This window comes from Elephas maximus, chromosome 10 (genome assembly GCF_024166365.1).
Source record: "Elephas maximus indicus isolate mEleMax1 chromosome 10, mEleMax1 primary haplotype, whole genome shotgun sequence".
Classification (NCBI taxonomy): Eukaryota; Metazoa; Chordata; class Mammalia; order Proboscidea; family Elephantidae; genus Elephas; species Elephas maximus.
Genome location: NC_064828.1, coordinates 63,865,692 through 64,009,870, shown reverse-complemented (window position 1 = coordinate 64,009,870; position 144,179 = coordinate 63,865,692). Strand labels below are relative to the sequence as shown.

Here is a 144,179-nt window from a genome sequence, read left to right as displayed (position 1 = left end):
AGCAGATTGCCACATCTTTCTCCAGTGGAGCCACTGGTGGTTTCGAATCACTGACCTTTTGGTTAGCAATTAATCGCTTTAACCATTGTGTCACCAGAGCTCATTTTTCTAGTATAAGTACCCCACATTTGAGGGAAACATATCTGACAGACATTTTAGCTTGCAAAGCTGATAAGAAACAATGTAATGGGGGGTGAAGAATATGAATGCTGAAACTGTTTTTAGTCTCAAAAGTATTTTCATAAATAAATGCTAGTCATTATTATTTATCCTACTTATGACTGGTTAGCATAGTATTAGGTGCTACATGTATGGCATTGCATTTTATTCCTACAACAACTTTATATAGTAGACATGATTGTTGAAATTCTTGTTTAAAAGGTGAAAAAGTTTAAGTCCAGAAATTAAGAAAATTTCCTATAGTCACACAGCTAGGAGTAGTCTACCCATGTGCTTGACAACTTTATAGCTTTGTTGGTGTGGCCAGGGTATCTCTAAGAAATTTTTCAGATCTGAAAGGAGACATGAGAGTGGGGAGAGTCTACAATCAGTTGGACACTGAAAAGTTTTCAAAGCTGCAAAAAATGTCTTTGGGCTCTATTAAAATCCAGTTTAGGGGGGATTCTGTCCACTTTTCAGTGAAGTTTCCAACTCTTTCCTTACAAAAAGTTCCTCTAATGCTTTAATCTAAGTCAGCAGAAACTCTAGGCTTGTTAATACAGAAATATACCTAAGAAGAAGAAGAAGAAGAAAAAAAAAAAGGCCGGAGGATAAATGCTTATGCTGAGCTACAATGCTATTATGAGTGTGATCTCATTCGATCTTCACAGCGTAAGAACCCACACCAGCTCAACTGGTTTGCTCAATAGAACTTGTGTGTCCTAAACTCTGTGCTATAGGTTTTCTGTTCTCAGAATGCCCCTCCCTCTGACCACCATCAGCCTAAATCCTGCTCTTCCATTCATGCTTAGTTCAAATCCCACTCACCATTCTAGCCCACTGTGGTAATTCTAATCATTAACTTATTGAGCACTTACTATATGCCAGACACCATGATAAGCACTTTAATTATTCCTTATTTATTTGCCACAACAACTGTATATAGAAGAAACTACTGTTAGTCCTATTTTACAGGCGAGAAAATTAAGGCATTGAGCAGTTAAATAACATTCCCTTAATCATATTTTTAGTCATATAGCAAGGAAGAGATAGAAGAACAGTAATCTCTTTCTATTTGTTGGTCAACCATATTTATAAAAATCGATTCCATTTTTGGAATACTTAAAATAGAGTGCCTGGTGTTTTATTATTAGGTGGATGTCTTTAAGACACTAACTACTTAGGTTCAAGGACCTGTATCCACTCATAGTATCTAGTAAATCTCACATGGTCAGCATATGGTAAATACAGAACATATTGCTTTTTGGAAATTTCTGTTTTGAAGGAATGTGTTCATGCCAAAGCATTATTCTTTCATTTGATACTCAACTAATGTCTTACTTGCTCAATGGAGCTTTGGGATACAGCTTAATAGCTGTGGGATAGTTTTAGCTTTATCACAATAGGCCGTTGTGGTGCTCTGGGAAAGATTCAAAAACTTTAAGACACAGTTTCTATAATGAAAACATTAAAGTCATAATTTTAAAGAATATTTAATGACATGGAAATGAGCTCATGACATAGTCGACAAAAGCAGCATACACACAGACACACAGACACACAGACACACAGACCAGGCTGGCTGGCCTGACAAAGACTGGAGAAATCCCAAATGTATGGCCCTCAGACACCCTTTTAACTCAGTACTGAAGTCATTCCTGAGGTTCACCCTTCAGCCAAAGATTAGACAGGTTGTAGGGCCAACAATAACACACGTAAGGGCCGTACGTGATAGTTTTATCATATATATGAAACTAATGGGCACATCAACCCAAAAGCAAAGATGAGAAGGCAGGAAGGGAGAGGAAAACGGGATGAATGGAAACAGGGAGCTGGAATAGAGAAGGGGAGAGTGTTGACACACATTGCCGGGTTGACAACCAATGTCACAAAGTTATTTGTGTATTAACTGTTTAATGAGAAAATAATTTGCTCTGTAAATTCTCACCTAAATCACAATAAAAAAAAAAGATGACTAAAAAAAAGCAGCATGCGATACCAAATACTAGTATCAACCCACAATGTAAATTTAATATATTCATTTAAAGATACATACAAAAAAGCTTTGAAAAAAAGTACATCAAATACTAAGAGTGGTTAGCTGTTAATATAGTAGTAGTATGTGATTTTTATTTTCATCTTTATATTTTCCTGTTTTTTCTAATTTTTCTATAATGAGGATATTTTGCTTTTATAATCAGATAACAATAACAGCATTCTCCACTAAGGAACCAAGGCTGTTTGAGTCCATGCCGAGGGCAAGAAAGTGCAAGGTAAGCCTAGGCCATCTTGCTATTCCGGAAAGAAAGGAAATGCTTAAAGACTAATGGGGTCGTGTCAAAAGGTTATGGGAACCAGTTCAAAGGTCTCCCACTGGCCAAATCTGGAAAAATTAGAGCATCAAAAATAATAAGGAATGTAATGAACGGCAACACGGTGAATAAAAATCATATGAAAAATAGAGGAAAAAAGGGAAATAAAAGGAAAACTCTACTTTTAAGAAAAGTGCTGGATAACAAATGTTAATGTAATGATGGAGTTAAGAAGATTACCATTTTTCAGCCTCCAATGTAATAATTGATTAAGGTAAGTATCATCAACAGATGCTAAAACTATCAGGTGAAAGGTTGCTGGGTATCTTAATCATCTAGTGCTGCCATAACAGAAATACCACAAGTAGATGGCTTTAACAAAGAGAAGTTAATTTTCTCACAGGAAAGTGGGCTAAAAGTCCAAATTCAGGGCGTCAGCTCCAGGGGAAGCCTTTCTCTCTGTCAGCCTTCTCATCAATGTTCCCCTGGACTAGGAGCTTCTTCATGCAGGGACCCCAGGTCTAAAGGATGCACTTTGCTCCTGGTGCTGCTTTCCTGGTGGTATGAGTTCCCCCCGGAAACCCTCATGTTGTAGTGGTTAAGTGCTACGGCTGTTAACCAAGAGATTGGCAGTTCGAATCGACCAGGCATTCCTTGCAAATTCTATGGGGCAGTTCTACCCTGTCCTCTAGGGTCGCTATGAGTCAGAATCAACTCAATGGCAGTGGGTTTGGTAGTGGGTTAAGAGGTTCCCCTGTCTCCCTGCTTGCTTCTATCTTTTATATCCCAATAGGTTGCCTCAAAACACAATCTAATTCTGCAGGTTGGGTCCTGCCTCACTAACACAACTGCCGCCAATTCTCCCTCATTAACATCATAGAGGCAAGCTTCACAACACATAGGAAGAGCACACAATACCAGGAATCATGGCCCAGCCCAACTGATAGACACATTTTTGGGGGGACATAATTCAACCCATGACATTCCACCCTTTGGCCACCCAAAAAATCACATCCTTGCAACATGCAAAACATATTCACTCTATCATATCATAACAAAAGTCTTGACTCTAAGTCCAAAATCCAAAGATTACTCTTCATCTGTGAAATCTAAAATACAAGTTATCTGCTTCCAAAGTACAATGGCAGAACAGGCACAAGCTAGATATTTCCATTACAAATAGGAGAAACTGGAGGGAAAGAAGGATTAACAGGCACCAAGCAAGTTAGCAGGACATATTACATTAGCCCTCAAAGCTTTGAAAATAATCCCCTGTTCTCTGAGACAATTTACACAATAACCCTGCCCTCCAGCCTCTAGGTATTGGCCACACCCTCGGGATTCTGAGTGGAGGCCCCTTCAGCCCTCAGCTTCAGCTCCACCTTCCGGGCCCACTGGGACAGCAACTCTGCTCCCTCGGCTTTAGGGGCACTATTCTGCTAGTCCATCTGAGTGGCAACTCCATCCTTAGAAACACCAGAGGCCATGGTTCCACCCTTTGAAACCCCTGAGGTCATGGCCATAACTTCTGAGACTGAGGCAGCTCAGCTTCTCGTGGTCCTTGTCTCTTCAGCTTCTGTTTTCCTGGTTTCTTGGCATCTCGGCTCCTGGGGCCTCTCACCCATATCTGCAAGTGTTCCAAAGCTCAGTAGCTCCACTGATAAGTGCCCAGAAGCACCCTACTCCGCCAGGAAGCCTCCTGCACACAAGCACTCAGCTCTCTGGATCCGTGGGTCAGCAAGCCTAGGTCCACAGATAAGGGCCTAGAGGCACCCCACTCCACCAGTAAGCCTCTTGCGCACAGGCACTTAGCTCTCTCGCTCCGTGGGTCGGCTCCAGTGCCATCCTGCACTAGTTTCCTGGTTCTGCTGCCACAGGTTCTCTGCTGCTGCCACTTCTCTGCCACTGCAGGTTCTCTGCTGCCCTGTCCTTTGCCGCTGTCGCAATTCTATCCATTCAGTTTCAAAACTGCTTCAACATTTACGTATCTATTAGAGCAGCACCCCACTCCCTTGGCACCAAATTCTGTCTTAGTCATCTAGTGCTGCCACAACAGAAATACCACAAGTGGATGGCTTTAACAAAGTGAAATTTATTTTCTCACAGTCTAGTATGTTATAAGTCCAAATCCAGGGCATCAGCCCCAGGGGTAGGCTTTGTCTCTCTGTTGGCTCTGGAGGAAGGTCTTTGTCCTCAATCTTCCCCTGGTTGAGGGGCTTCTCAGGCACAGGGACCCCATGTCCAAAGGACACACTTTGCTCCTGGTGCTGCTTTTTTCATGGTATGAGGTCCCCAGCTCTCTGCTTGCTTCCCTTTCCTTTTAGCCCCAGGGAAACTCCCTTTAACTTGGATCTGGGAGGTGACCTGGAGTAAGTGTGGTGTTACAATCCCACCCCAATCCATTTTAACATAAAATTATAATCACGAAATGGAGGACAACCACAGAATACTGGAAATCATGGCCCAGTGAAATTGATACATATTTTGGGGGGACACAATTCAACCTATTACACTGGGGGACTAGATAATATTTTTGTATAGAGGACTGGTTTACTGAAATGACAAAGGAATCCTTTAACAAAAGAGAGATCTTGCAGATCCTACCTTAGACAAACGATCAAATTTAACATCAGTAAGTGTGTTACAATCTGACAGTATGTGCCTGTTGATATGATGTGACAGGAAGTTCACAATATCCCTGAAGTATTCTTTGCAAGAAATGTTTAACCTGAATCCAATCAAACCTCTACACCTGGCTTTGTCTAGACCACAGGAAATCAAGTAGAGAAGAAACAAGATAATAGCATCATGAACAAACAATAAGACAAATTCAGAATGTGATACATTCTAGAAGACAATTGTCCTGATTTCAAAAATCAATGTAATAAAAAGAGCGAAATTACTCTTAAAAGAAACTAAAGAGATATACAAGTTAATGGAACATGTGAACCTAGATTGGATCCTGATTTTTTTTTACTTGGATAAAAAAGACAATCTTGGGACAATCAGGGAAATTTGAAAATGGACAGGATGTTAGATAATATTTGGGAATTAATAAATTCTTAGGCATGATAATGGTATCCAGGTTACATAATGTCCTAATTTTTAGGAGATACAAGTGAAGTATTTAGGTAAAAAGTATCATGATATCTGTACTTATTATCAAGTGCTACAAATATGTGCACTGATGATACAGCACTGAAGATATAGTAGCAAACAAAACATGCCCTTAATGAGCTTATGCTCCAATAGTGGTGACCGAGGGAGGAGGGAGACCAACAACAAACAAACAAATATATATGTCAGGCAGTTGTAAATGTTATGAAGAAAAACAAAGCAGGATAAGGCAGACAGACAGTGACTGGGAGTGTTATTTTAGGAAAGGTAGTGGGAGAGGTCATCTTTCCTGTAAAGATGAGACACAAACATCTTCAAACCAAACAATAGTTTAGCTTAATTAGAAAAGAATGTCTGCTTTGAGCATTGTGTTCTTTTAACAAATTATCTATATGTGATCAAATTGACAACAGCAACTTGAAAGGCTAGATGAGAAGCTTAGAGGGCAGCAAGTTTGTGTTAATGATGGTGAAAAATTTGGACAAAGGTATTGAGAAAGGTAGCACAATTTGAAGAATGTAACCAATGTCACTGAACTATACATGTAGAAATTGTTGAATTGGTATGTATTTTGTTGTGTATATTTTCACCAAAAAATTTTTTAAAAAAATTTAAAAGAAGAGATATAAAGGCAGTGAGAAGCCATAGGGGGCAGGGAGGAAAGGAAGGGGAGAGGGTGTTCTGGGCAGAGAGAGACAGAGACAGAGAGAGGCTGAGCTAAGTTTTAATCTACTATATCATGGCAGGAAGTTAATGGGTAATATTCAAAATTGATAAATCAAAAAATAGCAATTTAAGGATATTATTTACTTAAATATTGGAAGAAAAAGCTAAAGAGTTAAAAGGGGTTGCTATGAGAAGACAGGAATTAGAGTCAGACAATAGGCTTTGGTGTTTTAATTGTATGTCTTTAAATAACAATTGATTTTTAAGTACATGTATATATTTCTCAAGAAAAGTTAATGTTAAAAAAAAAGCAAAGAATAATATTCTGTAAATCAAGTGAACTTTTTTTTTTTTTTAAATAATAAGGCTGGGTTAGCTGAGGCCTGAGCATTGAACACTGGGTTTCTCAAAGGGCAGGTTGTCAGGCCTTGCTAAATACAGGGTAGGAGGAAAGCTGGAATTGAAGACGTTCAAGGAAAAATATGAGGGCAGGAAATGGATATGCCTTGCATTTTCACAATTTTTAATACACTTTTCAGGCACAGAAGTTTTCATTGCAGGGTGGTCAAACTTATTCATTTCCTTTATGGTTTGTACTTTGTGTTCTTCTTAAGAAAGTATTCCTTAGCCACGTTCATAAAGATATTTTTCGACATTTTCTCCTAAAGCTTATTGTCAGTGCTTTCTTGGTACTTTAAAGACAGATGAATACATTTGTTCAAGTGGAAAACTTTATTTTAAAATAAAAAATGGTTACACTCAGACTTTCTCTTCCTACAGTTTTATAACTTCCTTGGACACAAGGTTAAATCGTTTTTTCCTAGAGGAGAGGATAGCTATTATATTCCTTTCTTGGAATGTCTCATGGGATAATTTGAAATAACTCTCTAGAAAGTTTGAAATATGGAAGGATTCATTATTTTTTTTTTTATGGCATGATATTTCCCTTGAAGGAAAGAACGAGAAAGCATACTAGCTTTTACTGATTATCGAAAATCTTTACAGAACTAATTGCTAGATTATAATTTAGTGTTAAAAAATCAGTAAGGTTGTTTAACCCAAAAGTGTGGTCCATGGACCAGCAACATCAGCATCTCCTGGGAGCTTGTTAGAAAGATAGAATCTCATGTCCCACCCCATCCTACTGAATCAAAGTCTGCATGTTAGTAAGAACCCCAGATGAGGTCTTAAATGCTTGCAAGCAGCCATCTAAGGCACAACAATTGGTCTCTATTTGCCTGGAGCAACAAAGGAAGGAGAGTCAGGAATAGAAGGAAGAAATGGAATGTGTGGCTAATTAACTCCAAGAACAACTGCCTGCTCTGCCTTGAGACCAGAAGAACTGGATGGTGCCTGGCTACCGTAACTGAACATTTTGATCAAAGATTTCATAGAAGAATCCTGATCAAAAGAGGGAAAATGTGGAACTGAGTTTGAAAATTCTCATGGACTCTAGAGTTTCTGGAGTCGTGGAGGCTGCATAAACCCCTGAAACTATTGCCCTGAGATAACCTTTAAACCTTAAACCAAAACTATCCCCTGAATAGTTTAGTTTAACTGGTAAAGAATGTCTGCCTTGAGTATCCTGCTCTTTCAAGATCTACCTATATGGGATCAAAAGGACAATAGCAACTGGAAAGATCAGCAAGGAACCTTAGGGAGCAGTGAGTGTATATTAATGGGGGGAGGGGGACAACTCAGAAAAGGAGGGTGAAAATGGTTGCGCAACCCAAAAAATGTAATCAATGTCACTGCAATGTATATGTAGAAACCTGAATTGGTGTATGTTTTTACAATGTATATTCTCAACATCAAAAAACAACAAAATAATTTAAAAAGTAAGAACCCCAGGTGATTCCTATGCTCATTAACTTTTGAGAAGTATGGGTTTAACCTATGAGGAAGGGAGGGGTACAACAGATAAACTTCTAATAATTTTTTCTCTTCTGAGCAGGGTGGGCCTCAACCTTGCCTGCACTCTGGGATCACCCAGAAAGCCTTAAAAACTGCTGTTGCCTGAGTCCCAGCCCCGGAGATTCTGATGTAATTGGTCTGGAGTGAAGCTTGGGCATTGGGACTTTTCAAATCTTCCCTGGTGATTCTAACTTCTCCCGGGGTTGAGAAGAGCACTGCCCCAGAGAGCCTATAAGTTAGAAATGCTTTCAGCTGGAAGTAATAGGAAACCTAAGTCAAGGTGGATTAAGCCAGTGATTCTCAACCTTTGCTGCACAATACCATCTCATGAGGAGATTTTTAAAATTCTAATGCACAGGCTACATCCAAAGAAATTCAGATTTAATTGGCATAGGGTACAGTCTGCTGATAGATATACTCAAGTTAGTTTAGCAGTTCAGTAATGTTAGCAGTAGTCAACTCTTGTCTCCCCCTCTGTCTTCCATTGGAGTGAAATTGTAGCTGGCATTTCCCAGCCCCCTTTGTGGTCCTCGCCAAAGGAATGTGAGTAGAAGTGTGTGCCAGTTCTTAGGCATGCTCCTCCACGCTCTTTCCCCCCGGCTCCTTGTTGGAACGGTGATAACCGAATAACCTTGGAAGACATATCGTAAAGAAGGCAGCTCTTCTCTTACCACCAACCTAAAACTCCTAAACTGGACTATTTGTTATGTGAAAGAGAAAAAATCTTTTGAGTATTTGCATTACTTAGGCATTTTGTCAGTCTCCAAAATGAATACATGGGACATTTTCTCACTTTATCATTTCAATACCCACATGAGATAAATATCATTATCACTGTTTTATAGATGTGGAAGCTAAAACACAGCAAGGTTCAATAACTTGCCCAGAATCACATAGCTAGAAGATGAGAGAGAACGGAAATAAAGCCAAGTTTTTTCCATTTCAAAGTGCAGCCCCATGTATCCTTTCATGGAGTTTTTAAAATACTTTTGTGGTAAAATATATATAACATAAAATTTTCCATTTTAACCTTTTGAGTTTATAATTCAGTGGCACTAATTATATTCACAATATTATGCAACTATCACTATCATCCATTTCCAAAACTTTTTTCGTCATTCCAAACAGAAACTCTGAACACATTAAGCAATAACCCCATTCTCTTCTTCCCACAGCCCCTGGTAAGCTCTAATCTACTTTCTATTGCTGTGATTTTGCCTATTCTAGATATTTATACAAGTGGAATCACACAATATTTATCCTTTTGTGTCCGACTTGTTTCACTTAGCATAGTGTTTTAAGGTTCATCTATATGCTGTAGCATGTATTAGAACTCCATTCTTTTTATGGCCAAATAATATTCTACCATATATATATATATATAATATTTTGTTATTAACTATCTGTTCATGGATATTTGGGTTGTTCCCACATTTTGGATGTTGTGAATAATGCTGATATGAATCCCATGGATTTTTGAAAGCAATAACGGTCATTGTTGAAAAAAATAGTTGTTAGCACCTGTAGTTAAGAGGCAACATCTGTTCTTTAAAGGCTGAATACTTCATTCTGCATTTAGGCTTGTTTCTCAGTAATTTTAACCACATCTTTTTGGCTCCGCAATCAGGTCTTCCCTCGTCTTTCTCACATCTGTTCTGTATGTTCAAACGTCTGTTCTATATGCTGCCGCCATGTTTGTCTTCCTAACGAATTATCCTTTCATGTCATTTCCATCCTTAGACATCTTCGGAGCCTACAAGACAAAGTTCAAATTTCTTAGCTTGGCACTGGAGGCCCTCCTCATCTGGCCCTACCTTATCTTCTGTTCTTTTCCTACGCAAGTACTCTGCTCCAGCCAGATATGCCTGTCCCACTTCACTAAATCATAAACTTTCAGGGTAACAAGGAACTGTCACGTTAAGGAATTCAGGAGCCATCTGTGTCAGTTATCTATTACTGTGTAACAAACCACTCCAAAACATAGAGCCTTAAAACCACAATTTATTATTTCTCATGGCCCTGTGGGTTGACTGGGCAGTTCTTATGCTGGTCTCACTTGAGGTTACTCATATGGCTCCATTCGGCTGGCAGCTGGCTGTACCTGAGGTCCACTAAGGCCTCTCTTACATGAGTAGGGTCTTTGAGTCATTGGCTGGAACACCTCAGTGATCCTTCTCCATATGGCCTCTCTCTCTCCACGAGGTGTCTCATCCTCCAGGACATCTCCACATGGCTTCTCTCTTCAGCAGAGTAACCTGACCTTCTTTACAACAGGCTTTCAAAAGGAGGAAGTTAGATGCTACTATGCTTCATAAAGCCTAGGCCTGGAATGTACACAATATCACTCCAGTCACGGTCTATCGGTCAAAGCAAGTCACCAGGCCAGTCCAATAGACTCCATTTCTTGATGGGGGAGGAGTGGCAAGGAATCTGTGGCTACCTTTAATTCACCGTATCATCTCATTCCTTCCACACACCTGCTCTCCTTATCCTCCCAATCTCTACCTAATATTCTTGCTCACTATAGTCACATTACAGAGACTTGGCTGTGCAGTGGTTAAGAGCTCAGCTGCTAATCAAAAGGTCTGCAGTTGGAATTCACCAGCTGATCCTTGGAAACCCTATGGGCCAGTTCTACCTTGACCTGTAGGGTTACTATGAGTCAGAATCGACTAGACAGCAATGGGTTTTTATAGTTATATTACAGTGTTTAAGGAATGGACTCTAAGACTAGACTTGCCTGGGTTCAAATCCCAGTTCTACCACTTACCTACTCTGTGAACTTGGGAAAGTTACTAACCCTCTATGTACCTCAGTTAGTTCCACCATAAATTGGAGGAAAACAAATCCTACCTTACAGGGTTGCTGTGAGGATTAAATGCATTAATACAAAGTGCTGTTACAGTATCTGGCTTGAGTAAGCACTTCATGAATGTTATCTCTTGTTTGTATTTGGTGACTCTAGTCCTTGGTGCTGTGAATCAGAATTGAATCAACGGCAGTAGGTTTTTAGTAGGTTAGTCCTTGGTGCAGAGCACAAAGGAGACTGGCTGAGCAGAGGGACCTATGGGCAGTGGTACATAGAATTCCTGAGGAGTCACACTTGAACCGAAATTCCTTGACTTAATAGATTGTATGAGGAATATTTTGAGGGAGATGTCTAAGTATTCATTCTTCAGCTTCTGAAAGTGTTCTTCCTAGGAATGGATCCCCGTTCCTGTAAGGCTAGAACCCCATATCCTATGCCCTCTAAGGTAATCTCATAATCGTCTGAAGTTCAGTTTTCCTGGCTTAAAAGTGCTCTAACCTCATTATAGCAAGTCTTAGACCTTCAATACTTAAATAACACCCCACCCCCCCAAAAAAAAACATTGCCGTAGAGTCAATGCCAACTCATAGCAACCTTGTAGGACAGAGTAGAACTGCTCCATGGGGTTTCCAAGGAGCAGCTGGTGGATTCGAATCACCAATCTTTTGGTTGGCAGCCAAGCGCTTAACCACTGACCACCAGGGCTAAAATAGCTTTCCTTATATGGATCCTTTTCAGCCCCAAAGGAGACGCCTACAGCAGAATCTTGTCTGCAGGATTCTGGATACCGGCAATTTCAATCTTGGCACACAGGACACTCAACCCTGAGTAGCCATAATTTACTACAACAGAGTCTGGGCAGGAGACCCAGCAGCTCCAGGTACCCATGACAGAACGCAGAGCCCAAAACACACAGACCATGTGGTGCTGAGAGTGGGACAGAGCCAAGGGAGTGAAATGTGAGCAGAAGGCAGACCTCTGTGGGTATTGGTAGGTGCTTTCTCTGACCATTGGTCATGTTCTGTGGTTTGTGAGTCTTACTTTTCCAATTCCATTTTTCTTGTTTCATGAATAGGTTAATCATTGCTCTAAGAGAAAGAAAAAATTATCTGAATTCACTCAGAGGCTAGAAGTAATCATATTAATGCATTAGGTCAGATGTTACTTTGGGGCAAGCTTGCTGTTAGTCTGCCATAATTTATCTGAAAGTTCCATAATAAACATGACTGCCATTATTTATTATTTGTTTTGCAGCACAAAATATGCAAAGTGAAGCCTGAGAGATGAAAGTGGCCTGCAGAGCTTATGCTTAAAATTTGAAATAAATTTATTTTATGTCCTTTTTATCTTCAACTCAACTAATATCTTGGAGTAGCAAGTATGTGTATAGCTCCATGCTAGGCACTCTGGGGGATACAGAAAAAGAGGATCAGATGTTTCTAGAGTCTGGTTAAGATGCCTTGACAATATTGAATTTCTAATTGGCTCTGGAAGTCATAGTCTCTGTCCTTAATAGTTTATAATGTAGAGATGACACGCACACAAACATGAATAAACAAACAAAAAAAACAAACCCATTGCCGTCAAGTCAATTCTGACTCATAGGAACCCTTAAAAAAAAAAAAAAAAACCCTCTGCCATCTGGTCGATTCCAACTCATAGCAACCCTTTAGGACAGATTAGAACTGCCCCACAGAGTTTCCAAGGAGCGCCTGGTGGATTCAAACTGCTGATCTTTTGGTTAGCAGCTGTAACACTTAAGCACTATGTCACCATGGTTTCCATAGCAACCGTAGGTATAAATAAAAACATAAGCTAACATATTAACATTAAGAGATGCTTCAAGGCCAAATGACAATATGAATTGTAACTGTGAGCTCCTGTTTTCATGGGCTGTTTCCTCAAGGAGCACTGCCCTGGACTGTGACTGTGGTCTAGAAGCTAAGGAGCATGGGCTCTGGGTCTGGGCTGTGTAAACTCAGGTCTGGCTCTGCCATGTGCCAGCTGTGTGATCCTGGTAAGCTACTTGACTCCTCTTACTTCGGTTTCTTCATGTATAAAAGGAACACGAGGTACCTACTTCATAGGGTGTTCACAAAAATTAAATGAAGATAAAATACCTAGACTAACCACATCATCAGAGCCATCTAAGTACTAGATATTCGTATCTTTGATATTTCCATGGGTGGAGAGGAATGGGGAGCAGCAGCAATAAAGCCTTATGGTAGAGAATGTCATAAGCCATCTGTTACAGGACAAGAGCAATTAGCATAGGGTTGTCACAGCCTCTCCCACTCCACATCCTCCACTTGCTTGGCTACTGGAGCCAAAGTGTGTGGAAAATAGAGAGAAATGGAAGGGGACACAGGATTTGCTGTGGCCAGTATTCCCTTTTGCATTCTTCAAGAGGTTTCAGAAGGGCTTGAATTGCTTTTCAATTATTCTTGTTCTCTACCTGTTTTTTATTTAAATGAGGCATGGGAGTAGGGACTGGCAAGGGGCTCTTCTGGTTATTTCCTTCTAATCTGAAGTGATTTCAACCATCTTTGAACCCTTGGTACAATTTGAACTACTTTTTTTTTTTTTTTTAATCCTCTTGACATAGTCTGTATCATAGTTTGTTTACTTTTTCACAAGTCTCTGATAAACCATATGCCACATGAGGATAAAGATGGGCCTTACTTGCTTTGTAGGAGTCCGTGGATGGTGCAAAGATTTAATGCGCTTGACTACTGAAAGGTTGGTGGTTCGAGGCTATCAGAGTTGTCTCGGAAGAAAGGCCTGGTGATCTACTTCCAAAAAATCAGCCACTGAAAACCCTATGGAGCGCATTTCTACACTGACACACGTGGCGTCTCCTTGAGTCAGAGTCGATTCTATGGCAACCGGTCTGGCTTTTGGTTTTACTTGCTTTGTATTCCAACCACAGTGCTTTACGTACAGTAGCTACCATAACTGTTGTTGAAACAAGGAAAAGGATTTTTTCTCCTGGGGTCAGTGAATGAACCCATCTGCTTGGAAAGGAAGGTTCCAACCTTAAATAGTGAAAGTCTTAAGAATTTTCTAATACTAGTGTTGATTTGGAAATTTGATTTAGAAACCCTGGTGACGTAGTAAAGTGCTGTTGCTGCTAACCAAAAGTTTAGCAGTTCAAATCCACCAGGTGCTCCTTGGAAGCTCTATGGGACAGTTCTACTCTGTGTTGCAGGGTCACTGTGTAGGGTCACTGTGAATCAGAATCAACTCGATGGCAATGGGTTAGTGTTGGATGAGGTTTTTGTTCATTCCAGGAACCGGATGGGAATTTCCCAGTTTGAGGGTACGATTTGACTACCTGTTTTCTTTTCAAATACTGGCATCAAGCGGAATCAAAAAGCATCTCCCAGCCTTGGGCAAGGAATGATAGCCCCAGATTGGTTCCCTACAGAGGCACAGCACTTTATTAAGAATGTGCTGGGGCCAGGACTGCAATGTTGTTAGACAGCTGTAAGCATGATTTGAAGATGGGAATAGATATTTTAAGATCAATCACACTTTCAGTCTATGATGCTAAGAAACCTTTTTACTGTACAATGTCCTAGTCAGACAGCTGTAAGCATGATTTGAAGATGGGAATAGATATTTTAAGATCAATCACACTTTCAGTCTATGATGCTAAGAAACCTTTTTACTGTACAGTATTAAAAAAGTAACTCATTCATATCTCAGTTTAGAAAATAGCACAGGAGGGAAAAATACACAGATAAATTTTAGATTTAAGTCATCTTTCCCAATGATATCATTACGTAAGAAATTCTTATAATTAAAAATAGAAGTTTAGAAATAGTTTAATATTTAGAGTATTTAATTTACTTCCACTATGCTCAGGAAGTTCTTGTGGAGTATTGAAAGAAGGGTTCCAGAGAAATAAGAGGGACAAGGTAAATCCCATTAACAAAATAGAGGATGTCCTATTTGTTGCATGTCATTTTGAGCCCGGAGGTGATAGAACGGTGGTTTTCAACCCTGGCTGCATGTTAGAATCATTATTTATTTTCCTGCTTGCTTTTGTTTTTACTTTTTATTGTGATATGACCTATGCTCAGTGAAGTGTACCAATTTTAAAAAGCAAAGATATCACCTTGAAGGCTAAGGTGCACCTGACCCAAGCCATGATATTTTCAATTGCCTCATATGGACGTAAAAGCTGGACAATGAATAAGGAAGACAGAATTTATGCCTTTGAGTTATGGTGTTCGTGAAGAATATTGAATATACCATGGACTGCCAGACACATAATGAGTTATCTTGGAAGAAATACAGCTGGATTGCTCCTTGGAAGCGAGGATGGGGAGACTTTGTCTCACGAACTTTGGGCATGTTGTCAGGAGGGCCCAGTGCCTGGAGAAGGGCATCATGCTTGGTAAAGTAGAGGGTCATCAAAGAAGAAGACCCTAGATGAGATGGATTGCCACAGTGGCTGCAACAATAGACTCAAACGGCAATAATTGTGAGGGTGGTGCAGGACCGGGCAGTGTTTTGTTCTGTTGTACACAGGGACACAATGAGTCAGAACCAACTTGATGGCTCTTGAACAGCAACAACAGTTCTTTTTTTCCACCTTAACATTGGAAGCTCTCTGTTTTGTTTTGTTGGTAAACAGGAATCTAGACTTCCTATAAGTATTCTTGCTTTCTGACATTATCAAAATGTTTGCAGTCTGTCTTGCTTTTTCTTGGCTCTAAGACGGGGTCCATAGGAGCTCTGGTTCCTTTTAGTGGAAAATAATGAGATGAGTCAGAACCTGGGGGCTAATGCTGCACTCTGGAAATGACTCTTGACTCTTTAGCTGTAGGAAAGAGTGCCACAGAGTAGTGGTTCTCAAAGGTGGGATGGGTGATTTTGTCCCCTAACGGACATTTGGAAATGTCCAGTGACATTTTTGTGTGTCACAGCTGGAGGAGAGCTTTGGTTCTAGCATCTAGTGGGTAGAGACCAGAGATACTGCTAAATGTTATATAACACGGGACACAGGACAATTGCCACCACAAAGAATTATCTGACCCCATATGTCCATACTGTTGAGGTAGAGAAATCCCGCCATAGAGCATTAACTCTTGTTGATGGTTTCAGTTTACCCGCTCTGGTTACCTCTTTTTGTTTTAATAATATCTTGTTATATTTGTGATATTTATGCATGCATATATGTGGATATGTTTATAGGACTCTTATATACATTTTGTGCTATATGTTGTCACACCAAACCCTGTGTTTAATATGTAATGCTGCCCAAAACTGTACTATTACCTCCACACCCAACAAAAACGCATTTGTGGTACACTGGTGGCCACATTTTAGGTTTTAGTGTGACTACAAACAGAATAATAATAAAAAAAAAACCCAGTGCAGAATACATAGTAAAAACCTTCATAAGAAAATGTGGTCACGTTTTCTTTTCTTTCTTTCTTCCTTCTCGGTCCTTAGTTTGGGTTTCTTAGAATTAAATTAGAAAAGTGTGGAGGTTATGAACTACTTGGTTGGCATTATCAGCTGTCGAAAAAGAAAAACAAACCCTAACCTCCCACCAGAGAACCATGGGGATCTTAGGGTCACAAGGCCCCTCGCATGGCCAGTAAAGCCTTTGTCACAGAGCCCATTTTCATATCTTCCTGATAATAGTGTCAATTTTTGTCATCCCATCTGTTGTAGTCATCTAGTGCTGTTGTAACAGAAATACCACAAATGGATGGCTACAAAAAACACAAGTTTACTCTCTTGCAGTCTAGTTTATTCTCGCAGTCTAGTAGGCTAGAAGTCCAAATTCAGGGTGCCAGCTCCAGGGAAAAGCTATATCTCTCTATTGGCGCTGGAGGAAAGTCCTTGTTATCAATCTTCCCCTAGACTAGGAGCTTCTCAGTTCAGGGACCCGAGGTCCAAAGGACATACTGTGCTCCTGGCTCTGCTTTTTGGTGGTAAGAAGTCCTCTGTCTCTCTGCTTGCTTCTCTCTTTTATATCTCAAAAGAGATTGACAGTACACAACCTAATCTTGTAGATTGAGTCCTGCCCATTAACATAACTGCCTCTAATCCTGCCTCATTAATATCATAGAGGTAAAATTTACCACACATGGGAAAATCACATCAGATGACAAAATGGTGGGCAATCACACAATACTGGTAGTCATGACAGATATTTTGGGGAGACACACTTCAATCCATGACACCCTCTTTATTTTTTTTAACATTTTATTGAATTGCAAAATACATTCAGAAAAATGCACACATAAATATGCAACTTGATGCATTTAAAAAACCCAATCACACCTGAGTAACTAGCACCTAGATTAAACTACTGAACTTTACTTGCATCCCAGAAGTCCCCTCATACTTCCTTCCCATCACTAACCCCCTTTATGGCCCCGAGTCACTCTCTTAACTTCTAACAGCACACATTAGTTTTACTAATTTGGTCAATTTAAGTAAATGGAATCATGCGGTATATACTCTTTTGTGTCTGACTTCTGCCCAGCACTGTATTTGTGAAATTCATCTATATTGTTGCATGTTAGTTTGTGGATTCCTTACTCTTATTGCTGTATAATATTCCATTGTGTGAATATACCACACTTTATCCATTCTACATTGATGGACGTTCATGCAGTTTCCTTTTTGGGGCTATTTCAAATACTACTGTCATGAACATTCTAGTAAATTTTTTTTGTGAACATATGTAACACCTGTATGCATTGCTGTTGGTTTCCAGAAGTAGAATTGCTGGGTCATAAGGTATGTATAGATTCAACTTTAGAATGCCAAACAGGCTTCCAAAGTGGTTGTGCCAATTTCTATATCTACCATAAATGTAAGAGAGTTCCATTTGCTCCACATCACCATCTACACTTGATATCTTCCGTTTTTTTCTTTTTAGCTCTACTGACAGGTATGTGGGAGTCCCCAGGTGGCACAAATTGTTAAGCACTCAGCTATTTATCCAAAAATGGTGGTTTGAATCCACCCAGAGACACCTCAGAAGAAAGGCCTAGCAATCCAATTCCCAAAGGTCGCAGCCATGAAAACCCTAAGCAGTACAGTTCTGTTCTACAACACATGGGGTTACCATGAGTTGGAATTGACTTGATAACAACTGGCTCGGTTTTGGTTTTGGCTGGGTGTGTAGTGGCATTACAGTGTAATTTTAATTTGCATTTTTCTAATGACTCATGCAGTTGAACATCTTTTGGCCATTTAAATATTATCTTTCGTGAAGTGTCAATTCTCTATTCTTAAAATCTTATATTTTTGTCCTTTCTTTTCTATTTCCCTTCCTGTGAAGAGACTCCCTCTAGCTCCTTGCCCAAATCTCCAGAGAGTCTTTATAACATCTGAATTTTTAGGGTAACATTCTTTCAACTTTATTTTTGAGCCTGTGCTAGTTTACTCTCTGTTCCTGTATCTTTTTTTTTAATTTATGAGGATAATTTTATTATAGTGGTCAGTTTTTAGGCCACAAAAGATATCAAATAAACGACTTCATTTCTTCATAAATTTTAAATGTGGAAACATAACCTACTAGGCAAAGCAAGTCCTACTCAAAAGGTTTGCTTTTCAGCAGATATTTTGGTTTTAGACCAAACCCGTGACAAAGATATCTGCGATATTGAGGGGTTTCTGAAAAATCTTTTATTTCAATTTGATTACTTTAGGCTCTTTGAAATGCATAGGAAGATTTATTAGAGAAATGCTTAAAAGTTTACAGCATGAAAATTTATTGGAGATTTCCATGCTAGCTTTTACAACGTGGTCTAAATTCACAAATATTGATGATAAAAAACACATATGTAGGTAGATTACAGTACATTTCAGTTACAATTCTACATTCATTTTATATTAACTCAATCTTTATCAAATAATTTGCATACAATTTTTACCCCTTTCCAACAAAGAAAGTAGGTTACGGTTGTTTTGATGCAAATATCTACGTTTTCTGCATTCTGACAACGCGCCATTGCAGAGCCCCTGTTTTGTATTCTGTGGGAGTTGTACAGCTTCCGCAGAAAAACTTTGCCAATACATATTTATTTCTAACTTCTCATGGTCTGATCTTTGGAAATCCCTCAGCTGAAATGTGTTACAGATTTTTGAATTCTGTTAGAATATTTGCTTTTACTCTTTTAATGTAATGAAAATTTCAAAATTACTTCAGTCAGTACTTTCATTTCAAAAAAGGGAAACAAAGCCAAGAAGCCCCTCCCCACATTGTAGCCCAGTTGAAAAGCACTGGCCTCAAGCCAAAATCATAAAAACTTTCAATTAAGTGATAATTACTGATGTGTTGCCATTTAAATATCTCTATCTCTTTATCTCTGGTTGCTTTTCAAACCCACGGGTCACTTACAAGCCTGCTTTTGAGACAATGACTATTCCTCCCTGGAAAGTCAGGGGAAATAGGAAAAATGAAATAAGTCATTAAGGATTTAAGTTAATCACTTTTGCTTAATTATTTAAAGTCCAGTTTTTTTTTTTCTCCAGCAAACCTGAAAATACACTATCTGCCAGTTATCAGAATTATACTGAGATCTGTAATTTTTCATTGATGAATTTATAGCTCTCACACACACAAAAGGAAGAAACAGAATCTTGAAGGGAACCCATACAAGTTACTATGTGCCGACACACATGCACCTAACTTTTGCATACACACCCCTTTGCATGTTTTAAAAAGACAGCCTCTGTAATATTAATAATGGAATTTTTATTTCCAACTAAATTTCAATAATTCTTTTGGAGATAATTTTGCCTAATGTTTTTTGACATTAGGTTTAAAAAGTTCATTTTTTAACCCTATAATCTTTGAACCCTATATTTTAAGCCCAACAACTCTGAATATCTTTTGTACAAATCATATGACCTCGAAACCAGTACCTGTCCTATTCTTTTTATCTCTCTCTCTCTATCATCTATCTTTGTCTATCAATAAATCTATTTGCAGAAATGTTTATACTGGAAACCTTGATTGGCATGTCTTAATGGATCTCTTGCTTTGAGTTTCTTATTTTTCTGGTCAGCTGTCTCCCCACACAGTGCTGTGGCCAGAGGGGCAGCAGCACTGCTCAGCAAGATCTTGGTGACACACCTGGTTTCTTCCAGAGGGCTTTTCTGCAGGTGTGGAACTATATTCTGATGTGGCCCATAAACGGAACTGCCCAGAATGGTCCTTTGTCTGTAATTTATCTCATCTTTGATAATCTAATTTGATTCTCCTGTTGTTTTTCTTCTCCTGTCTTCTAATTAGTTTAGCCTTTAGTCTTCTAGTGTCTTTTCCAGTGCTTTTCTGAGAATTTGTCCTTTGGCTTTCCATGTTCCTAGGCCTTTTCCTACCCTAGGAAGGAAGTTGCTTTCTCAAAGACTTCCAGAAAGTGATCAGCATTTTGCTTAGGGTTTGTTAGTTATAATCATGACCATTTGAAAAGCAAAAAAAAAATTTTTTTTTTTTTTAATACCTCAAGTATCTGGGCTGACAGACTCCGTATGTTTGGTTCGTGGAACTGTCTTTTTGTTACTTGGCAGAGGCGGGGGGGTGGGCAGTGGATTCATTCTAATAGGAGGGAGTGGCTGTCTGGAGTTGAGCCCTCATATTTATTTGAATCGATGCTTCTGGAAGATTCTCCTGTGGATCCTTCTCTAGCTTCTCCCCTGACTTCTGAAAGGTTCCTCTTCCAAATAAGACTGTGATAAGAAATGGGATGCAGAGTCATAACTGATGCATTCATGCACTCCAGACCTGATTTTTCTCTGCCCCCACTGACGCCTCCTCCTAAGTCATCCCTGCTGAATCCCCTTCCTCCTCATGACCTCGTGGCAGGCCCTGGAACGCAGTTCTTAGACCTTTTCTCTGGTCTATCTATATTCATTCTCCAGATGATTTCTACCAATCCCAGGCATTAAATAAATATGTATGCTAACAACTCCCAAATGTATATCTCCCATCTTGTCCACTTCCTAAAACTCCAAATTTGTTAAACCAACTGCCTACACAGTATATGAACTGGAATGTCCAGTAAGAATCTTAAATTGAACATGTCTAAAATCAAACTATATTTTCTACCCAAATAAAATTTCACCTTCCTTGTTTCTTAGTTTAGTAAACAGCTCCATGATTTATGTAGCCAAGCCCAAAATTCATGTTGTTACATTCAACTCTTCTTTCTCACTTGCTACATCTAATCCTATCTGCAAATCCTGTCACTTTTACCATCAGAATACATCCTAAAGCTACCATTTCTTACTTCCTCCTCTGCTAACAACATTTCCTTGTCACCATTAGCTCTTTCCTGGATTCCCGCAATTCTGCAATGGCTTCCTAACTGGTCATCTTGCTTCTACTCTTGCCTCTCTACAGTCTAATCTCCATAGGGTTCACAAGACTGATCTTTTAAAAATGTAAATCAGATCACATCACCACTGTCTTCTTATTTTATTCTCACAATAAAGCATGAAGTCCTTGTCATGCCCTGTTTGTTGTTAGGTGTTGTCGAATCAGTTCCTACCTGTAGCGACCCAATATACAACTGAACAAAACACTGCCTGCTCCTGCACCATCCTCACAATCATTGCTATGTTTGAGCCTATTGTTGCAGCCACTGTGTCAATCCATCTTATCGAGGGTCTTCCTCTTTTTTGCTGACCCTCTACCTTGCCAAGAATAATGTCTTTCTCCAGGGACTGGTCCCTCCTGATAACATGTCCAAAGAACGTCAGAAGTCTCTCCATCCTCATTTCCAAGGAGCACCCTGGCTGTACTTCTTCAAAGACAGACTTGTTCATTCTTCTGGCAGACCATGGTATATTCAATATTCTTTGCCAACACCATAATTCAAAGGCATCAATTCTTCTTCAGTCTTCCTTATTCACTGTCCAGCTTTCACATGCATATGAGGTGATTGAAAATACTATGGCTTGGGTCAGGAGCAGCTTAGTCTCCAAATGAAATGAAACACATAAAGATCAATATCCTAGGCATTACTGAACTGAAATGGACTGGAATTTGCCATTTTGAATCAGACAATCATAGGGTCTACTATGCTGAGAATGACACATTGAAGAGAAGTGGTGTCTCATTCATTGTCAAGAAGAACATCTCAAAATCTATCCTGAAGTGTGTAATGCTGTCAGTGACAGGATAATATCCATACACCTATAAGGAAGACCTGTTTACCCTGGTGACATGGTGGTTAAGTGCTACAGCTGCTAACCCAAAAGTTGGCAGTTTGAATTTACCAGGCGCTCCTTGGAAACACTACGGGGCAGTTCTACTCTGTCATGTAGGGTCACTATGACTTGGAATTGACTTGATGGCAACGGGGTATAAGGAAGACCAGTTAAAGCGACTATTATTCAAATTTATGCACCACTACTAATGCCAAAGTTGAAGAAATTAAACATTTTTACCAACTTCTGCCATCTGAAATTGATCAAACATGCAATCAAGATGCACTGATAATCACTGGTGATTGGAATGCGAAAGCTGGAAACAAAGAAGTTGTCATGACCTACAGGTTCTTATGTGATCTGTCTGTGCCTGTGTCTCTCATCTCTTCTCTTACGGTCTTTGCCCTCATCCCTCTATCGTAGCCGCACTGGACTTCTGGGTGTTGCTCACACATATCCAGCATGGCTATGGAGTTCTTAAGTCCTCAAGACCACCCTCATTTCTGACACCAACTCATATTTGGGGGTCGAATCAATTTGATGGCAACAGGTCTGGTGTTTTTGGTTTTTAAGACCACCTTCAGGTTCAATAATTACTTGAATGACTCACAGAATTCCCTGAAAGCTGTTATGGTTTATCACAGTGAAAGATACAGATTAACATCAGCCAAGGGAGAAAGTGGATGAGGCAGAGTCCAGGAGAGTTCCACATGTGGAGCTTCCAGTTTTCCTCTTCCAGGGGAGTCAAGGACAGCACTAACTTCTTCCCACAATGTTGTGAGACAATCCACACAGAGTATTGCCAATTAAGGAAGTTCACCTAAGAGTTGGTACCCAACAAAAGAGTTGGTGTCCACAGTTTTTATTGATGATTGGTTACATAGATGTGGTTGACTGCCCATGTGGCTGACTTTTAGTCTCTAGCCCCTTCAGAGGTCAATACCCTATCACCCAAAGCTAAAACTCCCCCCCAAAAAGTCACTTGATTAGACTACCCAGTGTTGCCCATGGCTCCCAAGTAAGCAAAGACACTCTTATCAGGCAGGATGTTCCCAAGGGCATAGAGATCAGCTCCAAGGAGCTGAGGGCAAAGGCCAGACTTCTCTTTGGGTAAGATTAATTTTTTGCTATACAATTTCCTTCTTGGAATTCCCTTAGTCTGGAACACTCTTCCTACAGATTTTCACTTGGCTGATTCCCTTATTTTATCCAGGTTTCTGCTCATATACTATAGTCCCTGAAAGGGTTTTCCTTATTACCTGTGTAACATATCACTCGCCTAATAAAATAGTAAGCTGCACCATATAAAATTACCATTTTTGTAGATTAAAAGTGGTAGAATATTGTCAATTTCAATTGGTTCAACACAAAAAATGTTACAATACTTACCACTGCCCGTCATACTTTATATATTGGTTGATTATTTATAATGGTTTATTGTATGCCTCCTCCTCTGGAGCATAAGCACCTTGAAGGGGCTTGGATTGTTCACCTCCAGAGTGTGGCTGGCACAAAGAGACATTCACAGATCATCTATCTTCTTCCATCATTTGCTTAGCCCTTTGATAAATTAAGCTCAAACTTCTCTCTGTGCAGTAATGCTGGTATTTTTGAAGGCCAGTCTCTTCCACTTCTTATCAAGATTCATATTCTTATATCCTTGGTATTTAATTTTTGAGATCTTCCCATCACTCTTATACTGTCTTTTTCAGATTGCCTGGTTTTGGGATTAGACTGCATTTTCCTCTGAACTTCTGAGGGCTGTGTACTGCAGTTAAGACTCATGTGAGAGCCCATCCAGAGTGGTGTTATTTGGGAATTTTAATATTCCACGTGACAAGACAAAGGATATTCCCTGAATCCCCTCTCCCCTCACCAGTTCTTCCTAGTAGGTCAAAATTGAATCCAGGAGGAAAGATGTTTTTTATTTCTTCCTTTTCCTTTTGCAAAATGAGTTTATCAGTGAGACAAAGTCAAAAAATATATCAGATATTCTGCTTTTAGACAAATGAGATTTCCAGCAGAAACGCAGATTGCTGATAAGTTCCCATTATCACTATGACTTGCCAATGTGTCTATTCTTGACCTTTTTAGGACTATATTACTCAGAGATCCATTTTACTTAGCTTTTATGCACTTGGAAACCCTGGTGGCATAGTGGTTAAGTGCTACAGCTGGTAACCAAGAGGTTGGCAGTTCAGATCTGCCAGGCGCTCCTTGGAAACTCTATGGGGCAGTTCTACTCTGTCCTCTAAGTTCTCTATGAGTCAGAATCGACGTGACAGCAGTGGGCTATATGCACTTAAGTCATGCCAGTTGCTTTTCAAACCATTTGATAGCAGGTGAAATCTTCAGTAGTCAGCATGATAATGTTCAGGACTTTCCCTATCGAATGCACTCAAAGAACATAATATGAGCTCCCAATTATACTTGATGCAAAGTGTTGTTTGAGTGTCAAGCTGCAAGTAAAGGTTGGGGGAAGAATAGCACAGAGTAAGGAATAGGACCGGGATTTGGAGTCACAAATACTCATTTTTGAATCCTGCTTCTATGTGTATTAGTCAGGGTTTAGTTGGAAAAGCAGAAATTCTTTGAACAGAAAGAATTTAATATAGGGAATTGACTAAATGGGTACTGAAGACCTAAAATGTAAAAAAAGAGGACACTGGCATAGAGATAGTAAATGCAGGAAGCAGCTGCACCTCTATTACTGGGAGAACAAAGGGAAAAGATGGGGCTATTAGAACCTATAAGCTCAGAGGAGGATACTTCCACAACTGGGACCGAAACCTCTGAGAAGAGGGTTTTGATCAACTGGTGGTAGTATTTCTGAGGGGGCTGGTTCTGGGAGTGTGGCAAATTACTGTTGCTATGATGAAAAGCCTTTGCTGACAGTAACAGGCAGCAAATAGGAAGAAGTCAGTCCCTTCTCCCCTACATAGTCTTACAGTCTCTAGCATGCAACAAAGAGCAGCTAAACCAAAAAAACCAAACCCAGTGCTGTTGAGTCGATTCCGACTCATGGCAACCCTATAGGACAGAGTAGAACTGCCCCATCGAGTTTCCAAGGAGCGCCTGGTGGATTTGAACTGCCAACAACTGCCAACAACTGCCAACCTCTTGGTTAACAGCCATAGCACTAAACCACTATGCCACCAGGGTTTCCAAGAGCAGCTAACAAAGCAGAAATGTGGTTTGCAGAGTTCCAGCCTTGGCATCACAAAGCAGAGTATCAAATTTGTGGGTTTGAAACAGAAAGAAAATTGCTTAATGGCCTTAGGTAAATCAAATAACTTCTCTAAGCCTTTATTCTTTTACCTGGGTAATGGGCAGGAATACCTCCTCTTAAGGACTAAATGAAATAATAAATAAAAATTACCTAAGTGCATTGACAGTAGGTTCAAACCTGATTATATCCCTGAAACTCCATTTTTAGTCTCAAACCAGCAGTCAAAAAGTGAGAAAGAAAGATGGAGACAAAAGAGAAGAAATAAGAGAAAAAAAAAAAAGAGGAAGAATGGAAGAAAAAAATGGAAGGAATGTGAGAGGTACTCTGGGGCGGTTTGTAGCCACTTCAAAGTGGAGATATATAACAATACGAGAGAAAAGACCAAGGCCTGGAGGACTGGCCCCTGGTCTCTTTGGGAAGATTTTTCCCACTTTTAACAAATTACGTGTTCCAGGTGCTTTTAATGACTCCTGGTGGCTATTACAATTTCTGTGAAATCCAGAGAACTAATAAGAGTAGCTGGAAGTACATGATCATTTTCTTAAAAGTGAACGCTCAGTGGCCTGGCACAGGCTGACAGCACGAAGTCTTAATGAGTTAGACCACAAATTAATCCTGCCTTGTTTCTCCTTTAGCCGATTTTTTCCCTGTGTCTTTGGCTGGCTCCAGCAGCTGTTCTAACTGTGTAATTAAGTCATTTCTAAGAGAGCGGAGCAGCTGGGTCAGTACTATACATTCTAGTGATCATTGGCTGCCAGGCTGAAGCTTGAATTAATATTCTGAGCAGCTGTAGAATTTATGCTGCCCCATATTCATTGAGACCAACCACTTGACTGGTATTAAGTCTCCTACTTTCATCAATAAATCCAAGGAGGGAGAAAAACTAGAGCCAGTATGATACCTCCAACAATATTTCTCAGATTAGCTGTCAGTGGAAAAATAGACAAGAATATAATCCAAGGAATTGAAAATTTTAGTGTTGAGTATGTTTGCCCAATTTAGACAGGATAAATCATCTCACCACCACAGTGAGGTGTCTCCTTTTACCTTTGGGCCTTAGCCTCTTCGTGGATGTTACATACAAATTCCCCACAATGCAAAGGGATCACTTCCTGGAAGCATAAATTGAAATGTGTTCGCTGTATAACCTTATAAAATTAGTTTTGCTCGTGGAAGAAGTCTTAATGAAAGGGCTGCTTTGAAATCAGGGAGAGTAATGAACCATTTTTCATTTTCTTTGCCTTTGTACCAGCCAAATTCACCTTAATGATCTAATTTATATTTTCCTTATTTAACAAATGGCATTAGATTAGCTTGCCCAACAGGTTCATTATTCCAAAAAGTTAATGATGTAAAGCTAAGTATATGTGGTCAATTATAAAAATTTCTGCTTAGAACCATTAATATCCACAGTCCTGAGTTCCACTTTCTATTTGGGGATAAGAATGAGATTTTTATCTGAAAAGTTAGTCCTTTTTACCTACTTAATGGCTATGCCCTCTGTACTAGGAAATCATTAAGTAGCATTCAGAATTACAGAGAAATCAGCACTATGCCCATATCCTCCAAATAAGTAAATTTGTCATGATATCAGGGTTGTGTTTGTGTGTGTGTGATTTTCTATGGTAAATAATTGAACAAGAGTAATAGATTTGATCTGTGAGGATCAAAACTTAGGAATACGAAAACTCATGTATAATAACTGAGTTTCATCAGGTGTTGGGAACAGGGGTTTCGGTGTTTATTAAAGGCAGAAACAAGACTAAAACTTAATTTTGTACAAAATCTTCTTTTTTGACTATGTTGGCATCTCCTACCTGGAGGAGAGATGAGAGGGTCGAGGGGGTTAGAAGCTGTCAGAATGGACAATGAAAAGAGAGAGTGGAGGGAGGGAGAGGGCGGGTTGTCTCATTAAGGGGAGAGCAATTGGGAGTATGTAGCAAGGTGTATGTAAGTTTTTGTGTGAGAGACTGACTTGATTTGTAAACTTTCACTTAGAGCACAATAAAAAAAATTTTCTAAATCTCTTTTTTCTCAGGTGTTATTATACTCACCCTCTTTTACATCCAGCTTCTAATGGAAAAAAGCATGGGGCTTGGGGTCAAAAGGCCTTGGTTTGTTGGACAGTCACTTACCATCAAGATGGAGTAACAGACTGAATTTATAATTCCCGCCTGAAACAACCAAATAACTAGAAAAAAATGAAGCAATTGTTTTCAAGATATGGACATTAGACAACAAAGGACAGTGATTTTTGAGAGATGGGGGGAAAAGGGTGAGCCTTACAGTAGTCAAGCTTACTGCCTAGGGAGAGTTCCCAACGCTGGGGAATAGAGAAGAGGATTCTAGGCAAAGTCTGGTGGTCTCTCTAAGTCGAGGTGGTGGGAATGAGTGTCTAAGAAGGCCAACATGACTAGGTCCAAGAGACAGAGAGAGATTAAGCAAGTGCTTTAGAGATCTGCAGGCTCAAGCCTTCAACTGAGTTGTTAGGAGCTTTCAAGTTCATTGGGGCTTATAGGGGCACTATATGATAGAGTAGAACTGCACCATAGGGTTTCTGTAATTATTCATGGAAGTAGATCACCAGGTCTTTCTTCCATGGAGCCATTGGGTAGGTTCATACTGATCAGCAAATGCATGTGAGAAAGCTACATGAGGTATGGAAATAGCTACCTGAAGGAATTAGAGAGGACCATACTTGCTGTAAAACAAAACAAAACTTGTTGCCGTTGATTTCGACTCATGGTGACCCTATAAGACAAAGCAGGACTGCCCCCTAGGGTTTCCAAGGCTGTAATCTTTACAGAAGCGGACTGCCACAAATTTCTTCCGCTGTAAAAAAAAAAAACACTTGGGGCTAAATCTGATAAAGAATGAGCAAGACCTATAAACCAAAAACTACAAAACACTGCTGAGAAAAATTAAGAAGACCCACAGAAATAGATATATCAGATTCATGGACTGGAAGTCTCAATATTGTTAGGATGTCAGTTCTCCCCAACTCATCTATAGTTTCAGTGCAATCCTAATCGAAATCCTAGAAGTCTCTCTCTTTTTTTTTTTTTTGGTAGAAATTGGCAAGCTGATTCTAAAATTTATATGGAAATGCAAAGGACCAAGAATAGTCAAAACAGCTCTTAAGAACAAAATTGAAAGGCTTACAACACCTGATTTCAAGACTTATTATAAAACTATAGTAACCAAGATAGGATTTACATAAAAATAGACAAATAGGACAGTGGGACAGGAGAGAGATTATAGAAACAGAATACACATAATCAATCGATTTTCAACAAAGTTGCAAAGAAATTCAATGGAGAAAGGATAGTCTTTTCACCAAATGATGCTGAAACAACTGGATATCCATTTGCCAGAAAAAAATAAAATGAAACTTCTGTTTCTCACATCATGTAAAAAATCAAAATGGATCATAGGTCTAAATATAACACCCAAAACTATAAAATCTTAAGAGTAAAACATAGGAGAAAAATCTTTGTGACCTTAGGTTAGGCAAAGACTTTCTTAACAAGGTACCAAAAACATGATCCGTAAAAGAAAAATTGATAAATTAGACTTCATCAAATTAAAAACTTGTACTAAGAGAATGAAAAGACAAGCTACAGCCTGAGAGAAAATATTAGCAAATCATATGTCTAGTAAAATATTTGTCATGGATTGAATTGTGTCCCCCAAAAATGTCTGTCAACTTGGCTAGGTCGTGATTCCTTTGTATGATTGTCTACCATTTTGCCTTCTGTTGTGATTTCCCTATATGTTGTAAATCCTATCACTATTTTGTAATAAGATGGATTAGCAGCAGTTATATTGATGAGGTCTGCAAGATTAGGTAGTGTCTTAAGCCAGTCTCTTTTGAGATATAAAAGAGAGAAGCAAGCAGGGAGACAGGGGGACCTGATACCACCAAGAAACCAGTGCCAGGAGCAGAGTGTGTCCTTTGGACCTAAGGTTCTTGCACTGAGGTGTTCCCAGACAAAGGGAAGAATGATGACAAGAACCTTCCTCCAGAGCCAACACAGAGAGAAAGCCTTTCCCTGGAACTGGCATCCTGAATTCAGACTTCTAGCCTACTGTACTGTGAGAGAATAAACTTCTCTTTGTCAAAGCCATCCACTTGTGGTATTTCTGTTATAGCAGCACTAGATGACTAAGACAATATTTATATTCAGAATATACAAAAGACTCACAAAATTTAGTGATAAGCAAACAACCAACCCAGTTAAAAATCCATATATTGAATAAAGGCTAAAAAGATTTGAAGACACTTCGCCAAAGAAAGTACAAATGGCTAATAAGTGCATGAAAAGATACTCGACATTGTTAGTCATTAAAGAAATGCAATTAAAAACACAATGAGATATTATCACATACCTACTATAATATCTGGAAACCCTGCTGGCGTCGTGGTTAAGGGTTATGGCTGCTAATCAAAAGGTCATCAGTTTGAATCCACCAGGTGCTCCTTGGAAATTCTATGGGCCAGTTCTACTCTGTCCTATATGGTCGCTATGAGTTGGAATCAACTTGATGACAACGGGTTTGGTTTGGTTTTATTAGAATATCTAAAGTTAAAAAGACTGGCAATAGCAAGTGTTGACAAGGATATGGAAGAACTGGAACTCTCACACACTGCTGGAAGGTAAAATGGCACAACCACTTTGGAAAAAAGTTTGGCCTTTTCTTAAAAGGTTAAACATATACCTATCTTACGGCCTACCCATTATATTACTAGGTATTTACACAAAGTAAATGAAAGCTGATATCCATACAAAGATGTGTATATGAACATTCATAGCAGTTTTATTTGTAATAGCCTCGAACTAGAAAGAATCCTCATGTCCAGCCTCAGGGGAAGGGATAAACAAACGGTGGTAGATCCCTATAAGGGAATATTCCTCAACCATGAAAAGGAAAACAATGGATAGATGCAACACCAGGCATGAATCTAAAAGTAATTACGTGGAGTGAAAAAAGATAGACTAAAGAGCGTGCATACTGCATGTTTACACTTAGATGAAATTGTAAAATTATATATACATATTATATATATAAAAATTACAGTGACAGAAATCCAATCAGTGGTTACCTGGGGATGGTATAGTGGGTGTTAAAGAGAAAGGTAGGGGCAAAAGGGGGGAAATGTTACAAAGGAAAAGGAAGAAATGGATGTGCTCATTATTTTGATTGTGGTGTTGGTTTCACAGGTTTATATATATCAAACTTTATACTTCATATGTGTGCAGTTTATTGCATATCAACCGTGCCTTGATAACTTGTTTTTTTTTTTAAAGGCTGCATTCAAGTCCTAGTTGTGTGATCCCAAAAAAGTCTCTCTGCACCTGAGTTCCCTCAAGTGTCAAATAATACTACTCACCTCACAAGGTCACTGTATCAGGTGAGACCTCATAGTGACAGCCACTAGAATAGCACTGCATCAATGACAGTATAGAGTCACTTTAAAGGACTTAATCTTCCTATTAACCCTCAGCCAAATGACAGTGTTCTCTCTATAAGCCGTATCTTTTATCTTCAGAAATCAGAGAGCATTATTTTCGAAGCTAACAAAGTTAGATCTTTAAAATGTCTTTAAACCAAGTCAGGTGGGGAAAAATTATAAAACACAGGAAATTAAAATGCAACAGTATATTCATCTACAGCTTTGTTGAGCGTTTGTGTGGCAATTGGGCTTGTCCTATCATCAAGGCACACAGTAAATCCAAGCTATCCGGCTTATGCATGCACATTCACATGAGGAAAAATTATGAAAAGAAAAATCATTAAAACAAGAAAAAAAAATATGTTGACTCCCTCACTCACTGGCTGTGTGACCCTGGACAAGTCAAGCTTGCTGAGCCTGTTTTCTCACCTGTAGAACCGATATTCCGTAGGATGCTTATGAGGAAGAAGCTGAAGAAACCCACAGAAAGTACCTTACACAGCACTGTCCCAGACGAGGTGCTCAGTGAAACAGTTCCCTGAAGGGAACAAGCTAGATTGTGGGAGCACTTGAATCCCAACCTCCTAGCCCCCAGGTCACTGCCCTTTCTACTGTCCTTTGTTGCCAGTTCACCTGGCTATTTATGGCAGATGACAATTAGATACCAGGTGTCTTAGCTCTCAGTCTGGTGTCCTTCCCACTGCGACAGGATTTTTTAAAAATAAATCATGACTAATCAGAATTCTCTTCTCAATCAGAATTCCGTCCGCCTGTCTCTCAGTTTGTCATCCTGTGGTGGTGTGAGTGCTGCTGTGATGCTGGAAGCTATGCCCCTGGTGTTTCAAACACCAGCAGGGTCACCCATGGTACACAGATTTCCGTGGAGCTTCCAGGCTAAGAGAGAATAGGAAGACCCTATGGATGACAGTAGAATATTATCCGATATAGTGCTGGAGGAAATCCTGGTGGTGTAGTGGTCAAGTGCTACAGCTGCTAACCAGAAGAAGGTCAGCAGTTCAAATCCACCAGGCATTCCTTGGAAACCCTATGGGGCAGTTCTACTCTGTCCTACAGGGTCACTATGAGTTGGAATTGACTTAATGGCAACAGGTTATAGTGCTGGAAGGTGAGCCCCCTAGATCGGAAATCAAAACCAAACTCGCTGCCGTCAAGTCAATTTTGACTCATGCTTACTCCGTAGGACAGAGTAGAACTGCCCAAGGAGCGGCTGGTGGATTTGAGTTGCCGACCTTTTGGTTAACAGCCAAACTCTTAACCACTGCTCCCCCAGGGCCCCCTAGCTGGAAAACCAAAAACCAAACCTGTTGCCATCCAGTCAATTCCAACTCATAGCAACGCTATAGGACAGAGTAGAACTGCCCCATATGGTTTCCAAGGAGCACCTGGTAGATTTGAACTGTTGACCTTTTGATGAGCTGCTATAGCTCTTAGCCACTGTACCACCAGTGTTTCCTAGTTGGAAGGCACTCAAAATACACAGAGACCACAATAATGGATTTGAGCACACTAATAATAATTGTAAGGGTGGGGCAGGACCAGGAAACATTATTCTGTTGTACATAAGACCTGCACGAATTGAAGCGAGCTCAACAGCATCTAACAACAACAATCAATTCATTTATTAATCGAGGAAGAAATGGCACCTAGAGGTGAAATTGTACTAGTCGAGAGACAGGAAAAAAATTTCTTTGGACTTTAACACTAGTAATTACAATTTCTGTCCCCAGTGTGACATTCGTCTCTCCACTAATGCATTGTTTTATTGCTATTGCCCCTGAACAGGAATCCTTTCCGAAACTTTAGACCAGGTAACCCTGGTACTAGAGTGGCCAAGATGCTGTGGGAGCCTAATTATTGTTATGGCGTCACTCAACCACAAGATGGCACACGACTCTCTTTTTCCTGACGAGAAAAGCTAGCAAAGCAGTGGCAGTTTGAAACCTGACAGTGTTTCAAATCAGATCGAAATGCATTTATTTTTAAAAGACATTTCTCTCGTTTTTGAAAAAGTTAGGACAAATCAAAGAGCACACAAGGAGAGTCTACTAAGGCATGAGAAATGATGGGTGAGGGGGAGAATGGAGTGGGGGAAGACCTAGAGAGTTGCGTGGAAGCTATAGAAGTTGCCTGGTTCATTTTTGCACTTGGTCTTGTTGCCTCCTTCTTTGCTTATATTCTTCTCAGAGCCCTTAAGCCACCAATGGACTAGACAAAGAATCTGTTCCGTTGACTGAGGATCTATTTGAGCCTTGACAAGCCTCTAAAATTCCTGGACTTCTCTACTCCCATTTTACTCCTTGTCTCTTTTTTCATATCAGTAAGGGTATGATTTGCACATTTCCTCCGTGTTCTCTGCTGATATGTGCCCACTTTAGAAATGATTTATTGCTGTTTTATTCCAGTATTAAGGATGGGAGTCTTCCTCCCGCCTTGCATATACCAAGGTCATGGCTCCACACGGCCTTCGCTTAACAGTGCATTAGTGTTTAAGCCTTCCCTTCTCACTTAGAACGTGAACAACTTACGAGGGCAGATTATGGAACCCAAAACATTTTTGATACCGCCTCAGTAGCTCATCAATCTCATTTTGTAAGCAAGAAAATATTTTGATTGCCTAAAGTAATTAGATGTCTTGCTCTTAAATTTGTTACGATCTTTCCCATTAAATCTTGAGCAACTGTGGTACAGACAAAAAATTGGGATATAAACTCAAGGGAGTGGGGAAGGTTGGTTAGCGATGATTCCCAAAGAATGAGCAGGAGTTAGCGAGGCCTATGTGGGTAGAGGATTGGGGCTGGGATGAGGAGAGCATTGCATGAGAGGCAGAAGTTAGGGACAGCATAATGCAAGCAAGGAACCATGGGCAGTTCTGTTAGAGAGTGAAATGCAGAAAGTCGTTGAAGAGGAAGGTCTTGGGACGAGCAGTTGCTAGATCATGGGGGTCTGTTAAATCAAGGGCTTGCTGTACGTGGTAGTCACTGAAATATTTGCTGAAGACAGCTTCATATTTTAAATAGAGTGCTGGAGGGCAGATTTAAGAACCAAAGGTTGCCGTGAGTTAGACTCGGGAAACCAATTAGGGCACTACTCCAGTAATTGAGGCAAAAGGTGATGACGGCCTGAACCAGGGCAGTGGTAAAAGCTGTAGAGGACCATTTAGAAGGCCCACTCAAGAGCACCCCATCAACTGATTGTGACTCAAGAGTGACTCCTAAGTTTCTAGCTCAAGGGACTAAGGAAATGGTGGTATCACCACCTGAAATAGAGACTCTTAGAGAAAGAGTTGGTTTGGAAGAGAAGGTGATGAAACTGGATTTTTTCCTGTTGTGTCTGAAGTGCTCAGAAGACATCCAGGTGGAGGTGACGAGCCGGCAGGTAGACATACACATCCGAACTTGAGGGAGAGCCTAGGCTGGAGATACAGATTTGGGAGATAGCAACTGATAGGTGTTATTTTAAAAACAAGAGAGTGGGTAAGGCTTGTCCTGGGTCAAGGTGGAACTCTGGGAACACCAACATTTGAGGGATGAGTAGCAGAAGAGAAGTCTCTAGATGGTACAGATGGTTAACATGTTTGTCTGCTAACCGAAAGATTGGAAGTTCAAGTACACACAGAGGTGCCTTGGAAGAAAGACCTGTTGTTCTATTTCCAAAAAATCAGTTATTTAAAACCCTGTGGGGCGCAGTTCTACTCTGACGCACATGGGGTCACCATGAATCAGAGTCAACTCAACGGCAACTGGTTCTTTAGCAGAAGAGAAGCTGTTGGAAAGAGAAGTCGATGAAGGCGACAGAGAAGAATTGGTCAGAAAGGAATAAGAAGGAAAATGCATTGCCATAGACACCTAATGATTGGAGACCCTCAAGGAGGAAGGATTCAATGGTCTCAAAGGCAGGAGAGAGGAACAGCAAAATGAAGACTGAAAACTATCCACAGTATTTGGTAATTAAAAGATTGCAGAAATCAGTTGGCAGTGAAGGGAAGAGCAAATGGAAGTTGAGAAAGTGGAGACAGTAAGGCAATATTATTATTTTTGGGATGATGCTGGATAAGGAAGAGGGAAGAGGTAGAAGATGCAGTGATGGCTGGTGGGGTGGAGACTGGGCAAGCCTAAGGTGGATACAGGGTAAGGGAAGCTTTTGTTATGTTTATTTATTTGTGGTTTTGTTTAGAAGAGACTTGGAAATGTTTATGGACTGAGGGGAAGGAATCAGTAGAGTGTGATGAATTGAAAGTCCAGAAGAAAGGAGATGAGTGGACATGGTCTTAAGAGGGTTGAAGGAGAAGGGATGGTGTGATAGATTGGCTTTGACAAGTGGATGTGTGCCTTGTCCTCTGAGACAGGAGGACAGAATATCAGAGTGGGTAGAGATAACTTTGTAAGTGAAAAGGATGAGAAGCTGACTGTAAGCAAAACAGCAGCAGAAACAATAATAGAGGTGGAAGACCTTGAGGACATTTCCCCTGGTGGTTATCAGCCTAAGATCTGGAGTTGGGCTGATCGGGTTTCCAGGACCAGCTCCACCACTTACCAGCTATTTGATCTTGGGCAAACGACCTGATCTGCGTAAGGTCTTAATTGCTTTGGCTCTAAAATGGGAGTTAATAACAGTAGCCACCTCATAGAATTATTGCAAAAATTAAGAGACTGTACTACTCTGTGTTCTATGACTGTGAGCAACAATGACGATGAACATGAAGCCAATCAAAGAGCTAAGTATGCCAGAGAAATACTCAAGGTGGAAGGAGGTAAACTTCACCTCTCTCTCATTTCATGATTCAAGTAGTTTGATAAGTTTTGATTTATATGTATGGAGTTCCTGGTGGTGCAAATTGTTAAGTGATCGATGATTAACCAAAAGATTGGCAGTTTGAACCCACCCAGAGGTGCCTCAGAAGAAAAGCCTGGTGATCTGCTTCCAAAAGGTCACAGCCTTGAAAACCTTTTGGAGCACAGCTCTATTCTGCAACACATGGGGTCACCATGAATTGGAATTGATTCTACTGTTTTGGTTGGTTTATATGCCTTTTCTCTTGCCTCCTACAAGCTCCTGAAAACAACTTGAGGATAGGAGCCATATGTTCTACTTTTCTTTGTATTTTTAGCACCCAGCTTAATGCTTACCTCATGGAGGACCCTCAGTAAAGTCCATTAAATGACTGAGTGAATTGCACGCAGTCAACCCAACAACAGCTCTAGGCCCCTGACCCAGACGGTGCACTTCCCATCCCATGGTACTCTCATGAAATTTTCTGTTTCTGATACCTTCGTTAGGCTAAATCTCTTTGTGATTGCTAGACAAAAGAAGAATAACTCCTTGAATCTGGCTCTATATTTCACTTACGGAAATGAAAAAGCATATTGTTATTTATCAAGTCAGGTGAGCTATTTCTGCTGATTGCTAAATTCCCAAGTATTAAAAAGGAAAAGGAGAGGGAGATATATTGCTGGAGAAACTCATTTGAATGAAGTGTTTTTTTTTTATGACATTTGCATCCTGTGAGTGGTTCAGCCTTAGCAAGTTGAACAGGTTAAGTATCCAGATGCTAGGTAAGCCACACCTAGACCCAGTTGGACAGATAAAAGCCAGTGGTTTCAGGAACTCCCGCCAGGTGAGAGGCAGAATGTGATCTAGGCTAATGGGAAGAATGGCAGTGGCATGAATAATGGAAGCCACAGGCACACCATCCAGTGCTGTGTAGTGTTGCAAAGCTGGCCCCTCGGCCAATGTTGGCCCCTGGGCCCCCACCCCAAACCTTTAAAAAAGAGTTAATGCACTCTGAAAAGTCCTGAGTTTCCATTGTCCTTTCTCTCCTCCTTTGCTCCACTGAATGAAATATAGGACTTCAGCTAAAATGTCACCTACAGATGCTACATTCCTTATCCCTGGCTCAGGTAGAAGGGAGCTAACTTCACCTCTTCTGTAATACAGGCAGTCCCCAGGTTACGATTGAGTTCCGTTCCTAAGTCTGTCTTTAAATCGAATTCATACATGTCAGAATGGTTCGGTACAGTTCTTACCTATTGTTGGTTACTCAAATGTTTGTCTTTGTATATATTGTACATTTCTATGTATAAAGAGCCTTAAGGAAACACTTCCAGACACACTAAAACATCTTTAACATCATAATGCAGTAATAATAATAATAATGTTCTGATACGTGTCACAAAGTAGCGCCCATTCGTTATTATGAACCGTTGTGTGTACCTCCAATTTTTAATCTAACAGGCTTTACAGGGGTTGGTTTGTAACTGCAGGTTGTACGTAAGTCAGATGTTCTTAACCGGGGGACTACCTTACTGCAGGATGAGAAAGCAACGGAGGAGAAACAAGGAATTTTTCATTCCGTAAACTGCATATCCCCAGATAATCACAGTCTTGACAATAGTGCTTCTGCAAGTAGGGGCAGAGTTTATAAGGGTATAACTTTACACTCCCTCTGACCACTCCCTCTGACCGCAGCTAGGAACGGGCAGCAGATGCCCTGAAGCAGGGCTCCCTGCTGGTTCCTCCCAGGCCCTGCAGGGCAGGCCCAAGAGCTCAGCCCAAATCATCCATGCTCCTCCAGCAGTGTGACCTGTAGAGTTCCTTTCTCATTTGTAATAGACCTGGGACAGAAAACCCAGAAAATACCTGGAGTTGGGTTAGGTTCCCAAATGAATCATTCCCCATTCCCATTTGTTATGCTTGAGAACTTCTCAACTAAGGATCATGCGGGGAAGCTTATTTAAAAGCAGATTCCTGGACTCTGCTCCTGGAGGCAGATGCTAGGTGGGTTGGGCTACAAAATCTGCATTTAATGCAAACTCTTAGAGTGATTCTGACACAAGTGGTGCAAAACCACACATTGACAAGCAATGCTTTAAATGGTTGCTCAAACCTGTGGCATTCCCCAAGCCTTAGCTTTGTGCCGTGCCCATGGCTCAAGCAGGCAGCCAGGGACTAGGCCCAGGTGCCCTGGCAGCTCAGAGCCTCAGGCCATCAAATGTGTGCTCCTGGCCACATGAATAAACACGCAAGCTGGGATGAAGGAGGGTTGGGGGTGAAGGAAAGCTCTCACTGACCTGGGCAGGAAGGAGACCGTTGCAGACCGGCCCAGCTGTCTCCAGATGACCTTCACGCTCCACGTTCCTTCTAATCATTTCTGGGCACTGGTTTCCCTATTTTCTTCCCTTTGGTGTGCCTCCACCCTCCTCGTTGTTCAGAAGAAGCATCCTAGATTTGAAGGTAGATAATCTCTCTGCTCAACTAATGTGCTCAGCTCCTAACTGAAAGGTTGGAGCTTTGAGTCCACCCAGAGGTTCCCTGGAAGAAAGGTCAGGTGATCAACTACCAAAAAATCAGCCATTGAAAACCCAGTGGAACACAGTTCTATTCTGACACACATGGGGTTGCCATGAGTTGGAGCTGATTCCATGGCAACTGGTTTGATAATCTTTCTGCTCAGGATAATCCTCTGTATTGTCCTTCCTGGGTGCTGAGACAGCACCGTGAGCAGCCTTGATGCCCTAACAGCTTTCCAGGGAGCAGCAAGGGTGAAATACTATATCAAATAAGCACATCAACTGTAAGAGGCAACCAGTTCCAGAATCAATACAAAGTGCATCTTAGAATTGAGGGAAGTTTCCCTCTTCTTGTCATTTAATGTTACTTCCTTGAGTGGCTGCTGTGCCAAGAACCTCCTCTAGGTGCTGTGGGTGCATGGTTAGCAAGATCGATAAGGTCCTCGTCTTCACAGAGCTGACATGCTGGTGGAGGAGGCAGACAATAAAAGAATCATAAATAAATGAATCAGTGAATCAGAGAGCTGGAGATTGTGACTGGTGCTATTAAGGAAATAAATAGGGTTTGTGGTAGAGGCTCCTCGGAGAGACCAATTTTGGATAAGTGGTCAGGGAAGACCTTTCTGTGGCAGGGTGATTGTGCTGAGATCAGAATGAAGAGAATGCATTCACCCTGAGAAGGACCAGGGGAAGAGGAGTAAACAAGTGCAGAGGACCTGCTTGTGGTTTCGACCAGCACTAGCCAACACCTTGGCACACAGCTCCAAAATCTTCACTCGTTGATTAACTGACCACTTACCTAGCACCCTTTCTATGGTAAGGATTACACTAGTTCCTCAGCACACAGTTGTCAACAAGAGAGGCCGTGGTTCTTGCCCTCTTAACGTTTATAACCTGGTGAAATTTTTATTTTTTAAAAGCTTCTGCCAACCTTCAATTTCTAAGGTCATCATTTTTCTTCCTCATCATTGAAAATCTATTCTGGATTTTAGACTTAGGGTGGGCATAGTCGGGGGGGCGTGCTTTATGACTACAGATACCAAAACCCTATAGGAAAATAACTATGGCTGTCCCAGAAAGCTGAAAACACGGGTGTCGTGGCCTGCCCATCTTTTGAAGCAAAAGCTTCCTTTAGCGCAGTACTATTCCCCTCATGTTATCCTAGTACTCTGTGATCTGGATGAGAAGAAGAAACTGGATTCCAAAAACCATAACTGACAAAACTGAGCCCACTCAGGCATTTTCATTTTTGGCGCCATCTCCTGGTACTGAGTAAAACACAGTAGCTTGGTGGGCCCCTGGTGACCCTCCATCTCCACTCCACATTTCTCAGATCTTAGAGGCTGTTGGAGTCCCTGGGTAATGCAAACTGTTAATCCACTCAGCTGCTAACCAAAAGGTTGGTGGTTTGAGTCCACCCACAGGCACCTCAAAAGGAAGGTCTGGTGATCTACTTTCGAAAAATCAGTCATTGAAAACTGTATGGAACACAGTTCTACTGTGACACACATGCGTTGACAACATTAACTAGTTTACTGGTTGGAGGCTGTCGGAAGGGAAAAAATATTTGTACTTTGAACCTCTTGGTTGCCTTTCAGAGACTCTCACTGAAGATGAATGGAGGGAATAAAAAATGGCAACAATTTATAAGAGAGTTTTCCCTCTTGCCCTCTGCCCCCCAGGAGGAGCCTACTTTTTCTGTAGCAAGAATTCATAACTGGCAGATGCTGTTAAACTCCTAGCAAAGAATGACCGAATAGATTTTTAACAGTATTCTGTCAGACTTGTGGGTTTCAGAAATTCCCATCGCATCTGAAATTCTACTGAAGAAAGAAGAAAATCAGCTCACATACAGGAAGAAGGCCCTGGGGCGATGGCAGTGGCTGCTGGGAACAGGCACTGCCAGCTTCTAAGGGTGGTCACAGGAAGGGCTCCGTCAAAACCCAGGGCCTTACCCCTGGAGGTTCTGCTCAGTCGTGGACTTCGGGGCGTGTCCAGAAATAAATGTGTACTTTTCAAAAGCTCCTTTGGAGCTTTTAAGAATCATTCAGGTGTGTGAACCCTTGTCTTAGGGGATAGACTGATCAACAATCTCCTAGTTTCCCTCCTCCCAAGCTGCCTCCAGGGTATTCCACCTCTGTTCCCCACCCCCTTTCTGCTGGCTTTTTGTCTTTAGCCCCTAGAGGCCTATGGCTGAAACCGAAGTCAGTCCCAGCCTCAGTACCAGGTGGAGCAATTGCTTGGGCAGTCTCAGCAAATGCTTTAGGTTACCAGACGCCCATCTGCTGGCTGTTCTCACTAGGGAAACGGGAGCCAGATCGTTTTCACCGGGCATCACCCCACGCTTTCCAGTGTGCGAGGAGAAAGGCTGATCAGCCTCACCTTCTGGCGCTTTCACTATAAACAACTCCATGTAGCTCCCTAAGCCCTTCTCTTTAATATCCCAACACCTCCCAGAACAGCCTACCTGTGTTGTCAGGAAGAGCCCACGTCCAGGGAACAATAGCCTCTTCCATTTCACCTCCTGGGCTCAGTGCCCAGCTACTCTGTTCATTCAAGACAAATCTAAAAATCTTCTCCAAACAGAGATTGGCTATTAACTGGATACTAGACTGTCGTTGTGCACCCTTGAGGAGATTCCAACTTATAGTGGCCCAATAGGACAAAGTAGAGCTGCCCCCAAGGGAGCAGATCGCCAGGTCTTTCTTCTGTGGGGCAGCTAGTGGGTTCAAGCAGCTGACCTTTCGGTTAGCAGCTGAGCACTTAATCATTGCACCAGCAGAGTCCTTTGGGTTCTATGCCAGCCACTGAAATAATTTTTGCCTCCTTTAAAATAAATAAATTTCTTATTTTTATCTACGTAGTTTAAAAATCATGTATACTACAAAGCCTGTAACAAAAAATGGCAGTTTCCCATTCCTTCCCTCCCTAGATGTCACAATTTCAACTCTTGAAGCAGGTTTAGTAAAAAAAATACTTATCCCCATATTTCTAAGTAGTTTTCTTGTAATATTTATATGCTGATTTGTCGTACTTTTTCAATTATTGGACGTTAGTCTATTAACTTTCTATTATGGAAGATGAGAATACAATACTTTTACACACATTCTTTCACTGCCCTCCCTCCCCCAGAATTTATCTCCCCTCCCAATTGTTATGTCATATTTTTTGCTTAATCAATATTATCATAGTGTTTACATTATCATAATCATTCAAGCATTGTTCATTGTTGAAGCATATAAGTAGTATAGTGTAATTGTTTTTCCTCAGCATTTTGTTCTGACTTAATTTTCTATTTTTTGGTTTTTCAGTTATTTTGTGTATGTACCATCAAATCTCACCTTCTTCACTGAATTTCAATACTATTTTCTACATGGTCAAATGAATTGAGAGATCCGTCAGTTTCGTTTTGCCCTGGAGACGTCCCTCCTGAAACCCTCTATTTCCCTGCACCTCTGTGGACTGGCTGCTCCCTAGGCCTACTGCCAAGTCATCAACCTGTTTTTCCTGCAGCTCCTCCACTGTGTTGGGTCCCCTGTTTCCTGGACTTCAAAGCTGTCTTCCTCTTGTGAGTTATGAAGGTATGGGAGATACACTTTAAAACACTTCAATGTCTAATCATCTATTTTACTTTTATACTTGATTCGTTTGATATATAACTCTAGGCTGAAAAACATCTTCCTTAGAATTTTCAAAAAGATTGTCTGTGTCTTCCAGCTCCCTGTGTTACTGTTGAAAACACTGATTCCATTCCGTGTCCCAGTTCTTCCAATATGACTTCTTTCTTTCTCATTTACTGACATAAAAAACAATTACAGAAGATTTTAGGATTTTGTCTTTGTCTCTAGTATTCTAAAATTTCATGGAAATATGCCCTGGGTGGTCTTTAGTACTCATTTTCTGGGAGTTCTTTGCATTTTTATTTTTAGTTTGGAAATGCATGTCTTTCTGTTCTAAGAAATGTTTTTGCAAAATTTTCCCACTATTTTATGTTTGAATGTAAGCTGGCTGTATGCATATATGTTAACTTCTACCATTGTTATTGTTGTTGTTAGGTGCTGTTGAATTGGTGCTCACTCATAGTGACCCTATGTACAACAGAACGAAATGTTGCCTGGTCCCGTACCATTCTCACAATCATTGTTATGCTTGAGCCTAACACAATCATTGTTATGTTATTGTTGCAGCCACTGTGTCAATCCATCTTGTTGGGGGTCTTCCTCTTTTTCACTGACCCTCTACCTTACCAAGCATGATGTCCGTCTTCAGGGACTGGTCCCTCCTCATAACATGTCCAAAGTACCTGAGATGAAGTCTTACCATCATTGCTTCTACTAAGCATTCTGGCTGTACTTCTTCCAAGACAGACTTGTTCGTCCTTCTGGCAGTTCATAAAAAAAACCCAAAAAAACCAAACCCAGTGCCATGGAGTTGATTCTGACTCATAGCGACCCTATAGGACAGAGTAGAACTGCCCCACAGAGTTTCGAAGGAGTGCCTGGCGGATTCGAACTGCCAACCCTTTGGTTAGCCGCTGTAGCACTTAACCATTACGCCACCAGGGTTTCCAAGTATATTAAATATCCTTCTCCAACACCGTAATTCAAAGGCATCAATTCTTCAGTCTTCCTTATTCATTGTCCAGCTTTCACGTGCAAGTGAGGTGATTAAAAACACTGTAGCTTGGGTCAGGCACACCTCAGTCCTTAAAGCGACATCTTTGCTTTTTAACACTTTAAAGAGGTCTTCTGCAGCAAATTTGCCCAATGCACTGCATTCTTTGATTTCTTGACTGCTGCTTCCATGGCTGTTGAAGTAAAATGAAATTCTAAATAACCGTAATCATTTCTCCCTTTATCATGATGTTGCTTATTGGTCTAGTTGTGAGGATTTTTGTTTTATGTTGAGGTGTAATCCATACCGAAGGCTGTGGACTTTGATCTTCATCAGTAAGTGCTTTAAGTCCTCTTCACTTTTAGCAAGCAAGGTTCTGTCATCTGTATATTGCAGGCTGTTAATGAGTCTTCCTCAATTCTGATGCCCTGTTCTTCTTCATATAGTCCAGCTTCTTGGATTATTTGCTCAGCATACAGATTGAATAAGTATGGTGAAAGGATACAACCCTGACACACAACTTTCTTGACTTTAAACCATGCAGTATCCCTTTGTTCTGTTCAAACAACTGCCTCTTGATCTATGTACAGATTCCTCATGAGCACAATTAAGTGTTTTGGAACTCGCATTTTTTTTCATAGTTATCCATAATTTGTTGTGATTCAGACAGTCCAAATGCCTTTACATAGTCAATGAAACACAGGTAAACATCTTTCTGGTATTCTCTGCTTTCAGCCAGGATCCATCTGACATTAGCAATGATATACCTCATTCCAAGTCCTCTTCTGAATCTGGTTTGAATTTCTGGCAGTCCCCTGTCAATGTACTGCTGCAGCCACTTTTTAATGATCTTCAGCAAAATTTTACTTGGGTGTGATATTAATGATAATAATTTCCACATTCTGTTGGATCACCTTTCTTTGGAATGAATACAAGTACAGATCTCTTCCAGTTGGTTGGCCAGGTAGCTGTCTTCCAAATTTCTTGGCATAGACAAGTGAGTGCTTCCAGTGCTGCATCTGTTTCTTCAAACATCTCAATTGGTATTCCATCAATTCCTAGAGCCTTGTTTTTCACCAATGCCTTCAGTGCAGTTTGGACCTTTTCCTTCAGTACAGTTGGTTCTTGATCAGATGCTGCCTCCTGAAATGGTTGACATAGACCAATTCTTTTTGGTACAGTGACTCTGTGTATTCCTTCCATCTTCTTTTGATGCTTCCTGCATCATTTAATATTATCCCAGCAGAATCCTTCAATATTGCAACTCAAAGCTTGCATTTTTTCCTTCAGTTCTTTCAGCTTGAGAAATGCCAAGTGTATTCCTCCATTTGTTTTTCTATTCCCAGTCTTTACACATTTCATTATAATGCTTTACTTTGCCTTCTCGAGCTGCCCTTTGAAATTTTCTGTTCAGCTCTTTTACTTCATCATTTCTTCCTTTTGCTTTAGCAGCTCTACATTCAAGAACAACTTTCAGAGTCTCTTTTAACATTCATTTTGGTGGTTTCTTTCTTTTCTGTCTTTGTAATGACCTTTTGCTTTCTTCATGTATGATGTCCTTGATGTTGTTCCACAATTCGTCTGGTGTTCGGTCATTTGTGTTCAATGCGTCAAATCTATTCTTGAGATGGTCTCTAAATTCAGGTGGAGTTGTACTTTGGCACTTGTGGACTTGTTCTAATTTTCTTCAGCTTCAACCTGAGCTTGCATATGAGTGATTGATGGTATGTTCCATAGTTAAACCCTGGCCTCGTTCTGACTGATGATATTGAGCTTTTCCATTGTATCTTTCCACAGATGTAGTCAATTTGATTCCTGTGTATTCCATCTGGCAAGGTCCATGTGTATAAAAAAAAAAAAAAAAAAAGTCACTGTTTATGTTGTTGCAAAAAGATATTTGCAATGAATAAGTCATTGATCTTGCAAAATTCTATCATTCAATCTCTGGCATCATTTCTGTTACCAAATCCATATTTTCCAACTACTGATCCTTCTTCTTTGTTCCCAACTTTCGCATCCCAATCGCCAGTAATGGTCAATGTATCTTGATTGCATGTTTGATAGATTTCAGACTGCAGAAGTCAGTAAAAATTTTCAATTTCTTCATCTGTGGCCTTAGTGGTTGGTGTGTAAATTTGAATAATGGTCATATTAACTGACCTTCCTTGTAGATGTATGAATATTATCCTATCACTGACAACATTGTACTTAAGGATAGATCTTGAAATGATTTCCTTCATTTTATGCTCTGATTTTTCCATTGGAATGTTTATTTTGGTTATCATAGTTTGAAAAAAAAAAAAAAAAAGAGCTCTTATAATTCTCTTTTTCTCTCTGTCCCCAATTACATGCATAGTAGGTTGCTCAAATTTGTCCCGCAGCTCACTAATGTTCTGTTCTTATTTTTTCTCACTCAGCTTTTCTTTCTTTGTGTGTTTCATTTGGATAATTTCTACTGTTGTCTTCTAGGTTTCCCTTTTTTTTTTTTCCTTCTGTTGTGTCTGATCTGCTGTTAACCCTATCCAATACATTTTTCATTTAAGACATTGTAGTTTCCATTCTTAGAAGTTCGATTTGGGTCTTTGTCATATCTTTTATGTCTCTGCTTAAAGTGTCTAATCTTTCCTCTAGCTTCTTTAATATATGGAATACAGTTATAATAACTCTTTTAATGCCTCATGTACTAGTTCTATCATCTGTGTCACTTCTGGGTCTGTTTCTATTTATTGATTTTTCTTCTCATTATAGGTCACATTTTTCTACTTCTTTGAATGGTTTGTAGTTTTTTATTGGATGTTAGACATTGTGAATTTTGCCTTGTTGGGCATTAGATATTTTTGTATTCTTTTAAATATTCTTGAGCTATGTTCTAGAATACAAATAAGTAATTTGGAAGTAATTTGATCATTTCAAGGTTTGCTTTTAAAGCTTTGTTAGGCAGCACCAGCCTTTAGCTTTAGGCAATACACTGCTGAGTACTTTACTTGATGCCCCATGTAATACAAGTCTTTTTTTTTTTTTTTTCATTTTAGAGAATGCGAAAGCTAACTATTCCTGGCCCTGTGAGAGCTTCAAGGATTGCTTTCTCCTTTCTTGTGGTTATTTCTCCAGCCTCAGGTATTTTCCACACATGTATATATTGATCAGTACTCAGTTAAAGACTTGAGGGGAACCCTGTACAGATTTCCAGAGCTTTCTCTCGCTATGCAGCTCTCTCTTCTTTGGTACTCTGCCTTGTGAACTCCAGCTACCTCGGCCTCCCCAAATGCTGAACTCTGTGTACTCAATTCAGGGAGGCCACTGGAATCTGTTTGGGTTTCTCTTCCCTGCATCGTAGTCTGGAAACTGTCTCCAGTGAGTAAACTGGGACAATGATAAGGCTTACCTTATTTGTTTCCCTTCTTTGGGCTTTACTGCACCACCTAAAGTTGAATGTCTAAAACCTATTTTTAAAATATATACATTTTCTCTTTTTAGTTATTCAAGGTGGGAGGGTAAAACTAGTTGCTATTACTCCATCATATTTTAATTGGAATTTTGATTGGAATTGCTGAGGAAAATTGACACATTATTGAGTTTTTTGTTGTTTTTAGAAACATGGTATATCTATTTCAGCCTTCTTGTAATTCATCTAGTGGATTTTATTGTCTTACACATTCATATTGATATTGCATTTAATGGCCCCAGTACAGGCTTCTTAACTTCTCCCTTACAGCATCTTATCCTATAGCGATTCAGGAATGGAATCAAAAGAAGATCCTGGGGCTTCTGCTTCTTAGAGTAGCTCTTAGACTTATCTTCTTCCTCCCACCTCTGTAGATCAGAAGGAGAAGGAGAGAGCCTGTGACCTAGTATTAGGTGTTGGGTTCATTCCAACTGACTCTTTCGTGATGGCCAAGCAGGCTTGAGCAGCTCTGAACTGGGGCTAGGATGTGGATGAGGAAACAGCAGATGTTCCCCTCATGGAACCCAAAGGTAGAAAATGACTTAAAGCTGCTTCATCTTGGCATGGCTTTCCTAAAGCTTTTTTTCTGTTTTTATCTACAGTTAGGAATAGATGTACTCTGAGAAGCGAAACCTAAATATTGAACTATCGGTCTATTAGGGGTACTATTCTATCTGGTTGTGGGATCACTCTACCTACCTTATTTGTACTGCAGGCCTCTTCTTTGACAGATGGTTTCTAATGCACAGAAAGAAAGTCACCTCTAATAATATCTCTGGGTTAAACAGGCATTTGTGGGCTCATTAGGGAAGTTTGGGTATGTATTCTAAATGTCAACCAACCAACTTAGAAGCAAATTTGGAACATAATTCCTTCCTAAGTTGGAAACCGTCTGTCCTTAGCCACCTCTTGCAGTAACAACAATAATAAATTGAGGAGACCTCAACTACTATTGACACAAGATGAGTAAACATTCACCGTATGCAATGAGTTGTTTAAATATAGCTGTGCCATGTGTACATTCCATTAATCTCTTGATAGTATATAACTTTATCACCTACAATGGCTCATAGAACCTGAGAGGATTTTTCAGAGGCAAGACTCCTCCATTGACTCAAGAACTGTCTTAAGAATCAAAGGTCTGTGTGGCATTTAGCTTACTTATTTTCACCATACCTCTGTGTGGAGATCAACTTGTTATATAAAGCATTGGAGAAATGATGATGCAAATAAAGTGGTAACTAGGAGGAGGCTTTTAAACATTTTACTGTATTCACATAATCCCCACTCTCATAGGTAGCCAAACATTTATATTTACATAACAGTAAAATCTCTTGAATGTGGGTGTATTCAGACTTCTAAAACAGTGAGTTCAGTGCTTCACTTGCATATTGGCCCACTCTCTGACAGCTTCATTGGCAAAAAGAAAATAATGTCATTCTGACAAAATGCAATATACCTGAACACCCAGGAGACCCAACCCATCCTAAGTATGGATCAAGAGCAAAGAGCCTGGTTGGCCTATAGTGTGCATGCGCTGAGCTGTTGGTTTCAGCTCTGTTACACATCAGCATCACATGCAGAGCATTTAGTAATACCCAAGCACAGGCTCCACTCCAGATCAAACAAATCAGAAGATCTGGGGCTGGGACACAGGCATTGGTATTTTTTGAAAAACTCTCCAGCAGGTTATTCTAATGTGCAGCCAAGGTTAAGAACTGATGCTGTAAGACTACAGTAATTGTAGCCATGGTACCAAATTTTAACATTTAAAGTATTCGTGTAGAAACCAAAAAACCAAACCCACTGGCAACCCATAGCGACCCTATAGGACAGAGTAGAACTGCCCCACAGGGTTTCCAAGGAGCACCTGTTAGATCCTTTTGGTTAGCAGCCAAACTCTTAACCACTATACCACCAGGCTTTCCAGAGTAGATTTTAATTCATAATATAAAGCAGGAGTTAAGTCTTTAGACTTGCAAGGATTTTGCTGAGTAGGGAAAAAAGGCCTATTCCTCCAGTATTTAAAAAGTGAAAGCCGTGTGTGTGTGTGTAACACAGCCCTGCAATTCTTCTTCCTTTGTAGTTTTTGAATGTTTTCCTTTTTCTCCCTGCTGCCACACCCTCAGTTCAGGCCCTTCATCATCTCTCTAGTCTTGCCGCTCTGCCACCTCTTCACCTTCTATAAGCACTGCTCCCATTATTTCTCTCAAACCCTAAACTGTCTCTTTTCTTTTAAGACCCCCTTCAATGGCTCCTTCCTGTCTAGAAAAAAATTCAGTCTCCTCACCTGAGCAGCTAAGGTCTTTCATGACTGGGCTGGAGTGACTACTTCAGCCAAAAGAAGTCGCTTGCAGGTCTCTGAATGAGCATTGTTGCCTCTGGCTCCCGAGCCTTTGCCTGGACAGCCTGTACTTCACCCCACCCTGCCCCAAGTCCCCATTCATGGTTCATGTTCCTAGTAAAATCTTTCCTGATTTCACCTCCTATCCCCTTCCTCTCCAGATCTTTACTGCCTCTTTGCCAAAACAATACTTTGTACAATTTCTGGCACATCGTGGGTGCTCAAAAATTACCAACAAATTCCATTTTATCACGCTATCAAAATTTTGAGTCTGTCTTCCCTGTTAGACTCTGAGCTTTCTCTAAGGGCAGTGTGTAGCTTAGCTTTGGGGGACAGATTTGGGTTTAAGACTTAGCTCTACCATTTACTAGCTGTGGGATACTGGACACGTTTAACTTTTTCCTCAGCTGTAAAATGAAGGTGACAACTTCTCCTTGCAGGGTTGTGAGGATTAGATAAAATGGGTGTAATATCAGACACATAGTTGGTGATCGATACTTTCTTCCTCTGATGCTAATGAATATTTGACTCTTAATCTTTACCACTCTGCAAAATCCAAGTTAACACTCCACTAGAAAGCTTCAGATTGTATGTTTCCAAATGGCCAAATGGCTGTTTTTTAAAAGTTAAATATTGGTTGTGAGATTTGAAAAATCCTCTTCTGTCACACCCTGAGCACCAGGAGTACAGCACACTCATTACCCTATTTAACCCACCAACAGTCATCTGAATTATTATCTCCATTTTTCAGCCAAGACAACTAGAGCAAAGAGAAGGTAATGGTTTTCCTTTAGAAGGAGAGTTGGGGCTTTTCAGAGTCCTGTTGACTCTAAACTCTGGGCTCTTTCCTTGACACCACGTTGCCATCACATCCAGCCTTGTGAATGCATGTTAAGTGCAACCACTTATTTTTTAAAATTAAAACCCACACTCCAATGATGACTATTTTAAGAGTATAAGTTACAATAGTTGTTATATTTTAAAAAGTAGACCCCTTTCAGCCCCATTACTTGGAAATGAATATTGGGCTGACAACTACCACCTCTCTTGACCTTATTGCTTGGAACTTTGGTTCTGTCATTTCTCACATGAAACAATAATAGGAACTACCTCTTGGGTCTATGAGGATTAAATGAGTTAACACAGGTAATTCTAAGACATGAAACAGTGTTTGATACATGGCAGTGCTCAGAGTCAGCTATTACCATCATCGCAAGGACTGTTTTGTTCAGAATTCTATCAATTTGGACCTTTAGGTTTGCCCTTTAATGTGCTCCCCTGTTAGGAAGGAAGAACGCTAAAAAAATACTCTTTAACACCTCTTGCTTAATTGAGAACTTTAATAATAAAAAAAGACACTTTAAAGACAAAAAGTAACTTTATTGACTACTAGTCTTACCACGAAATACCTATCAGAAATATTACAAAATAATGCGGGTTTTTTTTTTTTTTTTAACATGTTTGGTATCCTGACATGACGATCCTTTCACAGAAAGGATTATTTACAGTTTATGTAGATATAAAGCTCACTGTTGCAAATACAAATGTAGAAGTGTAGAAGCAATATATACCAAACTGGTATACTGGCTAGCAATGGGTATGTAACAAAGGCAGAATAAATAACAGCTTCATATTTTTCTTTTCTTTTTTATTTTTTAAAACAACTTCCAAATACAAAAACGTAATTATTCAAAATGGATTTTCATATACATATATATATAATTCTGCTGCAAACAGTGGATCAAAAAGCAAAACTGTCCCTTACAGCATGGTTCATTTTGAAAACCCACAAAACTATTCATACAACCAATTAGAAACCAGGTGAGCAAAACCACCAATGCTGGTGAAACCCTGAAGGCCTGATTCTGGCTGAAGCAGAGAGAAAATAAAGTATAAAGCCCTACTTGCTTAATTAAACATGGTTTTCCCCTATGTCTGCAAGAAAAGCTAAGAGCTAAAGAAATGCACCATTATCACGACCTGGGCCCTTTAGAATTCAAACTTTACCAGGAATTGTCATTTAAGCATCTATAAGAAGTGGATTGTCTAATGACTTATAAGTAAAATAGTCATTAGATAATCCTTTTATATTTTTACCCTTTTATACAGAGACTGACATACTTTTATACATTCTGACATCTGAAACTTTGGTTCTTTTAAAGCATTTGATAGAAGGAAAACAGTTTCATGACTACAGAACTCTACAGAACCTTTTTCTCTCCTTTTTAAAGCATCAGGCTAAGCTAATCTGAAGAGGATACACTGCGTACACACTGACCTGTCACATCGCGTGCAGGCAAAGAGGTGTGGCACAGGTGGAGTACCTTCCGCGCTCACCCTTTGTGCTATAATACTGACTCCCATCCACAGGTAACACTGCTTATGTTCTGCTGTACCCTAAATCTATGTCTTTGCTACCTGAAAACATAAATTTGTATAAAAATATGACTGTTTCTTTAGAAAATAATATTTTTTAATAAAACCTGGCAGATAGAAAAAATGGTGTATCAAAATATGGTAAACAAATGTAAAATACTAAATCATTAAAAACATTTCATAGAAAGACATTGTGCTATGAAGTTCTCTCCTGAAGTGTGAATGAAGTACATTTTTACTTACATCCAAAGGTTAGTAAGCCCACTTTCCCGTCTTAATTTCATTATATATCATTAACAGCAGCACAGCAGTAACTGACTTAAAAATGGCCCTTTCTGATATATTAACATTTCCTGTATATGTCTACTTCAAAATTAAAAACAAAACAAAAAAACCACCTTCTGGATCACTGATTTTCAATCCTGTTACATAGTAGATCCATTTGAAGAACTTTAAAAGGAAAGTCAATTCCATCTGGGTCTCACCACCAGAGGCTGATTTAAATGGTCTGGGGTGGGACCTGGGCATTGGTATTTTTTTAAAAGCTCCTCAAGTAATTCTATTATGCAGTCAGCATTGTGACTCACAGCAAAGGACACATGAGAAAACGGTTGTTCTTAACCCCACACATATCAGCTGATTGTCTATAGGTATCATAGGTATTGCATCATTCATTCCATGATGTATCCTAAGTATTAAACAAGGGAGACCATGTATACAAGGCAGTCACGTAAGCGAAAATGAAGAGAGTAAGCTCCTAACACATATAAACACAAGTGATCTATGTATTTATATATGTATAACATATGCATATAGTTAGGGTACTTTGGTTGAGCAGAAACTAGCATCACCATCATTTGTTACTGATAAAAAACAAAACAAAAAATCACCAGTAAGCAGAAACATCTTCTAATACATCTCCATAGCTTTAACATAAGCCAGTTTTGTAAACTCCATAAAACGAATTATGACGTGACCACAGCTGATCTGTTACTTGGATGAGGAACTCAACTCAGTCCTAGAGCTTTCTGGAAGAGCAAAGTGGATACATGGCACTGATCAGGTGTGAAGGAGTCACAAGGCATCACAGCACGCATAGTCTTCTGGTTATTGCTTAATTCGCATCTTCTTGACTCTGGACTGGAGCCTGTTGTATGTACCTATCTTTGGCTTTCTAGAACCACATGATTTTGACCACTTCATCAGTGTTCACTTTGGGGCAGCCTCAGTGAGGCAGCAATGGCTATATAACTAGGCAGTGTTCTCTCTGTTCAAAGAAGAGAAACCCTTACCTCTCCTCCCTCAAACCATAAGCATTTCATGAGGGAGTGGTTAAAAAAAAAAAACAAACTTAAAAGCAAACAAATAAATCTAAAACATCTTTCACATGATAAACAATGTGATGTTAGGCATAAGTGATCTGGAAAAAAAAAAAAAACAAATGAACAAACACACACCACCGTCCAAAATTCTGAAGGCCTGGTAAACTCTGTAGAGTGCATGTGTAGCTGTACATTCTCTGTAGTTGTTTTACCTGCGCGTAATACTTAAAGTGCAATGTCCCAAGGCTTTTATTTCCATCACAAATATAAAGACAGAGCTATGTTTGGGATGAAGAAAATATGGCATGAGTAATAGTTAAAGAAAGAACCCATGGCTTATACAGCCTCTAGGAAACAGCAGGGTGCCTGTACAGCTGCACACGAAGGACTTTATACAACAAACTCTGGAACTTCATCATGAGTGAGATCCAGAGAGAAGTATTTGCTGGTTCTTTTGACTGGAAAATTGTCTTGGATGTTGATGCACTGTTGAGCCAAGCAGCTGTTGCAGTAGAGGCCTTCCTCGTCCAGTTCATGGCCACATCCAAAAGTGAAACTCTGAGCAGCATCCTGACACAGACCTGCAATGCGCAAGAAGTCTTTTTGGTAAAGTCTGATGTCATCAAGGCTCAAGCTGTGTCGATCAGTGGAGGTCTTTGGTTTTCGACATATAGTCTGTAAAATAAGAACAGGTTAAAATAACTTTAAGAACATAGGCTAATGCAAAGGGTTATTAATAACATTTGCTGCAAATGAGGCAGTCTATAAAGTTGTAAAAGGTTAATAGGCCCCTAAAGAAAATATCAATACCATTACCACTGGTTACAACAGCAGTTAACATTTATTGGACACTATGTGCCAGGTCCTGATCGAAATGCCCCATATGTATTGACTCACTTAGTCTAACAGCTCTGTAACCTGCTGCTGTTGAGTCCATTCCGACTCATAGCGACCTTATAGGACCTTATGGGACAGAGTAGAATTACCCTGGTGGGTTTCCAAGGCTGTAAATCTTTAAGGAAGCAGACTGCCACATCTTTAGCCCACAGACTGGCTCGTGGGTTTGAACTGCCGACCTTTTGGTTAGCAGTTACGCACTTACCCCACTGTGCCACCAGAGGTCCAAGAGCTCTAGAAAAAAACCAAAACCAAACCTGTTGCCATACAGTCGACTCCAACTCATAGTGACCCTATAGGACAGAGTAGAACTGCCCCATAGAGTTTCCAAGGAACGCCTGGTGGATTCAAACTGCCGACCTTTTGGTTAGCAGCCAAATGCTTAACCATTATGCCACCAGGGTTTTCAACAGCTCTAAGGCAGGTGCTATTATTCTCCCCATTTTCAGATAAATAATCCACGGCACAGAAAAGTAAATGTAGCAGGAATCCCCCTATACAGAAATCAAGCAACTACCATAAAATAAGGTCGTGTAGGTTAAAACACTGTTTTCTTTGTTTTTCTCTATGATATGACAATTCAGTGTGGTAACACTCTCAGGCTGAAGCCTATTATTCTTTCAGTAAGAAATGGGAAAACAATTCTTCAAGAAACAGTATGTAGAAGAGCTATTTTTTAAAAAGCCAGAATTCTTGAACAGAAAACTAATATAAAGCGTTCCTGGGGTTCAAAAGGGTGGGAGGCAAGCACCAGGACTAGGGCAGCCCCTGCACACCAAAATAGGTCGTGCTCTGCCAGACGCTTTAACAGCATGTAGCAGGTTTTTGGAACCCATTATCCCAGAGGTGGTACTGGCTGGAAACATAGTTAACAAATGGTTCAGATAATTACATGCACAGTAGATATTTAATAGGTTATTTAAGGAAAGTAAGCATTATATTCCTTTAATGGACACCACAAAGGACATTCTTGTTACGAATACGATTATCACTTTTGCTACAGGCAGAAGTACCAGGAGAAGAGAACAGGGTCTGGGCCAAATGTCAATCCTGACAACAAACATCTTATAAAGTCTTTCTGGTAAAGTCTACAAATCTGAGCACTCACTGCACGTGATGAACCCTTGCACTTGGGGAGCCTTCCCAGAAAATTCATTCGTCATTACCACAAATCCATGAAGCAGGCACACAAATGTTCTCCCCGTTTCGTGGTGTGGAGGCTGGTGCCTCGCTGTGCCCCATAAACACTCAAGTACAATGAGGGTGAACAGCGAGTGGCAGACCTGGGATGCAAACCCAGGCAGTTTGACTCTGGGAGCTCAGACTCTTCACCATCATGCTACACATATGGTACTCATTGGAGTTTTTAGAGAAATATTTAATAAATAAAACTTTCTGTTCACATTACGGCTGGTTATTAAATGGAAGTAAGAGAAATAAAGAAAAAATGGGAGAAAAAAAAGGAAGGAGGGAAGCGGGGAAAAGCATGGAGGGGGGCAAAGAAAAAGGCAGAATGCAAGAGAAATAAAGCAATAAAAGAAAAACACAAATGGGAGGGGGGAGAGACACAGAGAGCTGACAAAACTGTTTTGATTCTCCTAGAATCCAGATTTCTGGGTTCATGGGATTGGGGTGACCCACCCAGGCCATCTGCCTGTAGGTGTTGAACCTTGAGCCTTTAAGGAACTGTTTTCCTAAAGGCACCTTCAAGTCAAACAATAGCCTAGTAGGCAGTTTAGCAGAGATCGGTTTGCCTTAGGCATTGAGCCCTGAGAGAATTATCTACATCCAGCCAGTTTCAAGGAGCAGGAAGCCCAGGGTCTGAGTGGAAAGCTTGTGGCACGTACTTAGTGGATCTATTTCTCCAAAGCCTGGAACCCTGCATGTGTCCTCATACTACCTCCAGAGAAATTAACATGAAAATGACCTATATAACCTGGGTTTGAATCCTATCTACTCACAATAAATATACCCTGTTACACTCATTTTCCATGTTTCCCTAAGTATTTAGGTTTTTGACAGAGCCAAAGGAAAAAAGGCACATAAGGATGGAAAATGACTGCTCAGAAAATAGAGGTGAATATCAGTTGTGATTATATTTAAATGCTGAAGCGACGAGTTTCAGAATATTTTACCTACTATCTTTTGACATTTTGATAGTGTAACCAGTAAGCACAGGTTATCAAATGCTCTAGCATACTTTGAAAATTCAATCTAAGTGGAATAACCAGGGTGTACAAACATTTCTGTTACAACACCTCTGACAAGAGAATTATTCTCCCAGGTTGTTGAAGTCAGTCAACAAAAAAACAGCAAACCTGAAGCCTAAATACCAAAGGTCTCCCACCTTTACAAAGTGCAAAACAAAGTACATAATTTATGTAAATAAAAATCAACTCGAAAATAGTAGGAACTAGTAAATTAAAAAGGAAATAAATCCAAATAAAACTAGAATGTTTGTATCTGGTAAGAATCATTTCCTTAGGGTTTCTGATTTTCATTTTCTGAGACACACAGACACAGACACAGACATAGACACACAGACACAAACACACACACCAGTTCCTACTGAAAACTTTCAATTCTTTCAATACCTGTGGAAGAGAATCGGTACTCTGGCCACGAAGTTTGACCACTGTTTCTGAGGAGCTGGAGGTGGAAGAACCGATTTCTTTTACAATTAATCCTGATGTAAAACAGAGAAAGGAAAAACAAAAAAACAATGAAGACTTCCAATTATTCACACCTCTTGCCACAAACTCTATTATATTCTAGCATACACTACTACCAAGAATGAAAGACCAAATATTAACCATTACTGAAAAATCTCACTGTGAGCTTTGGTGGTAGACAACCAGGACAAAACATGTTCTCTCTCTCGTCTTACAGGAAATAGAGGGGGGTAGGATAAATGTGGGGTTAGAGTATAGGAAGGAACTTATAGTCTGAATTTTCCAAAATAAACTTCTAATTAAGCTATTTATGATGACATTAGTAACAAAAACAAAGACTGTAGATGTTTAGCAGTCTTTTTACTATACCTCATAAAGCTTTCTTCCCAACCATTTTCCATATAACACTAATTGTGAATTCAATTCCTCCTGAACAGTAACTCAGCCTCCTAGGTCTGGTTCCACTGGGGCATGTGCTGGTTAACTGTAGGGGCTCTGGTGTCAGGCTGTTCTGGGTTGGAACCTGGCCCAGACAAGTAATTAGCTGCGTGTCCTGACCAGCTACTTAACCTCCCTGGTTTCAGTCTCCTCCTCTATAAAATGGGGCTGATGACAACACCTATACCACAGAGTTTTAATGACAATTAAAGAGTACATGAAAAAGGCTGAGTGCAGGGTCCATATGTGAAACACACTCAGTTCATGGGAGCTTTTCTTGGCTGATGAGGTCATTCTCCTGTAGCAGATCCCACTGGTAAGAGGCCGAACCGAGAGGCTGCAGTGAACATTCAGTTCTGGACCTTTGCGATCCAAAAGAGCCCTTAATCAACCCTAGTGTTCAGGGGGAACCTACTAATTTTTTGGAAACAGAAATCTAGGGCTGAAACTTCCCTATGTGAACGTGGTATGAGAGTGATGTACCCAGAAAAAAATGTTTGAAAAGGTAAAATCACTAACAAGAATGGAGATGTAAACTGAAATTTTTCTTGCAAACAGATGAAGAAAGTGAGTATGTCAAGCCCCAGATCCATAAAGCCAAATGGCTTCTGAAAAAAAAAAAAGGTATATTCCTATCATAAAAAAGGAACCTTGACTAAGGTGAGTCTCATTTAGCCCACTACTAGCAACCTATAGCAATGACTGTTTATGTTTTATCCCTTACCTCTAGAAATGTCTCATAATGATTCAGTGTCTAGCACGTCTTGCATATAATAAGTGTTCAATAATTACATCGATTAAAACATGAAATAGGAAGGCATTCCTGGCTTTCACGTAGGTAAATGCTCTCCGTGAAAACTCTCAGTGACGCTCGTGCTTTGGGTGTTGGTATAAACTGGTTTAGCAGAAGGTCCTTCTCTAGAAAGATCCTTGTCTTCTAGAAAATGTTAAAATTTTAGAACAAATCCTCATAGAAACATGTGAATTGTGCATGGGTTGGCAACCAGTATGGTTCCTTTGGATTTCCTGGTAAATGTGCCCTTGGTTTACCATGCCTGTTAATAATTTGCTCCAAAACTGAGACCCACCACTAGAAAAGTCAGTATCAGTTCTTGTGCTCAGAACAAACTTCAACATGAGTGAAGGACACAGGGGCATACTTGGCCACTACTCAATTGCAGCTCAAAGTTTTCTCTTAAAAACAATGTTTAACTGCACAGAATGTGGAGAATTTGGAAAACCAGGCAGGTGGAGGAAGAAAAGAAAATTGTCTATAAGCCTATCATCCAGAGAAAAGGCTATAAATATTTTTATGTCTTTTCTTTTTTCATATATGTAAAATCAGTTTTATTTTACAATTTGAGATCACACTGTTTATACAATTTGTACTGCTTTTCTCACCTATCTTTTCTTATGTTTTCAAATATTCTTTGAAAATGTCAAATTTAATGGCTGCATAATATTCCATTGTATGAATATGGTGTACTTTACCCATTGTTAAATATTTTGGTTATTTTCTTTTTTTGCTATTATAAATATTTCAGTAAACATTTTTTGTATATAAAATCTTTTAAAATGGCCATCCTGTTTTATTTTTATTTAAAATTACAACGTTAACAATGCTTATCATAAAACAGTAATATAGAAACATATAAGTAAAAAGTAAAAGTCAGCTTTCCTCATGAAGCCCTTCCCACAGACACTTTGTTGTATATTGTTTTAAACTGTTTTCTTTCGAATCAGAAACATATATACAAAGAGACATCCATGCACATATAATATCCATATAATTGTGAATTTTATTTAATATATATTGAAGCATAATTTTAAGGAGAAAACCCAACATAATAAAGCAAACTGGCAAAAAAAGGGACAAAGCTTGGTATAAAAATGCTAAGCATTTCTACTGCAAACAGCCTGATGGTTTGTGTTGGTTACACAGAGTAATTCCCTGTAACCATCAGCAGGCCTATTCCCACTAGAGTGTCTGGAGGCCACGGTTCTGCTAAGTTACCAAATTAATTCTGTAATAAAAGGTGCCTCACAATTCTGCAGAGAAAGTACCAGAGTAACGGAGACTGTGTTGGTCTTGTCCATCTCTGATTTCCAGTGCCTGGCAGCAGGGAGAGGCTCCCTCAGCACCCAGGGACTGTGTGTCTGGCAGGGCAACACAACAGATAACTTCAGTTGCAATGGGGTCTTTCACTCGAAGGTTTAAGTGATGGGACAATAATCACCTAGGGTACCTCTAAGGCGTATTTCTCTAAAGAACAGAAACTCTTTCATGGCATGTGTGTTAGAGGTAACTGTGGTTTAAAAACAAAACCCATTAAGCTGCCTTTTTAAAAAGATAACATGTTTCATATTAAGAAACTTGAGCACTGGTGGCACGGTGATTAAGCGCTCAGCTTGCTAAATGAAAGGTTGATGATTGGAACCCACCAGTGGCTCTGCAGGACAAAGATGTGGCAGCCTGCTTCTGTAAAGATTAGTCTTGAAAACCCTTTGGGGCAGTAGAATTAGTCAAATATGGAATTTAAGAATGTCTTTTTATGTATGTATTGTTTGACACTTTTTCCTTCAGAGTCCTGTACCCACTATATAATACAGCAAGGGGAAGAAACAAAACAAACCTGGACACCTGACTATTTCTAGCCATGTAGTACTTGTCCTTTCTAATCTACAGGCTTCCTCACGTGTAAAAAGGAGGAGGCTGTACTAAAGGGTCTCTGAGGCCCTCCCAGATGCATTATATGATTATTTGATGATTGAAGTTAAAACAGCAAAAAAAGAACACCCTATTATACAACTACCTTTTGTCCAAAGCATGGAGGGGAAGATGCTAATTCCCAATTCTGAGTGCTTTCCACCCTTCCCTTTCCTTTTCTGCCATAGAAGGCACCGGATCCTGGGGTTTACTACACTCACGTGGAAAGGATTTTATTCCAGTTTCATCTCTGATCTAGACCCCCACCCTTACTCCTCCTATCTTCTGGACATCTGCCTCTCAGTCCAGAATAATCCAATACTAGGGAGAAGAACTTTCTATCAGAGCTCACCAGAGTGTCCATTCAGCTTCCGTGACACAAGCATGTCCTCCGTGATGTAGATGCACATGTCTGGGCTGACTTCCAGGGACTCTTCATTCATCTGCTCCAGGTCTCTGGGGTCATCAACCAACATCTCTATTTCTGAGACAAATGAAGGAAAAGACATTCAATGACGTTAAGTATATGACACCATAGTTCATACCTATACTTTGAGGGAATCCACATAGTTATTGGCATTTGAAAATAAATTTGCTAATGACACTCTTCGATAGGAAACTCTAAGGACAGTTCTCAACTGGGTGATACTTTTCTTTTTTCCCACAAGATTGTGTGTTACCCACTAGTCTTCTAAAGCCCATGATTTGCTTATCACTTAGTTATTCTTTAAGACAGAAGAAAGGCTGTTCCAGAATGCTACTATGACAAACAGCAAATTGAGACTGATGGGTCACTTCCTAATGCCAAAGCACAAACCGCTGCCATAGGCAGAGTTGAGAGTTCAGTAAGCTACTCATTTCCCATAGTTGCCTATTCTTAATGCATTTAGTGACTGGATTTGAGATCTAAATGAATTCTATAGAAACTGAACATATGTTCTGCAATTCTCCTTAATGGAGTCAATATCTTTCCCCTAAACCTGAATGCTATAGTGCTTGTTTGAGATTGAATAATAATATAAAAAAGACACACAGCTACTAAGTTTGGCTGATTTAGGCCATAGGTCTCATCTTATCTCTTCAACAACAGAGTAAGTTCCTAGCAGCCTAGTGCCATATATTTTTGTGTACTCCCCGTAGTTCTGGTCACATGGTAGATACTTAATACTTATTAACCAAATGGCCTTGTCTCAAGTCTTTATAATTTTTCCCCCAGAAGCTGAATATGTTTCTGTCATTATCGCTGCATTCTACTCCACTGCTGTCTTAACCACTGCCTTATTTAATTCGAGAATCAGAAATACAAACAAGAGGGCTGCAAGACTAACCTCTACTCCACTTCTTAAAACCATCAGTACTCAAAATTCACAACAACCCAGCCCTGTGGCTACAAAGGATCATGACTAGAGGGGTGCTCTGTTCACAACACAAGCAACTCAATCAAGTCTTTGCGAAGATGGCAAGACACCTCTCCTTCTGTACTGCTACTGCTTCTTAGTTGCTGCTCCCCAGACATCAATTCTACAGAACCAATTGTTGAAAAAACTGGACGAGAAAAAGAAGATAGCCAGTGATGGGACAGTGCTGTTAGTTGGGAGGGCCTCAGGGGTAGGTTACCATCATCTTGCGAGTCCTCCTCCAGTCGGTCCTTGCCGCCACTTTCCACCCCTGAGGTGTGGGAGCTGCCATGGCTGGTCATGGAGCTGCAGGTTTTCAGCTTGCGGTGGATGGCGCTGCCTGAGTAGCTATCCTCAGGCCCAGTGTCCCGGGGCTTGGTGTCTGCCTCAATGCCAGAGGTGTGGGAACTGCTGTGGCTGGTGGTGGAATGACGAGATAGGCGCTTGTGCTTCATGCTGCCTGCGCTGCTCCCGCTGGCCCGCGATCGCTTTTCCAGTTGGTCCATATCAAGGTCCAGGTTGTCGCTGATGTAAGATTCTCGGTACTGCTTCTTCTCTGTGTGTTAAAGAACACAGCTCATCATGATATTCAACCAAGACAGAGGAATTTTTGGTGAGCTCAAACGAGTCATTAGGCCACGAACAACAACAATTTCATGTTCTGAATCTAGTGTTTGGAAAGTCGCGATAATTTAGATAGGCGCTACACTTAAGAAGATTGCAAAGTGAATAAAGACCAGTACAACAGGTGTGAGTGGAATACTTAAACTACTTAAAGACTTTTGAAGCTTCAAACACTATAAGACAGTGCTACTCAAAGTGTAGTCAGCAGACCACTTCTTATCTGCAAATTATTATTGGTTCACAGTGAAGTAAGTTCAGTAATTGAGAATAAAGGACCCCTGGTGGCACAGTGGTTAAGCACTGGACTACTAACTGAAAGGTCGGTGGTTTGAACCCACCAGCCGCTCCATAGGAGAAAGATGTGGCAGTCTATCTCTGTGAAGATTATAGCCTCAGAAACTCTATGGGGCACTTCTACCCCATCCTATAGGGTCACTATGAGTGGGAATTGACTCGAAGGCAATGGGTTTAATTAAGAGTAAATGTTTAGGCACTTTTAGAGCAATCTGACATTGCCATGACAACCACACATGTGATTTTGTATTTTGCAAAAGTATCAGTCCATGACAGATTAGAAATAAAACAAAATAAAAACTGGTTCTTCTTCACAGATAATTCCGAAAGCACTGTTATAGATTATTTAATAAATATAATAATGCTAATTACCATTTATTCGTTAACCAGAAAAAAAAAAAAAAAAAAAACAGACCCATTGCCGTCAAGTCGATTCCAACTTATAGCGACCCTAAAGGACAGGGCAGTACTGCCCCATAGGGTTTCCAAGGAACACCTGACGGATTCAAACAGCGGACCTTTTCGGTTAGCAGCCGTAGCTCTTAACCACTATGCCACCAGGGTGGTCCATTATTAGCTAGCTTAACTCTAGCTGTTGAATGCAATTTTAAATAAAACTATTCTGAGAATTTCTTACAAAGAATTCTAATATTTTGTAGTACATTAATGAAGACTGCTTTTCCTCCACAGGCTGAATCAGTGAGGCTTTATCATCTATTTAGAAAATATAATAATCACTCCTGGTCTGGGGATTTATACCCACATGGCTTCTGACTGGTTAAACTGTTCTTTGATTAAACATGTCAGTGCTGTTCTTTAATGCAAGGACACAATACTGGAAAAGCCCCTTTTATCAAGTGTTAAACTTAGCAATACCTTAAGGCACAAAGTTATAATTGAGTTGCAGTAGTACAACCGACACAAAAATATTGTTTTTGCATTTCAGACCAGAAACTTAAAAACAAAGAAACAGTTTTACTTTCTTGTATTTTTAATACTGATGAGAAATAACATATTAGAACAATGTTAAACATGGAGAGTGCCCTTGGGGAATGTTAAGTTCATATTATTTCAGAAACTGCTAACTAGTGGACTAATTAGGTTCTCAGGGGTCTGTTAATGGGTTTAATTGTCTTGTGTCGTAGTTTAGTGAAAACACTTTTACTCCTGATGTCTGAGTCCAGATCTGAAGTGTAATCATCACAAGCTCCCCACAGAGGGAATGGGCATCAGCAGAAAGAGAAGACGTGCTGTCCAGGCTGCAAATGCAAAAATGCTCGGAGAAGTCTATGTTACGTTTTGGGGCTCCAGCCCATTGGTGACAATTCTAAGGGGTCAGGCTGAAACACAAAGGCGAGTGTGTGCAGCCACACAGAAAGCAGACTGGCACCAGACATCAGAGCCCAACACACACATCACCGCAACGGAAGTACATCCATCCACAACCTATCTTTTAGGGAGCAAACTGGTTCTAATCATTCCTATTTTCTGAAGGCAAAAGGGGTAGAGATGAAGGTGAAGAGCTGAAGGGTTTGAAAAATTCACATACAATTTCTGTTCATTGTAGTTTAAAAATAATATCCATTTGGCCCTTGGAAGGGTGGAAAGAAAGTGAAGAGAAAAAAGTAAGATAAAGTTCTACAGGGTGTTAGAGATCTAAGGCAACTGGGAATTGTGGATCTAATAATTTAAAAGCTTTTCTATTACTTTCCAAACAGCTCTTTCACTACCAACTCCCTGGTAGGTTCAGAACCGATTACACTTACTCTATACTCACTAGAAGACAAGTACCATATTATTATGCAAATAACACGCACCTTCTACGTTTGTTTGCCAACTGCCCCCTCCCAGATATTTTTGTAAGTACGATATGCTAATTTTTTTATAGCAACATGTAAAAAAAATTGATTTAACAGCACTTATGAAAATACCTCATGGCAGGGAGGGTGAGGTTGGCAAACAAACAAAAAAGGCAAGCATTATTTGTATAAAAATACAGTACTCACCACCTGTTCTCTACCTAATAGGAAAAAAAAGGAGCCTATCGTAAATCATTTCCTGCCAGCATGTCAGCACAGCCTCGGTGTTCCACTTAGCTGGCTCTGAGTCCCTTCATAAAAAAAAAAAAAATAGTGCTATATTATTTAGATCCTTTGCAAACATTTAAAGGAGCCCTGGTGGCACAGTGGCTAAGCGCTCGGCTGCTAACCACAAGTTCTGCTGTTCGCTCCTGCCAGCGGCTCTGTGGAGAATGATGTGGCAGTTTTAAGATTTTTAAGATTTGCAGCCTTGGAAATCGCCTGGGGCAGTTCTACTTTGTCCTATAGGATCTCTATGAGTCCAAATTGATGGCAACAGGTATGATTCTTGATCGGTAAACGTTTAAGAAGCTTCATACCACATAGTTACAAACTAAGGGAAACATGTAAATAATTCTGAAATTTATTCTAAGAAATGCAAAATGAAACTTCGCATCTGCCTAGTAATCACTGTTGTCCACAGTGCATAACGTCACTAATGTTTGTGTTTTTTTATTCCCTCTATTGTAAAAGCTCAGACACCACAAAAATTCTCATACATTATTTTGGACTATAATGCCATAAATGTGGCCTCTTGACTTAAGACTTAAGAATAAACTCCAGCTATTGAATTAAGTTGGGTTTAATTTTTTTTTTTTTAAACGATGTGAGGCATATTTCCCTTTCTCTACTAAGCTATACTTCTGAAGCATTCTTGTGGTCATTTTCTGCTTTAAAATGTTAAAACAGTGTTTCAGACAAGGTGACTCTAAATGAAATTTAATTAAGAAAAATATTGACTCTTCATGTTGTTTTTTGCTAAACTAATGCCAAGAAAGGGCCTCTTCTCATTAAAATGACGGAGCCCTTAAGTAGGGGCGAGATAACAGATGCAGGCCAAGGTTGGCCGGGGAAACTTGGTTTCAGACTTTGTTCAGTCCTGGAGGCACCTCTAAGTAGCAGAAACTAAGTAAGTTTTCTTTCATGAAACCCCCCACCCCAAACTATCTACGATAATCCAAATAAAAGATCCAATTGGCATTTTATCATGCCTTCATTCCCCTACTCGTTTAAGTCCCCAGATATACTTGGTACTACGCTTGGCAACAGACAAAGCCATGTCCTCCTAAAAATTCAAATTCTTCATAATTTTACCTTAGAACCTATAGGGGAGACTCAATAATTCCTTCAGATTCTAAAGGGCACCCTTAAGGTCGTCTAAACAAAGACTTACTAAAATGCTGCTGGCAGAGAGCTGATGGGATAAATGAACTCAAGATGCTAAACTGACCACTTAGGAATGAGGCAGACTTGGCAAACGATGGGCCCTGCACCTAACTAGCCACCTATTCTCACCATTTTTCTTGGTGCTTCTGTCCCTGTCTCTATTCCTCTTAATATTCATTTCAGCATTGAAGGATGTGTTTGTTATACTGGTGAGTCACTGTGGGGAGGAACTGGCAGTCTGGCAGCGGCGGAAGCCAATACACCTGACAGTTATACCAATTCTCTCAGAAAACAGGCACAGTTTGGTGGCAGACAGTGGAGAATGATTCATGTTCTCATTGCTATTTAAATTACAATGTGATCTCTAAATGGAGTCTCCTTTAGATTGAGAGACAGCTGTGGAGAGAAATCAATCAGACACACACACCTCCATAATAAAAAATAGAGACCAGTATTTGTCTTGTCTCTGTAGGAAAGGTGAGTCCTGAGAGGTCAAACCTTGTTTCAGACATGGATCTAAGATATGAATCTGCATCCGGATATTCACATACGAAAAAAAAAAAAAAATCAAACCCATTGCCACGGAGTTGATTCTGACTCATAGTGACCCTACAGGACAGAGTAGAACTGCCCCATAAGGTTTCCAAGGAGTGGCTGGTAGATTCGAAATGCTGACCTTTTGGTTGGCAGCCAAGCTCTTAACCACTGTGCCACCAGGGCTCTGATGTGTATGTGTGGTGTGTGTGTATGTGTGTGACATTCACATAAATACCTCAAATTTAATCTAATCTAATTGCCATAAAAGTCTAATTACCAGAACTACCACAAAAATAAATTTGCAAAACAAACCGAAGGCATTTAAAAATAAACAAATTTGGGGGGACTGGAATTTGAGGTGTGCTAAATCAAGTCACCTCAGGGTGCCACTCTCAAGATGAAGGGCTGACCATTAGATTAATACTGTAAAGTTGGCAAAAGCCTGACCTTAGAGACTCCTATCCCTGCCTTCTGCTTCCCTGCCATGACTTGCCACACTCTTCTGGGCCCAGGATTCTGGGGTCCCAGATGACACAGCATTTTTTTGGCTGCTCTATATTGACTGTGTCTCAGGAGAACCCCCACAGGACTGGATGATTCTATTTTCAAATGAAAATTTCCTGTTTGTCATTCTTGCTGGGCCAGACTTGGTGGCCTCCCAGATGTCAATCAGAGAGGCTGGAGACACTTCTGGGATCCACCTCTATGGTCACTGTAATGTAATGAATAATCATATTGGAAGGAATTCCAGAGTGTCTGTGATATACAGAGCTCTGAGATGCAGGTAAAACTGTACTCTTGGCCTGCACCTTCACGCGGGGGCTTTTTGCAAGGATTTTCAAGCCAAGCATAGGAAACTCTAAAGCGATTGTGCCCCAAGTGTTGTTAAATGATTGGGGTAACCTCAGATGTTTTTAATAGGTGCTACAGTCATTTTTTTTTTTTTGTACAGTCAAGCCCATCCTTTGCCTTTCCAGGCAGTGCTGAGATGAAAATAGAAATGCTGCTCTGAATCTAGAAAGCCCTCATTTCCAAATCCCGTTCTTCAGGAGGCTAAAGTCCCGGCTTATGGGTGGCAAAGGCACCACTTGCTTCCCCCTGCTCTGAAACCCTGTGATACCTTCATTTTCCTCCAGCTTCCGAATATGGCGCAGGACAGGTTGCAGGTTCATGTAGAGGCGGTGGCTGTTGCTCAGGAGTTGCAGGAGGTGTCTGGAGCGCATGGGGCACCCTGTGTAGTAGATGAGCTTCCTGGCTGAGGGCAAGCCATCAGGCAAAATCTCAAATTTCTTACCCTGTGGAGAGATTGCACAAATCAAATTCAGGAAGAAAAATCCCTGATTTTCAAGATCCCTTTTATTGTCTATTTAGTAGGAAAATCATAGATTTAGAACAGATGTACAAAGCTCTATTTAAAATTCCCTGAGGGATAAATCATTGTTTTCCCTTTCAAAAATGTCATAGGACAGAGGATTACCAAAAATTCAGGTAACAACTGACTATAAGAAAGTTGTTGGGAAATTAATTTTGTCCGTAAACTTCTGCCTAATGTACAATAAAAAATCAAAAAAAAAGAAAGTTGAGGAATATCTGTGGTGTCTTTGGTTAGTCAGGCCATATGTATGATGAAGAAAAGGGCCTATATGAAAGCATTCTCAAATGCAACCCTTACGCCCTAACTCAGCAAACAAGAGACAAAAATTCTAGAAGGGATTAAGGTATCCAAATACCTGTTGAAAACTCACTATGTGTTTCACACTGTGCTAGGTATGAAAAAATAACAGTGAATAAGACAAGGTCCCTACATTCATGGAGCTATATCCTGGTAAGGAAGATAGCATATAAACACATAAAACAATTACAGTTTATGATAAATTCTGAAAAGAAAATAAATAAGGAGTTAGGATAGTGAACAATATAGAACACCTATTTAGGCTTAAGAAAAAATGGGAAACTTCTCTAGCTGGAAAAAGAGGGAGCTGGAAGCTAGAGGGACTATTGGAGGGATGAGGTGGGAAAGAAAAAAAAAAAGCTGTCAATAGAGATATAAGGAATCTCATTCTTAAAATGAGTCTGGTATCATTCACATAAAATTCTAAGTTGAGGCTAAGGGTTTGACAAAGCTCCATAAAGTTATGAGATATTCCTTTAATGTTCCAATAGTGAATATGGCAACAGGATTACAAAAGGGAATCTTCCAGATGGAATGATTCTTAGCTGGAGAGAGGTAAGGCAGGGAGGGAGGGAGGCATATTCTAACTGAAAAAAAAAAATTCTAACTACAAACCTCAAAGTCCATACAAAGCAATATGGGTTCCTATAACCCAGATAGGGACAGAATTTCTTATCTCTGAGTTTTTTATTTTTAAAGGACTTACTAGGAGATCACAAATGTTAGAATAGGAAAAACTGAGCACTAAGTATATACTAACTCATTTACTCCTCACAGTAAGTCTATGGGAGAGGAAGTCTTTATTCATTTTAGAATAAAGAAATGGACACACGGAGAGGTTAAGTAACTTGCCCAGGGCCACGGAGTTAGGCAGAGCTGGGTTGGCGGCAAGAATCGCCTGGGAAACTTGTCAAAATAGATTCCTGGTCTCCACCTCAGACAAACTGAATCAAAAATCTCTTGAGGTAGGAGAACGAGACCCAGAAATCTGTATCTTTAAGAAGCTCCTCAGATGAGGCTGATGTATAACTAGACTCAGAAACCACTGAGTATATGACCTTAAAAAACTCAAATTCAAAAATGCATTTTATTACTTCTTAATTTGGGACACAAAAGGGGTAAGTCGGGTTATAATCTGCTCATTTTCAAGAGCTGAGATCCTTTTACAAAGAGCTGGAACGAGAGAGAGCCAGTGAGGAGGAGGCAGGTCAGGCCCAATTTAATGTATGAGTATAGTGAAATCAGATTGAATTGTGCCCAAGTAATTAATGTGAAGTCAGAAACAGGTCTTTTGACTCACAGGGCAGTGTGGAGTCAGTGCCCACATTCTATTTGGCAATATACCCTTTTATTTACATAGGCCATCTTCCTTACAGGAGAGAAACACATGAGTCCAAATCCTTATCTTCCTGCTTTGTCTACGTGTGTATTTTTTCCAATCATTTCTGAACAAAGCAAAATCATTGATTTTAATGACTAGATATACCTATTATTCTATAATCCTTAAAACCTTACCCCCTCAAAAAAAAAAAAAAAGTAGATATAGCTAGCAAGGTAGAGAAACAGCTGGGGGAAAAATCAAGAATTTGCTCTAACAAAAGAAAGTATCATTCTCAATATTCTAAAAATAAAAGTATTTTCCTGTTAAGAATTCTAGAACTTCTTTATAATGATGAACTTCAAATAGATAATAATAGAAACATCCTTTTATATCACTATTTTTTGTTTAAAAGAAGTAACTTCCAAAAGAATTGGCCAACTCCCACATCAAAAGTAATTCCACCCAGTGGTTACAGCTTTGTTTTCTAATCCCTCGGCTGTACGTTTTTAAAATCATTCTCTCTGATGAACTTGTCTTGGACTTTTCCCACCACATTTCTTCTGCAACCAGAATAATTTAAGATAGTATGGTGGGGACCAGATACACAAATTAAAATTAATAATTTCTTTTGCTATAAGGTTCTCTGATTTTAAGTTTATTATTTATATGAGTGAGAAGGATTATAGTACGTGCAGAAGAATACAAGAAGGCTAATTACCTTCAACTTCAACTTTTTAAAAATATCAACTTTTGTGCTTGGGACAATATTGTTTAAAAACAAAAAACAAACCAAAGCAACAACAAAAGTTGACAAAAACGAACAACAAATGAGTCACTCTTTCTAGTCAGTTATTGTAAACTTACCACAAACACCAACTTTCCAACATTTGTCCAAGGGAAATCATAAAGTAATTGTTTTTCTTCATCTAAATTCTGTGGAAAGAATTACAATGCATATCGAATTACTGGGAAAGCTGACAGACTCTAAAATGGCTCTCATTTCTCTCCTAGAAACCTAGAATACAGTAATTAAAATCTGAAAAAGGCCTCTAACTCTCTTTGGAGAAGCACAGATAGTAATTAAAAGATCAGTGATACAGTTCTGCAGCTTCTGGTTCCTGAGTGGCTGCATTAACTGGCCCTTTCTAAGGCAATCTTTCCCTTCTGGTCTATTTCTAAGTTTAAATAAAAAGTCCAAGACACTCAGGCATTAAAGTGATGCGATATAACACCTAGACTTTCATAATTGGATTTTTTTTTTACATCAAAGATACCCTTACACACTGTGTCTGCCAGGATGAGGTACTCTTTCCCCCGTTGATGGCTGTATGATAACACCAACCCTCTGCAAAAGGGTGGCAATTACTACTTATTCAAGGAACAAATTTTATCAGAAAAATGTAACGGAAATTAGACATCTTGTCAGGTGCCATAATAAATGCAATTTTTCTTTCCACAGTTATGGATGTTCCAGAAGATAAAAGAGAATATTTAAAATCACTGACACTTAGAAAAATTTGGGATATTAATGGTCTTTTAGTGAGCTATTAGTGATGAATTTGGGCTATTCTTTGGCTTAATTTTTCAGTTATAGAGAATTTATTACTGTCTAGTATCAGACTGACTCACTTCATTGATACCACTTCATCTGCTCTGCTACAAACAGGAAATAAGGACCAATCAATGGCCACAAATGAACCCCTGAACCTATCTCAGGACCACCATAAAGGCATACCGTAAAGGCAAAACATCGTTTGTACCATTTGACATTTATTTTCCATTTACCTACCTGAAAAATCTGTATTCCCCTCATTGTCAATCCAAGGGTCAGTGAAGCTTCAATTTCTCTTTTATCCTATAGGAATAAAATGTCATGAAAAAGAAATTTTTCTTCTACAATGGACAATTCAGCACCAAAAAAAAAAAAACAGAATTGGAAAGCTTTTGATCTAAAATAACTTTGTCTTTCCACATCTCTAGTTTTTCACAAGGCTGTGAACACATATTACATCAATAATGGTATATTCTACTTTGCAAATCTCTGATATTTCAAAGTATTAGTGTTTTCACTATACTATAAACATTTTCATACTGACAATATTCTACTTATATTGAGAACTCTAGTAAACAAGACAATTTTTACTGCTTTTGCATCATTTGATTTTTTTTTAAACCTTCCATCTAATGCATAATCTTTTCTCAGAGGTTAGAATCTTAAATATCAGTTGTATTCTGAGATGCACTAGACTTTGTATGTTTAAAACTGGGCAAATCTCCCAACTCTGAAGCCAAAATTAGAGACTAGTGGCTAAACATTTGAAGCTCTCTCATGAAGATAGACAATAAAGCTGTAAAATGCTTTATATTCAATGAGTTTGGAAAGAAAAATACTCATTTTTAAGACACTGAATTATCACTTGCCAATATGATATACATTCTACCAAATAAATCATAGTTCATAAAAAATAAACTACTAGGCATATAAGGAAAAAAATTCCACAATTAAAAATGCACTTTGAAATTTGGTCATATTGTTTAAGTATGCATCTGTAATAAGTGTATATATGGAGGCATGAATTTCAAAATAAGAGGATAAAATTACTTGGTAACTAATTTTTTTTTCCCATTATGAAAGTTCTTAATAAAAACAACAAATGATTACATACAGGACTTCATTATGTTTAGTACCAGTTTTCCCATGAACGTAGGAAGAAATATTTTTAGAAAATGCATCCACACCTGGCATAGTAAAGAGAAGACAGCCTATTTTCACTATGTGGGCTGGTTTTTCAAACTAATATACTTTTACATCAAGAAAGACACACACGGTATAGGTTTAACAGGAGAAACCAATCCATCACTATATGAGTTTAGGCCAATTTCCCTTTCAGAGCTGTTCTGATTGCTTCTTAAAATAAGACTGTGCTCATAAAATTGCTGGTTGTACGTGTATGGTGGGAGAGGGGCACAGAAACTTTTTTCCGGAACGTTCCCTGTCCTCCGTCTACCTTGTTTCCATTATAAGCAGGCCTGAAATGAAGCAATTTTAGTGACCGACATTTGATTTCTCCAAAGAATGAAAACTCTGCCCATGAGGTAACAATACTTTATTTCCCTACTTTATTCAGCTACATCTTTTTAAAAATATCTTGGTTTAAGCAGACAAGGGTTATTTTCCATGCAATGTAGAAGCATACTTTAAGCAAATTTGAAAAATTAATTTTTATACAAAAGGTAAATTGGGTATATATATACTTCACTACAGGATTCTCAATAGGGTTCTTTAAAATAGCAAGCTCTCCTAGCAAATAAGGCAACAAGAAATTAATATTTATTGAGCATTCACTAATGTCCCAGGCACTCCACCTAGTTATTTCAGATTCATTATCTCATTGAACCCTCCCAACATTGTAAATTGTTTGATATCATTTCCACTTAATAGATAGCCCCGGATTATAGTTATATTTATATAGGATCCCAGTGATAGTGAGTGGTAACCTAGGGTTTCTAATTGATATCTGATTTCAAAGCCACATGCTTTCCACTATAGCATTCAAACTTCTAATACATTTTAAAATAGCAGGTGATTGTCAAAATGTCATTTTTGGCATTTTCTCACAATACATACATAGTATAAATTGAGATATATCTACAGAGTCACAAACAAAATCTCTTAAGGCCCCCCTCCCCCAAAAAATCCTTAGTCCTTTAGGAATTTAGCCAAAGAGATGTTATGAAACTTAATTATGCCTTTCAAGAATGATAGGGCATACTCTTCAATAATCCTAAGAGGTAGGTATGTTACTATCCCCATTTAACTATGGGGAAACTGAAGCATAAGAGGCTAAGTAACTTGCCCAAAGACACAGAGCAAGAGGCAAAGCCGAGATTAAATCCTACACATTTAGGGCCAACAGACCATCATCTCAACAACTTCTTATTTGGTTTAAGGACATACCTTTGAGTGCTTAAAGTCAGAATTCAGGAATTATTGCCAATCAAGTAGCACTTGCGCGATAAGAAGGAGAAGTGAAGAGAAGGAAGGGGAAGGGAAGAGAAGACAGGGTGACAATAAATTGTAGTGTGAGTGATTCCCTGTACAGCCTGACTCAGGTTGTTACTGGGTGTGTGACCTCCAACGAAGGATGGAAAAATGAGGCTAGATGACAGACAGGACAAAAAAGTGAGTAGCAAACTTCAGAGATGAAGGGGAGTGCTGTGCTTTGCCATCAAGACCTGGGTTGAATGCTGGCTCTGAGACACTTACTAGTTTTGTGATCTTTGGTAAATTATTTAACTTCCCTAAGTCTCAGTTTTCTGGCCTATTAAGTAAAGATTGCAGGTCCTAATAGAGTTGAGGATTAAATAGAAAAAAAAAAAAAGATAAAATGTGTTCAATAAACACACTACTCAATAAATATTAGTAGTTGTGGTAACATTCTTATTATTTATGGTTACAATAAATATATAATAATATAGCTCCACTTTGAGGAACATAAAAAATTATGATGAAACAAGTTGCAAATGTTACTCCCCAAAGCAGAAAAGTAGTTTGAGGAGGAGAAAGACAACTATTTGGTAATCACTGAAAAGCCAGACTCATAGTTTGTAGCCATCTGTTATCATTATTAAGGCCATTAAAAAATACTACATCCTGCTTTCAGGTCCGAAGAAGAGCATCATTGCTTTCAAGGCTAACCTATGATAACAAACAGCAGCTCAAAGGAAAATCTTTTAAAAACTTGTTTGAAAATGAAGTAACAGTTTTCAATAAAAGCTCCGCCTAATAGAGAAGGTATTTTTTCTCAGTTTTGTACCTTATATAATCTGTAGTAATGAACGGCGACATCATCCAGCCGAACAGCCTCTTTGATATATTTAAGATGGGCCTCAGAAGCTGTCAGTGCAAACTGATCTTTGTGCATGTTTGGAATGTGCTTCAGGATGTAGTCCTTCCCCCTCTTGGAAACAACCTGTTGGAATACAAGGGATGTGCAATGCAACATTTGTTGGAGGGATGTAAGTACTACCCACACCCCCAAAATGATGAAAGGAAGAGAGCCTAAAATAGGCCATGTAAATTGGCTAATTTCCATCAGAAAATTCCCACTATTATCCTGTTTTCACCATCTGTTATGTTACTAGGCTGAATCAGCTAATGTTGGAAAGCTACAAAGTCAATATTGCTGTAGAGCTACGTATCTAAGAGAAAAATCACAAAAAATGGAAAAAAAAAATGTTCTCTTGGCTTTAAAATCACCAAGAAAAAAAGGATGCAAAGTTGCATAACTTTGTACACATCACTGTTTCTACCTGCAAAATTATTTGTATCATGAAATATATCTACTGTCAGCAGAGCTTCAGGTTCTGGATCCTACTTAACTCTTCTATAATTACAGCCACAAAGTGGGAGGTCCTGAATGTTAATCTAAAAAGGCAGGGGACTGGGAAGAATCCTCTGAAACATTTTTGGTTCCTGCACTGGAGGTTGAAAATGAACATTCTATTCGAGTATGTAAGAGAAAACAACGCCATTCAAACATTCGTTACAATTCACTGTGGCTCAAGTTTTCATCAGACAGTGGTCTAAGCCTTCAGATGTCAAAAATATATAGTATGCAGCAGCTGCAGGCTAAGAGAAAGGTGTTGATTAGATTAAGTCTTAGCTGATTTCCTAAGGATTACAAAACATGGAAAGAATTATGAAAAGTGAACCAAAAAAGTAAAGCTTAAAATGATCAGAATTTAAAAACTAGAGAAATTTTAGTTTTAAAATGTATCTTTATAGAAACTGACATTTCATTTCTTCCTATTGAATATTTTACAGATAATTAAACCTGATGAATTACTGGCTGATTACCAAAGTTTTGTTATAAATTTTTCTTTCTAGAATCCTAGAATTTAGATGGAGATGATCTAAATCAGTACTTGTCAATCTTCTTCAGGTCAAGAACACATAGAAAATAGAATTTTTTAAAGCACTGAAGTAGATGACTTTGGCCACCCCAACCGTTGAGAAGACTGGCTAATTTTCGTCCAATAGACATTGATGCATCTGTCAGTTTGTTGTACTCTGGCGGCTTACATGTTCCTGTGATGCTAGAAGCTATGCCACTGGTATTTCAAATACCAGCAGGATCACTCATGATGGACAGGTTTCGGCAGTGCTTCCACCCTCAGACAGACTAGGAAGAAGGAACTGGTGGTATATTTCTGAAAAAAATTGACGAGTGAAAGCCTTACGAAGAGCAACGGGACATTGTCTGGTATAATGCCGGAAGATGAGTCCCTCAGATACTCAAAACATGACTTGGGAAGAGCTGCCTCCTCAAGATAGAGTTGACCTTAATGACATGGATGGAGTAAAGCTTTTGGGATCTTCATTTGCTGATGTGGCATGACTCAAAATGAGAAGAAACAGCTGCAAACATCAATTAATAATTGGAATATGGAATGTATGAAATATGAATCTAGGGAAATTGGAAGTCATCAAAAATGACAGGGATCACGTAAAGATCAATATCCTAGACATTACTGAGCTGAAATGGAGTGGTATTGGCCATTTCGAATCAGACGATAACATGCTCTACTATGCCAGGAATGAGAAATTAAAGAGAAATGGCATCACATTCATCATCAAATGGAACATTTCCAGATCTAACCTCAAGTATAACGCTGTCAGTGACAGGATAATATCCATACACCTACAAGGAAGCCCAGTTAATACGACTATTACTCAAATTTATGTACCAACCACTAATGCCAAAGATGAGGACACTGAAGATTTTTACTAACTTCTGCAGTCTGAAATGATCAAACACGCAGTCAGGCTGCATTGATAATTCCTGGTGATTGGAATGCAAAAGCTGGAAACAAAGAAGGATAAGTAGTTGGAAAATATGGCCGTGGTGATAAAAATGATGCCAGAGATCACACGATAGAATTTTACAAGACCAATGACTTCTTCTTTGGAAATACCTTTTTTCAACAACATAAACGGCAACTATACAGGTGGACATCACTGGATAAAAGACACAGGAATCAAATTGACTACATCTTTGGAATGAGACAATGGAGAAGCTCAATACCATCAGTCAGAACAAGGTCAGGGGCTGACTGTGGAACAGACCATCAGTTGCTCATGTGCAAGTTGAAGCTGAAGCTGAAGAAAATTAAAGCAAGTCCACAAGAGCCAAAATATGACCTTGGGTATATTCCACCTGATTTGGAGACCATCTCGAGAATAGACCTGACACACTGAACGCTAATGATCAAAGACCAGATGAATTGTGGAATGACATCAAGGACATCATATATGAAGAAAGCAAGAGGTTATTAAAAAGACAGGAAAGAAAGAAAAGACCGCAAGAGATGTCAGAAGACACTCTGATATTTGCTCTTGAATGTCCGGGAGCTAAAGCAAATCAAAGAAATGATGAAGTAAAAGAGCTTAACAGAATATTTCGAACGGTGGCTCGAGAAGACAAAGTAAAATATTACAATGAAATGTGCAAAGATTTAGAATTAGAAAACCACAAGGGAAAAACATGCTCAGCATTTGTCAAGCTGAAAGAACTTAAGGAAAAATTCAAGCTTCGAGTTGCAATATTGAAGGATTTTACAAAGAAAATGCTGAATGACACAGGAAGCATCAAAAGAAGATGGAAGGAATACACAGTCACTGTACCAAAAAGAATTGGTTGATGTTAAACCATTTCTGGAGGCAGCGTATGATCGAGAACAGATGGTACTGAAGGAAGAAGCCCAAGCTGCACTGAAGGGAAGGCTGAAAAACAAGGATCCAGGAATTGACGGAATACCAATTGAGATGTTTCAACAAATGGAAGCAGCACTGGAGTGCTCACTTGTCTATGTCAAGAAATTTGGAAGACAGCTTCCTGGCTAACCGACTGGAAAAGATCTGTTTTGTGCCTATCCCAATAAAAGGCGACCAATAGAATGTGGACATTATTGAACAATATCATTAATATCACACAGAAGTAAAATTTTGCTAAAGATAATTCAAAAGCAGTTGCAGGAGGACATTGACAGGTTCACTGAACAGAAATTCAAGCTGGATTCGGAAGAGGACATGGAATGAGGGATATCACTGCTGAGGTCAGATGGATCTGGATGAAAGCAGAGAACACCAGAAAGATGTTTACCTGTGTTTTATTGACTATGTAAAGCTGAGCAAATGATCCAGGAAGGTGAACTATATGAAGATGAACATGGCATCAGGTTTGGAGGAAGATTCCTTAACAACCTGTAATATGCAGATGACACAACCTTGCTTACAGAAAATGAAGAGTACTTGAAGCACTTACTGATGAAGACCAAAGACTACAGCCTTCAGTATGGATTATACCTCAACAGGAAGAAAACAAAAATCCTCACAACTGGACCAATAAGCAACTTCATGATAAATGGAGAAAAGATTGAAGTTCTCAAGGATTTCATTTTTTATTTGCATCTACAATCAATGCCTATGGAAGGAGTAGTCGCAAAATCAAATGATGTATTGCAAATCTGATGCAAAAGACCTCTTTAAAGGGTTAAAAAGCAAAGATGTCCCTTTAAGGACTAAGGTGCACCTAACCCAAGCCCTGGTTTTTCAATCGCCTCATATGCATGAGAAAGCTGGGCAATTAATAAGGAAGACTGAAGAAGAACTGAGGTCTTTGAATGAAAGTGTTAGTGAAGTATACTGAATGTATTATGGACTGTCAGAAGAATGAACAAACCTGTCTTGGAAGATAAGCCAGAATGCTCCTTAGAAGTGAGGATGTGAGACTTTGTCTCATGTACTTTGGACATGATAAAGAAGGGACCAGTCCCTGGAGAAGGACATCATGCTTGGTAAAGTACAGGGTCAGTACAAAAGAGGGAGAACTTCTATGAGATGGACTGACACAGTGGATTCGACAATGGGCTCAAACATATCAACAGTTTTGAGGATGGCGCAAGAATGGGCAGTGTTTCATTCTGCTGTGCTTAGGGTCACTATATAAGCTGGAACTGACTGAAATATAAAAGCTTGAAACTTTTCATAGTTTCTCTTCAACAACTGAAGTGCTCAAGTAAGTCAACAAAAACTTATTAAGCACCTGGATGTGAAGAACTGAAGAAGCAGAAAAGGCTAAATTGACACCTGTTCTGTACTCGGGCAAGAGACAAACAGATCATTTGGAAATAAGATGTAAAACACCATGACAGACTTATCTCCAGGGATTTATTAAGTCCAGAGGAGGGGCACTGGGCACCTAGACATTCTGCACAGAGGGAACCACATGGAGCTGAGTATTGGAGGATAAGTAGGAGTTAGCTAGGTGAAAAAAGAGGGAGGGCTTCATAGTCTAGAGGAACTGTAAGAAGGAAAGCCAAAAAGTGTGAAATATCACAGTAGGTGTGGGAAAATATAAACTTCTGGGCTCAAAGTGCAGGACAACCTGAAAGGAAGATGAAGACACTGGCAGTGACCACATGCTGGAGAGCTTCTAGGTCATGCTTGAGAGCCTGGGCTTCACACTGCAGGTGACAAGCAAAAGCAAAATTGTTTCACCTGCAAGCTGTGGAATAAAGACTGAAGCAGGGACAAACCTCTAAAACAGTGCTGCCAGATGGGAGCCAGAACCTGAGAAATGATAGAAACAATGGTGGGGAGGAGATCCAATAAACATCTAGGAAGTTAACAACAATACAACAGAAATACAAGAGAATTTGATTTTGTAAGCTGGGTGATGGGTAATCAAGTGTTTGTTAGAGGGTGTTGTAGTTGGCTGGAAGGGGAGGTGGAAAGAAAATGGTAAAGGGGAGTCTTATAGTGGCTCTCAAGTTTCTGGGTGACTGAGCAGATGGCAGTTGCACTTGCTGAGATTGGGAATGTAGAGGTAGAACTATATAAAATTGAAGTAGGAAGAAGTTGAATTTAATTTGGGACATTTTGAGTTTGAGATCCTTATGGATAACCACCTGTACGTGGATACAGAGGAGACAAACAGATTTGGGAGTTGCCAGCACAGAAGTGGTTGTGAAAAGTGTTGACTTTGGATGAGATTTGAGTGAATGGTTAAGTGTCACCTGTGGCAGAGAAATTACAGTAAAAGAAGTGAAGTGTCCACTGGATTTGGCAAAATAAAGGACACCTTAGAGAGAGCACCATGAATGGAAGGAAGGGAGAATAAGGCAGGTGGGAAGTGGGTTGAGAATATATATGGAAAGTAAAGAAGCTAAAAAATCATACATGCACTATTCTTTTGAGAAGTTTTATTGAGGAAGTAAGGCAAGAGCAGTACCTCTTTCTTCTCTTCTCCCCTAACATCGCCAGCCCCCGCCCCCATTCCTTTCTTTCCTGATGATGGGTGGGTGAGAACTAAACACATTTTGTATGTTCTGAGTGAAGAAGAGTCAGTTTGAGGGAGAGGTTGAAGATACAGAAGAGAGAGAAGAAAATACAGCACAGGCCTGGAAGAATGCAGAAGATGGAACCAAGAAAGGCAGTGTCTCCTCCTATGAGATGAAACTGCGATGATAAAGATGGGAACACATATAGAAAGAATAGGATGGAAAAAGTAGTTGAGATGGTTCATGTTTGAATAATCTAAGCCTTCTTGCTGAAGTAAAGGGGTCATTCCACCCCCAGGTGTGAAGTGATGATGGTCAGAGCCAAGAGCTTACTTATATTTGTTTTCTCGGCAGAGGAAAAGCTATGAATGATCTCATCTTTTAAAGAGTGATGTTCTTCTTCCCTCAAACAGGGGAAAATGTCACTCCAATAACAACAGAAAAAAAGGCCAAGGCCATATAAGTGCCAAAAGGAGGTCAAAAAAATTCCAAGTTCCACCACCATATTTAGGATAGACAGCGGTCCTCTTCTCTGTTAACTATAAGCAGATATGCAGTAAAAGTACACCACAACATCTTGTGTACCACGCTTTCAAGTGTTAAATTTAGATTTGTGTATCACGAAAGGTTTTACTGGCCACAAAACATCTGGGTTCCCATGTCTTGAAGCAGCTTGAGTAGTTCACAATGCATTAGAAATGCGCTAGAGAAAACACCCTTTAGAATTTGAAAATAGTGCCTACCCAAGATGGGAAGTAAGCCTCTGGCTCAAAGTATTTTCCATAGTGCTTATTCCTTTTGAAGTTCCCAAGATCAGCCTGCAGGGCAAAGGCTGCCAGCAGGAAGTAGGCCTCCTCTCGGAGCACACACTGAGAATGAAGAACTTGTTTTCTCAGGTGCCAGTAATAATAGTATCTTGCTGCTCTGTCACTAGGAAAATAAAAGAAAACAGAACTCACATTTTGATGGAACAGTCCAATGGCATGTAAACAGAACCCAAATCCTGCCATCCATCTGGTGACAGGAGCCCTTCTGTTTCTGCCTCTCCCTTCCTAGCTCTCCTCCTCCCTCCCTCCTCACTGAAAAGGGAGAGGTTGTAGCTAATACCTGATCGCTAGTGTCACTGAGGTCGCAGAGGAGTCAGACTCTAAATCAGACTACCCAGGCTGCAAAAATAAATTTCCTAAGGCTTGTGACATTTAATTCATTCAGAGAAGAGAAAAAAGGTCTGAATTATTCCACTCCAATACAGTATTTCATTTAACAACTATTAGAATAGAAGCCTAGGCATTTGTTGTCTGTATTAAAGTAATTCTGCTCCAGTGACATAATATGGGCAAATCTCTGAGGGGCAATTCTGGCTTAATGTTTTGTTATTCTTTTTTTGTTTGTTTTTTGTTTTTCAGCTATAAACCCTACAAATACTCCAAGTCCCTTTAAGAAGGTTTCTGTTTTCTATGTCCTTCTAGAAAAAATTTTCTTAACTACACTGTTTTCATATCTCTCTATGAATGAATGAACTGAAAGCTTTAAAATTTTTTTCGTTGTTATTATTAAAAGGATATTATTTATGGGCACGTTTCTACAGGCAAATGTCATGACAATCACAATGCTTCCTACAAATGAAAATAGTAATAGCACGCTCATTACAATCCTTTGAGGTCAGAAATAAACACCAAACCAAACCAAACCCGCTGCCGTCAAGTCGATTCCGAGTCATAGTGACCCTACAGGACAGAGGAGAACTGCCCCATAGAGTTTCCAAGGAGCACCTGGCAGATTCGAACTGCTGACCTCTTGGTTAGCAGCCATACCACTTAACCACTATGCCACCAGGGTTTCCAGAAATAAACACAGTCACCATTAAATACACTGAGTAAGAAGTACTGACTGGGTAAAGACATGGTCAAAGCTCCATAATATGTCACAGGCAAATAGGATGCCTTCACGATCAAAGTAAAAATGCAAGAAAAACATGTATTTGTGTGTGTGTGTGTACGTATGTATGCACTTAAATGAGCTTATTTATCCTCCTGTTAAAAAAAAAAAAATTTTTTTTTCTTTTAGGTTGAGTGTTCACCTGAGATTCACAGCTCATTAGTTGATGATAATAAAAACATAAGGCTATGTTTAAGTATGGAGAGCTGAAGACAAGCATTTATGTAAGTTTTTTTCCTTTCGGACGGAGTACTTTTCAGAGCATTTCTTTTTATAATACTGACCACACAGTGTAACCCTGGGGAAAAAGGTAGAAGTAAAGGTATGAATTACGCATTCATTAGCCCCAGGGGGTAATTAGTAGCTAAATAAGACATTTTCCTTCATTCCAAAGCATTCCACACTTATCAGGTAAATTGTGAGAAAAATCTATATAAACAGAATAACTGACAAAGTTTTTCCAGCCTTTAAAAAACAAATTCTTTACTGTCTAATATTTTTTACTTCTTAATTTGCATCTGGAGTGATGTAAATATGAAGAGCAAATCTTTTAAATGCAACCAAGTGCATCTTTCTCTCTTTTACGTGGGTTTTTCGAACTTCAAAAATCAATAAATGAAACAATTCACATTACTATTATTTTCAATCGACCAACAAAATCACCTCTGAAACTTTTTCCATCTTATTGTTTTTGTTGTTGTGTGCCGTCAAGTCGATTCCAACTCATATTGATCCTCTAGAGCAGAGTAAAACTGCCCCCACAGGGCTTCCTAGGCTATAATCTTTAAGGGAGCAGATTGCTAGGTCTTTTACTAGAACAGCTGGTAGATTCAAACAACTGACCTTTCAGTTAGCAGCCTAGCATTTAACCACTGCACCATGAGGGCTCATACTCTTAACTGAATTCTTCAAATAGTGAATTCTAAATTTATATCATTAGCATATTATTGTTCATGCGTCCACCTCCAGAACAAGAATCAGCAAACTGCCACTGTCAAACTGCATCTAAGACTCTCAGAGGACAGCTCCACTGCTCTTAATTTTAGCTTTCAAGCTACTGTCAAGCATAAAGGACCCCAAATGTGGAAGGGAAACTGGGCTCTACAAATACTGTGTACTTTATACGAGAGGGTTCCTGCCCCCGCCCCTGCCCCACCCTCCACAGGAAAAGGATATAATCCTTTAATCAGTTTTTCTACCCTTCACAAAAGTGCTAGTTCCTTCTTGAAAGAAATATCTTTCTGGTGGCTGATTTGTCACTGAAAATTTGGAATATAGAAAATGTGAGCCAGTGACATTTTCACTGACAGTCTAACATCATCATTCAGTCATTTTATTCATTCATTCAGCAAATATTTACTGAGTGCCTACTGTTTCAGGCACATCAAGTACAAAAAGATTAAAAAAAAAAAAAACCTTTCTCTTATGGAATCTAAGACAAAGGAGCCCTGTTGGTGCAGTGGTTAAGTGCTCAGCTGCTAACCGAAAGGTCAGTGGTTCAAACCCACTAGCTGCTCCATGGGAGAAAGATGTGCAGTCTGCTTCCATAAAGATTTACAGCCTTGGAAACACTATGGGGAAGTTCTACTCTGGCCCACAGAGTCACTATGAGTCGGAATCAACTCAACAGCAGTGGGGGGTGAAGACAAATAATAAACATAAGTAACTTGTTTCATATGTTAGAAAGGACATAAGTGCTATGGGAAAAAAAAAAGGTTTAGACTCTCTTTTCCTCATACCTGATCAATCTGCCATTTTCCACATAGTACTGTACGCGAAAGTGGATGATCATAGGAGGTCCAAACTGGTCAATACCCTAAAATAAACGTACATTTTAAATTGAAGCTATTTTTAGGTACTTCAAAAATGGGTTTCAAAAGCAGCCAAAATACCATACTTGAGAGATACCGTTTAAACACTGAAAGGTTTTACCCACTTCTAATGAGTGGGGCTTCTGATGGGTAGACAGTTATCTCATATGGATACCAGGTCCATGTAAAACCAGAAATGTATAATGCAAAATGGGCACCATCACTCTATCTGATTCTCATTCACGGTTATGCCAATGTCAACATGAGAGAGATAAAAATAAATGCCAGTGGAAATTTCTAGCTGAGATCCAGTTCCTCTCACTGCTCTGTCCCCTGTGGTGACCATTTGCTCCTTATTACAAATGTTCTCTTGTTCCTCTGACATTCCACATACCAAATTCTAATATGCTGTTTGTTTATTCAGATATTCATGTTCCTTACTTTGTAGTTAGCTTTGAAGTAGTCTTTCAGCTTATTCCAAGAATTCTTAAATACAAATTGGAGAATCCTGGATTAGACACTGGTTTTATTCTTGACTACTTGGGTGATTCTGGAAACAGTATGTAAAGTCCCCACGAATACTCCTAGGTGTACATGGAGTTTACGTTTACTAAATAAAGGCACCAGGTACAATAAAATAATAAAGTATCAAATGCGAGTACAGTAAAAGTAGATTAAAAATTCCTTAGAACTTCCAGACCATCAGTTTTGACAACTGACATGGCTACAGGAAAATAACAAATACTTATTCTATCTACCTTGAGGTTTCACTTCAAAGCATTATCCCAAAATTACTAAAAAGTTATTATCTGACTATTTTACCAGGTATCTGAAATCTATTGTTATATGCTATAAGCAATTCATACTTGACTAATTTGACATTTTAAAACTTATTTCCATTTCCCATTCTCTACTGCATAACACAGTGTTAATATTTTCTTCTAATGTATAATAGCTAAAATAAACATTAAAAAAAATAATTTTGCTCATAAATGCAATCTCACCCAAGTGACTTCGTATTGGCGTACCTTGCTGGCCTCTTTCTTCCATTCTTTTGGACAATATTTATAAAGCTTTTGTGACAACTCCATATATACATGTTCATTATCTATACATGAAAAAAAGGAGACAAAAAGATAAACAATAGATTTTAAAAAGGTAAAGAATATAAAAAGAAACAATTTTTTTTTTAAGAGCCTCGATATTTGAGAAAAATAGTCTTTCAGACTATTCCTTCTCTGTGTTCTCCACATCAAAACACAGAGTGGCAAAATGATAAACCATTATTTGCAATGCCTTTGGGATTGATCTCATGGGACCTATAAACCAAAACTAAACCTGTTGCCGTCAAGTTGATTTCAACACACAGCGACCCTACAGGACAGGGCAGAATTGCCCTATAGGTTTCCCAAGGCTACAATGGAAGTAGGCTGTCACATCTTTCTCCCGAGAAATGGCTGGTGAGTTCGAACTGCTGACATTTCAGTTAGCAGCTGAGCACTTAACCACTGCGCAACCAGGGCTCCTATCTCGTGGGAAGAGAAGAATCTTATAAAAAACAAGCATAAAGAATGCACAAAATATTCCTCAAGGGAATGGTGTTCATAAGATGAGCAAAAACTAAGATTGTTAAAACCCATGTAAAAATGATCTGAACATGTGAAAACAAGTTGGTAAAAAATATAAAAATTTTCAGATTTCCCAAGAAGAATCTTTTAAAAGAGAGATACACTTCTGTCTTAGTCATCTAGTGCTGCCATAACAGAAATACCACAAGTGGATGATGCTAACAGACAGAAATTTATTTTCTCACAGCCTAGTAGGTTATAAGTCCAAATTCAGGGCGTTGGCTCCAGGGGAAGGCTTTCTCTCTCTGTCAGCTCTGGAGGAAGGTCCTTGTCCTCAATCCTCCCCTGGATGAGGAACTTCTCAGGTGCGGGGACCCCGCTCTGTTCCTGGTGCTGCTTTCTTGGTGGTGTGAGGTCCCCAACTCTCTGCTTGCTTCCCTTTCCTTTTAGGCACACCCCAGGGAAACTCCCTTTACCTTGGATCAGGGAGGTGACCTCAGTAAGGATGGTGTTACAATCCCACCCTAATCCCCTCAACATAAAATTACAATCACAAAATGGAAGACAACCACACAATACTGGGAATCATGGCCTAACCAACTTGATACACATATTTTTGGGGGGACATGATTCAATCCATGACATTCCACCCTTTGGCCCCCTAAAAATCACATCCTTGCAAGAAGTAAAACATATTCACCACATTGTATCATAGTAAATAAAAGTCTTAACTCCAAGTCCAAAATCCAAAAATTCTTCTTCATCTGTGAAATCTAAAATATAAGTTATCTGCTTCCAAAGGTACAATGGCAGAACAGGCACAAGCTAGACATTTCCATCACAAATGGGAGATACTGAAGGGAAAAGAAGGCATAACAGGCACCAAGCAAGTAAGCAGAAGACATTACATTAGTCCTCAAAGCCCTGAAAATAATCCCCTGTTCTCTGAGACAATTTAAACAATAACCCTGCCCTCTAAAAAAAAAAATTCTAGCCTCTAGATATTGGCCACACTCTCCTGATCATAAGTGGAGGCCTCTTGGCCCTGGGCTTCAGCTCCACCTTCTAGGCTCACTGGGACTGCAACCCTACTCCCTAGACTTTAGGCGCATCATTCTCCAATTCCATCTGAGTGGCAATTCCACCCTTAGAAACACCAGAGGCCACGGCTCCGCCCTTTGGAACCCCTGAGGTCACGGCCATACCTTTTGAGGCTGAGGCAGCTCGGCCTACTTCTGTTGTCTCTTAAGCTTCTGCTTCCTAGCTTCTTGGCCTCCTGGCTCTTGGGGCCTCACACCTGTATCTGCCCTGCTGGGGCAAGTGTTCCAAAGCCCTGTAGCTCCATCAGTAAGTGTCTAGAGGCACCACACTCTGCCAGGAAGCCTCCTGCACACAGGCACTCGGCTCTCTTGCTCTGTGGGTTGGCTCCAGCGCTGTCTCACGGCTCTGCTGCTGTTGCCACTTCTCTGCAACTGTAGGTTCTCCACTGCACTGGTCCTTTGCTGCTGTCACAACTCAACACATTCACAGTTTTAAAACTGCTTCTACATTTTCGGTATCTGTTAGAGCAGCACCCCACTCTCGTGGTATCAAATTCTGTCTTAGTCATCTAGCATTGCCATAACAGAAATACCACAAGTGGATCGCTTTAACAAAGAGAAATTTATTTTCTCACCGCCTAGTAGGTTGTTGTTAGGTGCCGTCAAATCGGTTCCGACTCATAGCGATCCTACCCACAACAGAATGAAACACTGCCCGGTCCTGAGGCATCCTTACAATCGTTGCTATGCTTAACCCCATTGTTGCAGCCACTGTGTCAATCCACCTTGTTGAGGGTCTTCCTCTTTTCCGCTGACCCTGTACTTTGCCAAGCATGATGTCCTTCTCCAGAGACTGATCCCTCCTGACAACATGTCCAAAGTATGTAAGACACAGTCTTGCCATCCTTGCTTCTAAGGAGCATTCTGGTTGTACTTCTTCCAAGACAGATTTATTTGTTCTTCTGGCAGTCCATGGTATGTTCAATATTCTTCGCCAACACCACAATTCAAAGGCGTCAACTCTTCTTCGGTCTTCCTTATTCATTGGCCAGCTTTCACATTCATATGATGCAATTGAAAATTCCATGGCTTGGGTCAGGCACACCTTAGTCTTCAAGGTGACATCTTTGCTCTTCAGCACTTTAAAAAGGTCCTTTGCAGCAGATTTACCCAATGCAATGTGGCTTTTGATTTCTTGACTGCTGCTTCCATGGCTGTTGATTGTGGATCCAAGTAAAATGAAATCCTTGACTACTTAAATCTTTTCTCCGTTTATTATGATGTTGCTCATTGGTCCAGCTGTGACCATTTTTATTTTCTTTATGTTGAGGTGCAATCCATACTGAAGGCTGTGGTCTTTGATCTTCGTTAATAAGTGCTTCAAGTCCTCTTCACTTTCAGCAAGGAAGGATGTGTCATCTGCGTAACGCAGGTTGTTAATGAGTCTTCCTCCAATCCTGATGTCCCGTTCTTCTTCCTATAGTCTAGCTTCTCGTATCATTTGCTCAGCATACAGATTGAATAGGTATGGTGAAAGAACACAACCCTTTCGCACACCTTTCCTGACTTTAAACCAATCAGTATCCCCTTGTTCTGTCCAAACAACTGCCTCTTGATCTATGTAAAGGTTCCTCATGAGCACAATTAAGTGTTCTGGAATTCCCATTCTTTGCAGTGTTATCCATAATTTGTTATGATCCACAGTCGAATGCCTTTGCATAGTCCATAAAACACAGGTAAACATCCTTCTGGTATTCTCTGCTTTCAGCCAGGATCCATCTGACATTAGCAATGATATCCCTGGTTCCACGTCCTCTTCTGAAACTGGCCTGAATTTCTGGCAGTTCCCTGTAGATATACTGCTGCAGCTGTTTTTGAATGATCTTCAGCAAAATTTTACTTGCGTGTGATATTAATGATATTGTTCTATAATTTCCACATTTGGTTGGATCACCTTTCTTGGGAATACGCATAAATATGAATCTCTTCCAGTCAGATGGCCATGAAGCTGTCTTCCATATTTCTTGGCATAGACGAGTGAGTACCTCCAGCACTGCATTCGTTTGTAGAAACATCTCAATTGATATTCCATCAGTTCCTGAGGCCTTGTTTTTCACCAATGCCTTCAGAGCAGTTTGGACTTCTTCCTTCAGTACCATTGGTTCCTGATCATATGCTACCTCTCGAAATGGTTACAAGTAGTAGGTTACAAGTTCAAATTCAAGGTGTCGGCTCCAGAGGAAGGATTTCTCTCTCTGTAGGCTCTGGAGGAAGGTCGCTGTCATCAGCCTTCCCATGGTCAGGGAGCTTCTCAGGCACAGGGACCCTGAGTCCACAGAATGTGCTCTGCTCCTGTTGCTGCTTTCTTGGTGGTATGAGGTCCCCAACTCTCTGCTTGCTTCCCTTTCCTTTTATCTCTTGAGAGATAAAAGGTGGTGCAGGCCTCACCCCAGGGAAACTCCCTTTACCTTAGATCAGCGAGGCGACCTCAGTAAGGGTGGTGTTACAATCCCACGCTAATCCTCTCAACATAAAATTACAATCACAAAATGGAAGACAACCACACGATACTGGGAATCATGGCCTAACCAAGTTGATACACATACTTTTGGGGGGACATAATTCAATCCATGACAACTTTCGAAGAGGTGCTTCAGCATTCTTATCTTGTTGTCGTTAGGTGCTGTCAAATTGGTTCTGACTCATAGCAACATTATGTATCACAGAACAAAAAGCTGCCTGGTCCTGCACCATCCTTACAATCATCATTATGCTTGAGCCCACTGTTGCAGCCACTGTGTCAATCCATCTTGTTGAGGGTCTTCCTCTTTTCCGCTGACTCTGTACTTTACCAAGCATGATGTCTTTCTCCAGGGACTGATTCCTTCTGACAACATGTCCAAAGTATGTAAGACGCAGTCTTGCCATCCTTGCTCCTAAGGAGCATTCTGGTTGCAACTCTTCCGAGACAGATTTGTTCATTCTTTGGGCAGTCCATGATATATTTAATATTCTCTTATCTTGTACAATGTTTTAAATCTTTTCTAAAAAGCTATTCCTTTTTCTCTAATTTCCTAACCATGACTAAGGCGACATCCTCTGTCCCCATGGAAAACTCAAAAAAACCAAACCCACTGCCATCAAGTCAATTCCAACTCATAGCAACCCTAAAGGACAGAGTAGAACTGCCCCATAGAGTTTCCAAGGAGCACCTGGTGGATTTGAACTGCCGACTTTTGGTTAGCAGCCAGAGCTCCTGACCACTACGCAATCAGGGTTTCCACCCCATGGAAAGCTCTGTATAAAAAGGTAAAATGCACTTATTTTAGAAGGGAAGTGTGTTCATTTACTATTCCAAGGATAACAACTTGACTACACTGTTAACTTCTGACTAAATCCTGGGATTTGACTGGAAAAATACCATGATATAAATGGTATATTAAGTCAACCAATTTGAATCATAAATAAGAAAGAGGGCCCAAAGACAAAAAAAAAAAAGGATACTACTTAAATTCATTAATCAGGTCAACTAAAACCATCTCCCATCTCTCACTGACTAAACACAAAATGGTAGGACCAGACAACCTTCCTGTCGAATCTGATTTGTAGTTCGGTTTGATTTCCCATGTGAAGAGGCAGCATAGTGAGTAGAATTGAGACTGTTCACCACAAGAACACTTACGTATTTTTAAACTACCACTATGTCTCTACCACCTGCCAGTGTGACCAGAGCTTTAAGAATTCCCATGCACACATCAATCCTGCAAAGCAGGTACAGAAGTAATTTCCATTTGGCATGTGAGAAAACTGAAGACGAGAGAAATCAAATGATATGTCCAAAGCCAGACAGCTAGTTAGTGGTAGAACCAGAATTAGAGCCAGGTCATTTGATTCTTATTCCAGTGTTCTTTCTTGACACCACAATCTCTCTTTTAAAAAGGACATCTTAAAAAACTTTTATTTTGAAACCTAAGGAAGCTGTAAACTTGTCTTCTTGGACTGACTTGTTGAACAACAAGGATCAACAGTCTGGCTATAGCTGTAATTAAAAGAATTAACTATGAGTATAGAATAATAAAAGAAAAATTATTTACAATCTGTTGGGTATCTTATAGCTCCTAGCCCCTTCTTTGAAAGAATCATGGAGGTATGTATTAACACAAGGATGGAGCTCAGCATTTGTGTTTTTATTGCTTTAACTACAAGAAGAAACTGAAGAGCAAATGGTTGACTCATAGGGTCCTAATGTGTTCTCTACTCCATGTTGCCCAGTTTCTCTTAAAAAGGAACTGAAAATGGTTCACATCTTGCAGAGGGAAGACCTTATTTATCAACTGATCATGATACACTTCCCAACATGTCAGACCTAAGCAGTTTATAGTATTGACCAGATTCTCAAGATTTCTTAAGATTTTAAATTTAAATCAAACAGAATAATTCAAATCTAAGTATAAAATATGATTAAATACATTTCAAAAAAGGGTCTTTTTGATAAACTGACCAGAGATATGAAAGCTTTTGGGCATCTAAAAGATGAAATTAATTAAGAGAAATTTAAAAACATGATTTGAAAGAAGAAAGCTCAAAGAGAATGGCTACAGATAAGTCCTAGGAACTTTGACTGAGGAGTTATGCATGGGGGAGGTGGGGAGAAAGCTTATCTGGAGCCTTTACTTGAAAATCTTCTCCACATAAAGCATACAGAAGAAACTGACCCCATATTTCCAAGTCATACTGACTAAAAAAATAGGCAAGGGGTACTAATGGAAAAACAGAAAATAAAGAGTGAATTAATATATCATTTTGTTATATAGTAAATAGCACAAGATCTTGAATAAGGAAATGTCAGTTTTATTATGTTTAGATTTCTTTAGTGTTAAAAATCATAAAACAAATTAAATTATGAAAATATCCAGGATATTTTCTTACTAGCTCCAGTTGCTGCCTGAACACAATGAAACAAAAATCAAGCTTCATTAGTTGCAAACACATAAAACCCAGGCTACTGAAGAATGATTTTTTAAGTTCAAGCTATATTTAATATCTGATATAAAACCCTAAATGTTGTAAGAAATATACAATAATTGAGATTAAAAACGAATACCAGACTAAAAATTATGATCACTTATACAGGCATTTTGACAATCACAATTTTATAGCAGCATGTCCGATTTAAGTTACAGCTATAAAATGTCATTTCCTCAGAGACAGTTTGGTGAAATCACTAGTGACAGGACTGGAGACTTACTTTGTATGACACTGAGTCCAAAAAGGTGACAGTCCTTTAGCCTGAGCAGGTCACACACCTGGACCAGCAACTGATGACATAGAATTTTAACCTGTAGGGGGGAAAAAAAGCATGAATTGAAATAACAATTCAATTAAGTCCTCACAAAAAGCCACAATTAGACAATTTAATGTATTATAAATATACATCTTGAAAGGGCAAGCTGACACTAGCAAAATAACTACTGGTTTATGGAAATCACTTTAATTTATGGCTGTGTTTCAATAATGATTATCACAATACCAATTTTTACAACATAGTAATGAAGTACCAGTGCAATCTTACACAAGACTCATAAATCTTATGGCACATGGACAAGGCCTTACTCTAAAACCACGGTGTATAATAAATGAGTTTTTCAGAGTATACCCAGAACAGCCTAATACTCAGATTATCAAAAGTATTAACTTGGCAAGTATCTTTTCAAGAAAAGTTTTCCTCTTGATAGTCTAAACAAAATACTCACATACTGCACAATGAGTGAATGCCTAGCTTTTATTTATTGCAATAAATCACTTCTGTCTAATATCTTTTTAATACTTAAAGCAGATTCCTTTTCTGAGTCTGGTATAATTCACACGTAACAAAACTATATTAATTTGGAACTCTGGGGATGTTATTCTGAATAAGTCATCGCATTTTAAATACGTAACAGAATAGTTTTTAAAAGATACAGATTAAAAATTTTCTCAAATGTTTAATGAAGTTGGGTTTTTTTTTTTTTGGTAATTCTGCTTAGTAATTTGGTGATTCAGAATCAACAAAGCTTATTAGAATTAGGATTGAATTTAAGAGATCACTCAGGTCAATTTCTTCATTTTACAGAAGTAGAAAATAAAACCCAGAAAATGTAAAGTCATATAACCAACAGTGACAAGACAGAAACTCACAACTGTACTCACTTGTGTATTAAAATATATTTATATATGTATATTAAAGTATGTGCAATTTAATAGTTTATCAAATGAATTGTAAAAATAGCATGTGGTGTTTCCCCTCTGATTTATACTATTAATTTGCAAATTTGTTCTTAAATGATAATGATACCAATTACATTTTAATTACTATAAATTCTAAGTCAGTTAACTCTGAATTAATGATGCTTTCTTACATCTTAATATGAAACTCAGATTTAGAAAATAAAAACATGCCAAAGTCCTTCAAAAATTGAAAGCCAAACATTTCAGAACTGGTGATAATTCCAACTGCAGTAAGAAAAATAGGTATACTGTTCTTTTCCGCATTCATTATTAAATGGGAACCAACTGAAGCACCTTATTCACTGGAAAGAACGAAAGATATTTAAGGTCAGAGTAGCCATCAACTCAGCTGCTTAGAAGCACCAGGAACTCAGTGAAACTAGGACATTGTTTTACTTTACGTTCAGGATATATAGGAAGTACTCAGTAAATAAGTGTCTGATGAATGAGAGCCAGAAGTCTGATTCCCCTGTAGGCTCCTCACCTACCTCTGTTTCATGACTACAGATTACACCCTGACCTACCAAGCAAACACTTTTATAAATGTTGTCAAGAAGGAATTTAGGAAAAATGTATCAATGCAAACCCACCAACGCCACTGGGAGAACACATTTGACAATGGGAAATCATTATCATTTTTTGTGTACGGCTACCTGATTCAGCCCACTTGAAATCCTTGATTTCTGTCCTATAGAACACCTATGTTATTTCCAATACTTTGGATTTTGAGCTCCATATTGCCATAATTCTACTTTAGAAATAAGCTTAGATAAATAGAATGAAAAAGGAGAAAATATTAAATGTTACATAAAATTCCTACATTTAACTATACATTACAAATTTGAGAATTAAAATTTCGTATCACTTAAGTACAAACCTAGTTTGTACTTAAAAATGTAGGACACAAAACAGCAAGGATAAAGCACAATACAAACAGAAAAATTCCAAGTTCAAAATTAAATATATATAAAATAAACTATGTTGTAAGGTTGTTTAACTGTTGTTCAAATAATGTACACTATTTCCTCTACAGATTCCATATAATTAGTATTTTTCTGCTAATTTAAACCAAGTTATTTGGAGCCTGATAAAGCTCTTTAACGATTGTCAAGTAAGTACTGTACTCTTTTTTAAAAACTATAATCAAAAAAGGCTGTGACTGTCTAAGTCTGGATTCTCTAGAGAACCAAAACCTGTGAACTGTACAGATACATATACAGAGAGATTTATCTCAAGGAAATGGCCCACATGGTTGTAGAGGCTGGCAAGTCCCAAGTCCGTGGGTCAGGCAGCAGGCTGGAGGCTTCTCCTGACTCACAAAACTGCAAGGGCTGATGAACCCACGATTGGCAGGTCTGAAGGCAGGCCACCGACTCACAGGCTGCAGAGGCTGATGAATCCAAGATTGGCGGGTAAAAGGGCAAGATGCTGGCTTACAGGTTACGAAAGCCAATGAATCCCAAAATCAGGAGGTAAGACAGCACAGCACTGGTTCAAAGGATGCAGAGTGTGATAAATCCCAAGAACAGTAGTCAATAGAGCAGGCAACTGGCTCAAGTCCCAAGAACCAGAGCCAAATGATGATGAGTCTGACGTAGGATCCAAAGCAAGCACGTGAGCTTTGCCAGGACATCCATCTATATACTAGCTGTAGGCCACACCCGTAAGGAAACTCCCCTTACATCTGGTTGGCTGATCACATTAGAGCACATCATAAGAGGATGACTACATCATTATATAACTGCCAAATCAAATCATTACATAACTCCCAAACTATATCATTACTCAAACTGCCAAACCACTGAGAATCACAGCCCAGTCAAGTTGACACACAACCTTAACCATCAGAGTCCACCCCTTGTCAACCTGGCATCTGTACACATCTCTCCTTAAACCATACACAATCTCTAAATAAAGATAATTACAGAGTCATACTTGCACCTAACGTGATAAAACATGCATGCAACTGAAAACACACTTGCCCCATTTATAACTTACGTTTCATAAGTGAAGAAAACAAAAATATTTGATGCACATGTACAAGGAAGAAATGCTCATAACAATTACAGTCCTCATTTCTGCAACTGGTTATGTGGTCATAGCTGGGATTTGGAACTACCTTGTCCCACCACCCATTCCATATTTCCTTTACCCTCAGCAAGCACCTCAGCTGGTTGTGGTTCTTTTTCTGGTGGGGTGACACAAACCTTCATTCCTGAAGGGTCTGGGCCATTAGTAGTCATGTCAGAATTAGGTTGCTGTAGTTTTCCATTGACTTCAATCAGAGAGCATAATAGTACTAACAAATGCCCTAAGGGATCTCCCATATTCCAGACATACTCTTTTTTACCTCCATTATGCAACATCAATCTGATTTCCCCTTGGAAGCCAGGATTGATCATAACAGCCAGTATGGTAACTTCCTTCTTTGCCTGTTGATCCAGAAGCATGAAGAGCGCAAAGCGGCTGGGTGGCATTCTTATTCTCCAGTTCAATACAATTCGTGTTGTGTCTCCAGGTGGGGGCATTCCTCCCTTTGGAACTAAAACCGCTAGACTCGCAGAGCTTAGGCTTGCGGGGACAGGAAGCAAAAATTTTGCAGTGGGTCACTACGAGTAATAATGAGTGGTGCCACTCCCATCTCCACGCCTTGATTCCTGAAACTGTGAACCCTGTCTATTGGAAGGAACAGCACCATATATTAGACACTGCTTTGAGGCATATACAGCCTCCTGGAGAACGCTGCCCCAACCCTGCAAAGTACTGCCACCTAGCTGGTGCTGTAATTTTGTCTTTAGAAAGCCACTCCGTCGATCTATCCAGCCAGCTGCTTCAGGATGAGGGGGAACATGGTATGACTAGTGAATTCCATGAGCATGGGCCCAATGCTGTATTTTATTTGCTGTGAACTGAGTCCCTTGATCCAAGGTGATACTGTATGGGATACCATGGTGGTGGATAAAGCATTCTCTGAGTCCACAGATGGTAGTTTTGGCAAAGGAATTGTGCGTAGGGAAGACAAATCCATATCCAGGGTGTCTATCCCAGTAAGATCAAAACACTGCCCTTTCCATGCCAGAAGCAGTCCAGTGTAATCAACCTGCCAGCAGGTTGCTGGCTAATCACCTTGAAGAAGGGTGCCATATAGGGGACCAAGTGTGGGTCTCTGCTTCTGGCAATTTGGACCTTCGGCAGTGACTGTAGTCAAGTTGGCCTTGGTGAGTGGCGGTCCATGTTGCTGAGTCCATGCATAACCTCCAACCCTGCCACCATGGCCACTTTGTTCATAAGCCCATTGAGCAATGATGGGAGTGGCTGGGGAAAGGAGATCAGTGGCTTCCATAGAACATGTCATCCTATCCACTTGATTTTTAAAATCCTCCTTTGTGGAGGGCACCCTTTGGTAAATATTCACATGAGACACAAATATCTTCACTTCTTCGGCTCATTCAGAGAAGTCTATCCACATACTTCTTTCCCATACCTCCTTGTCACCAATTTTCCTAACAAGTTCCTTCCAAGTCCCTGACCATCTAGCCAAACCTTTGGCCATAGCCCATGAATCAATTCAACTGCAAATCTGGCCATTTCTCCTTCCAAGTAAAGTGAAAAACCAGGTGCACTGCTCAAAGTTCTGTCCATCAGGAGAATTTCCCTTTACCACTGTCCTTCAGAAATGTCTTAGAAAGGGGCTGCAGTGCTGCTGCTGTCAACTTTCGAGTGTTGCCTGCATATCACGTAGAACCGTCTGTAAACCAGGCATGAGTTTTCCTCAGTCAACTGATCATAAGGAAGTTCCCATGAGGCCATAGGTGCAGACTGGGAGAGGGCAGGTATTATGATATGAGTGGAGACCATGGGCATTTGGATCACTTCCTTATGTAGCTTACTTGTGCCTTCAGATCCTGGTTGGGTTTGATCTTGTACATGCCACTTCTATTTAATAATGGAGTACCACAGTGCACGTCCAACTTTATGGCTCTGTGGGTCTGACAACACCCAGTTCATGATGGGCAGCTCTGGCCACATGGTGATTTGGTGGCCCATGGTTAAGCGTTCAGTTTCTACTAAGGCCCAGTAACAAGACAAAAACTGTTTCTCAAAAGGAGAGCAGCTATCATCAGAGAATGGCAGGGCTTTACTCCAAAATCCTACAGTTCTGTGCTGTGATTCATCAATAGGGGCCTGACAAAGACTCCAAACTGCATCCTTGTCTGCCACTGACACTAAAAGCACCACATGGTCATCCATGTCATTTGGCCAAAGGGGCAGGGTGGCTTGCGTGGCAGACTGAACCTGTTGCAGAGCCTTCTCTTTTTCTGGGTCCCACTCAAAACTAGCAGCTTTTTGAGTTACCTGATAAACAGGCTGGAGTAGCACAACCAAATGAGGGATATGTTGCCTCCAAAATCCAAAGAGGTCTATCAGGCTTTATGTCTCCTTTTTAGATGTAGGAGATGTAATGATTTATCCTTCACTTTAGAAGGCCGTTGTTGTTATTTCACTGAGGTGGAAGGCACCTGAAATCTTGTGGGATTATTTTCCCACCCTCTAGCACACAAATGTTTTACCAAGAAGTCCAGAATCATTAACACTTCTTTTTTACCAGGTTCAATCAGCATAATGTCATCAATGTAATGGACCAGTGTGATGTCTTGTGAAAGGGAAAGGTGATCAGGGTACCTGCAAGCTGAATTATGACACATGGCTGGAGAGCTGATATATCTCTAAGGGAGGACAGTAAAGGTGTATTACTGGCCTTGCTAGCTGAAGGCAAGCTGCTTGTGGTGTTCTTTCAAAACCAGAATTGAGCAAACGGCATCAGCCAGATCAATAGCAGCATACCAGGTTTGGGAGATGTATTAATTTGTTCAAGTAATGAAACGACCTCTACAACAGCAGCTGCAATTGGAGTCACCACCTGGTTAAGTTTACAATAATCCAGTGTCATTCTCCAAGATCTGTTTTTTGCACAGGCCAACTAGGCAAGTTGAATAGGGATGTGGTAGGAATCACCACCCCTGTATCCTTCAAGTCCGTGATGGTGGTAGTAATCTCTACTGTGCAATACTGTGGTATTGCTTTTGGTTTACTATTTTTCTAGGTGGGGACAGTTCTAATGGCTTCCACTTGGCTTTTGCTACCATGACAGCCCTTACTCCATTTGTAAGGGATCCAATGTGGGAGTTCTGCTAGTTGCTGAGTATATCTATTCTAATTATGCATTCTGGAACTGGGGAGATCGCTACAGATCAGTTCTGGAACCCCTGGAGCCACTGTGAGATGAATCTGAGCTAAGACTCCATTGATAACCTGATCTTCATATGCCCCCACTCTGACTGGGGGCCACAGGGATGTTTTGACTCACCTTGAATTAGTGTCAGTTCAAATCCAGTATCCAGTAATCGCCAAAAAGTCTGATTATTTCTTTTTCCCCAATGAACAGTCACTCTCGTAAAAAAAAATTTAGGGGCTCAGTGTCCCCAACTTCCTGAGTATCTGCTCATATGTTCCCATTCCAAGTTTCAGGATCCTGTTTCTTCCCTATCAGTGCCCTCACTTTGACTTCAGACACCATTCACGGTCGGGAATTCAATTGGCATTGTAATTCAGCCACTCTTATGAGAAGACTCTGGGTTTGGTCTTCAGCAATATCAGCTCTGTTACTACAAGAAATAAGGCTTTCTTTTGGGGCAAAAGTGGCAACTTTGAGGTCTTTTATGCGGCGCTTGAGCTGTGATTCTGAAGCCTGAGCTCATGTCTTTATTTCACCACTTTGTCTAGCGAAAGTAGGACCAACCAATCAGCTTCTCATTCTGACAAAATTGTAGAAAAGTATCAAACATGCGATCACCTACAGCCTCACTTCTTATCGATACTTGATTTACTGGTGTTGACATTCTGTGTATTAATATTGCCACCTCATGCCATGGATTAACAGTGTACTCTTTACTACTGGAGCAGAGTCATCGGTGCCTTTAAGACTAGTCAGGCTTGCGAACCAATTTAGGAAACTTGCCCTTACAATTTTGCTTCACTAGAACCACTCCTGGTATCAAATGTCTTAGGTCAGGTTCTGCAGAGAAGCAAAACCAGTGAAGCGTATAGACACATATACAGAGAGATTTATATCAAGGAAATGGGTCATGTGGTTGCAGAGGCTGGAAAGTGCCAAGTCTGTAGGTCAGGTGTCAGGCTGGAGGCTTCTCCTGATTCATGCAACTGTAGGGGCTGACGAACCCAAGATCAGCAGGTCAGATGGTAGGCTGATGACTTACGGGCTGCAGAGGCTGAAGAATCTAAGATTGGCAGGTACGATGATAGGTTGCTGGCTCACAGGTTGCAGAGGCAAATAAATCCCAAGACTGGCAGGTAAGACAAAGTGTGCTGGCTCACAGGATATGGAAGCTGATGAATTCCAAGACTGGGAGACAATAAGGCAGGCAGCTGGCCTAAGTCCCAAGAACTGGAGGTCAGATGATGACGAGCCAGAAGCAGGATCCAGAGCAAGTGAGCTTTGCAAGAACGTATGTGTGTGTATCTGTGTGTGTATATATATATATATATATAGGATGCAGGTCATGCCTCCAAGGAAACTCCCCTTACAACTGATTGGCTGATCATATCAGATCACATCATGGAGGATAACTACATCTTTATACAACTGTCAGATTATATCATTACGTAACTGCCAAACCACTGAGACTCACGGCCCAGCCAAGCTGACACATAATCAAAGTGACTTTGAAGTCTTACCTGCTGTGAAAACAGTCTTGAGTTTCCAGAATTTGCATGTTATGACTCTTTAAGACTACATTTTAGCTGATCGTGAAATTTTTAAAATTCTTTAAACTTCAGGAGAAATGGGAACTTAAAGTATTATACAGTATGTGGTATTAAGGATAAGACTTAAGGCAGTATCTAAAAATGCTCTATATTGAAATTTTTAATAAAAACATTTGATCCTATATGTCAGTGGTTTGGTATTAAGCAAGAATATTTAAAATATGCTCCAGAGAAAAGAAAACAATTGCTCACACTAGCCTTGTTTTGTTAGTTGTCATGGAGTTGATTCTGACTCACAGAGACCCATACTAGCCTTAGTGAAGAGGTATTAGATCTTGGCCCCAATTTATGTCATCCAAAACATTTCATTAGCAAAATTTTTCAAGTTCCCATATTTAGTATTTATCTGATGATTAAAATCATTCAAAATAGTCCCTATTAACACAACTCACGGAGAGTTCGGAATGACCAAAGTGCTGGGGTACGCCCCAAAGCACTAAGTTAACTCCATTTGGAGAAAGGCAACGATTTATTAACTGACTTCCAATCACTTCATAGGTTGACACAATGGCCACAACCTAATACCCGAAACAACTGTTATTATCTTTTACGTTAAGAAAAGCAGAATACTCCTGAGTGGACTTCATGGTCATCTTCCTAATAAGGAAATGCCAATATGAGATAATCATTTGCTTTTACTAGTCCCTGAGTGGTGCAAACTTTTAACATACTTAGCTATTAACTAAAAGGTTGGCAGTTCAAGTCCACCCAGAGGTGCCTCGGAAGAAGGGCCTGGAGATCTACTTCTGAAAAATCAGCCGTTGAAACCCCTATGGAGCATAGTTCTGCCCTGACACACATGGGGTCACCATGAGTTGGAATCAACTCTACAGCAACTGTTTTTTTGTTTTTTGGTGCAACTCATGGAGAATTCAATATAACCAAGCACTGAATCAACTCCCTATACAGAAAGGCGGCATTCTATCAACTATAATTGTCAGAGAAGAAACTTTTTTGGTTTAAAAAAGTGTTTAGAAATTATGAAAAAACTAAAATATTAACGACATGATTTTGCTACAGTTAACTTGTTACTCTAAAATCATACAAACATCAACTGCTGTTTTCTGAATACAAAGATAATACTTTGTAAGAAAAGATGGACCCTTGCAGTGGAGAACCCTCCATACTATTTAACCCAGTCCTTCCTTTGGTCTAACCACTTACCTGGGGATGGCAGAGGAGACTATGTGCGCTGGAATAAGAAAATCTTAGAGTCCTACAAGGGGTTTAGACTCTCAAGTTCAGTTTCATTAACAAAGTACCCTAAGTATATTACCAAACAGTTCAAAGAAATGAAAACAAGGACTACTTTACTAAGTGTTTGTCATAGGCCAGTAAGTGCTTTATGTATATCTTAAAATCCTCACAATGTCTCTGTGAGGAGGGTAGGATTATTCCCACTTTATAAAGGAGGAAACTGAAGTAAAAATATTGTCTTAGGTTTCCAGGGCTGCCATAAGAAAATACCACAAAGGGAGGGGCTTTAAAAAACAAAAATTTATTTTCTCACAGTTTTGGAGGCTAGAAGTACAAATCAGGGCACTGGCTCTAGGGGAGGGTCCCTCCTTGTTTATAGCCACAGGAAATCCTTGGCATTCCTTGGCTTGTAGATGATTTCTCACATGGTCTCTTCTTCCTATGTATGTCTGTATCTGTATCTATTCTGCTGTTTTCACAACACACCACTAAGACATGATTAGGTTCAGGACCCACCCTACTCTGATATGATCTCACTGACATTCAAAAAAAAATCTCAACTTCCAAAAAGGGTCATATTTACAGGTACAGGGATTGTGACTTTAACCTAATTTGAGGGGCAAGGGGAACACAATTCAACTCATAACAAATATCAAATAACTTACTATGGTCACGCAGTAACTTGCGGAGTAGGGGTTTCAACCTAAGTCCCTGTGACTCTAAAACTTGCTTTAACAATGATGATATATGGCTTCAGATTTCATGATCATAGTTCTGATCATCCTGTAGAGATAATTACCCTAATTCGGCAAAAGAGAGAAATTGAAGAAGTATAAAATTTATCTCTGCTTAGGAACTAACAATAGTTGCCACTATCTATGCATCAGGAATTAGGCTATGCACTAAATATATATAACCCTCAGATCTTACACTCACCCTGCAGCATAGGTATTATTCTCGTGCTGAAAATAGATGAAGATGTCAAGGCTGAGGGAGGTTTAATTAACTGGTCGAAAGCCATTCAAGACATGGAATTTGAATTCAGGTCTGTCTATTTTAAGTACATCAATGTCCTTTCACTACCATAAAGCGCCTTAATCATTCTTCATAAAGGGAAGGCAGACAGGCCTGCCTAATATGTGTTTAAGTGCTACAACTGCTAACCAAAAGGTCAGCAGTTTGAATCCACCAGACACTCCTTGGAAATTCTATGGGGCAGTTCTACTCTGCCCTGTAGGGTCACTATGAGTCAAAATTGACTCAAAGACAACAAAGTTTTCGGAAACTCTGGTGGCATAGTGGTTAAGTGCTACAGCTACTAACCAAAGGGTCGGCAGTTCGAATCTGCCAGGCGCTCCTTGGAAACTCTATAGGGCAGTTCTACTCTGTCCTGTAGGGTCACTATGAGTCGGAATCAACTCAATGGCACTGGGTTTGGTTTTTTGGTTTAATATATGTTAGATACTGGGCATGTTGCTTTTATAAGTGAGTGAGCAACTTGTCTACAGGTCACAAAATAGTTAAGTTGTAGAATCAAAACATGAATAATCTTAAAACATTTCTCAACAATGATGATGATGATTACATTATTATTATTACTAACAACAACCAACATTTACTTTCTGCTTAGTATGTATCATGTATCGTTTGAAGGGCTAATCCACTGACATAATGCCGAAACACCATCCAATAAATATAGTTCTGGACACAGGAAGACATGAGCTGGTGCTGGCATGCAAGCCTTCACCTGTCTGGCTTAAGATTTTAAAGTACCTACAGCATCTGTTTAGGGGATCTTTTTACAATGCAGATTCCTTTGCCCACCCTAAACTTACTACACCAGCATCTCCAAAGAATAGAGTCAAACAATCTGAATATTTAACAAGCTCCCCAAGTAATTCTGATGTACATTCACTTTTTAAAACCATTCATCTGTAGGAATGAACGGATTGGATATCTTCCAATCCATTCTTCCCAATTATCGCCTTCGGTTAGAATTTTAGTACAAATTAATTTCTTTGAAAATTGAAGCCAGCTCCCAGTACTTCTCTCGCTAAGTCAGATTAGTCTTCCCTCCACTCATCCGAGGTTAGCAAGGTTTTGTTCCATATCCTATACATATTCACACACACATGCACACACATATACGTATTCCACAGGGTGAAAAAACAGAAGTGGAAACGAGAGAAGTTTCTTGTTTGTGCTATATGGCCTGGATTACGTGTATTTTTAAAATTTAGTAGTTTTTCTTTATATAACTGTATAAAAACTCAAATAGCAATTTCTTGCATAGAAGTAGAATTACATTTTAATTTATTTTGCCAAAGCCCATGCTGGGGTGGGGGTGGGGGGAGATATGTTGCCAATTTTCACTAGGCTTTAAAAAAAAAATGCTGCAAAAATAACAGCCTACCACTTCACTTATGTAAAAATAACTTCAGGTGGTCTGGGTAGGAATATAGTTAATCACTAGAAATCCTGCTCAACAGGTGATAAAGTTCATCCAGTAGGCAGGTCTGACGCTCAGACAATCCCTATGAGCAAACATGAGGCTACATTAGTAAATAAAAAAACTCTGGGGACTGTCAGAATAAAGCCAAAATAATTACGATATTAAGTAGTCCCTTTTCCTACCTAAATTTTTCATGAAGCTATTTAAATGTTACATATATTCAGAATAACATTTTCCATATTCTTTTATGGAGCAATTGGTTTTAAAACAGTATGTAGCAAACAAAACTAATTCAAGGCATTCACTAAGGCAGTATTTTCTATAATTCCATCAGAATATAATCAGTGAAAGACAGAATACAAGTCAACAACAGGACAAGGGATTAAAAAATGTTAGGCATGACACTGATTTTCACAAAAGTGTCAGTCTCTACCAAAGCTAAACCCAGTAATGCACATTTCCTCTCCTGAGTTTATACCCAGAAATGTATACATGTATGTATCCACAAAAATGTTTGTAGCAGCTTTATTTGTAATAGCCCAAAATTTGAAACAACTCAATATCTATCAACAGTAGATAGATAAATAAACTGGGCATATTCACACACTGGACTATCACACAACAATGAAAAAGAAAGAATCACTGTTAGACTCAACAGCATGGATGAATCTCATAGGCCAAATGTTGAGTGAAAGAAGCCAGACTCAAAAGAGAACATACCACATAACTTTACCTGTATGAAATTCAAAACAAGCAAAACTACTCTATAGTGATAGATGTCAGAATCACTGTTACCCTTTGAGTGAAGATTACTGATTAGGAGGGTCACAAAAGATCTTTCTGGGATGCTAAAAAGTGTGCTCTATTTTGAGCTAGATGGTGGCTACATGGGTATACACATATGTCAAAATTCACAGTGCAGCACACCTAAGATTCCTATATTTTGCTACAAGCAAATTTTAGAAGTTAAAATAAATAGTATGATATTCCTCAATGCCCAGGTTAACTGAGAGAGTTGACTCTGGTTCATGAAACATACATAACATCTTAGTAGTCAAATGCACAACCTAGGCATCTAATTCTTTAAATTGGCTAGGCTTAGGCTATTGTTCAAACTTACAATCAAGACACATATAAAACTAGCAATTATTACCATTTCATGTGTGTGGGTGGTAACTCAAAAACATTTAAAAAGCAAATTTAAATTATACTTCAATAAAAATTATATTTCAATAAAAAGTTTTTCTATAAGATAGTAACCAGAATTCTCTAATTTTACACCAGGCAAGGGAATATTAAGGGCAGCTGCTATAAGCCATAATTTTAAGGTTATACCTCTACAGGCCTTTTTTTTTTTTTTTTTTTTTTGCTGCCTGGTCCTGTACCATCTTCACAGTCATTGGTATGTTCAGGTCTACTGTTGCAGCCACTGTTTTTTTTAATATATAATTTATTTCACTTGTTGCTGTTGAAAATATACAAAGCAGAACATACACCAATTCAACAATTCCTACGTGTACAATCCAGTGACAGTGATTACATTCTTTAAGTTGTATAACCATTCTCGCCCACCTTTTCCAAGTTCTTCCTCTTCCATTAACATAAATTCACTGCCCCCTAAACGTTCTATCTAACTTTTTGAATTGCTGTTGTCAATTTGATTCCATATAGTTCTGTAAAATATGTGCAGGCTACTTTAACACACCAATTCTACAACCATGTTACTGGTCTCATTCTGCAAGGATTTTGCACTTAACCAAAAGTCATAACTTGAATGTAGTCACTGGTGGGAACAAAATATTTAAACATTTCTAAAGTTCGGTCTAGGAGTCCCTGGGCGGCACAAACGGTTAAGTGCTCAACTACTAACCAAAAGGTTGGCAGTTCAAACCCACCCAGAGGTGCTTTGGAAGAAAGACCTTGCACAATCTGCTTCTGAAAGGTCACAGTCTTGAAAATTCTATGGAGAAGTTCTAGTCTGCACGCATGGGGTCACCATGAATTGGAATCAACTAAGAACAGTAACAACAAAGTTGGATCTACTCACATTTATGATGATATTCAGAGATTCATCATTGGGAAGGAAAATACACACACTCCGGCGGTCCTGCATGACTCGGTTGTTATGGAAGTTCAATTTGTTCATTGTGTTATGGGCTCTCTAGTGGTCAGGGCGGAGCTCCGAGTCCTCGGTAATTGCTCAGCTTCCGAGCACTCCGAAGCCAAACTCTCCTCTTCATCACATGCTGTACTGGAGAAGCATCATGGTGTTCGACTGTGTAGGTTTCATAGCTGTAAAGAAGCCCAAAAGAAGGCCCATGAATAAAGGCAGTAAGACTGGTGTGGGGTAGACACTGAAGCAGCAGCACAACTGCCCTTGTTGACACAGTGACAGATGACCTACTACAGCACATGTATCAAAAGTTAGAGCTGCCTAGTTTAATAAATAAGAACTCAATGGAACGTATTTTGTGCACCCTCAACTGTTTTACAACCTTTCACTCACAGCCACGAATTAAACTTAAAGCCAAATGAGTGCCTCACACACTCATGGCAGTACTATGCTTGGCAGAGCTCACGGAAACATAGACCCTGCCTTTCAGGAGTTTCCAGTCTCAAGCGGGAGATAACGAAGGTTCTGAAAATCAGCAAATAAAACAACAACAACGAAATACTCATTCCCTCTCTTTCTCACTTCCATTATCATCAAACTCAAATAAATGTCTTGGCTCTTACATTACATTCATTCTTCAATCCACACAGTCTGGCTTTCACTTCGTTTGCTTTAATAACTTGGCTCTGCCAAAGGAAGCCAATGATCCCTAAACCATCAGTCATTTCCATGGGATTCACTTTCATTGATCTTTCTGCAACATTTAGCATGGCTGTTAAGCCCTCTTTACAATTTTATTCTTCCTAAATTTTTATAGCACTACTCCTTCCTGATTCTCTAACCTGACAATGCAATCTTTTTATTTATTATCTAACCAATCAGTTAATACATAGAAAAAAACAAGACCATATATACATCAAGGCATGTTTGTATATAAAAGAATTGTGCATTTTGGATACATTTCATATATAATCAGTTTATTAAACATATTAATTTTACTTTTCAACTTCTCTCAAGTTTTTGATGTATATAATTTTATTGGCAAATAATGAAAATTTTACTTTTCAGTAATCACACTTTTTTATTTTTACGTCTTATTGCACTGGCAAGAACTTCCAGAATAATTCCAAAATTGTAGCAGATATTTCCTACTTTTAATGAGTGTGTCTACTGTTTCATGTTATTGTTAACACAACACTATTCAACCAAGATCTTAAGACTAGTCGTCTCTTAAACCATTAGCAATTATTTACATTGTTAATGTGTTCTTGTATTGTCAGCTGTATTTGTAAGACAGCAAAAGAGGATTTCCAGGAATATGAAATTTTCTATTAAAACTATAGTTTTAATAGATTAAATCAAAATATAAATGAGACAGAATCTTGGCCTATTTCCTTCTTAATGTTAAATGTCTATATGTTAATGTAAAGAAGAAGAGAGAAAACTTAGATGGCACAATGAGTAAACATAATCTAGTATTTCTTTTTAAAGTACAAATACCATCCACAAAGGAAATATCCAAAACTAGGACGAAATAAATGGTAATCTTTCATACAGTATTTCCTTATTAGAAAGGTGACCAAAAAGCCCATTTAGGGGTACTCTGCTTTTCTTAAAGGATAATAACAATTGTTTCACATTAGGTTGTAGCAAGTGTGTCACCTCCATGAGGTTACTGGAGGCCAGTGCCAAAATTTTCTCCAAGGGCTGGATATAACACCTTGATTCGGAAAAATATTCTGAAGGTATAGAATTGGATATGTAATTCACGATAAACGCCCATGGAAGTGCAGTCAAGAAATCAAGTCTGCTGCAAAAGACCTCTTTAAAGTATTAAAAAGCAATGATGTCGCTTTGAGGACTAAGGTGTACCTGACCCAAGCCATGATATTTTCAGTCACCTCATATGCATGAGAAAGTTGAACAATGAATAAGGAAGACTGAAGAAGAATTGACGCCTTTGAATTATGGTGTTGGTGAAGAATACTGAATATACATACCATGGACTGCCAGAAGAACAAACAAATCTGTCTTAGAAGAAGTACAGCCAGAATGCTTCTTAGCAGTGAGGATGGGGAGACTTCATCTCACATACTTTGGACATGTTACCAAGAGGGACAAGTCCTTAGAGAAGGACAATGTGCTTGGTAAAGTACAAGGTCAGTGAAAGAGAGGAAGACCCTCTACGAGATGGGTTAACACGGTGGCTGCAATGATGGGTTCAAACATAGCAATGACTGTGAGGATGGCGTGGGACCAAGCAGTGTTTCGTTCTGCTGTATAAGGGTCACTAGGAGTTGGAACTGACTTGATAGCACCTAACAACAACAAGGAAACCCTGGTGGCATAGTGGTTAGGTGCTATGGCTGTTAACCAAGAGTCTGGCAGTTCGAATCCACCAGGCGCTCCTTGGAAACTCTGTGGGGCAGTTCTACTCCGTCCTACAGGGCTGCTATGGGTTGCAATCGACTCGAATGGAGTGGGTTTGGCTTTTTTTGGTTTAACAATAACAACATATGTGAATGATATCACATCATTACCATAACTGAAAAATAAATATCTTCAACATTTTCAAAGGTATAAATTCTTAAAACAGATCAAATCTATATATTCAGAATATTCTCTTGAGAAATGTTACTAGGCGGTCCAGGGTAAGTTTGGAAAGCATTGTACCCTATACAAAACATCTCTTGGAAATTCAGAAAGCATTAAAGATTCTGAGAAGTCCTGCAGGAAATTTCTTAAATTTGTTTAGCTCTGTATTTCCCAAAGTTACTTGAGCACAGAATACTCTTCTCAAGGCATACCTATTAAAGTCCTGTAAAATAATATTCATAGGTTTACCATTTGAGAAACACAATTCTAAAAGTATTTCCTTGTCAGATATTATATTATTAGTTGTCATCAAGTCAGCTCCAACTTCTGGTGACCTTATGTACAACAGACCAAAACGCTGCCTGGTTCTGTGCCATCTTCACAATCATTGGTATGCTCAAATCCACTGTTGCAGCCAGTGTATTCTGAGTGCTTTTCCAACCTATATCGGGAACATTCTATTGTGAGCCACAGGGTTTTCATTCGTTAACTTTTGGAAGTAGATTGCCAGACCTTCCTTTCTTGTCTTAGTCTGGAAGCTCTGCTGAAACCTGTCCACTATGGGTGACCCTGCTGATACCTGAAATACTGGTGGCATAGCTTCCAGCATCATAGCAACATGCAAACCACCACAACATGACCAAACTGATAGATGGGTGGTAGGTCAGATATTACATCTCAGGGTAGATATTTTCTCTATGTATTGATACGCTCCAACACTCAGGTCTTCCATTTGATACATAAAATCTTTTCAAGAAGAAATTATAAACTATGATTAAATGCATCTTATTTAAATTCAAACCCTTAAATATTAATCCCAGTATATTTGTTATTTAAATCTATACTTCAAATTCAGCTAGTCCTATCATTTTTCACTTCTTATTAAACCAATTAAAGGGGATATTTCTACTGACCTACTTTCTAGAATTAAAAAAATAAACTAGGAAAAAAAATATTTTCTGAGATATGGGATGTTTCCAGAGCTTCATTAAAATAATTTCAATATTGATTTGGGTGTAATTTTATTTATTTTAGGGTTCAAATAATATAGTACCAAAAAAAGATTAGAGGAAGATTATTGAAGTAAATTCAATAAAAGCAGAGTCTACAAGAAGGAGTGCTGCTTCACTGCTGCTTTCTCTGCTTTGCGGATGCCAAACTATAAAACCCCTGCAAGAGGGACAGGATTAAGCTTTTACTTTACTCAAGACAGCATCAAATCTGAGTAAAAGGTTCCACTGAAACAACAAATAACCATATCTCTAATACACTCCAGTATAAATTCTAATCTTAGGCTGGATAAAAGATAGTCATAGGGAAAAGAAACAGGCTGTATTTACACCAATATAAACCGTAAAAATAAGCCTCTGAGCCACTTAGCTAAAGCTAAGCCCCGACTCAGTCCCCGGAGGGCACATTTCTTACTCCAGGATGGACGGCCCTCTTCTGTCCAATGACAGAAAAGATTATCTACGAACAACAAACCATGTTGTAGTATCATATTTTCCAGGCCACACAAAACAGCAGTAATAGTGATCAAACCCCACCCTGCCATCTTTATCAATACCCAATTCACTCTAGTATAAATAACCAATGTACAAATAAAATATTCCGAGCTATAAAATTCCCCCATTCTAGTTTTAAACCCACACTATGAGTCTTTTACTTCCTGATAGGCCCCATTGGTTACAAAATTGTTGTTGCTTGCTGCTATATAGTCAGCTCCTGACTCACAGTGACCCCATGTACTGCAGAATAGGACCACTGTGATCGACTGGGTTTTCTTGGCTGATTTTTGGAAGCAGGTTGCCAGGTCTTTCTTCCCAGTCTTAGTCTGGAAGCTCCACTGAAACCTGTTCAGCATCATAGCAACACACAAACCTCCCCTGACGTATTGGTGGTGGCTTTGCATGAGGTACATTGGCCAGGGATCAAACCTGGGTCTCCCACGTGGAAAGTGAGAATTCTACCACTGCACCTCCTTCACCTTCCCAATCCCCCACCCATGTTTGCAAAGGTACTTAATTTCTTTTAAGATTCAAGAAGCTGTTCCATAGACACATCTAAACTCCCTGAGGGACCAAACTGCTGGGCTGAGGGCTGTGGGGACCATGGTCTCAGGGAACATCTGCCTCAATTGGCATAACATAGTTTATAAAGAAAATATTCTACATTCTACTTTGGTAAGTAGCATCTGGGGGGTCTTAAAAGCCTGTAAGTGGCCATCTAGGATACTCCACTGGTCTCATCCCCTTGGGAGCAAGAAGAATGAAGAAAACAAAAGACACAAGGGAAAGATTAGTCCAAAGGACTGATGGACCACAACTACCACAGCCTCCACCAGACTGAGTCCAGTACAAGTAAATGGTGCCCAGCTACCACCACTGACTGCTCTGATAGGGATCACAAGAGAGGGTCCCAGACAGAGTTGAAGAAAAACATAGAACAGAATTCTAACTCAAAAATAAAGACCAGACTCACTGGCCTGACAGAGACTGGAGAAACCCTGAGAGTATGGCCCCCCGGACACCCTTTTAGCTCAGTAATGAATTTACTCCTGAGGTTCAATAAAACAAAACAAGACTAAAGGGGCACACCAGCCCAGGGGCAAAGACTAGAAGGCAGGAGGGTACAGGAAAGCTGGTAAAAGGGAACCCAAGATTGAAAAGGGAGAGTATTAACATGTCGTGGGGTTGTTAACCAATGTCATAAAACAATATGTGTACTGTTTAATGAGAAACTAGTTTATTCTCTAAACCTTCAACTAAAGTACAATAATAAAAAAAAAAATCAAGAAGCTGTTACCCATGTACATCCAACACTGATTTCCATTTTTTAGAAATGTGTGAAACAAGCTTTAAAACTGGGTCACCAGCAAATAAAGTATGGACTTTAGTTACAGTGTATCAATACTGGTTCATTAGTTGTAATAAATATACTAAAATCATGTAAGATGTTAACAATTGGGGAAGCTGGATGTGAGGTATACAGGAACTATCTGTACCATCTTTACAACTCTTTGGTAAATCCAAAACTATTCTAAAAATGAAAAAGTATGTTTAAAAACAAAAAAAAAACTAGGTCACCAGAAATTTCCTACCCACAATATATAGAATCATTTTGGATGCAGGCAAAGAAGAATTCTCAATTCTGGGACTATCACGCTAAAAAAAAGTGAAAAGATGATAATTTGACAAGAAGATTACTATCAGGAAAGCGTAATTGTCACATTACAATAGTCAATATGGTATCATTATTACCTTAACAAAAACAAGGCAAATAATTACCTTGGAAAACTTGATTTCAGAGACCTCTCTCTCCTGATTTAATCATTACACTTTTATTAAGTACAAGTTACACACAGCACTGTAATATTAACTTGCTGAAAAGCAGAACGCTAAAGCACTAGAAGAGGTGCTCACCATCTAGTTACTTCACTGTCAAGAAGCTTAAGATGATGGTATTGTCACTGCTTCCCAAGTACCTGATGGGCAACTCTCATGTCTATCTCATGGGACGATGTACTGAACAACAGAATTAAGTATATGAATACTATGGGTAAGATAATTTTGGAATTATATCTTAAAAGTGATATCAGAATACCTTTGATGAAATGAGGTCCACTGTTTTGTTTTGCTCACTTGTTCATTCATTCAACATATATGCACTGAAACACCTATTATGTGCCAAGTGTTGTTGTAGGTGCTGAGGATACCACACTGAACAGAATACTCTGCTCTAATGGAAACAGACAGTAAACAAATATGTAACATAGATGGTAATATGTACTACGAAGAAAAATAAACTCAGGGTAGATGAGAGAGCTGATGGTGATAAGGTATTGGTGTGGATGCTATTTCATACAGGGTAATCAAAGGAAGCACCTCTGATGAGTTGATATTTGAGCAGAGCCCTGAATGATGAGAGGGAACGAACCACGTACGTATGAATCTTTGTATCTGTGTTTCTTTTCTTTTCCTTCGACTGACTGACGACCAACCTACCTCAAGGAAGAGTTTGCCAGGCACAGGGAACAGTAAATATTAAGGCTCATCCATGTTAAACATCAGGACTTCATTTCTCTTTATAGCCGAGTAGTATTCCATTATGTGTATTACTACATTTTGCTTATCCACTCATCTGCTGATTTTGGTTGTTTCCACCTTTTTGTTATTGTGAATAGCGCTACGCTGAACACTGGTGTACAGGTTTCTGTTTGTGTTCCTGCTTTCAAATCTTTTGGGTATATACCTACGATTCGGATTGCTAGGTTGTAGGTAGTTCTTTGTTCAACGTTTTGAGGAATCGCCAAGCTGTTTTCCACAGCAGCTGTACCATTTTGCATTCCCAGTAGCAATGGACAAGGGCTCCAATTTCCTGGAGCGTTCCATATTTTGATTCTAGTACCTGGAAATAAGTATAAAAGCTGATGTGAAAATAACTAATAACTGATTTTCAATTTGTTGATATGCTCTGTAGTTTTTTTTTAAGTAAAGGTCATTTGCTTGTAAGAGCCATTTTAAAACCACAGAATTATTTTTCTCATTTAATTCAAGAACATCTCCTACTTCATGGCCTGTTTTGTAGTTACTCTTCTAAAACTAAAAAGAAAGTAGTTGGCCTCTATCAACTAAAGTCAAGCCCTTTAAAAATAACACCAGACTCTTTGTTACTGTCTCTTTCCCACCTTCCAATCATTACCCTGGTGGATAAATGAAGGACTGTGGAAAGGCCATCCACTCTGTGGAAGAAAGATGTGGCAATCTGCTTCCGTGAAGATTGCCAAAAAAACAAACCTGTTGAGTCGGTTCTAAGGTTTTAACCACTGCGCCACCAGGGCTCCAAAAGATTAGAGCCTTGGAAACTCTATGTGGCAGTTCTACTCTGTCCTATAGGGTTTCTATGAGTTGGAATCGACTCGACAGCAATGGGTTGTTTTTTGGTTTTGGCAAGGCTAAAATCACCTTCTATATAGTTGAGTCTCCGGTGTTCAGAGACAATACAGAGCATATTGATTAAAAAGATGGACTTAACCTCTTCAATCAGTCAAACCGGGATCCTAATCTGAATTCCACAATACAAGCTGTATGACCTTGGGCAAGATATCTAATCTTCGAGCCTGATTCTTCATCTGTAAAATGGGAATGCTAATAATATTGGCCTCCCAGGATTAGGAGATAATGGATATAAAGTATTAGATATCAGATTGTTGGAGAGGGTACATTAAAATAATAATCATGAGTTGACAGGTCATGAGAAGGAACCTAGCAACAGGAATACATATTACCTAGAGATCTAGATCTTAGAGCCAGATGCAGCAACTGGGCTGAAATTTGGGAGGTCTACCTTTCGAGTGGGGAGTAAAGCGTCCTGTTGGTTGTAAGTGGGACAGTTGTAACACATTAGGTGGTTGACACCTTTGAAAACGTATGGAAAAAAAAGAAACAGTGTATGAGTGCATGGATACAAATGTGCACTGGTTGACCAAAGGATGGAATGTAGAGGATATTTGTTTTAAACTGCTTGGCACAATCTTTGCATTGGAGAGTGCCCTTCTCCTATATATCCCCTGAAGCTATCAATTACAGTGTGTTCTCTGCACTTTCATAGGGTAAAGATGTGACCCAGAGCTGGCAAAACATGGTATCAGAGTCTTCAACCACAGCGTTTGGTCTAAAGTGTGAGCATGTAGCCCAAGCAAAGCCAGAAATCTTCCATAAAATTTATTATACGAATGCTATTTGTGAGAAGGATACGAGCCCAGAGCTGCTGGCAATCATCTTTGCTATCACATGATATGGCCTGAGAAGGAAGCCATCACAGAGGAAAGTGAAGCTCAGAAAAAATCCTGATTACATCATTTGAACTGCTATATCTAGCTGTGTCTGAAGCCAGAAACCATCCCTAGGAATTCGTAAATAGCGAACCAACAAATGGTCTTTTCTCTTAACCTAATTCTGCCACTTGCAACTGAGTAAGTCCTCTCTAACAAAAAAAAAAAAAAATTTTTTTTTTTTTTAATACAGCCATTCGAATAAGAAACTGATATATTTGATCACTCACTGAATGTCTACTAATCAGTGGCTATATCAACACTGATACTTATTTGGAAAAAACTGCTTTAAGCTTTTAAGTTTCCTTCCATTCTAAGACAAAGGAGAGTATCACTATGGTGAATATTCATCAAAAGCAGATGAGACCTAGAAGGTGGGGAAAAAAATCTGAGTATAACTGAAATGTTTTAAGGGGTTGAATTGCTATTCAGACTCTACCATTCTCTAAGAGTACCACAGCAAGTGATTTCTGGAAGTAATGGATAAATTCATTTACGGCAAAGGGAGTGTACTGAGCAATTTATTCATTACAGTAATTTTCAGCAACAAAGGACTATCTCATCTCAAATACTAATTAGTGGGTGAATAGTTCTGTCTTATTAAAGACCACAATGTATTTTTACAGAAACTTGCTGAATGTGCTTTTATTGTGTTGTCTGTTTATAATAAATTACAGTAACTGAGGAAATACACCTTCTCTGCAAACAAAATAACCGGAAAACACAGGTAATATGTAATTTGAGAATTGGTCAGTTGATGGGATAGCAGTAGCAATTGTAGTAAAAGCAGCTTTAATTTTTGGGTCTATTTTTACAATTTTTTTAAGGGGAAAATCATTAAGCTAATTACTAAATGCAATCTAATATAGATTATAACCAGAAAATAATATTACTACTATACAACTATAAATGGGTATGCATGTCACTTGAAATTCAGGATAGTTACTAAGACAATGAAAAGGTTAAGTACGGAAAGAGGGAATGTAGTAACATGCAATGTAATGTACTGCTTAAGACCTGAGACTCTGAGCTAGAATGCCAGAGTTTGAACCCCAGCTCTGACACTTACAAACTGGGTGCCCTTGTGTCTGTGTTTATTTTTCTCACCTCTGAAATGGGGTTGTTGCGAAGATTATTAAATGGCTTAATGTGAAGAAGTTAGAACACAGCCAAGCACACGGCATGCATTATGTATTACCACGTAACATTACTGGCTTCATATCACATAAAGCAAGTTTAAGAATTGCTTTATTTTTGGTAATACGGGAGAGTCATAATGTATTTATTCTGTCATCAAGAATATCTTGAGTTCTAAAAAAAAAAAAAGTGTCTTCCTCCTGTTAGTAGCTAATAGATTATTTCATTTCTGTATTTAACCAATGAGATCTGCCACATCTTGGGGTCAGGCATGGAAAAGAACCAAGTAATGTTCATAATATTCTAGTGAATAAAATTATGTGCTAGTGCTTGACTACAGAAAAGGGAGAATATGAGGAAGATAGGCAAAGGAGCTTTATATTTAAATAAGGTGAAAAATTTCTAAATCCTGGCTCTTATCTAGCTTATAATCTTTTTGAAGAGTCAAAATTAACACAGTAGAAACAATAGGCAGTAGTATATGTAAAGTAAAACGTTAAACTGTGTGATAAAATAAAGGCTGTGGGATTGAGAAAAGACTGAGAATTAAGAGGAGTGTGGCATTCAGGAAAGAAAGACTTCATAGAGGAAATGGAAATGCTTGTATGTTGCAGGCAAACAAAAAAATAATTAAGACAAAGAGCCCTAGGTGGGGCACAGCACAGGGCATGAGGCAGGGGAGAGACCCGAGCCCAGCAAACCGTCTGCATTGCTGCCCATGCAAAGTGAAAGATGGGATAGAATAGATGAGAAATTAGATTATAGGTGTTCCCCTGCATCTTAAGTCATTTCCTTTAGTCCCTTTGAGAGGCTTCTGACAAGACTCACTGGGGCACCCCACAGTATCCATGCCCCTGGTCCATGATGGGGGTGGACGGGGGCTTGTGACCTAAGACATCCAGGCTGAGTATCAGTACTCTTGTTTAGTAGTCTTGTTTGGCTCCATATTCTGGTTACATGGCCACTCTGAGGGAGGCCAGCATTAAGGTGGAGCTGATTCCAAGGTGTCAGGAAGAAACTAAGTCCTGGATGACATCATGAGCTACCACGTGAAACCACCCTCAGGCCAACCATCCTACTTTCAGGCTTCAAGTTATTTTACTTTTTAAAATCCCCCTTGTATAAATTTAACTAGTTGTATTGTGAGTGGTTGAGTTAGCATAATCAGACTAGCTTAAGCCACCCAGAGCCCACTTCTAGAACTGGAAGTAGAACATTTCCCTTGAAAGTTCATGGATACCAAAACAAAAATCTAGGTACCATTGGGTAGTTGGGGGTGGGGAGGGACACTAGATAGGCAACCAACATGGAGAACAAAGACAATGGTAAAATTCATGAATGTTAACCTAAAGGAACTTTATTTTTTCACAGACATCTGTATTCAAAAGTCGTATCAGGTTTAGCAACCAAGCACAAAAATTCCTTTCAACCAAGATGAATTTCTTGCATGACATCGCCAACAAAAAGTGCTGTTCTCAGAGAAAACTCTTCAACTAAGAAGCATCTGCTTCTAATTTCCACAATGAAATCTTTGATTCCTTCATTCAAGGGACTTGCACTCAATTCCTTCTGACACAGGAACTGCAGTTTTCCAGATAATGATTTTTCTATGAAATTCTCATTATCTGATAGTAATATATGTAATTAACTTTATTTATTTTTCCCCTGAAATACCTTTTCCAAAGAGTATAATGCTTTTAACAAAGATTCAATTAAACATTTGGAAGTTGCTAGCTTTCTTGTAACACGGCAAAAGCATTCTCTGTGTCATTAAATCACTCAAACATCATCATCATAAGGACACATACAAACTGGAAACACAAATGTTCACTGATGGTACAATAAATAAAATATGGTATATTAAAATAACCCAGCAGTGAAAATGAATGAACCACAGCTACACATTAACAAGGATGAATCTCAAAAACTATGTTGCGCAAAAAAAGCAAGTTACAGAAGAAAATCTACAATATGATTCTATTTCTCTAAACAGAAAGTTCAAAAGCAGGTAAAACTAAACAATGAGCCATCTAGAGATATATACATATATATACGTGTGTGTGTATAAACTAATAAAGAAAGGCAAAGAAATTATTAGCCTCAAAATTACAGTAGTGGTGTCAGTGAGCTGCAATGAGGGATGTTGTCAGGAAGGGGCAAGGGGCTTCAAAGGTAAAGAAATGTTCTTTTTCTTAAGTTTAGTAGTGGATACAATGGTGGTCTTTTACTACTGTGATCATTTAAAACTTGCACAAACATACGTCTATGTGCTAAGTGCTTATTTTACAAATTGAGAAAGTAAAAAGTCAGAGGTAGTGATGTTGAAAATGCTGTGAATCACCATATAAAAATGGTGATTAGATGTTTAAAAGATACACAGGTAAGCCAATTATGAAATCCTACTATAATTTTTTTTTTACTATAATTACCTGCTACATTTAACATATGATGAATCCACTGAGGGCCCTATGCAAAGAGTTAACTACTGACATACTAAAATAATCCTTATAAAATATTATTTCAACTACTTCAGGACTGGAGTCTTTGGGTGGTCCCAATGGTTAAGCACTTGAATGCTAGCTGAAAGGCTGGCAGTTCAAATTCAACCAGAGGTGCCTTGAAAGACAGGCCTGGCAATCTGTTTCTGAAAGGTCACAGCCTTGAAAATCCTATGGAGCAGTTCTACTCTGCATTCACGAGGTTGTCATGAGTTGGAATTGACTTGACATCAACCAACAATGGCTATATGATTAGTTCCATGGCCCTAGCAGGGAAAAAAGCCTAAGATAGAGTTTCCAGTGCTGTCATTCTCATAGAAGTTTTCACAATTTAGTGACATGTGTATGTATTAAGTTCCAAGTTTCTACCTACTACTAAATGGAAGAAATGGAATAGTATACAAGTAAATGAAAACTGTTCCCCTGAATTAGATCTTAAAGATGATCTAGTCCAAGTTAGGTTTATAGGTGAAGAAACTGACACCTTGAAAGAACCTGGCCAAGATGATGAGAGTTAGTTTAGGCTCCAGGTGTACTTTTTCTTCCAGGAATTTTGTTCTCTAAATTCCATTCAAAGCTCCCATGGGTGAAACAATTTAGTCTCTTTTCAGAAAGTTCATATTTTATATACTTAAATAGAAAGTTAAGAAACATGCTAAAATTATTTACTAAATTAAATATATCCAAATGCTAATATAAAGGCTTTCTTTCACCCTGATACTAGTAGATTTATATGTGAAGAATTTCATGAAGCCAGAAAAAGGCTTTCGGATGTTAGGAATCCAGTTTTTACACTTATACACATTAAATTACAGCGTTGAGATTATTTTGTTCACTAGACACACCTACTATGAGCAGCATTTGCAGCTGGACACTCTCTCTCTCTCACTCACACATAGACATCTACATTGTACATATGACAAACACACAGTGTGGGGGCACAGTAAGACTCATGGGTCAAAGAACTCTTTACAGTAAAAGACCAAAAGCACAGTCCACAGACTTCAAAGTAAAAGATTCCACTGGCTATTCTACAAGGTTTTATATCATTTTAAGAGTCCTTATTAACATCCCTTTGGGGGCTCTAAAGGAGCCCTGGTGGCACAGGGGGTAAAGCAATCAGCTGCTAACCAAAACGTCAGCGGGCAAACCTATGAGCTGCTCTGTGGGAGAAAGATGTGGTAGTCTGCTTCTGCAAAGATTTACCATCTTGGAAACCCTATGGGGCAGTTCTACTTTGTATAGGGGAGCTATGAGTAGAAACTGACTCAGTGGCAGTTGGTTTGTTTTTTTGGGGGGAGGGGCCTTTGAAGTAGCCCTGGTGGTGCAGTGGTTAAAGCACTCAGTATGCTAAATGAAAGGTTGGCAGTTCAAACCAACCAGCCACTCCACAGGAGAAAGATGTAGCAGTCTGCTCCTTTAAAGATTACAGCCTTGGAAACCCTGTGGGAGAAGTTCTACTCTGCCCTATAATAGGGTAGCTATGAGTCAGAACCATAGCAATTGGTTTTGGGGAGCTTTGTTATGAATACATTAGTTGGGGACACAATTGTCACATAAGCTTTTAAAAACATCTGAAAATAGCAATTTAAAAATTCAGAGAAAATACTGATTATTTTAGCCATTAAAAATTAAAAACTTCAGGACTCTCATCTGTAGTTTTAAAAGCCCTAAATGTTAAAAAGTAATTTTGTGTATGTCTTCTTCATGATAGCTTCACAAACTATTTCCCATTGTTATTATCATGCAGGTATTCAACCTTGGACAAATTAGAGGCACTTACATTCTAAGGAAGCTGTCATTAACAAGAGACCAAGAGTCCAAGCTTTTCATCATCATATCATTAGCCAGTGTGCTCTGAGGAGGCTGAAGTGGCTTGCATTATTCTGGAGAAGCAGGAATCTATGACTGTTAAGGTAGCTGTAGGGAACATCATTGGGAACACGGCCGCATCCCCTATTTTTTCCCCAGGGGACTATACATTCAGAAGCTGGCTTCTTTTATCTGCCATCTGTTGTTTAATTCCGTTAGTTTACTTCTTGAAGATAAATATCATGAATTTTCCATTTCCGCCAAGTGTGAAATCTCATTTTCAAATGGTACATACATATGTAAATATTCTATTTGCTATATACCAACCCACAGGCATTATTTTTCTCTTCTCAACTGGGGCTTTGAAATAAAGACACAAACCAAGGTCGCCTCAATTATTACCCACATATTTTAAAGATAACACAAGTAAAAACCACTTAAGAGTTAACCTCTGGGCTCTCTGGTATGTGAAGTCAACAAAATCAAATAGCAAGTCACCAGACAGCACAGTCAAGTCACTTGCATTTGATCTACCTGTCCACTGAATTTCCTGGTTGGGTTATGCAAGTCTCTCCCCTCCCCCTCATAATGCCAAAGAGAGCATTCCTTCTTAAAGTAATCATCCTATGATGCTTAGAGAGAGACTTAAAGTCTGGCTCTTAGAGGGTGTGGAGGAAGGAAATCAGAATTACACCTCACCCTACACTAACGAGGTTAATCCTCCATGAAGAATGGAACCATAGCTCAACCCCATGAAGAATGGAACCATAGCTCAACCTAGAATGTTAGAGTTAAAAAAAAAAAAAAAAAACCCAAGCCAAACAAATGAAAAACAGAAACCACCCTATCTCTGTCCAGCACTGCTCTTTTAAATGGCTCTAATCATACTGGAAAAGCAACTAGCCCTGACACTGACCTACAGAATTTTATTCTGGAGTAACCAGATGAGCAACCTATTCCAAGGTCAGCCACCACTTGTGGCAGGACCACTGCATGACACCCATGGTGCACTGTTACCACCTTACTTCTTTAATCTCACCCAAGAAAGCTACATATTGCCAATAATTGCTTTAGAATCCTCTCATCTGTGATCAAGAGGCAAAACCATTCAAGTGTTTTAAAAATACTCAAAAGGAGTGTCTATTTTACTTCACGACATTCACATTTAGAAGAATGAATTAACATAATGTTCTGCTGGTCCTAATGATACTTTCTAGAAAGAACCAGATAAGAATACTTCTTTCTTAGATATAAGATTTGTACAAATTGTAAATTATCTACGGCTTCTCACCTTCAATATAAGTCTTACTAATCATGAGATCCTGAAATTTCTTCTAAAGAGTCTTTCAGAAGCATCTTCTAAAAGGATGTAATCTGTCTAGAATTTGGAAATTATTCGATTCAAGAGTATAAGAAGTTGTAACAATTTTCTAAGCTGCCATGCATATAAACTAGAATTGACAGCTGAGCTCTGTTACCCAGCTTAGTGTATAAAATAGGTAAGAGCAAAGATTCTGATAATATAAAAACACTTCACTTCAGAGCCTTGCACCTGTGCCACAAACCTAGAGACCCTATTCCTAAGAATTAGAATAAGCCTGTATTCTACTCTAAATTATGCAAAAAAAAGAAACCTTTGTACTATTTCTCTCCACATTTTCCAAGTTTTTTTTTTCCCCCCAGTTTTACGTAGGAGTTTTAAATAAATAACTTATGTCCCGGAACTTCCAATTCTGTCCATGAAATATTAATTGCTATAGGAATTATCCTCTGCCATAAACAACGACAAAACTGGACAAAACATATCCAGATACTGAATAACTCTGATCCCTGAGAGAAGGAAAATAAACTAGGTGAGCCTTATGACTCCCCCAGCATATTGCCTAGAGGTAGTTTCAGTCAGGGCAGGAAAGAAACCCAAATGGACCTGAGCATTCTCACTGAGTTGAGGAGATAGAGCAAAGTTCCAGGAGTATGAGGCAGCTAGAATTTGCAGGGCAGGATACCAAAGAGGAAGTATCGGCACAGAGAGAGTAGTCCAAAGATATGTAAAGAGGTCCTCTTGGATCACTGGATAAGTATTGATCTATGCATGAGTGTAAAAAACTCTATGAGGCAGGAAGAGGAATCTTCCAAAAGCAACAGGCCAAACAATTCCTGGAGTTCACAAAGCTGGGAATAGATCTCATTGTACTAGCCAGAGAGGGCGAACCTCCTAACACAAAATGCATAAGATAGCGCACTCTGAAGGTTAGCTCTGGTCTGAAGGCTGCTCTGGACCTGCCCTGACAATGCTTTAAAGCCAAGCCTTGAAAGGATCATACTGAGTTCGAGCTACTTAACACATGCTAGAATAAAGTTCAAGCCCTTTAAAGAAAGACACCAAAATCCAGCACCCAACGATGGAATTATTATGAACAATTCTAAGTCAATTACACAGAAGAGACAAGATGGGAAAATTTTTTGAAAGATGCAAACTACCAAAGCTCATTCAAGAAGAAACAGATAACCTGAATAGCTCTTTAGCTATTAAATTAATTGAATTTGTAGTTTAAAACCTTCCCACAAAGGAAACTCCAGGCTCAGGTGGCTTCACTGGTGAATTTTACCAAACGTTGAAAGAAGAAACAATACCAATTCTGTACAAACTCTTCCAGAAAACTGAAGAGGGGAGAACATTTCCCAACTCTTTCTATGAGGCCAGCATTTTCCAAAACCAGATGACATTACGAGAAAAGGGGAAGAAAAACAAAAAAGACCAATATCCCTCATGAACACAGACACGTATATCCGTAACAAAACTTTTATATATTGAATCAAGTAATACATAAAAGCATAATATATGATGACCAAGTCACGTTTATCCCATGAATGAAAGATTGGTTCAGTATTTTAAAATCAATGTAATTTACAATAACATGAAAAAAGAAAAGCAATCTGATTATCTCAATAGATGCAGAAAAAACATTTGACAAAATTCAACATACATTCATGATATAAACCCTCAGCAAATATGAATAGAGGGAACTTCCTCAACCTGATAAAGGGTATCTAAGAAACACCTACAGCTAATATTACACTTGATGGTGAGAAACTGAATGTTTTTCCCCTAAGACTGGGAACAAGGCAAGAATGTAAGTTATTATTCAACAGGATACTGAGGTCCTAGCCAGTAGAATAAGGCAAAAAAAAAAAAGGCATCTAGATTGGAAACAAAGAAGTAGAACTGCCTTTATCCACAGACTACACAATTTTCAATGTATAAAGTCCTAAGTATCTATAGTAAAGCTATTAGAACTGGTGAGTTTAGCAAGGTCCAAAACACAAAGTCAACATACCCCCCCACAAAGAAACCATTTCTATATACAAACAGTTTGAAATTGAAATATAAAAAATGCCCCTTACAATGACATTAAAAATATGTAATATTTAGAGATAAATTTAGCAAAATTTGTGTAAGAACAAAAGACTCCTTAGAGAAAGTAAAATAAAACCTAATTAAATGGAGAAATATAATATACATGAAAAGGAAAACTTAATACTATTAAAACATCAATTCTCCCCAAATTGACCTATAGATTCAATACATCCCTAACTGAAATCCTTGTAGGAGGGGGACAAATATAAGTGCATGTAAATACAGGAGAAATCCAAATAAGGTCTGTAGTACAGTTAATAGTATTATATCAAAGTCAATTTCCGGATTTTGAAATGTATTGATATAAGATATTATCATGCGGGAAGCTGCTGCAGGGTTCATGGGAAATCTCTGTACTATCTTTACAATTTCTTATAAGTCTAAAATTATTTCAAAATAAAGTTAAAAAAAATAATAATTCCAGTGGGCTGTTTTGGTAAAAATTGACAAGCTGATTCTAAATTAGCCAAAGCAATTTTGAAGAACAACAAAGTTGTAAGATTTACTACCTGATTTTTAGACTTACTATAGAGGTATGGAGCAGCTCTAATCTGTCCTACAGGGTCGCTATGAGTCAGAATCGACTCAACGGCACTGGGTTATAGAGGGCACAGTAATGAAGACAGTATGCTATTAGCCAAAGAAGAGACGTACAGGTCAACAGAACAGAAGAGAGTACAGAAATACATACACACACACACGGAGTCATATGATTTTTGACAAAAATGCCACAATAACTCATTGCGGGAATAAACAGTCTTTTCAACAAGTGGTACTGGAACAATTAGATACCCATATGGAAGCAAATTATCTCAACCCTTAGCTCACCTGTTACATAAAAATTAACTTTAAAAGGATTACCAATTTAAATGTAAAAGCTTGCACCTTGGTCAACCCCAGGAAAGCAGAGAAACTTAGCACATGTTCATTATGCTCACAGAAATACACAGAGCATGAGGAAATAAGAAACCTTTCTCTTAGAAAGTCTGAGAAGAAACCTCAAACTAAGGCATTTCAAAGGAGACCCTGCATCTTGCACTGAAAAATCACAGGTAATTTCTATTGCTACATTCTAGTGGTAATTATAAAAAACTCAATTTTTATTTATAGACTTTTAAAAATTTAAGCAGCAAAACATACACATGTCAATGCTAACACCAAATCTGAATACGTATCACTGTTAAGGGAACAGTTATATTTTACTCATGTCAGACTTGGGAGAGATACACATGGGCTTTCACAAGCATATTTCTTTTACATTTTTAGGGATCAAACTCCTCCCTAACTTGTTGAAGGCTTAAACCCAACATCCTTTTTTACTGATTTAAAATGAATGTGAGCTCATTCCATAAAGGAATATCTGAGATTAAAAAATGTTATATGTGTATATTTTAAATTCTAGACAACACTTGACAATTCTTAAAAACTATTCTCTGATTTTATTTCCTTAATATTTCATTTGCACATCTTGGGTCTATCTGAACTAAAGCTTCCTTAAATATGTTCATTGTTCTGAATCTCCTAAAATTTTAAGTAACATGAGTTCCTCAGTAGAGATTTCAGAAATATCACCACTTTAGTTGCCCTTTGTTTCAGTGTGACACTGAACTATGCAAAAAATTAACTTTACCACTATATTTAGATGGCTTTAGTTAAGTATAGAATTCTATTTTCTTTGGAAGAAAAGTAGTTAAAACACTTGATTGTCGTGATAAAATATACCCAGCCACACAAAATCCCACTCTATTTTTTGTCTCACACGTCACTAATTTTACTGCTGATGTTTTACATGATACCACACTACTTCACTCCAAGATCAGACTAACAAACTATTAATATTTTTTAGCTGTGTATTTGGAAGTATTACATGAAGATACTATCCACTACTGACTCTTGGGAGGAATAGATTTATTTTTATATCCTACTTTAGAAGCCCGTAAGAAAAGTCCTTAATTCATTTTTTAATCTCTGATATTCATTTACTGAATGAGCCCACATTCATTTTAAATCAGTGAAAAAGGATGTTGAGCTGATAGTTTGTAATGTACTAACTTGTTTGTTTTTACCGGTGCCTAGAGAAACATAAAGAAAAAATTTCGTAGAACAAAATTGTTCTGTAAGTTAGCTACAACTGAAATTTCTAGCCCAATTTCCCTTTTGTCTTTTGTTTACTTATTTACACAGAGTTCAACTCAGGTACCAAATAAAAGATAATAAATTCTAGAGCTATACATTATAATTCTTCCTTTGTCATTAATTCAATGACTATAGTCAAAGGTGATTTTTTTTTTTGAAAAATTAAAAAGAAAAAACTCTTACTGTGTTACAGAAATTATCTTTTAGTTTGTTTTTATGTTAAATTTTTACATTCAGAATATTTTACAGATTATTATGGAATACATGAGAAAGTCAAGGAACTTACATTCTCCATGCCAGCCCCTACTCCATACACCTCAATCAGAGAGCCCTAGTATAAGGTTTTACAGCACTCTCTACAACTTAGTAACAATTATCACAATTGAATAATTATGTACTAAGTTATTTAATAAAGCACCCTGGTGGCCGATGGTTAAGCACTCAGCTGCTAACTAAAAAGCTGGCAGTTTGAACCCACCCAGTGGCTCCACAAGAGAAAAGACCTGGTGATCTGCTCCTGTAAAGATTACAGCCAAGAAAACCCTATGGTGCAGAGTTCTACTCTGTCAAGTGGGGTCACTATGAATCGGAATCAACTCAATGGCACGCACCAACAATAAGAAGTTATTTAATATTTGCCTTTTCCTCTAAAAGGTAAAAGCTTCAGAAGGGCAGGCAACACCATGCCTGTCAAGTTCACGCAGTATCTCCAGTGCCTTCTGTATAGTGCACACTTGATTTGTCAAATGAACGGAAAAAAAAAAAAAAAACAGGCATTTAAAATGGTATTAGTCATTAGAAAATAGCAAATCTAAAATAAAATGGCATGTAGAATTGACCCATTCATCTGGAAACTTTATCCATCTACATAACAGAACGAGGGAATTGGCAACAAATTGGGTGTTTAGTGACTTAATATCAAATTGCTGCCGTTGTTGTGTGCCATTGAGTCAATTTCAACTCATAGAGACCCCATGTGACAGAGCAGAACTTCCCCATACGGTTTCCTAGGCTGTAATCTTTAGAGGAACTACAAAGCTACAAAGAAATAGACATAGTAAATAAAGTCCTATATGAAGAAGTAGATTTTCACACAAGATTTTGAAATTTTCTAATTCCTCTGTACTGCCATTATAATTATCAATTACCATTCCCTGGAAGTTAAATCAAATAATAGTAAACCTAAATTTGCCAGGCCATAGTAAATTATAAGAAATGGTTCTGCCCTCAAATTGAGGGGTTGGGAAATATACATGAAAGGATAACTTTGTATAGGAGTATACGCTAGGTCTCAATTAAGTGATACAGGCACTATGCAGCCTGGGTTCAGGAGAAACCAAAAGAAGAAACAGGAGGTAGATGAAGTGTGTATGTGTACTCTGAGCAAACAACCAGAGCTGGCAATAAGTATGGCCAGTTTAGAAGGGGCAATGCAATGGGAAGAGCCATTTGGCTAGATTTAAGGAACATCAAGATGAAATAGAAAAATAAGCTCATTGTGTCTACAACACAAGGAGAACACATTCACACACCTACAGAGGCAGGCAACAAATGTGCAGGATAAAAAATGCCAAAGCCACTTGGTCTAAATGTTGGGGACAAGAAGAACACTGTGGGGACTGTGGTGGACTGCAGAGCACACACTCCATATAAAGGCGAAAACTGTTATATTACTCTAATGGATCACTGCAGGATATTCGAATTTTTTCAAGTGGTGTGAAATTCAATTTTTAAAAAATATAAAATCCCCTTTTTTAAATGTTGGCAAATAAATGTCTTCAACACTGTTAAAAACCAAAACATGCCTGCAGGCCAGTGTTGCTGGTGGGCCACAGGCTGGCAACTCTGGTTTGGCACGTTTAATTCTATCCTAAGAGATCTGGAGTCACTGACTTAAGAAATTTAACATTTATTTCAAAATTTGCTTGGTTTTATACCTCTACATGCTTCAGTGTTTACCACGTAAAACACTCAGCACTGCCGAATTATTTCACATGGGCCTTGTGTGAGTCTTTCTCTGTTTTGGGCCAGTTACATTCATTTAGCTAGCTGTATGCAGAGTGACTGACAAGTTTCACCTGAAAAAACATTCAAACTGATACCAATAAAACAATGTTGACAAAGCAGTACCTAAGAGAATGCTGACATCACATGTATATACTACAACCCACTAGAAACACACATATAGTCACTGGAGCTCTACTTCTCCAGAAACACGTGCCACAGTCCACTGCAAATGAAATGCCCTTTCCAGCATTTTTCTATAATTAGCAACTTTCTAAACACTAATGCTATACTTTATTATCAAACAATGCTCAAATACATGTAGCAAAGTTTTAATTCTACCAATCACTTTAAGCTTTTAACCATCCAAAAACAACACTTAAGCATTAAAGGCCTATGTGTTAACATTTTAATAAGCTTAGGGAAAGAACAGATAATTAGGATCAGATGACAGTATTACAGAAAGTTAGCATTATAATTTAAATGTAATTCCTAGAAGAAAAAATTCTTGGTACATAATTATGATATAAAATATAGAACTATGAAAATTGCTTAATCAATGCTTCGAAATAATATTCACAATGAAAGTCTTCAATGACATTTAAAAGAAATACTAAACAAGTAATGTTTCTATTACTTAATTTTAATTTGCTTTGGCTCTTGGGAACCCCCTAACCTGAGCCGTCCACTCTGTGAATGAAGGCTCCCAGGCCGGTGGGGCATCATGATGTATGGACTGGTCAGTTTACCATTATTACCATTGCTGAAAAGGAACCCAATTCAAAGTACATGTCTCTGTGCATGGGCCTCTGCTGTATCCTTTTCACATAAAAGGATTAAGGGGTTGAGTGAAAGAACACCTTTTTACTAGAAACAAAATTTAAAAAATCTTTATACCAAGTGCAAGTGCTGTACATTACTTTTTGGGACATAGTTCTTATTCAAAGAAAGCCAGTAAAGTATGAAAAATCTGCAAAACTGCATTAGAATTTTTTTTGTCCATTTTAAAATAGAGGTGACAATTTGATATACACTAGAGCCTTACCAATAATAACTAGAGAATGCTCAAAGGCTCCCCATCACTGTCAAGTTGTTGAAGACCCTCGTAGCCCTGACTTCTGAAGCCCTACCCTATTTCCTATCAGACATAATAAAATGTACTCATATCCCATATTAAATACTTATAAGAAACCAATTGCAAGTAAGAGTTATATTTCATAAATCTTTTCAATCTCTCTTGAGCTCACTCCAGTTTTCCATCACCATTCCGCCACTGACACAGCTCTTGTCAAGGTCACAAATGGCTTCTCCAGGTTGCTAAATTCAATGGGCAATTCTACCTGACCTCTCAGCAACACGTGACACCTTTGATTTACTCTCCTTGAGACATTTTCTTTACTTGACTTCAAGGACACTCTTCTAATTTCCCCCCTGTCCTGACTGATCCTTCTCAGTCTTCTTTACTGCTTTCTCTTATTGACCAAACCTGTAAAAGCTGATGTACCCCAGGCTCAGCCCAAGTCCATCATTACAATCAGAAAAACAACTCATAGTACATTTTTCCCATGGTACAGGTCAACAGCATTAACATTATCTTTTAATAATAACACTGATACTTAGGGTCGTTGTTTTTAGCTACTGTGAAGTCACCCCCCCCCCACCAGCTCATGGTGACCCCATGCAGATCAGACCTTTGAGATCCACAGGATTTTCATTGGCTAATTTTTCAGAAGTTGACCACCAGGTCTTTTTTCCTAGTCTGTCTGTCTGGAAGCTTCCCTGAAACCTGTTTAACATCATAGCAACACACAGCCTCCATTAATAGACCTGTGGCTGTGCTTGCAGTTCACTGGCAGGAAATTGAACCCAAATTTCCCTCATGGAGGGCAAGAATTCTACCCCTGAACCACCACTTCTCCCTACTTAAGATTGGAGACAGTTGAGTGCACTATGTAGGGAATATCTGCACAATTCTTTTGGCTTAAAGTATTTTCTTATATTGTTTGTGAGATTTCTTCTCATCTCTACAAACTGTAAACACTGATATGCCCCAAGACTTGGTTCTTGGACCACTTTCTCTGTCTACACACACCCCCTCAGGACTTCATCCACATCCTGTTGGTGATTTCCAAATTTGTATCTCCAGCTTGGACTTCCTTCCTAAACTCCAGACTTTTATATCCAACAACCTACTCAACTTCTCCACTTGTGTGTTACCACAAATACAACATGTTCAAATCAGCTCCTGGTTGTTCTTTCCAAACCAATTCTTCCAACAGATCCCCATCTCAGTTAATGGCAACTCCATAATTACACAAAAAGCCTCAATGTTATCTTTATTCTGATGTCTTTTTCTCATACTCCTTAAACAGTTGGTCAGGAAACTGTACTGGTTCTACCCATGAAATCAATCTTGATTGTTTCTCACCATCTCCTCCAGTGCTATTGGCATCTCTTAACTGGATTATTGCAAACAGCTGTAAACTGTTGCATACCGCCTCCCCCCCCCCCCCGTCTCCCATTTTCTATTCTCAATAGCGGCAACCAGTCATTTTATCAAAATGCAAGTCAAATCATCTCACTCCTCTACCCCAAAACCCTCCAACCCTATGTCACTAAGAGTAAAACCCAAAGCCCTTAAAATGGTCCACGAGGTTCTATACAACCTGCTTCTCAAACCTCTCTGACCTCATCCACTACTACTTCTCTCCTTGCCCACTATGCTCCACCAAGTGTGGTCTTCTCATCACTCCTGGAACACACCAGCCACACTTCCACCTCAGGCCATTGATAACCCCTTTGCTGGAATGCTCTTCACCTAGATATCTTTGTATGTCTCACTTCTCCTCTCCTTCAGGATGTCTTCTCAGTGAGGTCTACCTTGGCCACATTACTTCAAATTGCAATGCTCCTACATCCCTCCCCCAGTACGCCTTATGTCCCTTACCCTGCTGTACTTTTTCGCATAGCACTTTTTACCTTTTTACCAAAATCCACTGCCACTGAGTTGATTTTGACTTATAGCAACCCTATAGGACAGAGCAGATCTGCCCCACAGGCTTTCCAAGGAGCCCCTGGTAGATTCCAACTGCCAACCTTTTGGTTAGAAGCTGTAGCTCTTAACCACTATGCCACTAGGGTTTCCTATTACCTTCTAAAACACTATACGATTTGCTTTATTATGCTCATTATTTCTTAATAGAACATAAGCCATGAAGACAGAGCTTGTTCTTTGTTCACTGATATATCCCTGGGACTTAAGACAGTACCTGACACATAACTGGCACTCAATACATTATGTTGAATGAATGAATGAGTTGAATTAACATTTAATAATTTCAATTTTATAGTTTTCTTTTAATATTTGAGATTTTTGCCAGATCCTGAACATTTGTGTTGCTCCTAGAAAAGTCCCTTTGGACTTGAAGGTTTGGAGAGTCCCATCTTGACTTCATGGCACAACAAAAATCCAGCAGCCCCAGGGAAGCTAGCTAGGGACATTCTACCTCTGGCTATTGTTGACTTTGTTCCCTAAAACCAGGGCCACTCAATTTAGCACTTATCTTGAAACATCTAAGACCTTTCCATACACATGTATTTTGTTCCCCCAACTAGACAAGGAACATTTTGGTAGGACTTTCACAAAACATTCAGGACAGTCCTGAATACTTCATCAAACCAAACCCAAACCCACTGCCCTCAAGTCGATTCCGACTCATAGCAACCCCATAAGGCAGAGTAGAACTCTCCCACAGAGTTTCGGAGTAGTGCCTGGAGAATTTGAACTGCCGACCTTTTGGTTAGCAGTCGTAGCACTTAACCATTATGCCACCAGGGTTTCTGAATACTTCATCAAGGTGTTTTTAAAATGTTTTTTTATGAACTTTGTAAACTTTTTTAAAGTATTAAAGTTTACTAAGTTCAAAACCTCATACAAAGCATAAAGGCACACAGGGTTATCCAGTGTGGGTCCCCCTTTAATGAACAGACAGAATGACACATCATGATTATTCTAGAGGATCCTATGCCTGTTTTGGCTAAGCTTGTAATTATGCTGTTTATATGTAAATGCGTCTTTCTAACGTGCTTAAATTGAGTTTGTTTTCCTTAAAAACTCCCTTTGAAACTTTCAAACTATTAATTTCCTTTGAATGAATGGTTTGAAATCTTAAACTTTGGGCCGCATAACAAATATCATAAAGGGATCTGATGTGCATCATATATACGGTGCCAACGTCAGGGGGTGGGTGGGGGGAGATAATCAACAACTGCCTCATACCAATGATAGTGGCTTTCTTTAAAAGAACTCACACGAAACTACAGGGTACATGAGCAAAAGACCCGGGCCGCTGGTACTCCTTCATTTTAAAAATACTTTGCCCAACATTAATCACCATAAAGAGAATTTTTTTAATCTTCAGATTTGCTTTTTGGCATCTAAAAAGAAATCATTATCTAGCAGGCAAAAGTGGAGAGACTGAGACTGCTGAAAATGAGAAGAGAATGAGAAAAAATAATTCAATCAATTAGTGGTCAGTGGGGTAGGCCAGCTGTTCCTGGTGTAGCAACATATACTGTCTGGTATTCGTATCGAGAAATGCTAGGTTTTGTGGCCTGCTTAATGGCCTCAAAAACAAAATATAATAAAATCTCTTGAACTGGTGGTGCAGCAGTCAAAAGCTATGGCTGCTAACCAAAAGGTTGGAAGTTCGAATCTACCAGCCACCCCTTGGAAGCCCTACGGGATAGTGCTACTCTGTCCTATAGGCTCTCTCTGAGTCAGAATTGACTTGACGGCAATGGGTTTTTTGGTTTGGTTAATAGTACTTGACTGTCTACTATGTGCCAGAGACCAAGCCGGTTCTTTTACACGTACTATTTCACATAATACTTGGAGAGACAGTTACTATCATTATCCCTATTTTACACACGAGGTTTAGAGAGCTACGTAACTTCTCCAAGGTTACAACCTAGAGAGTAGTGGAGCATCAACCTGGACCCTCAGAAGTCTGATCTTAAAGATCTTGCTCTTACCATTATACTTTACTGCCTCTCTTCCATATTGTTTTCAAAACATATTACTCTTTTCTGTAATAATTTCACTGAGCAACGTGTCAGAATTGTGGCCCTATGGTCAGCATATTTCTTTTTTGTTTTCTAACATTACAAATGTTAAATTTTTGCTGTTATAAGCAATATCTCATTTGAGCAGGATTTACTACACATTTGTAAAACTTCTGTAATTTTACCTTTTTCTTCACCTTTCTAAGAAACCTAAGTTGAAACTCTGAGCCTACTCTTGAACTATACAATAATGTCCTTTTTTCTTTAGGGAAACCGGAAAGAAAATAGCTACATCAATAGTTTTCCTTTGCAAGCACTCTGTTTTAGTAGATCTCTGACTGCAATCGTAATCCTATGTTTTACCATAAGTGCTTCCTGGGACTGCCACAGACATCAGCATCAGAATTTCACTGCTCTTTTAGGCAGATAGAGACCCAGCATTTCCAAGGATGTTTAAGAAAAGATAACTTGGTGAGAGGTAGAGAGAGAGGGAGAAGTGTGTGGAGACGGCGGAGGCATGATGGCAGGAAAAGGTACAAAAAATATTTTTATAAGAATGAACAAGTCTGGAAATATTTAGAAAGTAGCCCTTTGAAATTAGGGTCTATCCAGGATCATTTATGGATCAATGAAACAATGAGTCAAGGGACCTCAAGGTGTCACCTACTTGGCAACTTATAAACCCAAACCTGGTTTAAGGGTCCTAGAAGTAGAAGAGACAGAAAAAGGGGAAGAGATGTCCCAACAGCACTTGGGGCAGGGGGAGCAGAGGACAGAAGTAGGGCAGGCTCCAGGATGTAAAATTCTGCTTCACTGGGCTACAGACCTCAAACTTTCTCTGGGCAGGTCCGAGTCTATTCATAAAGACTTACAAGACACCTCTGTGAGAATGAGAAAAAGGTATTCCATCCTCCAACAAGCCTCCCAGCAGACTCACTGATTGGCCTGCAGAAAAGGGGGTGGGCCTCAGCCCTCACACTCCCCACCTTGCAGGGCAAAACCTGCAGGCATAGATGATATTCCTGATCTCACCTCCCCTCTCCCCAATTAGAGAGTCAGAAGCAGGGTTTCAAACCGGTTCTTTCAGGTTGCATTTCCACCCCAGATATACTGAGTCACAAGTATAACAAGTGTAACAGTTTAACAAGATCCTCAGGTGATTCTTATATATAATAAAATTTGAGAACCACTGCTCTACTAGTGGGTCTCAGAACTAGTCCCTAACCAACAGCATTAGTATAGCCTGGGGACTTGTTAGAAATGCAAATTCTCAGCAGGAGCTCCAACCTGAAAGAACCCGTGCTAAGCCCTGCTTTCAACACACAAAAAAAAAAAAAAAATAGTGCTTCAACAGAGTTGTTAAATTGAATTACTTCAATAAAAACTGTTCGAAGTCCTGGCAGAAGAAGCTTCTACTCTTGGCCTTGTCCCTAGTGGTAAGGCTTTGTATGAGCCACTCAGCTTCTCAGGGCCTCAGTCCCTCCTTCTCTAGAAAATGATAGGGCTCGCTGTCACCTAAGGCTTCCTCCCTCCTCAATTCTTAATTGAGATCTGGAAATATCTAGTTGGCTTAATTCAAACTAAAATTGATGCCTTTGAATTATGGTGTTGGCAAAGAATACTGAATATACCATGGACTGCCAGAAGAACAAACAGAAGTACAGCCAGAGCACTTCTTGGAAGCAAGGATGCTGAGACTTTGTTTCACATACTTTGGACAAGTTACCAGAAGGGACCAGTCCCTAAAGAAGGACATCATGCTTGGTAAAGTAGAAGGCCAGCGAAAGAAAAGAAAACCCTCAACGAAATGGACTGACACAGGGGCTGCAAGGATGGGCCCGAACATAGCAACAACTGGGAGGATGGTGCAGTTGTACATAAGGTCGCTATGAGTCAGGCCGACCGGATGGCAGCTAACAACAATATTCCAAACTGTGTCTCTGAAACAATAGGATCCTGTGGGCTAAGCTGAGTCTTTACCGATCACGTGATATTGTTTTTTTGTCTCACACTTTATTTCCAAAGTTTTTTTTTTCTCATTTAATCTTAAGACTAAAGTTTTATGTCAAAGTGCTCAATATTTTTGGAGCTATCAAAAGGTCATTCCCTATGTAACTGCCCCCAAAATACCCAAATGCCCATCAACAGAATGGATAAATAAACTGGGTATATTCATTTACAGAAGAGAGAAAGTGCTACTACCTGCATTAATTTGGACATATCATATCACTTGTTCAGCTAAAGAAGACATAAAAAAAAGAATGGATAGATAAACTATGGTATATTCACACAATGGAATACTACGCATCGATAAAGAACAATGTTGAATCCATGAAATATTTCATAACATGGAGAAGTCTGGAAGACATTATGCTGAGTGAAATCAGTCAACTGCAAAAGGAAAAATATTGTATAAGACCACTATTATAAGAACTGAAGAAACAGTTTAAGCAGAGAAGAAAATAGTCTTTGATAGCTATGAGGGGGGGAGGGCAGGAGGGAGGGAGAGGGGTATTCACTAATTAGATAGTAGATAAGTTTCATTTTAGGTGAAGGGAAACATGGTATACAATAAAGGAGAGGTCAACACAAATGGACTAAACCAAAAACAAAGAAGTTTCCTTAAAAAACCGGGCACTTCAAAGGCCAGCATAGCAGGGGCGGGGGTTTGAGGACCATGGTTTCAGGGGACATCTAAGTCATAGGCATAATAAAATCTATTAAGAAAACATTCTGCATCCCACTTTGGAGAGTGGCGTCTGCAGTCTTAAACGCTAACAAGCAGCCATCTAAGATGCAGCAATGGGTCTCAACCCACCTGGAACAAGGAAGAATGAAGACCACCAAAGGCACAAAATAATTATGAGCCTCAGAGACAAAAAGGACCACATAAACCAGAGACTACATCAGCCTGAGACCAGAAAAACTAGATGGCACCTGGCCACAACCGATGGCTGCCCTGACAGGAAACTCAACAGAGAAACCCTGAGGGGGCAGGAGAGCAGTGGGATGCGCACCCCAAATTCTCATAAAAAGACCAAACTTAATGGTCAGACTGGGACTGGGGGAACCCCAGAGGCCTTGGACCCCAGACCTTCTGTTACCCCAGGGGAGCCAAAGCCAGCTCTTCAGACAGGGATTGGACTGGAATGGGGATGGAAAATGACACTGGTGAAGAACAAGCTTCTTGGATCAAGGCGACACATGAGACTATGTTGGTATTTCCTGCTGGGAGGGGAGATGAGAGGGCAGAGGTGTCCAAAAGCTACCCAAATGTACACGAGGAGAGAGAGGGGAGGGAAGTACTGTTGTATCCCATCAGAGGGAGAGCAATTAGGAGGGTATAGCAAAGTGTATGTAAATTTTTGTATGAGAGACTGACCTGATTTGTAAAACTTTCACTTAAAGCACAATAAAAAATAAGAAAGATTCCAGAGTAAAAAAAACGAGAGAGAGGGAGAGCATGCATTTGACTGTATTTATATGGAGTTCAAGGTAAGGTAAAAACTTACCTATGATAATGGAAGTTCAGAATAGTAGTTACTCTTAGGACAGGGACTGTGACTTTAAAGCAGGGTTTCAGGGGGCTGGTAATGTTCTACTTCTTGATTTGAATGCTGGTTACATGAATGGGATCATTTTGTGCTATACACTTCTAATCTGTACACTTTTCTAGATGTATGCAATAATTCAACAGCAAGTTCAAAGAAATAAAGCCACAGGGACAAAAAAAAGTGTTGCTAGCTGTGGGGAGAAAATTAATTGCATTTCTTTTTAGTGTGACCTAAGAACTGCCTAAAAAGCTGAATGAGAAACCTCATTACATTTCCTACAACTTTCATCCTGAATTTGCCTGATTTTTATGACTTCTCTCACATGAAACTGCAGCTATAAGCTAGTATAAAATGTTACTCCTCTTCTGTCTTCATATAACTCTAAAACATCACTGCTCAAAGTTCTAAAATATATATATAGTACGAAGGGCAGGCAAATGTAAAATCTTTGCAGAATATCTGAAAATACCCCAGAACAATCAATTTGGAATACTAAATAGATACTTTTCTTTGGAATCATCCCAATTATTACATTAATGCAATAACCTGGACAATTACCGAATCTCTACCTAGTTTCTTGCTGTGTAAATTCTAAGTAAGGCCACACAGGTGGGGAAAGGCATTCAAGAAAACGCTATGCTACAACCAACTACAAGCCAGGAAAAACACTGCCTTCTCCTTTGGCCTGTATTTGGCTTACCTATGAATTTGTTTCAGCACCGCATTTTTCTCCTGAAGTGATTTTCTTCCCCCTTCCCGGTGTGCTGTAATCCTTCTTTGATCAATAGGGTATACTGCATGATTGCTCCATTTGATACATATAAAAAGCGATAGTACACAAACTTGCATTAGAAGTAATTACACGACTAAATCACGTAAGATAATTAGAACAGACTGCTTGTTTTTACCCAAAACTTTTAAATAACTTTAGCCATTATTGCTATAGAGCCCCTCTGGTCCTGCAGCATGGAAAATGGGCATTATTATTTCCCTCAAATGCTGGGAGGCTAATTAATGTTTACGGAATCATTAGAGCTTAGACTGCAATGTTTCTAGCCTTGGAAATGGGAGGAGGATCAATAAGCATCCAGCCTTGCACGTTATTTAACACCAAACCAGTGATTCAACACTAATACAGGCAGGGATTCCAGAATAAATATCAATCAGCAGCACTAGTTCATGTAGTACACAGATCTTACAAGACACCTTAATTCTAATCCTTTCCCTCAGCTAAAAATGTCTTATTATTGAACTTCCACTTTTAAATAACAAGTTCTCCCTAATTCAGCCTTGTTTTAAATATTTATCCTTCTAAATTTAATTTTTCTTTCAATTCAGTATGAATGGATGCATAGTATTCTACTTCTTCCTTCCCCTAAATTAGTCCTTTAACTTTTTTCTCCTTATTTTTATAGGCTGCCAAAACCTCTTCGTCAGGGTACTGTGCAAATCAAAAAGCCCTCTCAAACACACCTATATCACAGTTTAACCACAGAGCCCAACAATACCATTTTTCCCGTCCTAGTTTTTTTTTTTTTTTTTTAGTTTTAGGGAAGATACGTTTTAACTAAACTTTCACCACTCAAAATTCTTTCACTAAATCTTTCCTAACCACCCCCCCTCCACAAACATATACATACACACAAATTGTTATACACACAATCACAATGTAATCAAACTCCCAAAATGTGTAATTATACAATTATGCACACAAAGACTTCCTAAAAACATGTAATTTTAAATGTGCAATAGACACCCTCTGTAACTTTAGTGTTGGAGGCACGGGTTAAAAAATAGACTTAAGTTTTCTCATAAACTGTGTTTACTGTTTCTTGTTTGGAGGACAAGAGTAGATGGAGGCATAAGAATCATCACAAGGATCAATGCTATACCTGAAACTCAAAAAAAAAAAAAAAAACCCAAACCCGTGGCCGTCCAGTTGATTCCGACTCATAGCAACCCTACAGGACAGAGTAGAACTGCCCCACAGAGTTTCCAAGGAGCACCTGGTGGATTTGAACTGCCGACCTTTTGGTTAGCAGCCATAGCTCTTAACCACTATGCCACCACGGTTTCCTACCTGAAACCAGGCAACCACAAATGTGTCACAGCAGGATTCTATTAAAGATTGTAAACACACTTAGCACATTGTTTTTGTTTCGTTTTCTTTAAAAGAAAAAAGCTGGAATTGCATGAATGAAACCCAAAGCTCCTATGCTTTGCCCGTAAGGGTACACAATACTGAACACCTCCTGTTTTCCTACTTATAGAAGAACTAGGCACAATTTATCAAACTGGAGCATTAGTAAAGATTGTATTAATGAGTAGTAGGAAAAACCCATCTCTGCATAAATGGAGAAAACTTTCTATCCTTTAGGAGGCTTAAAACAATATTAAAATGACTTCAGAGAATGCCCATGAAATTTAGTTCTCAACTCAGAAAACCACCTCAGGGATCATTTGTGAATGCCATCTGGGATCCAGGCAGCCTCATCAACAAAAAGGAAAACTTGTTGAGATCATCCAAATCTAAAATTCACATACATTTTTACATCTGGACTGAATTAATCTTTTCTCGGTACTGGCTTTCATGTAATAAAATAATTGTTTGCAGGTTTTATTTTATTTTTTAACCCACAGCCTTGGAAATCAAAATGTGCAACATCCAAGTTGAAAACTACAAAGAATTCCTTTATCAAAAAAGTTAGTTGTGAGACAGGACTCATTTACACTAAACTCTGAACCTGGCAGCTCAGTCAAAAACAATTTCATTTAAAACTTTCATTTCAAGCATCTGCCACAAGAGCTACACAGTTTATTATGTCATAAGTTCTGAAAGCCAAAAGCTTTATAAGTGTAGTTACGTAAATGAGGAAACAAAGTCCAGAACTACAAAAAGCACTACAACCCAACACCCCTCTCCACACACACAATTCAGCTAGCCCAGTGGAATATTTTTTAAGAATTTGTAGCTAAAAACTGTTACCTGGCACACAATGACATTTTGCTTTCAAAAGCAGTGTCTTCATCATGGCCCATGTTGTTTTCAGATGTTTACCTTTACTTAGACCTAGGGATGTTTTAAATTTGCAAATTTAAATTATTTGCTGGAAGGTGGTAGCTTCCCTCTACTGCCCCCCCTTCAAACGATATGGGTAGAAAAAGAGAAAATTTCCAGTCCCTTAAAATGTTTTGATCACTCCAAGAACTGCTGATTACTGTGGTCCATCAGTGTCAGGATCTCAGGGATTCTTACAAACAATTCAAAAGGGAGGAGGGGGGGATTAGTTCATACTACAATTAGTCAGCTTTCTGGAAAAGATACCCTGCAGACAACTTGATACTAGATATCCCGTGGGGAACTCTTTTCATCTAATAATCCTGCCAACGGTCCATTTTAGTATGAAATATGAATCCAATATGTTTACAAACACACCGAAAAAAAAGCATTAAAATGTCAGCTGTCTCATATTGTGGGGTATTTTCATTTTTAACGCAAAACTTCTATTTCTGAAACCCACACCCAAGGAAAATGTTTAGGTGCTAGAAAGTTTTATACCACAAAGGACAACGGCAAAGGCATCTGTTTTCCTGCCTCTCTTCGGGGTCTCCTCCCCTCCCCCACTCTATCCTGCAGGCAGTTTCTAAGTTTTGGTGGCTGTTAAAACTACTTTCTACAATAGTCTCCTAACGCTCTAGAGTCTGAAAAACTTCTTATCCATTAACATCGCTGAGCCTAAATTTATGCACTGCTCTGAGAAGAAAAACACAAAAGTCAAAAGTCTTTTTAATGACAGATGTATTATGGAAAATTTCCCCCACAAAGTTTTGATGCTGTGAAATATCAACTCCCTGAAATCACAGAAAGGAAATGACTTACATTCTTGGAAAATGAAGCCACTAGCAGCTTTCTCCAACAGCATTTTCTAATCCCTAAACTACACCCTGTGGCAAGGGGGAGTATTCCGTGCAAAAACTAAGTTTAAATAGATGCTTATAAAACCAATAAACAAACATCGCCGGGTCCCAGAGGAGAAGGGAAAGAAATCATACATGGAAAATCCAGTAAGAGCTACTTTTTGTCCACATTCAGAAACGCTGGAGAGCACAGGCTTGAAGTAAAAAGCAATCCAAGAACGCTTGCTGAAGTTTTCTTTCCCCGCTATGAGCAATACACAGCTCCTCAGGGAAATACGGGCAAAACAGATTTTTGCTAAAAAATAAACACGATAGGGTGAAGGCGTAAATGAGCTAATATTTCTTTGGACACTAGCTACACAACTGCACGGCCTTAAAATCTGCCGATTTTCATTTCTACTTTAAAATATGCTTATTTTTGACAGCTTTCCATTTATTCATGCCTTTACGAAACGCTCTCACCATTAGACTACACTGTCCCGGGACTCGAGGCGCTGTATTAACTCCTATGGTCCTCATGTGGGTGGCCCCCAGCCGTCCCGACCTGACAGCACCCCGCCCGCCTGGAGGTCAGGTTGGTGATTTCCAGTGCTCGGGCCCGGCCTGAGCGTCGCAAGCTCCTCTAGGGACCCAAATTCTGCAGGCCGTGCCCCCCACTCGCATCCCCCAGAGGCCCCCTTCTGGCGCCGCCGAGCCCAAACTCAACCTCAGGTTCCACCAACTGGGTACTTGAAGGGACGTGGGGCAGCCGGGCTGCCGGACCCGGGCGCACACAAGAGACGCGGCACAGCCTCCAGGAACGCGGGGCTCAGGTGCTGGCCCCGGCGCCCGGTCACAGCGAGCGGACCGCGAGGGCGCGACGGGTAGGCGCCCCCAGAGCAGGGCGCCGGGACCACCGGGAATCCCGCGATCCGGGGGACCAGACGCAGCACTCCGAGCTCGGACGCATCCCGCAGCCCGGGCCGGCCTCCCGCCTTCGTCGCAGAGGCGGCCCCCGGAGCTCCGCGTCTCCCTCGCTGCCCGGCTCGGCTGCCCGGGTGCCCCGTCCTCCCGGCCCGGCGTGGGCGAGCTCCAGCTCGCGGGGAGGCGACCTCCCCCGCCCCGTGTCGCACGTCCAGTGCCGACGGGGCGAGGAGAAGGCGAAGAAAGACACGGAGAGGGAGGTCCGTGTCTTCTCTGGGGCTAGCGACTTCCAGACACCCTCACGGAAGCCCCATCCCGCCGCCGCCGCCGCCCTGCCGGCAGGGGGCACAGCAGACGGCCGGGGCGCGGTGGTCGGGCCAGGGGGCGGGCCATGAAGCCCCTAAGGCGCCAGGTTCCTACCCGTACCTCGGAGAAAGTCTGGGGCACCAAGCGCCGGACTCCCGTCAGCTCTCGGTCCCTTCCTGCCGGCGCCGCGCCTGCCCTGCTCCTCTCAGCCCCTCCGCCGAGGCAGCCAAACCAGCGCTCCACGTCCGCCCCACCCCCCGCCCACGCCTCGCCGGCCCGCCCCCCCGAGGCTCCGCCCCCGGCCCGCCCGGAGGTGGTGGCGGAGGCCGTGGAGCCGAGCGAGCTGAAGGCTGAGCTCGCGGCCGCACGTGGAGCGCCTGCCCGCCCCGCCCCGGACCCAACCAAGCACCCTCGTGGGGAGATCCCAGGAATCAGGGGAGGAGAAAGCGAAAGGACTCTCCCTTCCATCGTCCCAGGGAAGGAAGAAAGCTGAAATAAAACTCTGTAGTGTGAATCCTGGCGATTGAGGCCTTTTTCCGAGTGTCAGAGACCGAAGCTCGAGGGGTTACTGTCAGCTTCCCCCCTTATGACCTAATGGCTCCCTCCGCCGTCCGGCCCCCGCTCCCTCGGGACGCTACTTGGCAAACCTAGTACAGCTGGCCGGGGGCGGCTGTTTGGCCTGAGGACTGACTTACTAATTCCGAGCGACTGTGAGGAGAGAACTCAGAGGCGGTTGCTAGCGGAGGTGGCTTCATGTCTCCTTGCTTCCCTACGGTCCTCTGTTCTACGCCGACCTGCCCACCCACCAATTGGGATGACGAGCCCTCGTGGGTTTTATAGTGGATGGAGGGGCACCGACAAGGAAGCCAAGCCTTGCCCCCAAACTCTTTCTCTCCAGTTTTTCAGGTAGACACAGCCTCTTTCTGCTGTGGCTTTAGTGCCTGTGACCCCCTCCAGGAATTTTATTTGCTTTTTCGGGGTAGTGAGTGGCTGGGGCGGCGGGTGATGCAAAGGGCCAGTGGAAGATGTTTTGATGGCACTGAACGAGCCAGAAGATGGACGGTTCTATGCACCTTCAGTAATGTCTGGCGGGAAAGGGGCGAGCTACTCCTCTCCGGTCAGCCTGCGCCACGGGGACCTGCAGCAGGCAGGAACAGTGCTGGGGACAGGAGATGAAGGGAGAGGCTCATCCTCCACCTGGACCCCTATAGAGCTCCACTCCCCTGGGCTTCTGCCGTCCTAGGTCTTCTTTTGACTTTGCTGACCCAGTTACCCCTGGCCAGGGGTGGCAAAACGCACCACAGGGCCCTTAACTAAAGGGGTGGAGGGTGTGTGTATCTGGCTTTGCAAATTGGATTGAGGAGACAAAAAAGCAGGGGAGGACCTGATCCAAAATCAGATTTATGCCGACAGAGCCAACTTGAAAATTGCCCTGCTCTTTTGATCCAAACATAATTACATAAAGCTACCTGTTATTGGTTGAAAGTGTGCCTGTTTGTACGCCTTGTTTGCATGGTAAAAGAAATTCAGTTTTCTGTTTATTACAGCTGAAAGCTCACTTGGAATAGTTTCCCCATTCACAGCTTTTACATTTTGGGAACCATGACATTAGGCTGGATATTAGGAATTGTGATCTTTTATATTTTCATAATTTCATACTCAGCTTATTTCTGATGAAGTGGGGCAGTTTCTAAGGCTATTGCATATGATTTAAAGTCATCAGTCCATTATGAAAAGGAGACCAAGAAGTATGATTCAATAACTACTTTTAAATTTGTTGCACATAATTAATATACTAAAATGAAAATTGGTCAACAGTTAATCATAATGTAGGTATTTAAGAATACAGGATTGCATTTATTTTCTCTCATTGTTATCTTTTATATGCATTCAGAATGAGCACACATTCAGTGCTGGTTGCTAAGGTCTTAAATTAGTTCGATGTCTAATGAAATAATCCAGCATTTTATGTGTAAAGATAAATGAGTAATATCTTACTATCATGGGAAACAGTTTCTAAATCTGATTTGTTTTCAGGCTTCATGCATGAAAATGTAACATATAAAGAACAACATATTGTTAGACTGAAACTTTGCTGCAAGTATAAAATAATTAGGTAAGCAAAGGAGGAAAATATTTTAAACAGCCTTTTTTTGGCATGTGTTTAAGATTGGGTTTACTGTCTAGAATTAGATTGTCACAAAATTAGCTATGTGAATATTTTCTGAATCGTGATGATCATATTAACAGATGTGAAATCCACACTAAACATAGGTTCTTACATAACACATTTTGTAAATTCCAAACCCAAAATCAAACCCATTGTCCTTGAGTCGATCTCATAGTGACCCTATAGGACAGAGTAGAGTTGCCCCATAGGGTTTCCAAGGAGCAGCTGGTAGATTTGAACTGCTGACCTTTTGGTTAACAGCCTGAGTTCTTAACCACTGTGATTAAGTACTTTAAAATTCTTAAAATCAGTGTTATAACCCCCCTGTAACATCATAAATTTCTGAAAGGATTGCTTTGGAAAAAAATACACAATCCACTGAAGATGGAAGTAGAGCTGAGAAAGGGTGGGTTGTTTTACATATTTCTTATTTCAGGAATTTTTTTTTTTTTTTTTACTTTTTACAATAAGGAATACAGTTTTTTGTCGTTATTTGAAGTTATGTTTTATGATTTCTTTGTGGCTGGGAAATAGTTTCATTTTCACTGATACAATGAGATGTTTTCTCAGGTATAGGATATTGCCCATCAGTGAAGCATCATCATAAACACATCTCATGATAATACTTTTTCTGTGGCATTTAAATATTAATACAACTCTATATATTTGCTTTTGTTTTTCTCAGGAAAAGTTATAAATTCCATGAATTTATTGAGTACTCAAATGCTTCAGGCACAGGATTAGATTCTGAGATTCAAAGATAAAAAACACTCCTGAATCTTATAGGGGAACAGGCATGTAAATAAGCAATAACAACGTATTTTAATGCTTGCTGCAGTGGAAATATGCAGGAGGACTCGTGGAAGGCATCAGATATTCCTTATGAACTGATAGGGGAAGGATGAATGAACAGACGTTTAGGAAAAATGGGTTGAGACGCTGATTAGTGATTATCAGACTTATTGGACACTGGAATCACTTGGCCAGCTTCAAAAACTATTGTTGGTCGTGTCCCAGGCATGTGATTTAATTGGTCTGAGATGTGACCTGGGCTTTGGGAGTTTTTAAAGATTCCCAGGCTATTCTAAGTGCAGACCCATTTGGGAACCGTGGGTTAAGGATTCTGGGTAGAGAGCACAGAATAAGCAAGTGCATCAAAATGTGCTTTTAAGGCATGATGCCATAGTCTCATTCTGTAACTGAAGGGCATAAATCTTGGTGGGTGATACACATGTTTTGGTGTAAGGAATACAATTATATAGAAAATGAAGAAATGTGAACTGTTATAATTCAGACTCCTTTACAATACTTTCTAAACATCGGGATTGTATGTCAACAAGTAAGACGAATATATAAAAGAAAAGGTTATTTGGAACTCAGAGTATGTTTTCATGCTGAAATATAAGTTCCAATCAAAAAGAGAAGCCAGTAATTTGACATATTCACTTTTAAAAAATACTTGTCCAAAATTAAATACTGTTCATCATTCTGCTAAAGGTCTAACAAAGAAATTAGGTTCATTTTCTTTTTGGTAATTACTGAGGTTCATTTTAAAAGCAAAACAGTGCATTTTAAAGCAAACAGAGTGAACTTAAATAAATCCTACTCTGTCAATTTGCTGTACTTTGGTGGCTTGGGTGTTGCTGTGATGCTGGAAGCTATGCCGCTGGTATTTCAAACACCAGCAGGGACACCGTGGTAGACAGGTTTCAGTGGAACTTCCAGACTAAGACAGACTAGGAGGAAGGACCTGGCAATGTACTTCTAAAAAAAATTGGCCAGTAAAAACCTTATGAATAGCAGCAAAACATTGCCTGATATAATGTCAGAAGATGAGCCCCTCAGGTTGGAAGGCACTCAAAATACAACTGGGGAAGGGCTGCCTCCTCAAAGTAGAGTCGACCCTAATGACATGGATGGAGTAAAGCTTTTGGGACCTTCATTTGCTGATGCGGCACAACTCAAAATGAGAAGAAACAGCTGAAAACACCTGCTGCTGCAAAAGATCTCTTTAAAGTGTTAAAAAGCAAAGATGTCACTTTGAGGACTAAGGTGCACCTGACCCAAGCCATGCTAATTTCAACCCCTCATATGCATGCAAAAGCTGGACAATGAATAAGGAAGACAGAAGAATTGATGCTTTGAATTACGGTGTTGGCGAAAAATACTGAATATAGAGCATGGTCTACCAGAAGAATGAACAAGTCTGTCTTGGAAGTATATGCAAAATGCTACTTAGAAGTGAGGATGGTAAGACTTTGTCTCATATACTTTGGACATGTTATCAGGAGTGACCAGTCCCTGGAGAAGGACATCATTCTTGGTAAAAGTAGAGGGTCAGCGAAAAAGAGTCCCTCAATGAGATGGATTGACACGGTGGCTGAAACATTGGGCTCAATCAAACATAGCAATGATTTTGAGGATGGCACAGGACAGGGCAGTGTTTCATTCTGTTGTACAAAGGGCTGCTATGAGCGGGAAGTGACTCGATGGCACCTAACAACGACAACCAAGTTTTAAATGTCTATTAGCTGTTGTATGTTACTTTGAAAAAACAAAATAATCATATATGTGGAAACTTAAATAGTGCGGTAATATAGTCCTAGTTTTCACCTTGAGTCAGAATCGACTCGATGGCCGTGGGTTTGGTTTTTGGGTTTTAACGTTGTAAATGCCTTTTTTATTATGCTCAACTGGTATATTACTGTGTCCTGTAAAATAAAAACACTAAAAGAGAATTTAATGCTCAGGAAAATCAGGAGAACTGTTATCAGTCATTTAATCCAGCTGTCTAATTATCATGCATCCTCTGGGTGTCACAAATGGTTACGCTCTTAACTGCAAACTAACAGGTTGGTGGTTGGAACCCACCCACAGGCACCTGGGAAGACAGGCCTGGTGACCGGCTGCTGAAAGTTCACAGCCTTGAAAATCCTGGGGAGCAGTTCTACTGTGCACACAGGGGGTCTCCATGAGTCAGAATGGACTCGAAGGCAACTAGCAGCAACTAATTATTATACACCAGGAATATAAATAATTGTTTTGCAGAGCATAGGGATGATATTATGTAGCAATCTAACTCAGGAAGACAGGAAAATGTACCACATTTAGAGATACAAAGTTGAGAAATTCTGTGCTCTTAGCTATCACATTTTGAGAAAATATTTAAGGTAGGATTATTTGATTATCTTGGGA

At 39.5% G+C, this 144,179-nt stretch overlaps 1 protein-coding gene across 4 annotated transcripts; it reads right to left on the bottom strand.

Moving 5' to 3' along the window:
- Positions 1-49,934: 49,934 nt before the first annotated feature.
- FRMD6 (FERM domain containing 6) lies at positions 49,935-139,055 on the bottom strand. Of its 4 annotated transcripts, none has more exons than XM_049897933.1 (15): positions 138,935-139,055; positions 103,571-103,815; positions 90,010-90,100; positions 83,158-83,261; positions 82,082-82,158; positions 79,148-79,334; positions 72,878-73,033; positions 69,850-69,915; positions 68,925-68,993; positions 66,188-66,362; positions 60,588-60,923; positions 59,323-59,454; positions 58,328-58,420; positions 55,748-55,839; positions 49,935-52,931 (listed from the first exon to the last, which is right to left on the bottom strand). In XM_049897933.1, exons 2-15 carry the CDS (start codon positions 103,667-103,669, stop codon positions 52,647-52,649), a joined length of 1,962 nt encoding a protein of 653 aa, XP_049753890.1. In that variant the 5' UTR covers positions 103,670-103,815; positions 138,935-139,055; the 3' UTR covers positions 49,935-52,646. The 4 variants fall into 4 exon arrangements, with proteins under 4 accessions (XP_049753890.1, XP_049753891.1, XP_049753893.1 ...); XM_049897934.1 differs by having other exon boundaries at positions 83,182-83,261; XM_049897936.1 differs by lacking the exon at positions 58,328-58,420 and having other exon boundaries at positions 49,939-52,931; positions 83,182-83,261.
- Positions 139,056-144,179: the final 5,124 nt, after the last annotated feature.

What these genes read in the sequence shown, in the direction of transcription:
- FRMD6 (XM_049897933.1), bottom strand. Translation starts at nt 103,669, where the DNA reads ATGAACAAATTGAACTTCCATAACAACCGAGTCATGCAGGACCGCCGG. An exon ending in CTCTGAATATCATCATAAAT is followed by an intron (nt 90,101 to 103,570) that starts GTGAGTAGATCC and finishes TCCCCCCTACAG; the next exon opens with GTTAAAATTCTATGTCATCA. An exon ending in AGGCTTACTTCCCATCTTGG is followed by an intron (nt 73,034 to 79,147) that starts GTAGGCACTATT and finishes GTATTCCAACAG; the next exon opens with GTTGTTTCCAAGAGGGGGAA.